The 144179-nt window shown below is 31.5% G+C and overlaps 3 protein-coding genes across 6 annotated transcripts; 1 reads left to right on the top strand and 2 right to left on the bottom strand.

Moving 5' to 3' along the window:
• Positions 1-17206: 17206 nt before the first annotated feature.
• On the bottom strand, positions 17207-42956 carry LOC134695740 (inhibitory POU protein-like). Of its 4 annotated transcripts, none has more exons than XM_063557141.1 (3): positions 42854-42956; positions 25851-25919; positions 17207-18972 (listed from the first exon to the last, which is right to left on the bottom strand). In XM_063557141.1, the coding sequence occupies exon 3, from the start codon at positions 18886-18888 to the stop codon at positions 18121-18123; it is 768 nt and encodes a 255-aa protein (XP_063413211.1). In that variant the 5' UTR covers positions 18889-18972; positions 25851-25919; positions 42854-42956; the 3' UTR covers positions 17207-18120. The 4 variants fall into 4 exon arrangements, with proteins under 4 accessions (XP_063413211.1, XP_063413209.1, XP_063413210.1 ...); XM_063557139.1 differs by lacking the exon at positions 42854-42956 and adding an exon at positions 30880-31051; XM_063557140.1 differs by lacking the exon at positions 42854-42956 and adding an exon at positions 26168-26254.
• Positions 42957-56439: 13483 nt separating this feature from the next.
• On the top strand, positions 56440-122146 carry LOC134696606 (DNA repair protein RAD50-like). The gene is made up of 41 exons (XM_063558470.1): positions 56440-56548; positions 59987-60139; positions 60788-60874; positions 61461-61562; positions 62395-62499; positions 63835-63908; positions 64630-64735; positions 67237-67305; positions 68468-68557; positions 69413-69473; positions 71307-71384; positions 71741-71817; positions 84622-84723; positions 85385-85454; positions 87213-87313; positions 87788-87892; positions 100861-100962; positions 103580-103692; positions 104086-104184; positions 104793-104879; positions 105139-105231; positions 106215-106249; positions 106802-106892; positions 107530-107665; positions 108444-108557; positions 109390-109485; positions 110000-110147; positions 110597-110654; positions 111232-111433; positions 112117-112146; positions 113336-113416; positions 114062-114120; positions 114666-114813; positions 115593-115766; positions 116550-116675; positions 117109-117161; positions 117555-117640; positions 119213-119352; positions 120081-120214; positions 120728-120856; positions 121995-122146. Exons 2-41 carry the CDS (start codon positions 60011-60013, stop codon positions 122044-122046), a joined length of 3942 nt encoding a protein of 1313 aa, XP_063414540.1. The 5' UTR covers positions 56440-56548; positions 59987-60010; the 3' UTR covers positions 122047-122146.
• A 7153-nt stretch (positions 122147-129299) lies between these two features.
• Positions 129300-137599, bottom strand: LOC134696932 (G2/mitotic-specific cyclin-A-like). Its single transcript, XM_063558899.1, has 9 exons — positions 137229-137599; positions 134887-135115; positions 134455-134585; positions 133388-133611; positions 132816-132891; positions 132296-132424; positions 131752-131865; positions 131141-131274; positions 129300-130281 (listed from the first exon to the last, which is right to left on the bottom strand). The coding sequence occupies exons 1-9, from the start codon at positions 137403-137405 to the stop codon at positions 130218-130220; spliced, it is 1278 nt and encodes a 425-aa protein (XP_063414969.1). The 5' UTR covers positions 137406-137599; the 3' UTR covers positions 129300-130217.
• Positions 137600-144179: the final 6580 nt, after the last annotated feature.

The following is a 144179-nucleotide window of genomic DNA, read 5'->3' as shown; positions in this document are numbered from 1 at the left end:
GGATGGGTAGTATATGAGGAAACATATTCGATGATAAGATAAGAGGGGACAATAGCCTTTAGTTTCTCATGGTCTAATTTCAGCTAAAAAATTAGAGTAGGTGAGACATAAATGGTATGTTTCCTTTTTTTAACTGACGTTTTTCAAAAAAATTCAAGAAAGAATATCGAAACATTTGTAAACTGATTCCATAATCAAAGTCACGAAATAAGATCATGCATTCTTGCTACATTTTGTTGTTCACCTTGATCAGAACAAAACTAATGTCATTATCTACATTAGAACAGCTCGAAAAACATTTTTTTTGTCGTTTTAGTGTCAATAAAAAAGGGGGAACTACCAAGAGCTCATTCAAAGCCGAAAAGAAACATAAAACGCCATTGCACAAAGACGATAAAAGAATAAAAATCTTATACTCCATGAGTTTAAGAGGATTGGCGCAGATATAAAAGAAACATTCAAACTCATAAGAGGTTGCCAATTCAACACTGTAGTTTGATCATTGAAAATTGTGTTTATTTGTATTAATATTAATTTTGTTATCAGTTAATTAAAAGCAAACTAAATCTTATTGTTTTGTTATATACATATACACATTCATGAATCTACAATCTGTCGATACCTGTATCTTGGCATTGCACATGGTCATGTTTTTCTCCAACTGTTTATGACGTCTTTACAATAAATCCATTGTATTTTGGATGTGTTTTGAATGATATTTTAGTCTTAGATCCATGATTTCTTTTAATTAGTCATTAATTGTGAGTGGCTTTGGGCTAGCTGTCTTTGTTGTATCATAAGTCGAAATGAAACTGACAACGCTATGGATAAAAAGAAAATATCAAGAGACAAACATTTGTACATACAACACAATATAGAAAATTAAAAGACTAAGCAACAAAAAACTTGAAGTGATCTCAGGTATTCCAGATTCATATGTAATGTCCAAAAACCAAATATTTAACTGCTGAATAATAATATTTTCTCCGGAAACATATATACGATGTTTAAAAAGCAGTTATTTAATTACAAAATAGCGATGTTTATTTTCATTGTTTTGTTGTTTGATCAAAATAACGAAGGATTTTAGGCGGAAATATTATAAGTGACATTGACCTTATTTTACACTAATGTGGTTGCAAAAAATAACAACTGAAGTGTCGATAACTTACAAAATCGCTAAATATACCGCAAAACCAATTTCAACCCACCATTTTTTCTTAAATTTTTCTGTATCCAGTATGGAAAATGGCAGTTGTTATCTCATAGTTGGTTTCCAAGTGTGTTGCAATGTCGTTTTAGTTTTTTGTTGTACTGTTTTTTGTGTTTCGTCGTTTTACTCTTAAAGTTAATGCGTTTACCTCAGTTTTAGTTTGTTACCGGGATATGTTTTCTCTCCACCGATTTATAACTTTCGAAACAGCGGTATTCTACTGTTGCCTTTATTTACGCATGAAAAAAAAAAGAAAAAGATATCTAAGAGATTAAAAAAACAGATAGATGGGAGTATATACGGATTAATCAAAAGTTATTTCATAACACAGTAATTTGGTTTTCGGATGAAAGAGGGTACATTAAACCACATGCCTATTGTATAACGCGTGTTCAATTATAAAAAAATAACAACAACTCTCTGAAGAATCTATATGTGGTCTGTGTGTGTTGAAATAAAAAGACGTCTGGCCATATCCAAAGTGTCTTAATTTTCCTGTGGCATTCTAGAGTTTCTTATCGTCCTTATTTTCTGAATTTATTAAATTTAGTCTTTTCCGTCTTGGTTATTCATTAATTAATCTTTAATTATGCATGCATAATTACAACGCATGCAATTGAACAATTGAAATACAGAATGTAAATAATATAAAGGATTCAAACCGAAACACCCTTTTCAAATGGCAAAACCAATGCTCAAACACATCAAATAAATGGAAAACAACTGTTATATTCCTGACTTGATACAAGCATTTTCTTGTGAAAACATGGTGGGTCAAAACTGGTTTTATAGCAAGTTATAACCCTCCATCGTTATTCGTACTACAGTCGTATAGAATTATATTATATTGACAAAAATGTGTGAGCAAACAAACAGACATTATGATAAAAAATTCAAAAAATTGAGGTAAAGCAGTCATTATTGTGTTATAATCTTAATCACTCTAAAAAAAATGGCAAGGATAAAACATATAGACAAAAAACATAGGCAAACATGAAAGACGACAATACAAAAAGTTGTCACAGCCCAGTAGTCAGCACTTTTTGTGCTGACATGAATTGTCATTGATATGGTTATATTTATAAACTCACTGTTTACAAATTTTTGATTTTTTTGAAATACTAAGGCTTTTCTACCTCAGTCATAGATTACCTTAGCTGTATTTGGCAACACTTTTAGTAATTTTGGTTCTCAATGCTCTTCAACTTCGTACTTTTTTTGGCCTTTTTAACGTTTTTGGATTCGAGCGTCACTGATGAGTCTTTTGTAGACGAAACGCGTCTGGCGTATATACTAAATTTAGTCCTGGTATCTATGATGAGTTTATTTACATGGTGGTGGGATGTATAAATTACTGGCCAGGCCAAAGGAAATTATCACAAACAGAAATGACAGTATATGTTAAAAATATACAAACACAAATAAAATGAAAACTATTTCTGAAGACCTCCGTTCACTGCAGACAGATTTTTTGTCAATCTTGTTGACAATTCCTTTTATTTGGATAACATTCATATGGGTCATCTTCGTTTACTGCAGACATACTTTTTGTCAATGGTGTTTACAATTCCTTTTATTTGGAGAACATTCATAAAAGTGTACCAAATTTTTACCAAAGTTTACTTTGATGTAAAGCTGCTTATTATCGTATTCTTACTTTTCTGGACTTGCAACTAGAACATGGCAATAAAATATTATGTGTGCAGATATGACGAGCTTAAAACCTTAATTTCATAGTGGTGGGTTTTTTTTATATGTTGCCGAAGATCGCTGTCATAGCAACTTAAAACTTTTCTAGCCGTTGAAACATCTTGGTTAAATGTTGTAAGACATATGGCCTACATGGACGTGTGAATGTTTTTCTACCATTCTGTCCGATTACTTATAAATAATAAATAAACTGACGATACAATACACAAATTAGCTGACACATGGGACATTGTTTTATGTAGTTATACAAGACAATCAAAACAGAGAAATCAAATTACTTCATAAACATGACACGACAAATATCTGCTTAATTAAATAATTACTAGTTTTCTTTATTACTTGTTTGCAATAAAATATGTTTTCTTTTTGTGTTCGTATCTTACTTAAAAGGCTAATGCTAGTAACCTACCATTTTTTAGCAAGACTATTGTAATGTATGTAGATTCTAAAAATAGTCATCAGTTCATGGAATGTTCTGTTTGTGTTTCATCTTGTAGATAAAAATCTAATTTAGAAAAGCTTGAAAATCCTTGCTAAATTGATATTCCGAAACTCAGGAGCAAATAATGAATAAAATACCGAATGTTGAATTATTCGAAACATTGAGGTTTATTTTTTTAACACCGAAGCATAGAATATTTGGAACAACTTTTCAGAATTTTAGTTTTTCAAATCTTGTAAAGTTTGTTTGTGATTTAGCCTTCCAAATGTTTTGAATCGAGCGCACCTCAAGTCTTGTGTAGAGAAAACAAGATTTCCGTACCAAATTTGAGACTGATTTCTTTGATGAGTTTTTACAACCGATGGATCAATATCTCTCATGTTGAACGACTCGTCTCCGAGTGTGTCATCACCTCAAAAGTCATCGCTACTGTGTGGACGTGAACTAGAAAATTGTAATGTTCTGTAATTAGTCTGTTTACAAAATGTCAAATCATTCGAAAAGCTTAAGAATGTTCTACTCCGAGGCTTAAAAACATTAGCCATATTTGGCAGAGCTTTTCTGGATACTTTTTAATAGTACATATGTTCATTTAAGATATGTACTATATGGCTTATATGGATGATCCAGTTCACTTAAACTTTGATAACAGATCGATAATTGTCTTATTGCAATCATACCACATGTCCTTAGTCCATATACAACATATGATCATTTTGTGCATAGAAGAGCGTATGGTGTCTAACCGCAGCGTATATCCATATTCATAAATTGCACTCATTTCCAATACTATTTAAAGAAAACGTTTTTTTATTTATTATTATTTTTAGCATTAAATAATAACTCAAAGACCAACAAACAAGAAAAAAATCAAGAATTTGATGAATAACCTTTATCTTAATATCCAACCTGAAAGCTATTTCACAAAATAAATCATGCAAGGAGTATCAAAATATCGGACCAACAACACGTATCATCAACACCAAATTATACTCCAAGAAACTTGTCAATTGCAGAAGTAACCTACATAAATTGAATATCATCCAGCAACAGTAATGACTGTCTTCGGTTGAAAATAAACTGTATCAACTTTTGATATACAATGCCAGGCTTCTGACTTTATTACCAAGGATCCAGTGACAAATTTGGCTGATTATTGTTATTCTACCCTTTACATTAATACGCTTAATAAGGAATGAAAACATATGGTCTGCCAATGCATCATTATAGAACACTCGGAGCCTCTCGGGAAATTCTTATCGTCTGTTAAAGGGATGCTTTACGATATAGTGTCGTAATAATACTAATATTATGGGAATCAAACAATATTGGATCGTGTGCTATTTGGTATTTTAGAAGATTACAGACTAGTTGCCAAACATTCAAAAGGTCATGGAATTCGTAAGAATCTCTCTGGGACGATCAATAGAAATGAAAAGTATTACCAATGAAATTTTATATAGCAGTAAAATCACATTATCCGATCGTTTTTACACAAAGAATGAAGCACCAAAATTATTGTTGCAATTTTATACTCGTAAAATCTTCTGTAGCAATTGGTATTATCTGTGCAATACATTATTTATATGTTAAACACGTTGCTGATTTAATACGCTTATACTCGATTTATAATTTATATACAGTGTTTTATCATATATTTTTTTCTGTATATTAAAGTACATTAAAAATTTTGATTTCATTACTTTCTTGTGCTTCATTATATCTCCTTCTTTTTTTCTTTTTCTTTTTAAGATCTATGTCGTTTCATTTAAATGTTAGACTCTTTCTTTTTCTTAAGGTAATAGCTATAACCATACTTGGAAGTTCACAAACTGATAATGGAAATTACAGCTAAGCAAACATTCTTTGGAAAGTATTGAATAACTTTAGTATAAAAACATGTGCCTATTTCGCCAAGTATAAGTCCTTATTTTAAAGTTCTAGACAAATTAAATAATAAAGTTTAACATTTGTGTGTATGAATAACCAGCCAATGTAATAAAATAAATTTGAGAATTAAAATGGGGAATCTGTCAAAGAAACAACAATCTGACCATACTAAAGCAAAAAAATGTAAGACCTGTTATCGGTTTTTTTTTGTTGGTTTATTTCAGTTACTCCGAATACAGCAACTGATATTATCGTGATTTGTTATTAGTAAAGAAAACAGTTACTTCAAACTGTTTTTTTTCTTAACGTTTGAAATAATGTTATAAAACTGCAAGAATAAAGATTCAACATTTCTCCATCAGCATATACAAACTAATGAACCAACTGTTCTTCATTGTAGTGATGGGACCAAGTGTATTGTGTTATATATTTTTTTTTTACAGATATCGACAAATAAATTTTATATGCAATGAAAATAATTCCCGACCTTATTTTTTCGGGTGCGAGTTTGTAAAAATTATAAATTATCACAACATTTCAATTGTCACGAAAACATTATACCTGAGTGAACTTGGACTGCTTCCGGAGATTCTGAGTTCACTTCCGGTTTCAGTTCGTGTTGAAAAATATTTAGAATTTTATCTAATAACTCCTTGTTTAATGTTTATTCTCTCTCTTGCTTTTTTTAAACTTTGAATTATAATTTTGTTTTGTCTTTTTCCCACTGATATATCATTTGTATCTTGTCACGTTTTATCATTTTGGTTTTCTTGTAGATGTCCTTCATTTCATTTGCAATACAGGTAATAGCACGTAAAATATACGCTCTCATAATCTTTTTTATCCAACTAACTTTGGGATAAAGTAAGAAGGATTGAGTTCACACAAAACTTTATTCATGCCTCAACATGTTAGTATGACTAAATCATCATTCGAAATTTTCATTCTGCTTTATGGATAATTTCATTCCAAAGCATTCGGCCTTTATTCAGTTTGTTAGTCAATCAGCCCAGTGGACTTTTCAGTTGCGGTAGCGGCCCAGTTTACAAATTAATAAACCTAGAAAAGCGTGTTAAATCCGTTAATATCAATACCTAATTACGAAAATTATGTGATCGCGACGATGCTTACAAATAAATTGGTCTCTGTCAAAAGCGTTATCGTAGAATTTTAACCCTCTGCAGTAGTTTGCCCTGTGAACTGCTTTGGTATATTTTATGAAGAAGAAGCACGCGTCTTGCTATATACATTGTATATCAAATAATAAGGCAGGCCTGGTAAAATGGTAAGATTTTCGCATTTTAACATTTTGAACTGTTAAATGTGATTTTATTTTCATTCTGATTTGAAATTTTAATCATTAATAAGACAATAATTTAAATTATGCACCTGAGAGTCCCAAAGTTCTCCAATGGCGAGGGGATGTCCCCGTCATATTAGATGAAGTTACACTAGAATTGATATTATATGAAAACTATATGGACGTTTAACTGTAACAGTTTACATACTGGCTGATGTTGTACATTCTGATGTGGCAATCTGTTGTCTTATCGAATTTCGGTTGTTCTCTCTCAGCACTTTGGTTTCATCCCAAAATAAAGATCTAACCGCTGCGAAGTATCAGTTTAGTGTTGAAAGTGTATTAAACATCAAACAATCAATCGATTTCAAAGTTTAGCATATCTTTACAGTCCATTTAACTATATTTTAAACCGACCATTTCGTTTAACCATTTGTATAATATGTTGCTAATAATAGTAGAACTAATCACCACTGGGAAGTGAATAATTGATAACTCGATAAACATCAGGTGCTAAAATTAAATCAAATGTTCTTTTAAAAGTTATTTCCAGTTATCTTTTTTTCTAATTTATGAAAATATGTTGATAATAAATTAACAACTACATGGGAAAAAAGAAATTAAATGAAATGTCAAATAATACAAACGTTACACTGAAATTTGACAGACTATATTAATACGGAAATTTTGCACACATATTATCTAACACTTCAAATAAAAAAATGTGTTTAATGTAATTGATATAATTACTGAAACGAATTAACTTTGGCGTAACAATTTATGTCGTTTAATATTTAAAAAGTTAAGAATTGTTTTATAAAAACTATTAAAATTATTTTACATGTTAATTTTTACATTTAAATATTGGCTTTTTTATCATAATTGCCCTTTTTACGATTTACACGATAACTGCACGTGCTCTTTGTTGTTACGAGAGGACTGTAATTAGCTGTCAATTGTATTTTAAAAATGCTATTGAGACATTTTGTCTTGTATTTATGTTTCTAATTTCCTCCGCTTCCGTCAATATTTCCTAAACCGCTCAATTATTGTCTCGTTTGAAAAAGAGACAAGAATCTGAATTTATTAATCATTAGAGATAATGTAGCATTTCCTTATTATATTTTTGCTTCTATAAACGTAGAGTTAATATGCTGTTTTTTCCACATATGTAATAATTATAATATTGTTTTTAACTGCTTAAGCGATAGAAAAATATATTTAAAGATTGGCAAGAAAACAGAATCATTGATTTATTGGATAATATATAATTTTAGCAAAATATGTGTACTTATCCGTTTATAAATTTTGAACTTATAAAGAAACTAAGGTTTTAAATCCTCCAGTACAAGATGACCTTAGATGAATGTGTCTATTTTAAGGTATTTTTTCAACTGTGTTTATTGGCGGATCCAGAGTGGAGGTTCCGGGGGTTGGAACCCCCTTTTTTTTGGCCGATCAATGCATTTGAATGGGGACATATAGCTGGAACCCCCTCCTTAATCCTGGGTTGGGAATCTCCCTTTTTAAAATGGCTGGATCCGCCCCTGTTGTTGGTTTTTGTACATCTTCGGCTTTCTTATATTTGACATTGAGCGTTACTATTGAAGATAAATCCAAAAAAGTACTTCGAACGCATGCTATTATTCAATGCATTGTTTTCATTTTTTTAAAAGAGGAGAAATCCTAACCGACAGAGGCAAAACGATAGTCTTTTCTTGTCGAACTAAGCGTGCGCAAAAATTGAAATCAAACCTTTATATACCACTCCAAAACTCTTATAAAATCTACTACTGACAAATCATGTGTTGTATAAAAAAATCTCAAGCGTATCGTAAAACATTGTATGGGGTGTTCTGCTGGTTAAGTGTGAAAGTTCAAAACAGGAAAATTGTAATCCTCGTTCTGGCAATATATCTAAAATTGTGTAGATGTTATGTGGAACCTATTGAGAAAGAGACAAATGTGATTTATGTAAACAACAACATGCAAAAAGAGTAGCACCGATCATGTACATATTTTTATAATCATGTTTACATATTGGTTCTAAATTATGTTTAATTATTACGATCAGTACTTATAAAAAGTAAAATCACAAAAATACTGAACTCCGAGGAAAATTCGAAACGGAAAGTCGCTAATCAAAGGGCAAAATCAAATGATAAAACACATCAAACGAATGGACAACAAATGTCATATTACTGACTTGGTACAGGCATTTTCAAATGTAGAAAATGGTAGATTAAACCTGGTTTTATAGCGCTAAACCTTTCACTTGTATGATAGATTGTATATGATGTTTGTGTGGATATTGTATTAACTTTGTGATTTGTGTTGATGTATATGCTCTTTATGAGCCCTTTCATTAGGAATATATATATGTGTATTGTATGTATTGTACTCGCATCATCGGAATTATGGCAAAATTTATCGTTTATTTATCTTAAATGGTTGTTGCGATGCTTTTCTGAAAACTCCTGAAAAGTCCCAAAAAGTTATTTTTTTATATGTCGTTTCCAAGCTTATCTTAGAATTCCTCTCAATTATTGATAAGTTTAACAAAATGTTATGATGGTGTGCTCTTTTTCTACCTATTACAGAAAAAATTAAACATATATAAATCGGTAACATACAAATGTCTTTCTGTTCAAAATTTGTCTTGTTCTGGTGTACTGACAATTTACTCATACAGGGGAATTGTTCGGTTTTGGGACTGATTGGATGTTATTTAATATTTTTTAACGATTTGTCAATTTCACAATTTTCCCTCATGTCACATTTACTCCTTTAAAAAAAAATACAGGTAGTTTTCATTGGAGATCATTATTTGAACATATTTTAATTATTAAAACTTAGTAACAGTATTATTTAATACGCTCAACGACAATTGAACAAATTGTGTTTCGTGGTTGTAATGATTTTGATAGTATTACTAAGAGAATTGTGCACTTGGCTGTGTACAAAAATTGTTTGCAAATAGGCTAATTTGTGCTTTGCTTAATTATTAATTGCCAGTATTGTTCCCTACCACTAGCATAATACTATATTTAACCACTCTGTTTGCACCAACAAATAATATAATTTAACGGTGATTATTAGATTTATTAATACTTATTATTTATTAATATTACTATTAAAACCATGTTTTCGAGACTCTAAACTTGGACGATTAGTACTTTAACAACAAAAGATAATATGCCGACAAATGAATTTTAATCCCGTTGTGATTTTTGATTAAATTGCAATTATAGGTATGAACAAATAGAAAAGATAGTTCTATTCAACAATGTATTGTAAATCTAAAGTCGATATTGATAAAGTCATTTGTTAATGTAATCGAAGAATGCAATGTGGCACGCGCTAACATGAGCTTCTTTCTAACCTATGACCAATAAACCATATGCTGCTGTGAGCCCACTGAACCGGGTAAAATTTTAACATCTAGAGCAAAAAGAAAGATTGAATCGATCGCTTCGATGGTTTAGAAAATTGAGAAGAAAAGAAAAATCACAGGTGTATTAGGGCAAAGGTATCACAATACAGGTATATAGAACACCTGTTTTAGTGGTACCGTTACTCGCTACAATTACTACGTCCTACACTTGTTCTCCTTATGTAAACCCCTCGTTAAGTTTTTCTATCGATACTTTGATCAGAATCTCGCAACATCAAACAAATACAATACCATCAAACGGAATAGGTACTCGATGTAATGATAATACTTTCATTGTTATTGGTGTATTTGCAGTCTGTGTTATTAAAAGAGCCGACTAGAATCCAGGACAAAGTGAAAGTACCTGCGATATACATCACTCGGAAATTACGATCTTGAAAAGGTCATTAATTTGTATAAGTGAAACATGTGAAATAAGTGAAACTTTTGAATGATTTAACAATAAAAATTACTAGAAAGTCCTCTTGAAATGATTAAAAGTGTACATTTTCTCGGAGAATTGTTCGTGGACTTTTAGGGCACGTCTCACTCTGAACAGGAGTTTCTAATTTTTAACATTTGTCCGGAATCTTTCTGTTAGAAATGCTTACTGCATGTACTGTTTTAATTAGAATACAGGGAATAGCCGAAACAGCCTTCCATACAAGTATAATGTAAATTTATCATTAAACTTATTGACATCATGATCATGTTGTACTACATGAATTCATTTAATCACTTGTTTATTTATTAAAGTAATGAGCAATGGCTTAACATTTTTAAACAACAAAATTTCTGCTTTTTTATGATATTGTGACATGAGGATGATATCAAATAAAGGAAGGTTCTAAAAACTGTTCATTTTGCATTATTTAGAAGAATTTATGGACAGATTTTGAACCTTTATACTACCTACTTCTATAAACCATCATACTAGTTTGAGTTTTAATAAATACGAACAAACTCCTAAAACTTTATATCTGCATTTTTTTGACTTTCAAATTATTTCAGATATACATTTTTTCGCCTTGTGATTTCAATTCTGCATACCAGCAGGTAAGGTGTTTCGACTTTGATTTCGGTCATTCGAAATTCTTTGATATGATATTGTTTAATAACTATTGTTTTGCTGTGGTGTGTGGTCTCTTTCTTTTTGTGGATTAAAGTGTTCAAACTAAGACATATCTATTATTATTTTCAAACTTGTTTCTGAATCCCATGTTTGAATTTCTTGTATTATGAGCCGACTAGATACAGGACAAAGTGAGAGTATCTGCGATATACATCACTCGGCAATTACAACTTAAAAAGGTCATTAATTTGTATAAGTGAATGAGTAGAAATTTCGAATGAATTGATATTAAAACAACTGAAAAATCCTCCTGGAATGTTTAATAGCGAACTTTTTTACTGAGACCTTTTCGGGAATTTTAGGACACGAATACCGAACAGGAGTTTCTAATTCTTTTAAAAATTGTCCCGGTTTTTTTTATTTGGATGCTACCTTTTTTTTAAAGCTAGAATACAAATTAGTATATATTATGAAAGGGGCACTTAGCTGTCAAATTATTGTTCACCGATTTGACTCAAATTTCATATCAGTGTTAAACATATATCCAAATTATAAAAAATCTAAAATAAACAATTTACAGGGCATGTGCTCGATAACGTGTAGATTCGTTGCGTGTGTATTTTAGTTTATGCTAACCTAATTTATTATCTTTATACCTCCAATGGTCATATAAGCGACATAAACATAAATATAGATAGAAATAGAAACTTGATCGTCAATTGGGTTCGAGTCAAATCGTTGAAGATGAATTTGACAGCTAGTGTCCCTTAAAGGATTGAAATAAAAAAATCATATTTTATATTTTCATATATCTCGTAGCTAGTGCCCGCCCCTTTAATGCAATTTTTAGTTCTGATTACCCAAACGACAAACCATAATCTGACCGTTTTTATGTATTAAAAGTATAGAAATATATAATTCGTAGAAGCGTTAGAAACTTTTTAACAAAAAAGGGACCTAAAAATAATAGCCACATCCATATAAGGTCATCTTTGCCTGAAGTAGTTGCCTTGGAACCTTGAAATTTATGGTGAATTTTAGAATACAGGTAGTTACTATAACTCCAGCAGTGGAGGCACTAAGAACTAATCGAATGATTCCCGATGGGACGAACAGTTTACCAGCAGTGGTATGTATATATCGACCCAATAACCTAAGTTATTCAAACTAATTTGATTCCATTGATTTAAAATTTAAAATGTTTCACATACAATTTTGTACATATCAATTATGATTCCCTATCATTCAAACGTATCACCAAATATTAAGACTGTAATAAAAACCTATAATTTTCGTTGTAATATCGAGAGATAACGGAATTTAACCCTTCAGGAAGATTCATTAATGCATCGACAACACCTGGGAATTGCCCAAACAGCCTTCCATACATTTATGATAGTATAGTATCATTAAACTTATTGACATCATGTTGTACTTCATTTGATCACTTGATTTACTTATCAAAGTAATGAGCAATGGCTTCGCATTTAACAATAAAATTTATGCTATTTTTAATCACAGACATTATGACATGCCGATGATTTCAAATAAAAGGAAGGTTCAAATGCCCAATTTAGAAGAATTTAAAGACAAATGTTGAACCTCCATACTACCTATTTCTATAAACTTCACAAAAATTTGAGTTTAAATAATACGATAAAATATTTGAGTTTTACTGTTTGGCGGTGTGACTTCTTTTCTGGATACTATCAGATTTGGTGTTTCTGGTTTTGTTTTCGATCACTGATAATCCTTTGATGTGGTATTGTTTATTAGATAATATATTTTTTTTTGGTTAGTGAAGTTAAAAGTGTTCAACCTGTTCTCATTTTGCTGTGTTCTCTAGTTCATTTTATGTGCAGTTTGTTATTCTATTGGTAGTTTTTCTGGTGGGTTTTTTCGGATCAGAGGGTTTTCTTGATTTTGTTAATGACAAATCGTTTAAAGTCTCATCAACTTTATAGTTTTATGAGTGGATGTTATAATGTGAAACTGCCTAATGTTGATTTCTAGATGATTGCTTTGTCGGGTTACTGTCTTAAACTCTCTTCTTGTTTCATTCAAATATTTTGTGACTGTTCCTTGATTATTGTGGACTGCATCATTGCGTCCATCTTACAATCTGAACTTATCAAGGTTGGTTTGATTTTGGATATTTTTTTGGTGTTTGTTGGGGTTTTTTTTTTGGGGGGGGGGGGGGGGGGTCGTTTCTTCCTTTTTCTTGTATATATTATTTTATCATCAATACATTTTACTTAGGAAATTTCATGTATAATTTTTAGTCAATCCAAGAGTTAGTAGCCAATACAGCAAATCTTTTAATGGATAATTTGTTCAAAATACGCAATTACATATTGGTAAAATATAAGTGAACCAATTTAAAATTATCAAGATGTGAAAGAATTTCCCTCGAGAAAATTATCACAAAATACATTTAAACCCAGGAATCACTAGTTGCAGATAAAATCTGAGTAGAGGAATATTTTCAAAATCAGATGATTGATTGATTGTTGGTTGCTTAACATCCAGTGGCAAACATTTCATACATGTTCAGGACGATCAATAAAGTATAAAATCAACAGTAGTATACCGCTGTTCGAAAGTCTTAAATTGATTGAAAGAAAACAGATCTGGGTTACAAACTAAAACTGAGGTAAACACATCAACTATAAAAATATATACAAGAAGAAAGCATCGAAACAACAGAAACTCTTAAGTGCAACAAAAAAAACAAAAACGACAATGCAACACACACAGAAACGAACTATAAGATAACAACTGTCATTTTCCTGAATTGATACAGGACATTTTAAGAAAATAAGAAAAAAATGTTAGGTTGTACCTGGTTTTAAATATAACCCTAAACTGACAACATTACATGACAGGACTACAGTACAAATAAATGCAAGACCTTTCAGAACAGACAAATACACAAATAAACATTACAATAATACATTTCGACATGCTAAAAGAGGGACGAAAGATACCAAAGGGACAGTCAAACTCATAAATCTAAAACAACCTGACAACGCCATGGCTAAAAATGAAAAAGACAAACAGAAAAACAATAGTACACATGACACAACATAGAAAACTAAAGAATAAACAACACGAACCCCAATTGTTGCCAAAGGTACCAGGCTTATATTTCTGTATCCCATACGTGCGTTTCGTCTACAAACGACTCACAAGCGACGTTCAGATCAAAATAGTAAAGAAAGCCAAACAAGTACAAAGTTGAAGAGCATTGATGACCGAAAATTCTAAAAAGTTGTGCAATACCGCTAAGGTTATCTATGTCTGGGATAAAAAAAAAAAAGTTCCTTAGTATTTAGAATAATTCTTACTTTGGCAAACAGTAAATTTATAAAAAAAACATGACCATATCATTGATGTGCATGTCAACACCGAAGTGGTGTCTAACCACAGAATAAAAACGAACACGTATAAAACAAAACAGGACAGCACATTTAACAGCACAAAAGAAACATGCATTGTCACCGACTTGATAAAAGAGGGACGAAAGATACCAAAGGGACAGTCAAACTCATAAATCTAAAATAAACTGAAAAACGCCATGGCTAAAAATGAAAAATACAAACAGACAAACAATAGTACACATGACACAACATAGAAAACTAAAGAATAAACAACACGAACCCCACCAAAAACTGATAACTTATCAGACAAAGGGAAATCCTCAGTTTACAAACGAGAACACGGTACTTGTTTTTTTCAAAGACCTGGAGTTTGTATTTTGAAATTTATGTTTCAATTATTTATACAAAATTTGTATAAAGATTCTGCCAAATTGTATCAGCATTATGGTAAATCACTTTAAAAATACTCTTCTGCAGCTTGCAAATTATTGGTCAATAGTAGACATCCGATATATTGTTTGTATAGGCTAAACATGATGAATCTTCTCAAAGTGTAATTCACTGTTTGAGTATGAGTTATTTCAGAAGTATAAGGCTGCATCCTATAATTTCCTTGCGGATGTTTCTACAATAATCTTCATCAGGCAGTATCGACCACAATAGTTAGGGCATGTTTTTCTCCTTTAAATACGACTTTGTTTATCATTACAGTAAGGATTCAGTTGCCGATTTGTTGTTCTTTCGAATCCCGCTCGTGGTATCATAATGGGGTTTTTTTTATTGAAAAAGATTAATCAAATGCAAACTCACTCACATTCTTTATCTGATATATACACTTTGCATGTATATAATTTTAAAAGGTGTGTCTGGGTTTTTTAATGTTTGAGGGAAGAAACAGGCCATATGTTTTCGATTTTAATTGTTACACATTTCGTTTTCCTAAGATTTTTATAAATTTCAACACCGCGTATGAGATTTTCAAATTGTTGAAGACGTCCGGTGACCTGTGTAATTGTTCTCATCCTTGTCTTTTGGTCTGTGTTTTGTAAATGGCAACCTTATAATATTCTCATGTCATTTTAGCGGTATATTTAACATAGCCATAAAGTGCGAGTCCACAAAAAAGGTTCAATCCACTATTTTTTCTAAAAAAAATCTGTACCAACTCGAATATGGCCGTTATTATCTACAAGTTCGTTTCTATATATGTTGCATAATCGTTTCTTTTTTGTTGCACTTCAGTGTTTGATGTTTTGTTGTTTTCCTCGGTTTAAGTTTGTAACCCGGATTTGTTTGCTGTCAATCGATTTATGACTTTTGAACAGCGGTATACTACAATTGCCTTTCTTTACACACTATGATTATGTGTTATTTATTTGGATGATACTTTTGGTTGTAGCGAGTTGTAATGTTATATATAAATAGAAGATAATAATAGGCATATGTTTATCTTATACTTGCACCTATAGTATGATGCTTTCTGCAGAACCACAGCCATTTACATGTAACTCAATGGTCAGCAGAAATGTTGGCTTCTTTAGGAGTGTCATCTTAGTTCAAAATGGTAATATTGCGGTGAGTATATATTCAACTCGGAAATGTGTTCTTTAGATGGTCACTCGATGGTTTTTAATTAACCAAGACCAAGACCAAAAAGGTCCAGTTTAGATAAATTCATCAAAGTAAACTGTGTGCTAGGGTGCTTAAACTTCAAAACAACTTCTTTATTTAACAACGGGGAATATAAATTGTGTCTATAAATACCACAATGTCTCAAATCTATTTCAAATTGCTCAACAAATGCAAGATACCTTTGTATTTTTTCAAATAATATGTTTGTTTAAGTGTCTAGGGTTCGTCGTTATACTTTTTGATTTGACTCCAATAAGTACTGGAAATCAATACGGATCATGCTTTGCACTTTTTAATGTCATTCCATTTTGAACTGTGTCTATCTTTGTTTATTTTCCATGAAGCAATCAGTGAAAGAACAATATTTGTCTTCTTCTCATCATTAAATGCATATTTGAAGAATTAAACAGCAAAAAGGTTAAGTAAAACTTCCCGTATACGCCTATGTATATATCAGTTTGTAAAGAAAGAAAACATTTTATACATTTAAATACTTTAATTTTCAGTAACAATGAAAACTCCATTGATTTTATAGTTTGTAAACGTAAAAAATTGAGACATAAAAATTAAACATTAGATGATCAATACAACCACAAAAGCTCAATGGCTCTTTGTAACAAATTGTTCTAATGCATTGCAGGTGAACATAATGACAGAAATCGCTTCCGGACACACTTCCGGAAAATCAATGGCGGTCAACAATTGAATTGTCGGAGTAAAAGTGATGAATTTACTGTGTTTACGATCTCAATTACATTATTATCGCATTGTCATTAGATAATTATATCTTGTTCCTACAAAGATTATCAATCAAACAATCAGATCTTGGAAACATTGTAACAAACGCTATTAACGGTCAAACTCATTCGTTTGATAAAGTAAACTTTTCAAGAACGACCTTTTCATAGGAATATTGGCTAACGAATACGCACTTTAAAAATTAGGTGATAATATAATGAAAGCCGTTTTTGTTTATTTTCATCCATCTTTAAATTCCTTAGAAACATTTGCAAAACTTCCGAATATAACCGTTTCCTTACAAGTTGATTTTCATACTTTCGGGGTTTTTTTTTCACTTTAAGTTGACCGTTAACATAAATGTATTTTTTTATACACGTTTTCTAGCATAAAATATTTTTTTTGCATTTAAACATCATTTTACTTGCATTGTAATCCATTCTAGTTTGAAACAATAATATGAGATCTGAATTGGTCTCAAAAGACCCCGAACACATAGCAGTGAATGAAATATCATGAAAATGTCAACTTGCTACAGGCGTCAGGTCCAATAACATAAATATCGCATGTTTTTAAATTAATTAGATAGCTAAGAATAAGAGACTAGCGTCTGTTAGTAATCTAATAATGACATAGAAACGGGATTGTATTGTATCACATTGGTGACAAATGTATCTGCTCAAAAAACAATCAGACAAAAAAATACCAAGAAATACAATATGTCTGCAATTATTGTTTTTAAACTTAAAAGTATTTTTGATATCTTAATGCATTTTCATTATATAGTGTTGATATAATTCGCCGCTGTCTTTTGATTTAAGCTCATTGTGAATCGAATACTCTGTGAATACTCTAAATGACTAGATTTTATATTGAAAAAATGACGTATGATTTTTTTTCTTAAATTGAGTTTTGGATTCATATTCATGTTATCAACAGTCTATATAATAGACCAAAAAGATATCAAAACTGTTCAGCATATAAGTTCAAAAAGATAACAAAACAAAATAATGGTAATAAATAAATAACTTAAAGTATGATTATGTACAATGAAATGGTAAAAATTATGTTCACACTATACATGTATATATATTTGCTATCAAAGCAAATCTGTAGAAATTTTCAACTTTGTATAAAAGTATAATATAGAAAATCAAAACGTTTGTTCGGTATAATTATAATTTGCATATGACGTCATAGTTTGTGCAGAGCACGTCACAATGCATAATTGCACAGTATTTATACCACGAACATGCGCAGTAGCTATATATATGAGACACTGTTTGTGCTTTAGCGTTGAGACGCTGTCTTTATCCGGTAACTGCAGAAAATTTCATTCTTTTTTGCTTCTGTCTTTGATTACAAAACCAAACACGAACAACGTTTTTCTTGAGGTCTAACTTTTCTGCTATTTGTGCAATTTTTTCACCTGATGGTCTTGGTTGTACGGCAAAATAAGCCTCTAAAGATCGCTTTTCCGGTGCAGCAATAGAAGTCCGTTTACGTTTCTTGTCATTGGCTAAACTTCCATTTTCAGCCTCTAGTCTATCTCTTGCTTGTTTTTCGGCTCCTTCTAACCATGCTTGTAGTATTGGTTTTAGTGCTATCATGTTATTGTGGCTAAGTGTCAGTGACTCAAATCTACATATCGTGCTCTGGCTCAATGAACCAACACCAGGTAATTTTAGGTTTGCTAACGCACCTCCTACATCGGCCTGTGTTACTCCTAGTTTGATTCGTCTTTGTTTAAATCTTTCTGCGAACGACTCTAGTTCCCGAGGATCACAATCTGAATCGTGCATAGGGTGATGTACTGGATGATGAGTAGGGAAGCCATTATGCCCATTCATAGAATTTGGGTGTGAATAAACAGGCGGATACATTTGATGGTGATTATGTGATAGTCCGTGTGATACATTATTATGGTGGTCCATCATCCCTAAAGACATACCGGAACTTGATGTTAGTTGTTCTAACATAGAGTCTGAATGTCCAAATCCAGAATGATATTGCGACCTTGAAGGGGTGACATTATGACCGCCAAGGTCGGCGGTGTGCCCATACATGTCGTGCTTCATCAGCTGTTGTGAAGACTGTTTAGAAATATCAACTGCTGCCAAAACTTCAGCTCGTGTAAGCAAACCATCGTCAAAGAAATTTCCCTGCAAATACATTTAAATATATATTGTATTAAAAATAAAATAAAGTCCGAACAATTTTAAATCAGTAAGTCACAAAACGCTAAATGTAAACTAAGTATTTTTCAGATCCTACAAACATCAGTTATCTCCTTTAAAAAAAAATTTGTGTTTTTAGCGGAAGTATTACCAGACGCGTTGGTGGTAAAGTGTTGATATGTAAGTTGCTTATATCAACGTATCCGACCTTTGGCATACTGGATTGTGGGGTGCAGAAAGAGTCCGTATGACAAAAAGATGGCAGTAAGAAAATAAGAAAAAAGTTTTTGTTTCAAACATATATTAGTCAAACTTCAAACTTTATTAATCAAACTCAGACGCAGTAACTGCTCTACAGGACTATGTTTAGTACCCGTAGTGTAGGATTTTACACAATTATTAAATCTAAAATATTTATCAATTTTCTTAACTTTTAGTTAACATTTTAATTTGTTTATATATTTTCCTTAGATCTGAAAATAAATACATTTGAAGTAAAAACGTCAAGTTGTGAGCTGTATTTATAATTTTCTTCATCCTTCCTTGCGCTGATATACACGAACAGAACAAAAAGTTTGAAGCGGAGCGAAATAACGACATTTTACAAAAGAAAATTGAATTGTTTTTTGTAAGTATTAAATGGTGAAAACTATGTCAAGTAAAACAAACAAACATTTCACGTAAGGTTGAAAATAAAATTTAAAACCAAAGACAAAAACTTTGAAAGATAATTTATTGGCAATTGTTTTATAGAAATTATATCACAGTATACCAAACAGAAACAAAATTTTAAAAAGGCTGACACACATTTGTATCAATTTCATACGTATTATATATTTAAAAGATTCATTGCTATAACTTTGTTTATTGAATTTTTGCAATCTCTTTTTTTCCTTGATCAAATATAAAATAGTAAATAAATAAGAAATATTTATTTAAACACTTTTCAAATCAATATTCCAATAAATATTTTACCTTAAGATATTAATCTTCAGCAAAAACTATGAATACATATTTCCATTTTATACCAAAAAAAATCCTGTTCAATTATTTGCGATTTTTTTTTAATAATTTAGCGATTCGGAAAAACAAAAAATAAATATCAGGTATGTTTTTAAACTATCAATCTTCCGCGACGTAACTTCATAAAATATGAAACATATTGAACAATGAAACCGAACGCTCTTGTTTAGGTCAGAATACCTAATCAGTTTTCATTAAACATATAGTATATACATACCGCCGATGTTGACATACACCGCACACGATCCGGGGGTCGGTAGGGTGGGGAATACCTCCCCGGGACATGTCCAGGATTCAATGAATTATGAATTCCAACAGATTTTTGGCTATTCAGCATCACTATTTTGGCACAAATTGTTAGAATGTTTACAGAGGCCTAGGGCCTATTGTTTATACTGATATAAGCCAGTTCTATTAAAATTATTAAATGCCAAACTCCATACAAATTGGTACTATAGAAATTGATATTGGTTTTGTACGGCACCTGTTTAGATCACGTGGCATTTTATTTTATTCCAAGTAGCGCATGCTCTCTTTAAGAACTGCTCTGTTTGATGAACGTTATAAAGGTGTTTATTTTTTAGTTGAAGTGCCTGTGGTATAGTGGCAATATTTTCTGTCAATATGTGATTTGATGATGATAATCGATCAAATAATCTCTATCTTTGAAAACATTATCCAGTTTGTTAAATGTTTCTTTCTAACCCATGGGGTTTCTTTGAAATACTATCTAACAATTTTGTTAGATTACCATAATTAGAGAGTGCTTTAAAATTGTCGTTATGTTCTTAGGGTGAAAACATGCGCTTAATTGTTTATTTTCAAATTGAACATATATTTTAAATTACTTATTTTTCTCCGGAAAATATTTATAAGATTTTATCTGGTATTGACTAACAGATTTTTTTTTTCTTACGTTTTTTTTTTCTGCGGGTATTGAGTAAATTAAAGAAATAAATGAGAATGTTGACAAATTTTCATACTGACTTGACAGTAATGTATTTTAATTAAGATGTCATCCGGTAGTTGTCTTCATCTTGAATCTCAGAGGGGTGCCTTTGCTTTATAAATACACTCCCGGGAAAGACAATGTAAAAGTCCTAATACCGTCAAGTTTGTCCTGCGGTTTTATTGACAAATATGTTCAAATTCGAGAACAAGATTACAACACGTCAATTCGTCAATTAACTTCATCAGTTTTCATTGGAGGGATATTAGTAATATGAGAGTTAAAATGTCTTCCGGATTTTCAACTAATTGTTTCAATTTCCGAGCACTTGCTGAGATTTGTAAATGATATAAATTATCCCCATCAGTTTAATAACAGTTTTTTGTTAGTTAGTATGTGATGTTTTGTAACAAGAAACTTCCCCCTTTCTTGAATAATGTAGTTATAAATACGATCAATTTGAAAGAATTGTTAAAAAGAGTGTTGTTATAATTGTTTCGTGTTTTCTCTTTTTCTTAGACCTATAGAGACTACACAAACAATTATTTACTTAATTAGACTGAGTCGTTACATCCGATTTCTAAAACAATAACACTATGACTTCAATTCTAAAAAAATAAGATTTTGAAATATAAAAAACCAGAATGAAATTCCCTTAAAAGTATGCCTGTAACTATCAATTTTATGTATTGTGTTGAATTTTGATACATATGTAAAATGATGTTATCTTTATGCTTGTTTTTGTCTTAAGACTCCATTTCTAGTTCCACTTCAAAAAAACAACACCGAAAAAATATACGTCAAGTAGATTTTTTAGAGATTATAATTACTTTTTTATTTTATGAAATCAGTCATTCAAACACGGGCAATAAAATCTTTCAATATGTTCATATTTAAAGTGATATTTTGAATTTTTTTAGGTCTAGAAAAATAGATTTTACTCTTCAAATACCAATTGTGCTATTTCAGAATAAAAATTCAATTGCAGAAAAAAGAAATCTTATTGTATTATTACAAATTGATTTAAATGTGAAGAACGAGAAAATAGCATCTGCAGAAAACAATAGTTGAAATATCTCTTAAAAAATCTTAATTGCTTTCAAATTAAACTTAGTATATAATGCAGAGGACTTCACATTATACAAAATGTAGTTGGAATTATTGGCTATTTCATGACAAATTCTGATAATTTTCACAAATGTGTCGGAAACTCGTGTGTGCTAAAAAATTACTTCATTAATTAAAATAACATTTTATTGTTTTGGCAGACCACTTTTTCTGCAAGAACAGAGAACTTAATCATTTATTTTCGTGCAAAGTGATAATGAAAAAACAGCTGTTTCTTTGAATTAAAGTTTAGACTTTTCTTACAAATTTAGGGTCGATATTCATGCTTTTTATTTATTGTGCTCATAACAAAAACAAATCACATTTTGATTAATTCAGAAATCGAAAATATTTTAGCGTTAAAGAAAATCCATGTGGAGCAAACGATATGTAGTATATGTCAAATAAATATATTATACCAGTTTTTAGGTCTTTTGGTGGTTGTTGATTTAAACGATGACTGTTTTGGTTTTAAAATGATGTCAAATTCTATTACAAATTTAGTTAATAATTGTTTTTCCTCTACCTGGTTAGAGGTATGTTGTAAAATCTAACTATATTAAGTATACTTTTTGAGCGTATATAAATGAATTCGTAATATACTGGGATAAAGTCTCCTTCATCATCCCTATATAACACAAATTATTGTGTGTATATAAAAAAATACCATGTTCGCATGAATATTATCTATATATTTAATTCAAATTTTGATATTAAAGTAGAAAAACTTTTGACTAAGTGTCTTAAATAAATTTCTTCAATTGAATATCCTACCAACTGCAGCATTTTCTTAGAACTTTCTCATTTTAATTATGTTTGCCACTGGACGTTAAGCAACCAACAATCATGCCACTGGACGTTAAGCAACCAACAATCAATCATCACTTTTTTTTATCTTCCTATAAAGCAGGAAAATCCTCTCTTAAAGATTCAATTTAGTTTACCGTTTTCCTGACTAACGTAAATTAACATAAATACAAAAAGGTCAAAGAAGTCATTTTCTATTTGTACTGCTGCTATATAAGGAAGCATAAGATATAATGGAAGCCTACATACTAGTAGCCTACAGACTGTTCAGTGTTCAGATTGTAATCGCTTAAGTTTAAGTTGCTACCTGGATCAGTGATTTATCAACAGTCTACAATTAAGTAAACATGGATGATATGTGTAATATTTGCCCTAGAAGCAGATCTCGATGTATCATGTAATTAATGCTATCCTGGGATGATAGCAACTAAAGCAATTTATCTAATGGACCCAGCCCCAGGTCACCAAAAGCTCCCCAATGACCCGCATCCAAATTAACAAACATTTTATAGAGTAATAGATCAAAAGACGATGGTTTCTATGTATTAATTTTCCGACTATGGTATTTGGCCTTTTGACCTATTGTGTCATATTTTAATTGTTTTGCGTCTACTTTTTTTTAATGTTGAAACCTTCTTAATCAATTTGTGTAATTTTCCTTAATGAAGACATTCTCTTAATTTGGCCACCTTCGTGACGAATAACGGTTCAAAATCTTAACAAATGACGTTAACGTTAATTTTTGGTGCTTGATGATGAATGCACACTTTTTTTAAGACGATAAAAAAAAAGATTGATTTTGACGATTCAATTAAAAAAAATTCATTGGTAACGGTAATCATTTGAGACCTCTAACGAATCACGATAAGTATATTTTGACTAATCACGGTATTGGACGCTAACGGTAGCCGAAAATTAGCGAATTGACTCTAAAGGGCATTCCTATACCTCTTATATCTCCATTATGGGGGATTAAAGAAATGAACAAATGAATGAATTTATCTATTCAATTTGGCTGTTCTATGATAAAATTATTGACTGCAATTTTATTTCCTTGCTTAATTTAACATTTTGTTTTTAGCATTTGCTTGGTCTAATTATAGGGATGCGGGAAAATAAAATGAACAAACAATAGGTATCGCCCGCACATGTCAACAGTTGTTTTCTATATTGTTCTTTTAATTTCTCAAGATTTATATTTGTTTCATCAAGAAAAACAGATCTAAAATGATAGTTAGAGCCTTGTATTGTCGATAATTAGTATTTTATTACTAGGTAACATGTCAGGCGATGTTCAATTTCCCTATTATTTTGTATCGTTTTCTTCTAATCAGGTATGAGTTTTCCTATTAAACCACTCAGGTCGCCAGTAATGATAGTTTTATCATGATCGGATCGACTGTTCATAACGGATAAAACCAATACAATACACTTGATCGCTGATAAATATAACACATGTTTCTCCAAAGGTTAAACTCTATAGGAAGGAATGACATGTCAACTCGTAAACTCATCTGGGACGATTAAAATATCGATCTCATTTTATTCTTCTAAAAGAAAGGAAAGGTAAAAAATCCAAAAGGGAATTATTTCTAAAAATAATATGTACAATTAATTGTAACTTGAAGATACTTTGAAATCAATTATATTATTTTTTTTAAATACACAAACGATCAGGCTATAAAATAGAAAACCAGATGGGTAGTGGAGAATTATTTCCGGATTAGTAATTTAAACTTTACATTATTGTATTCCGTTAACATTAATTTGATGATTTTAACTTTGATTTATCAAAAGCACTTAGCCATTTGTTCACATATATGCATAATATTAGGGCACACCTTCTTGTTCAAAGTGTAGCATCAAAGTGTTCACTGCTGAAAATGCAATTAAATCATAACGTAGTTTCTTTTTTGTTTTGTTATTTACGAGCAATTTATGGAATTGTGGAATTGATGGGTGCTTTGTATTTGCATTTACTATGGGACATATGATATTGACGTCCAAAATCTATTCTAAACAGTTACAAAATTTGGAATTGAGCTATTTGGAACCTCAACAAAATTGGGATCCTAGTTCTTCGAATGAAACTATCTTTACAAACTAAAAATGTAATTTACCTTGGCAATTAATTTAGACCACATATATATAAGCAGAAGTCCATTACAAGACTAGTAATACTTCTGGTATAAGTCATATGAGATTATTTATTTTCACGAATTGGTCATGAAGAATTTAATACCCTCCCTTAATCTGCTAACAAAACCCCAAAAGAAGGGGGTTTCAAATGACAAAGTCTTGTCTTACTCTCAACCTAATGTAAACGCATATTTTTGTGTATAAAAAAGTAATCCGAAGTATTTTTGAATAATTTGAAAGACTTTCTTTCCGCCTTGAATGATATTCAATTTATAGTTCAATGTACAATTGCTTTAAGATTATGACAGCAATAGAATGATAGTTGCTATTAATATAAATTTCGTGTAGATATATACATTATTTTATGCAGGAAAAATATGAAAATTAATAATAATGAAGAATAAAAATTACATTCCATTTCAATAGTCACTATTATAGTGTTCTTTAAATACAACGAACAAGGGGAAATAACTCTAATCTAAAACAAAGAACATTTCCATGTCTTTACAAAAATGCATGATTTTATCATACCAAAAACGGCGTCATGAATGCTTTATATCGTATAGATGATAACTTTACATACTTGTATCAAGGAGCTGTCACTTATATTTATAATTATTAAGAACTTGAGTATTTAATTCTATTTTAAAAACAAAAAGGTAATGACATGTTGGATTGTTTGAAGGACGTTCACGTCCAGTGTCAAATATTTCACACATGTTTCGGACGAATTTTAAATACAGAATTCATCCAAAATATTGCTTATAACTAACAAAAAAATATGGAACACGATGTATGTACATATGTTCTTTTTGAAGCAAAAGAAAAAGATCCTTACCTTATTCCATAAATATTGTTCATGTTCACCTCCAGAAAAATCTCGTGGTCCTCCTAACGTTGTCAACGTCTGAAACAATAAAAACATCTGTCAATTATCTTTTTTAAACATGTATATCTATATATAATCTGTAGATAAATTCAGTAAAACTTTCTGCTTTAACTTCGTAATATTATAAGTATATGTAAATCATATTTATTTCATTCATTGAGATTTATTTTAATACAGAATTGAATATTAAAATTTACATATCTAAATACATTTTATATAATATATTATTTAAATTTTTAAATTTATATTAAAAAATATTAAATTACCGTTAGATTCTCTTCAGGTAGTAAGAGCATCTTGATTTGTTTACTGTTGAATTATTAAATAAGTTGACAATAAAATTTGATCTGTTTTTATACATTTTGTGGGAGGGGCTATGATCTGGCTTTGAAAAGTGGACAGGTGCGTGCTCAATGAGACGTGACATTATGATTGGATTAGACAGATCATTAATGAATTAAATGCTTGTTTTTATAAGTTTTGAATGGAAATCTTGTTTTGATATATTTATCCAAACAATGCCAAACGGTAGATTCACACCTATAGGCCTTTGTCGGCTCGTGTTAGGCACACGCCACCACGGATCATTTAACACGATACAAAGATAGCCTTTTCTTTGTACCGTTGACAAATTCCGTTCTTTTATCCATAAATTTGTGTTTTATGGTTTTAATGATTGAACTTATTATAGAAATAAAGAAATGAACATCTAAAATTACATCAGACGTGTAGATGTTGGATATCAACTGTTCCGTGCCGTTACATCGTAAAATTTAACAAAAGGCTGACATACGGCTGTGTCTAAATAATTGGAAATTCTCGCGGGAACATTTTGGATGTTGCGACTTTTTAAATAAATTTGATTTTACATGTCTCCTTAAGTAGTTTTCTTCTTACATATAAAATGCAATTATGTGTCTCTGGCTTTATTATACCTCTTAACATATAACTAATATCATAATACCTGAATGAATATATTTACTATTTGTTATATTGACATTAGCATTATACATATTCTTTCGGCTTTGATTTATAAAAGTAATGCTATTTGCTATAAAAACAAGGCTTATCACATCTAACTCATTTATATTTAAATATGAACTATGCAAACATCTTGCAAAAAACCCCTTTTCCTATAGATTTACATTCGAACTTCAATAAAAAGTCACAAGAAAATATACCAAAACATGGTGTAATCATTTATACATTTTATTTTTATTTTCAACCATCATTATTTTTTAAATATTTGATTTAAACAAAATGCAAAAATATGCAAGGCATCAAGTAAGTCTCTCTGACTGTAAAGTTTGCATTTTCAAAACTTGAATATATGATTTTCCAAAAAGACCTATAAATTTTAAACGGTAAATTTAAACAGATTTTTTTTTTAATTTAAATGAAATCAAATTTAATTTTTAACTGCCCGTGATCGCATTTATGCTACTTTTTATCAATAGTTTATCCTTTAATCAATAAACGTATCTTCCGAAGGTACTTTGACATAGTCATTAGAGCTGTTAAAAAAGGATTATTTTTTATAATTTTTATATAATAATATTAATATAGAAAAAAACAGAGTAGGTGAATTATAATAATCTTGATCACGAAACAATAGAACTACTTTACCATCGTGCAATAAAATCGACGAAGTACAAACCTTTCCATTTCCGAATGTAAAAAAGACAAAATGACAAAAAATATTCACAAATACTTCAAAAAAACTGTAGACAGAACAACTCGAACATCACAAAAACAAGGGAGAACAAGTGCTTCGATTTAATACTTTTGTTGATGGGTTACATATTTGTTTTTCGTTCATTTTGTTTCATAAAGTAGGCCGTTAGTTTTTCTCGTTTAAATTATTTTATATTTGTCATTTCGGGGTCTTTTATAGGTGACTCTGCGGTATGGGCTTTCCTCATTGCTGAAGGTCGTACGGTGACATATAGTTAATCATTTCTGTGCCATTTGGTCTCTTGTGGAGAGTTGTTTCATTGGCAATCATACCACATCTTCTTTTTATTATTCACTAGCGACAACAACAAAAAAAAGCTGCGTCATTTCGCCTGGTTAGTAAAACCCGTCTACAGTTGCATTTTGTGAAAGTCAATAAAGGGGAAAAGTAATGGTGACGAATGGACCCTACACGTGGTCATATACGAGACCGATCTTCCAAAGTTATCAATATGGTAATGATGAAATCATTTAAGTATGACAAGAAATCTTACTATTATGTATCCTTGGTTAAGTGAATTCCTTATAAATTATTCTTTTTTATCAACTTTTGATTTTTATTCATAGCCAAGCACGAAAATCAAGCTACGCCAAATTCGTCCAACAATTTACAGAAACTTTATAGAGTAAAGAAATACTTATTAAAGAAATGTCACTGTTTAAGAATTTACAACTTTTAGAGCTCTTTACATATTACATATCAGGAATTCCAAAGAATGGCAAAAATGTTGCAGGCAAGGTATATTTTTGTTAAAAAGAGAACTCAAAAGAAAACAGCATAACATTTTGATTTTTATAATGAGAGCACAAAGATATACTCAACATTTACATCATTGTTTTTGTTATCTTGTGCTGATTGGTTGTTGTCTTTTCCCTTTTTTTCCCCAATTTTCCTTTATACAAACGGATACCATAAGATAGATTATTTAAAACAATATATAGATATAGGAAGATGTGTTGTGAGTGCCAATGAGACAACTCTCCATCCAAGTAACAATTTAAAAAGTAAACCATTATAGGTTAAAGTACGGCCTTCAACACGGAGCCTTGGCTCACACCGCACAACAAGCTATAAAGGGCCCCAAAATTACTAGTGTAAAACCATTCAAACGGGAAAACCAACGGTCTAATCTATATAAACAAAACGAGAAACACGTATATATTACATAAACAAACGACAACTACTGTACATCAGATTCCTGACTTAGGACAGGTGCAAACAATTGCAGCGGGATTAAACGTTTAATATGTCAATAGCCAAAACAAATCTCTGAAGACAGAAACTAGGACCATATTTCATTATTTATTTTATGACAACATTAAATGATCTTACATCTTATTTTGAATTTATTTAAACCTATAGAACAACTATAAAAAGGAAAATGGAGTGGAAGCTTCTTACTTTGTCGTATGACGAATTTTTCTATAGTCATCGAAATAGCATGTAAAAGTCATTATGCCATTAAACAGCTTCCAATCAATCAGTTCACATGAATAGATTTTCCTAGCCGTTTATTTGACAAATTTTGAGTCTTCAATGCTATTCAAATTCGTACTTTTTTGACCTTTTGTAGAAGAAACGCGTGCCTTTTTTTATTTATTTAAAGCCGCTCGATTTAATATATATATTTCTATATTTCAAATGTGTGACGGTGTTAGTAATTTTGCTGAAAGAATATATTTAAATTTAAATATCATGATATAAACATATAAAATATGTTTAGTTTCTTTGATTGTTTTGGTACACAATAAATTGCAATTTCAAAAATATTGGGGACTACTGTCTCTATTTAAACAACAATTTCTCGCAAGCACATACAAACTATAGATAACTATCTGTTAGTAACAATAACTTATTATTATTTCTGCATCAGCCTATACGACACACCCTTTCGCCATTAAATAAAATTAAGGTATACAGTTTTTAAAACAAAAGGTTGAAAGGTGTGCTCGTGTGACGGATTGCTTGATAACTCGGAGTCTCCAGAAGGCTTTGGCGCAATTGCACCAACATTAGGTGCGGATCTCGTTAATGTTAGATAGCCACTTGATGCATTGAAAAAAAAACGTTTCATTTTTGCACTTTTCACAAATACAGATAATATATACGGCTGCCTTAAACGGGTTCAACATTTCAATCTTTCATATAAAATACACTGTAAAAATAATGAATCGGTTGGCCTACAGGCTGTAAACAAGACATAATACTTTATTCTTAATCACTGACAAACCAAAATGCAAAATTAATTATAAAATTTGATTAAATCTATATGTTGTTAAACATACAAATTTCTCCAGACACGTGGTGGCTGGGTTATCTGTAATAATTGTTTATTAATTGCTGGTGGTTATTTGCAGTTTGCAAGTGCAGCGACTTTGGCTATTTGAGGTTAGCTAACGCAATGCTCCGTAGAGACCCATTCCGGAAAGAATCATTCCGGGGAAACAAAATGTTTGTCATAAGGGATTTTTCATGTTTGAAATTAAGCGTACAATTATCACCGATTTGTTGTAATAATTTTGCAGATACAAAACTTGATAAATCACCTGTTACTCTGATTATTTGTTTAATAAATCAAGATTATTTAAACCGTGATTTTATTGACAGAAGCAAGAATTACACATTTGTGTGATTGTTCAGAATGCTTGAATTTATTTGAACCTACTTTTATAAAATTAAAATCACTGCTTCGCTCAAAAAATTATATTCATACATATAATAAACAATTTAGAAATGAATATATTTTATAAAGATGATTGTTGATTAAAAAAAAGAGAAACATTCGATTTCAAACTCACGTCAAGGGCTTGATATATTCGTGCTCCATAAATCCGTGGACAAAAGCAATGTTAAATAAGAGACTAGCATGCATATGTACTTTTGCCTACTTATGTATTAAGCTGATATGAAATCTTTTAAAAATCAAAGAAAGATATATAAAATTTGTTATATTTACCAATGTTTAATATTACATTAACCCACTTCAAAGTGAATACCGAAAGAAATAAAAAGAAATTGATCAGACATTACTAGAACATGCAAATGTCCAATCTACAAATAGATAAAATCATTGTAAGAACATTGCCACTCAGTTATTAATGAAAATGTAAATGATTAATCTGCAAAGAGGAAACGATTTCAATGTCACTTAATATAAAATCTGTTTAATATTTTAAACAGTTGATGAAGACGAATAAAACCTTATTAAAGATTCAAGAATTAGGAAAGAAATCATTTGCCTACCTGATGAGGGTGGTACAGCCCGTAAGACGACATGGCCACTGGGTCAGTCTCCTGGATGAGGGAGTCAGGATAAAAAAGTAGGGTTTTAAAACGTGTCTTGTCCCCTCAAATGGTAAATTTCTCGTAAATAATAACTGAGTTTTGCTGACCAACTTTTTAAGGTAGCATTAATGTTGTTACCTAGTTTTGTTAATCAATTTCCTTTGGAAGTTTCTGATTGGTTGATTACTTTCTGTGATGCTGAGGAAGGCGTGTTACCTGGTTATTACCTGCCGGACCATGTGTTTAACGGAAACTATTCTGATGATGGGAATTCTGAATTATGCTTAATCGATAATTACTATTCAAAAGTCACAAAGATTAAAAATAATAGAAATATCGTAAAAGAAATAATTTAGTCCGGCAACCATTCCTTGATCAATATATAAGTTACAGGTAATTAAGCATTTATCCGTTATTCAAAAAAAAATAAAAAAATACGTAAATTAATTATTTAAAACAGAAAAATATCATAACTTGATTGGAGGGACACGGAACATAAAATACTCTGAAGCTATCTTGTATGACGTGTTCATTTAAAAATGCAACAACAAAATGAATGAAGTCAAATACCCTTATTAAACATTTATTAAAACAACACCATGTTAAAATGATTCCCAAAATTTAAATATTTGTTGAATACATTATGTAATCAATATTCCAAATTTCAAATCTTGTCAAATGTCAGATATCACCAGGATTTTTTAAAAGAACTAATTGTTTTTGGCCGCTCGGCGAAATGCCTCACTTTCAATGGACATGCGCTACGGCCTTGGTCTCTGTTTCATCGGCCCTATAATAAAATCTTTTACTTGAGATCTAAATCAAAAGAAAAAAAACATTTCGGGGATAGTTCATTTGGTTTCAATGCGCAAAATACATTTCTTGTATAATTTTTCTAAATTCAAGATTTAAAAGTAAACATGTTCTTTTTAAGTGAAAGTTCTGTTCATATACCTTTTTGCCAAGTCTTCCGAATAGAGGAAACACAACTATAAGTTTGTTCCAAGGAATAAAGTATGCTTACAATCATTTTCTATATATAATATGTACTACTACTAAAATAGGGAACGGCTTAGGTATGAAAAACTCTGAAACCACTGCATACCATAATTTTATTAGTACAACTATAAGTTTGTTCCAAGGAATAAAGTATGCTTACAATCGTTTTCTATATATAATATGTACTACTACTGAAAAAAGGGAACGGCTCAGGAATGTAAAACTCAAACCACTCTACCGTATAATTCTATTAGTACAACCCTACATTTTGCAGACAAGAAATAGCCTTACTTGAAGGTGAAAGCTATTTGTTGTCTTTAAGCATATCAATAACATTATCAGGGTTATATGAATAAATAATTTATTAAAGTGCAACCTGAATTGCCATTATATAATACATATGATATGAACATTGTTATTTTCAGCCAGCCTTATAGGCTTACGAAGCACTGTTATATCAAAAGGAAGACATCTAAACGATGCACAGATTTAATCAAGACAACTAAAGGACACTATTCATTTGGTCTTGAAACAACATGTTAAAAAAGTTCTTAATCGAACCACATCTAGACCAGTTATAAATCAGTTGATATACATTCTGAATTAAGATGAGTCTTTTTGGTTTAGCTGTGATTTTATAATGCCAACTAAGCATCTTTTTGAAATAAAAATGTTAACGTGTTAAACTTTAATAATTTAAAGAAATGTTTAGTATGTGTCTCTTGGCATCCATAGAAATTTAAAAGAACAGTAGCCCACGCACAAAATAAGAACGGTCATTACATTTTTAACGAAAGCAATCAAACATCCGTCAGCTTTTCTCTTTAGGGTAAACTAATAAGTCAGAAGTTGCAAATGACACTAAATATTTCATAAGTTTTTGAAACCATGTTTGTGACTTGCAGTTTCAAACATTCATCTGTCATTGAAAACATATAATTGTCTTGTACAGTGAATTTTAAAGATGCTCTTTATCACTTGAATGCTTAATTTGCTTTGACACTGAATTTTTAATGGAAGTAAGCTTTATTTTTAATTATTTTATCATTTTTATTGTTTGAAAGCGGAAAACGCAAAGGCAATGAAGTGAAGTGCCTGGGTACTCGTTTGATCACAATATGTGAACTTGAGAAAACGTCATTAATTACGTCATTCAAAGGATTAACCCCAAAATGATATAGATGCATCACATCTTCCGATTGGTTGAATGTTTTTGTATATTAGCTTATGAATAAATAGTTTGTAATGTGACCGTGACACCATCAACAGTTTTATTCGTGATTTATTACTTAAAAATTTCGGATTTAAAATTAAATCAAGGAATTATTGCAATATTTTTTCTGTCTACTTGTTCAAAAATCTGGTGCACACTTTTAACAGATAACCCGCTTCGTCGATGCACCACATTTATATGTTATTTCCACATTAACAGAAAAAAACAATCATTCCGTAATCAAAGTGACTTATTTGAAATTTTTATAATAAAAAAAGAAAACCCAATGTAAATTGGGTTATATATTTTATTTGGAAATAACACGGTTGCATGCATCACTCAGAAACCTATTGCCTCATTTTACGTGATCTTGGTCCGGTCGCAACCTTAAGGGTACACATTTTGTTTCCATTTTGACACTGAACACTACCAAAAGACCATTATAAATCTGCCTATTGACATTATCTGAGTATGATTCTCGTAGATAACAGATAAGTCTTATGACAGTTGAAATATAGAAGAGTAGGAATTTTATTTTAATAATTTCTTGTTTCATTTTTATTAAACAAAAACATATCACACATATCTTACATAAAAAAATAATTAAAGCGAAAATATTTGTATAAATATGTGAGAAATAGTGATGCTTTCTATAAGTGTGAATTGTGATTGCAAGAACATGCACACCGGGACCTCGGGTTTACTTTAGCCCTATAAAACAAATGGTAATCATAACGATGGCTTACAACAAAATATGTTCAAAATAAAGACAACAGTAGTATATCGCTGTTCAAAAGTCATAAATCAATTGAGAGAAAAGAAATCTAGGTTATAAACTAAAATCCGAGGAAAACAAATAAAGTATATAACAGGAAACCAACGGAACAATGGAAACACTATTTAAAGTGCTAGAAAATCAAACGCCAGCATAAATAGAAACGGACTATTGATAACAACTGTCATATTCCTTACAACGGTGCGTTTAAAGAAAAACATGGTAAGTTGAAACTTGCTTTTATAGCTAGCCAAATCTCCCGCTTATATTGTCATGTTAAAAGAAATCGGAAAATGACAACACTACGTGACAGAGGCACAGCACAAACAAACGCAAGAACCCCGGCACAGGGGAACGCAAACAGAACAATACAACAGCAGAATGATAACGGACATTATCCATTTACAAAAGCACAGCAAAGGTACAACATGAAAATAGTTCCAGAATAGCATAAGAGCGTTTCCGCTATTTTATAATAGCGAGATGCAAGATTCTATACTAATGGTAGATTTATACTTGAACATACTATATCATAATTACATTAGATGTATGTTTCATCATAATACTTTATTTTGATTGGCTAACTGCACATCACGTGTTATTCCATAAGCAATTGCAACACTCAATAAAACTTTTCATTCATGATAGCACGTGGTCCCACAATAAAGTGCACAGGTGAATAACATACAAAATTTATAAAATTCGTGTTTTCATGATCATAGCTATAAAATGTAATTATAAGTATTGAATGCTTCTTTTTGTAACTGTATAGGGTTGTAAAAGCGTTGACCGTGCGCACATTTTTAGTATGAACTTCGGTCAACGCTTTTACACCCCAATAAATTTACAAAAAGAAGCATTCAATTCTTAAATAATAGTTCCAGAGTTAACATTTGTGGTTGATACTAAACGAGACCACTCTATATATATATCCAATAAAAGACAAAATGTTCACTTCCTGTTATCTTGTCCAATAATAATTGTACATCGCTTTTATTTATTAAAGTTGGTACAGAATTCTGAAATATATTATCAAAAGCAAACTTTTGAATCTTTGATTTTAATGTTCTTTACAACATAAGTTTATGTTTATTTTATTGCTTACTATTATATTTTTCACATTTCAAGTTTACATATTTATTGCAGAGTATTCGAAAATTACGTTTTGACTACTAAGTGCATTAGTTGTACTCTATATAGAAGACATATAGATTTGTAAAAACAACTTTAATTGAGAATTACTAAATCCTTGATATTATTTCATGTGTACATTATTGTTACGAAATTAAAATTGTTATTGTATTGTTATAATGTGAATAAAAACGTATGAACTAAGATCAAATGCCAAAGCTGCATGTTTAAACAACTTTGTCATCTTACACTTGTAACTCTCTAATACAGCCTTCAACAAAGACCAAAACCCCAAACTCCAATATCCTAATATATATTGCAAATTTGTTGCCATGACCGACACCAATGTGAAAGTTTCATATAAGGATATTTAAGCTATTCGGAGACATAAAAATTCAATTGTATCATATATAGTGACCTGGATATATGTATCCAGAAAAAAATCTGTTATGTGAATTTTTTTATTACATTTTCCCTTTTTCTACCCGTTACACTCGAGAGATCTATGAGGAATACGTGAACATATGTACACTATGTTACCGTTAATTCTCATATGACTATTAACACATAATTGAATTTACCTCTAAATCATATTGGCAAGATTAAATTGTCTCTAATCAGACGATCTGTCAAGAAATACACCTTGATCTAAACAACAGACACACGAAAGAGAAAAAAAAGCATTGATCCGAGACCACTTTTTTTTTTTTTTTTCTTTTTCTTCAATGACAGGAAATAAAAGAAAACAACTTGAGCATGGAATAATGTTTTATGTTATTCTAATCTTTTCTAATTCAATTTCTTATTCAATAATATCGAAAAACTCTTTGAAGATAACGACTTTTAAAACATTGTTGAATTTAACTTTTGAAGATTCGTTAATATAATAGTTTCATACATTTTCTATTATTATAATGACTGTTAGATATAAACTCTGTAAAATCATACTGAAAGAGAACCAATAGCATCATGAATTTCATCATTTCAGCAAATGATCATAAATTCTGAAACTTTATATATTTTTATTACAGTAACTTTTAAAAGAGGGGAGTAAAGGGAGTAGGTGGACGGAAGAACGCGAAATAAAATTGACATATCACCATGAACGAACAATTAAGTTTCTAGCACGTTGATCTTTTTACCGATTACACGAAACACGGTGAATAACGAACCTTTTTCACGACTGCACGTGAAATATCAATGGCAAAACACGTTGCAGGAAAATAACCCTTTACCACTCTCTTAAAACTGTTTTTGATAATAACAATAATTGGTCTATACAATATCAAGTGGTTTTTTTTTTATTTATATTTTACCATTTTTATATTTTAACCATTCTTTTATTTTATACTAAAAATTGTAATTTATATATAATATTACTTGCTTTGTACACAAATAAAAATTGTTCCACCTTTTTGTTACAGATTTTCAGTGACTGCCAGCTTGGGTCTGGTTATTTTCAATCAAAGCTGCTAAAGTTTCTTTGTTTAACCGAGTCTGTCATTTTAGCAAAGCGTTAACTTATAGAAACTAATAAATTCTGTTCGCTCTTTATTATTTATTACTAATATTTTCATTATTCCTGTTTACAAATAAGATTTATATAAAAGGGAGCACTGAGACTATGCGTTAACGAACTCTTGCTTACTTGTCTTCAAGAACCGACATTGTTGCATAAACACTGCAATAAGTGAAAAGAATATGAGTTAAACCGACATCCACAAAAAACGTTACTTTGATAACATTATTTAAATTTTAGGCTTCCAAAAGCAAAATTATATTGTTTCACTAAAAACTTATAAAGAAACCGTTTATTTTGTTTTTCCAGGATCAATATTTAATACAAAATGTTTCAGGCACTAGGACAGTTATCGAATAGGAAAACCAAGTACGAAAAAATAGATGATATGTGATATATAATCCTACTAAATAATTCAGTAGCATTCATATAACTGAATGGTATATCAGGTACAAAAATCGCCGGTGAACGTGTATTTTCTGCCTAAGACACAGAGACACCAAATTAGACCAAAAAACGCGTTGACATAAGGTTCTTTATCATTTCTATATATTAGGAACTGTATACTAGTATATCATTATTTATTTGAATAAGTCACTATTTTCGATAATGTGAAGAAAAACAGAAGGGATGACTATAAAAAAAAGAAGATGTGGTATGATTGCCAATGCGACAACTCTCCACAAAAGACCAAAATGACACATACATTAACAATTAAAGATCACCATATGGCCTTCAAAAATGAGCAAAGCCCATATCGCATAGTCAGCTATAAAAGTCTGAGCTGAATATGGTACCAAAAGTTATTTTTGATAATCGTATTTGTACCTAAAGATTTGAAAATAAGGTGTTGCCTTAATCTTGCAAATCAAAAGACTTCCAAATACTAAAGGAAAGGGATGTCAACAGCTACAAGTCATTGTGAAGTCTTCACTGAGAATGAGCAAAGGCATAACCCTACATTAAGATATAAAAGGGATGAAAAATACTTTAAAAGAGAGATTCGCAGGATTGGTCAATATTAAAACAAAATAGTAGTACGATGGAAAGCAATCAACAACAGCAACTGCATATCAGACTCCAACAGATTTCAATGTGATTTCGTTTATTCTAGTTAGTGACTTGCTGTCTCACTGGCGGTTCCTCACATGTATGTTCTTATTTTTTTTTCAATCGTTCAACAAAATCAGAGATATATAAACTCCAAAATCGTGTGTATAAGATAAAACCTATTCTTTAACGGGAATGATGACTCCTATAGGCAGATTCTAAACGATGATATGGGTACACTTAACACCTTACAGTATGACCTGACAAGTTAATGTCAGGCCTCCTCGTGCTTCAAATAATTACTTTCTTTAATTAACCCTTTCTCTGATGTAAGTTTAGATAATTCAAACAGCCATTGCTCTAATTAATTTCCGAAATCTTTCTTGTAATAAGATTTCATTCAGTTTTCTGACGCTAAGGTAGGTTGGTTAATCAACAAAGTCCGTGTTTCAAGTTAATTTCCCTTGTTTGGTCGTGATTAAAGCCTCCATTTATCAGTAAAGGTCACGCAAACGTCTTACTGGATTGCAGTAGGTATGATTAAATACCAATGCAAGAGACATATGTAGCATATACCTACGGACTTTAAATATTCCCTATGTAAGTACAGCAACAATGGTTTGACCAACAAAAAACGGTTTTTGTTTATTTTAATAAGTTTCCTTTGTTTGATTCAAAAGAGAAAAAGACATATAACTCAGTATTGTTGATAATTTTAAGACAGTTTTAAGTACCTTAGATTCGAAAGACATCGTGATATATCTAATGCAAGAGATGACATGCTACCTTCAAAATCAAAACGCAAGCTATTTGTGTATGAAATTTTGTTTACATGCAAGTGAAGAAATGAAGTCTTTTAACATTAAGCTACCCTGCCAGATGTGAAACATAAAATCAAGATTTTTTCCTGTCGACAATATGGTGTACGGTTGTGGTCACGATTTTCCGATAATAGACGCCTTGGATCATTGATCCGACGAGTTCGGAAATATTGAAATGTCAATAAAATCATAAACGTTTATTTTTCTTATCATAATGATATTTTTTATAAAGACGTATAAATTGAAGCATGAAAGTTTCCTTTGTAATAATTCCTGATTAATTATTTGGTTCGAATTTCTTCATATGCGCCACCTGTAACATGAGCTCAACAACCGTGCATTATTATTGAAATTAAGTCTGATTTGAATGCCTGTGGAACGTCGTTCTGTTGAGTGGCGGAATTTTTCTTTTGCGCCAATTACATAATATTTAATCTGTTTCATTCTGAAATATTGAATTTGAACTTTAAAATAGCTTAATGCCAAGAAATAACTGCATTAGTTAGATTTCTTATCGTGATAACAAACATTTAGGTATATCTTGAACACACAGAAGGAATATATGTTTTGAATATGGTAAATTCAACTTAGAAAAACTACCTGGTATTCTATTTGTTTTCTGATTGAGAATCATACCGAATAGGGTATTGGTGGCCAAGTGGGCTAGTAGTTCTACTACTGTAATGTCTAGCCAGGCAATAATGAGGTTGTTTACATTTATTTTGCTTATTTACAGTCTTTGATAGCTTTTTATATCGTGCTGCAATTGTTAGCATACTTGCCCTTGTTAAAATATTTGGCAAAAACGTATCTTATGCTAAAATATTTACGTTGCACACGATGTTTCTACAACACGACATTACATAAAAAAATTGCGACCTCCCAAAGTGTTTTCTGAAATTTTGACTTCGGTTAATAGTTTCATTCGTTTTTTAACATGTTATTGGTTGCTTCTTTCTCTGTCTTCTGGCTTGATATGGGAGTCAAGGGCTGATACAAGGGGCAATATGGAAAATGCCTATTTATAATCTATATTAGTCTACAAGAGACCAACATGAATCGTCTTTTAATGAGAGCAATGTTCTTGAAATGTTCTTTGGAAAGATATAATTTCATATAGTTATTTTGATACTATATTATTTTATCATGGTTTGGCAAACTTTTTGTAATTTAATCTGTTTACGAATATTTGTTCATCGAGTCGCTTGAATTTAAATGAAGGCGGCTGGTAAACGTATTTGTTGAACAGCAATTTAATAAGCGTTTGGAAAGAGCAACAAATGTCAACCTCCAAACTGTTGGTTCTTTAAATGTTTAAATTCAAATTTTACATAAGAAAAGATACAACAGAATATTTAATTTTTGACGCAGATGATACGTCTTTGGCAGACTAGCGGCTCAAATATAGTTTTAAAAAAAAAAGACGTGAATGAAATCTAACGCAAAACGCTGCCTTTTTTTATTTGGCGCAATCGGATTTCTTTCAAAATTTTGATATTCAGTTATTTGTTCTAGTCAAATTTCTAAATGCAGCTTTTCTATTTTACTATCTCATTGTCGCAATATTAAAAACTTGTTTTATGCTAAGACACACGTAAATTTCTCAGTTTGCTTCACGGAGCTGAATGAGACTATATACATTAGACTTTCATTTATATGAATTTGATGAAAATCTATAGCACTCTTTGGAAAATACTTTTTATGACTTTCTGATACTAAATTGGTTCATAGATAAATGAAATGAGAACATTATAAACTAATGAATACTATTTCATAACAAACAATTGTAGATTTGGCATACAATTCCATAAATGTATTAATTGCTAACACGTGCAGACTGACACGATAGAATCTTAATATCATATTTAATATGGGGATTTCTATCAAAATATCAGATGTGCCATTTTGCTTATACGTGCATAGCATTTGCTTAATCATTCTGATTCCTGCATGGTAATAATTTTCAAAACAATTTAATTTATTATTTTTTATGATTCATTGTTCTTCTAATGAAACAACTAAGATTTTATTTATAGTTGGGAACTCAAATATTTTAAGTTACGCAAGTTGGAAACAACAACGCGGCATGTTTTGTTTGGAACGTTACATTGGATAATTAATCAAAATAGTAGAACCAAATTCCCCTTCAGCTTATATTATTTTCATATTTACTTTAAAATCGTTTAATCTCCTCAAATCTTCCGCTTGTGTTTTATGTATGATCTCTTAAAGTAGATATAGGAAGATGTGGTGTGAGTGTCAATGAGACAACTCTCCATCCAAATAACAATTCATAAAGTAAACCATTATAGGTCCATGTACGGCCTTCAACACGGAGTATTGGCTCTCACCGAATAAAAAATTATAAAGGGCCCGAACATTACTAGTGTAAAACCTTAAACGGGAAAACAAACGGTCTCATTTATATAAAAAAACGAGAAATCATAAAGGCCTTTATTCTCCATAACAAAAAAACAACATAAGGTTTACAGACATTTGAAGACATTTTTATTCATGAACAAATTATTATAAGTTTATGCGTTTATTATACATTAATCTTGCTAACACCATCTAGATCTTTTAAGACCAATAAAATGTAAGCAAGTCGGTCTTTAAAAAAACATTAAGATTTCAAGCATAATTTAGGACATATTCAATATCATATTAAGATACTATGTTAAATTAAATGATTTGCCATTTCAATTAAAACAGAAAACATATAAGTAATGATCTTTCTTTCTAATCGTTGAAATACATGACAAAAAAATTTATTTTCATTTGGTTGTATAAATTAAGAAGGCGAATGAAAATCATACAACCATATGTTTAAAGCGCTTTTCTGTCAAACTGATAAAGGCAGACCAAAATGTTAAGATAATTTGATAAAATCTTACTTAACGAGAATTACTAATAGCATAGGTATTGAACACATATTTGTCAATTTGACAAACCACACGAACATTGAAAAAACTAAAAAAAATTTAACGCATAATTTTTATTTTATTTTTTAAAATATCTGTTTTTCGATATTTGATATGCATCGCATTTGTCAATTTTTAACACCCATACGTGAAATTCCAAATGACTCACGAATAATAAATTTTGAAATCTGATCATTTTAAAATTTTAAAATAAAAGATCGTTCTACGAAATCAAATCCAAAATCTCGTTACTCTTTTTAATGTTGTTGTGTCTGATGGCATAATTTTAAATTTCCGCATCGTATTTATAGAAGTTTTCGAAATATTTTCGACGTGAACTTAATTTCATAACTCAGTAAGAAATTTCTGCCATGCAGGGTTATATAAAAATCGGCTGTACAATATAGCTACATGCTTCTGTAATATAGATGTTGTTGTATATATGCCATACTATAGTAGCCAGTATGGATGTTTGTTCTTTGGATTCGGTGCCGACGTGACACGTTGATTCCGTAATGTGACATACATTGGGCTTTTTTCGCCTTCCCCTTTAAAACTGACAACAAAAAGGCACTAGAAAAATATGCATACGCAGTACTTAGAGAAAAGATGATCATTTTTGGCATGAAGTAAAGATAAAAACCGGGAACGTGGTCGGTATAGTACTTGTTGTTTTTGGAGGAATTTTCGAATGATCTGTAACATAAAATTAGTACCGGAAATAGGGAATGTGTCAAAATGACAACTTCAACTCTACCATAGAGCAGACAACATACATATATATGTTTTTTTCTCCTTTTTTCTCCGAACATATTTTCACAACGAAAAAATAAATTTCTCCAGCTTTAAATGTATTTTGTATTACAAATGTATTGAAATTCGTACTTTACTCTTATAAGTGCTCTTGAGATGTGTCAGGATTTGTCAAAGAAGACCAAAATCTAGTAAAAAAGTGTATATATTTTAGATTTGAAAAAATCATGCCAAACTCGACATGTAAGCAAATACAAAATACACACGCGCAACAAATTCACTGTAACATTTAACAAAATCAGCATCCGTCAATCTTAAACAGATAAGAACAAAAACACATTGAATCAGCAAAAAAATAGATATCATCCAAACAAAAACAAAAACTTTAAAAAATAAAAAATAAAAATAAAAAAAAAGGAAAGAAAAAGGGGTTACAAGCGCATATGCGTGAAACAAGTGAAAATGAAACAATATAATACTTATTTCTTCTCTGCGTGAATTCAGTTGTTTATATTGAACTGTCGTCTCATTGTCATTCACCATGAACAAAAAAGATGTTAAAATAAAAAGTTTTGTTTTTTTCTAAAAAAAATTATTAGGGATGACGTAATAATTCATAATTTAGGAAGAAACTGTACTTTTTTGCTCGTTACAAGGACTTAAACTGACCATCCGCTTTAATTCGTGATTTTAAAATTTATGATATTTCAACCATATTTTTAAAACATACATTTGACTCTAATATCTTACCTACCCGTCTTTTAAAATCAGTAAAATTGCTAAGAACATCCAAAATATAACAAGAAATTCATTATATCCAAACATACGTACATGGACGAATCTTTTAAATTATTTTGTAAGCCAAATGAGATTTTATTATATATAGAATGGGGTGTAAATATTTTACAAGTTTTGCTCCATCTTTTATTCAGAAGCTAGTAGCATGGATGATATTGGTGTATCAATACCATATTTATAATTTACAATATTCAGTGTAATATTTCTCTATAGGTATATTGCACTGACGACTCAATCAATCTCATTATTTTCTGGTAAAAAGTGTATTTCTTAGAATTTTAATAACCTTGTTATTAGGTTTCATTGTTTTTTAAATCAGATACTCTATTTTTCCATCAGGTTTCAATTTCACAGTCTGGTTGATGCATGTCGAAAATTCCATAAATTTATAAATATTTTAAAAAGTTAAGAAGTATAATTTTCTCGTATTTTTTTTTAATCGACTTTTGGTGACTCAGATACAAGGAGCTCGCTGTTATCATCTGTTTTATCAGTACCATAAGGATAGCTTGTGCATAAGAATGAAAGATCTTCATTTGACCTTGTTCAGTCGCCATCTTATAAACAAGGATAAGTCATGTAACTAATCGAAATTCTCAGAATGGAATTAAATCGATTAGTCAAATAAGTTGAAAGCTAAAAAAATTAAACGAAAGTGTATTAAAAACTTGAAACCAAAAGTAATATATACGTTTTCTTTTCAAATGCACTTATTAGTCAATATAGTTTTTGGACTAAGAGTGCATTTCTTTCTAACACAAACGATGCAAACGGCTAAGCGCGCATTTGTTTTGATCATTTGTTTCTAATATACCTTTGCAAAGTTTCCGTAAACTTTGACAAACTATATATACTCGCTAAAAATGCGTCTACAGTTTGTCTTTCATCGTTTGTACGTGCAAACGCTACATTTGTTTCTAACCTCAACCTGATTAAACTATGTATTTGTTTTTTACTTTTGTAGCGTTAAGCAAACAACAACAAACGCTACACAACGTTTACCAAATGGTTAGAACGAAATGCACTCTAAATATTCAAGGGAACGGCTGTGTTTTTTAAGATAAAAAGTCTGCTAAAACTGTACATCAGAGTTATCGTATGTAGTGATGAAGATATACCTGGCCTCTTTTTAAAATTAATAATTATTAAAGTAAAAAATGTCTCCATTACAAATGAAACAAGAATGTGTCCATAGTACATGGATGCCCCTATCGCACTATCATTTTTTATGTTCAGTGGACCGTGAAATTGGGATCAAAACTCTAATTTATCATGAGAATTAGAAAAATCATATCATAAGTAACATGTGTACTAGTTTCAAGTAGATAGGACTTCAACTTCATAAAAATCTACCTTGACCAAAAACTCTAACCTGAAGAGGGACAAACGAACGGACGCACGAACGCACAGACCAGAAAACTTACTGCCGTCTGGTCGCTGTAAAACGATGAGCCGTTTACGGAGGCATCATTTAAGGGGGTAGACCTTGGTTCAGGGAGATAACTCTTTAAATCAGTTAAGCGTTTGTAAAAGTCAAGTTCATCAATGTATTTTAAGCATTTACCTGAAACAGATTGAAAATAATCTATGTAACCTAGAAGCTTAGAATATAATTTTGAAAATGGTTGACACAAACGTACTGATGATTTTAAGAGTTATTTCCCTAACCTAGGTCGACCTCCTTAACATGTGGATATGCGCCCGAACAACCTTACACGTTTGTATATCTACATCATAAGTGTAACAAGAAAAAAGAAAAAAAACCCATCAAAATCGAGCACGAAAAGACTTATCTTAGTCTTTATTCCATTGCTGTATGACATCATTTTTTGATTTGATTTATACCGTCTGTTGTACGATTTTCTCATTCTTTGATAACAACACCGTGCAGAGCGGTAAAAGTTTCCAGTGTTTTAAATGTTTCATATTTTAAAATTAAGAATGGAAATGGGGGATGTATCAAAGAGACAACAACCCGAATGCTGCAAATAAAAAGAGTTAATTAATGTAATGTATGGTGAAGCTCTGTCGGTGAAAATATGGAGTTGATGGTCGCAAATTTCCGTTTAACAGGATCCGATACGCAGTGCAATTTATTATTTATCGAGTATACCATTGTGTAATTATTTCATGATTTACCATAGCAAAGAAGAAGAAAAACTTTTTTGGAGTCGTGACATCTCATGGATTCATATTCCATGAAAAAAGTACTTATTTTGGCAAACATATTTTAATGAAGTATTTAGATTAAACATTTATTCTATGACGAACGAAGATGCATATGAGTAGTCGTTTGCATGACAAAACTATACAAAAGTTTTGGTTTTTTTCCTATCATGCTTTATACTTTTTCGGCTTATTCCAAGTAATATTTGAAAAATAAATTATGCTTTTCACTGATTCATAATCAGCTTTTAGAAAATGATTCTAGAAATTGAACAATAGTCTAACATACATAATTGTATTCGGTAAAAAAAAAAAAGGAACCAGTCTGATGTCATTCCACGGCGGGATGGTACTTCCTGGTATATATTTCACTTCAAAACGAGGTCCCACGGGATAAATCGAAAATCAAGCACACTCGTCAGTTAGAATTCATTAATTTTGTACAAATTTTAATTGACTACTTAAGTAATTTTACCGAGAATTTATGTTGCCGTGATGGGTAGATAACGACAATTTCAATAGTAGGGTAATTTGAAAGGATACGCTCAGCCAATCAAATCCCTTAATAATTCATAGCCATCGACATATTGAAAGCGCAAGTTTATTATTAGTATTTCGTGGTAAGAGAGTTTACCTCACGCGAATCGACCCATCCCCTTCAACACCGGTCCCCAGAGGGGTAGGGATAAATATTTAATGTTTCAAAATGGCAATATAATTGTGACGGTATTTTATAGATTCTGAGAGTATTTAACCGTAGAATTAGGTGTTTAGAATGTTCTCTATGCGAAACCAAACCTATTTTATACAAATCAATTGAAAATGATATGTTACGTTCAAATAAATTTATTCCATCTATTAAATTCTATTTGTTGTTCAATCAATAAGGTATCGTTTAGTATGAACAACTCTGTCCGCTTTTATAAGGAAGCATAAAACGTGATATACCATCCGTTTCTACAAAAGTTTTGCAATGAAATATTTTGAATCGTATTTCATTCCCTGTGTTCTCAGTTTTTCTGGCTATTGTTAAATCTTGTTTTTAGTATTAATCAGATAATTAGTTGTCTCTTTTTGTTTGTTATACATTTTGTAATGCGGGTTCTTTTATAGCTTACGAAATAGAAACCATGAGCTATCCTCTGTAAGTTTACATTTTGTTGCATGAGGTTTTTTTTGTTTTTCGTTTATGGTCGCATTGTATTTGCTCTCAGTTCATAACCGCTAAGCTATTACTTTAGTCAAAGTTCGTTTGCTAAGCATCTACAGTAAGATCCATAGATGTCAATAAAAACAAATTCATTGGAAAACAATAAACGTGGATAATAAGAATGAGAAGGAGAATGAAAGGTGAAACGAGCATTAAGAATTCTTTTAAGTATAACTTTGATCCTGAAAAAATATTATAGTGTACATGCAAAAATCTTTTCTTATCACTTGCAAAAATTTAGTAAGCAAAAATAGAGTAAGCCAGTTGTAATTTTATGATATGCTAAACAGTTAATACAGGATTATTCATAAAAAAATTCACATGGCTTTTTTAATCCTACCCTTTTCTACCCATTCCTGGCTTCATACATTCAACTTACTAACGCTAGTTTTTGAAAGAGATAAGACTTACAGAGATTTATAAATACATATAGTGCGACAAGTATAACTAACAAGAACATGCACAAAAGAACTAAATCATCTTTACTTGAGATAAAAAAAACTTTTGTTCGTAAAATTTATAAAAGGGATTGGAAGAATTGGAAAATAAGAAACATCACTCTCAAGACCAAAATACGCTTGTGCAATTCCAACGTAAAAACCATACTGTTATATGTTATATGGAGCTGGGACATGGAAAACATCAACAAAAAACTCCCTCAAAAACTGCAAGTCTTCATCAACAACTGTCTCAGTCGCATCCTCACCATCAGATGGGCTGAGAAGATACCAAAACCATTATCTGTGGGAAAAGGCCCACCAATTCCCAGTTGGTGAGTTGTAAAAGAGAAAGTTACAATCGTTTGATAGAGCGTACTCGGAGAAACCCAAAGAACAATATTACAAGACAAGCCATACAGTGGAACAGGGACAGACCTAGATACACCTGGAGAAGGAACGTTGCAGCCAAAATGGAAAAATAAGGGTACAAGTGGCATGTAATGGAGAGGCTAATTAACAACAGAACAAGGTGGAGAAATTTCGTTTGTGGCCTATTTTCCACCAAGGGGAAACATGTTTAAGCAAGACTTCACAGAAAGGCACTATAATCACCTGTAGTATTTACATAGCTTGAAATTTTACGCATTTTTGTTTAGGGGACAACTGAAACCTGTCTCCGAAGGCTCAATGAAGACCCATTTATGAACTTGCTCTTCAATCGGGTTGTCCCTATGACACATTCCCCTTAGCCATTCTCAATTCTATTGAAATGACTGTATACATTTTGTAAATTTCAAATGGATGTGTAAAAATGTTATTTAACGCTATCGTAAAAAATATCATATTACATTGTCAATACAAAATTTTCCTAAATATATTCTAGATCAAACTTGATATTTAAGGTCCACCATCTCCCCTTTTTTCATTTCTGTTTAACTTTCCCCCATAATGGACTTTTTGGACAAAAAAGTTTGTTTCCAGTTTTTGGAGAAAAAAATAATTTGTTTTTGATTCTGAGAAAAAGATATTGTTTGTTTCACCCTCAGGTGCCACTTTACGTAATGCTAAAATTAAAAGAAATTGTTTTCGTCTTGTCGCGAAAACAATAGATTGTGTTTCGCCGCAGTTTGTCCAGAAAAAAAATCCCCCCTCCCCCCCAAAAAAAAATCAAAAGGTTGCTGCCTTATATATGTAGATGTAGAAGGTAAGGGAAGACTTCTGAAAACAAATAACTTTTCATTATTACATTTAATATTATTATTAATTTTATAATCATTATTTTTATTATGATCAGACTCGTATTATACAAATATTATATATTATATGAGTCTTATTTGTCTCTGATTAAACCTATTAACGAGGATTTAGCTAATAATTATGTCAATGAACAAAATGGCCACAGGTTATGGTGAGACATTAGATTGTGAGGCTGATCTGCCACTTCACGCTAACAAATGGTCATCAAACGGCTATAACTTTAATTGGTCAAATGCAGTTTGCCCTCAGACACATTTATGATATCAGGATTTTATCAGGATTTTTCATCTTTAATATAATATTTGTAGTCAATTTGATGATGGAAGCTTTAGTTATGATATATGATATAACATGGAACGTGGTTTCATTTATTACAAATGTTAATTTAAATGTAATCGTAAAAATACGAGAACTCCAATTTATTTGGAGGAAAAATGGCGAAGTCGTAAAAATATTGATATCATATCACGTATAAACATCAGAAACTATTTTAACGGTATTAAATGTGAATTAATAATGTATTATATCAAATCATTAGCATAAAAGTAAAAAATAAAATACTACAAAATTAAATTTCTGCTGTTAATGTTATTGCTTTGTCAAATAATAATAAAATATTAAACAAATTAAATAAAACGTTATATAAAATGTTAAGAATGCTACCCTTTGTCACATGCAGTGCACGTAAATGGTGCACTTAGTGTTTGCATTTGTTTGCACCAAATTCCAGTGACAAGTCAAACAAAGTTAAATTAAAACAGAACTAATTTCTAAAGAAAAAGACCCGCTTAATGCATGCCCTCATGAAAAAAAAACCAGATCAAAATTTAAAAAAAATAACTGTATTTTCTTATTCCGTAGATACATATTTAACTATCCTGTGTGTTTCTTCAATAAATATTTATGATTTCTGAGTTGGTCTATTACTTCTATAAAATTTAATGTTGGATGTTACGCGTCTTCTGATTGGCTGACATTATTTTGTTTTGGGCCCATAGACATAATTTAGTCATGTGACCGTGACGTCATCAACGTTTTTTCATGGTTTTCTACGGTTCAGTAAAATGGAATTAGAATTAATGACTGTAATTATTTTTTCTGTCTAGTCGAAATAACATAAAAAATGTGGTGCACACTGTTAAATAACGCGCGTAGCGTGTAAAACGTGATAAAGTGTGCACCAATTTTTTTATGTTATTTCTTTAAAGACAGAAAAAATATTAAAGTCATTCCTTAAATGTATCTCTTCAACTTATGAGTTATGAATATCCCTTTATAATATTCCTGGTTTTTGTAAGAAAGGTAACAAAAATAACACGATATCCTCCATAAACTCGGACTTCAAATATTCTATACAGTAATTTCCTTAATTCAAATGCTTTTTGGGTCTATAATGTTATTCTTTTTTTACATTAGAAAATTAAATGTAATTTTGAAATATATAAATTAAGAAAATATTCCATAAACATAAGTAGTATGGATGGTAAAGAATTCACATACACATGTCTAATAGATATAGGAAGATGTGGTGTGAGTGCCAATGAGACAACTCTCCATCCAAATAACAATTTTATAAAAGTAAACCATTTAAGGTCAATGTACGGCCTTCAACATTTGTTCATAAATCATTCAATCATAAAATACTTGTTTATATTGTGTTTAAAAAAAACATATATTATTTAAACATTTTGTGATATTTATACTCTTCAAATCCATTCGGCAAATGTGTTTTATAAAATTATGTCACTTGTATATATAATGTATAACTTATATGATAAAAAAAAAATACGGATCCTGTGTCCAAACTTAAAAAACCCCAGATCAGACCATTTGAGTGAAATAAAAAAAAAATTGAAAAAAAAAAAATGTTCAGATTTTAATTTTCTTGGACACTTCGTAAAGTGAAAAACACCACTTTTTATGGACCAAAGATCTTTTACTTGGTTTTTTTTTGCAAACCTGTCCTTAATAGATTTAGGAGTGCCATTAACACAAATTCCTATATTCATATACAGGCACGTTATAATTGAAAAACAACAACAGACGTCAACCATTCAAACTTGTAGGATCAAATATTAAGTATGAGCATTTTTGTACAACTAATGTGTCATGTCACGTCCTCTTTTCTCTATCAGCAAATTAAATGCTTCAAATACTTGCATTGTACGCATTGTCAGAGGTCCAATATTTATATCGATCGCTTTTTACTTTTGTTTACATTTTTAGCAGAGAAATTAGATTTATCGTCAATTTGTTTTCCTCCTGAATGAAATATTTGCCACTCGACGTTATTTAAACACAGATTTAAGTAAAGACCTGTACACCTTTCGATCTGGTCAAAATCGGACAAGGAGTCAATTCTAGGTTTGCAGAAATAACAGACCATGATATTTTGTATGTTTTTTTTGTTATTCTATTATATAAAAAAGAAGATGTGGTATGATTTCCAATGAGACAACTATCCACAAAAGACCAACATGACACAAACATTAACAACTATAGGTCACCGTACGGCCTTCAACAATGAGCAAAGCCCATACCGCATATAGTCAGCTATATAAGTCCTCGATAAGACAATGTAAAACAATCATCAATCTAACGGCCTCATTTGTTTAAGAAAATGAACGAAAAACAAATATGTAACACATAAACAAACCACAACCACTGAATTATAGGCTCCTGACTTGGGACCGGCACATATAAATAATGTGGCAGGGTTAAACATGTAGGCGGGATCCCAACCCTCCCCCTAACCTGGGATATGTTTTATAAAATGACTCTGATTTGTAGGTTAGAATATAGGTACATATTTTTTTTTGCACTAGATCTTTTTTACAAAATGGAGAATGGTAATCATCTGTAGCACTAATGGAAACGACATACATAAATTGCACTAAATTGGCTTGGCTTAAAGTACAATTTAATTAAATTGTGCAGTTTAAACGAGGTTGTAAGTGCACACCTGATATGTGCACTTTCCACATAATACCATAGCAAGATCAAAGGGATTTTGTATATGTCATTGGTTAACGAGCATGGAGCATGCATGATAGAATCATTTTTTTATTACACAGTTGAAGAGCACTTGTCTAACAAGTTGTGCAAAATCTTGCGTTGTCCACCTGCCTGGAGATAGAAATACTAAATAGTCTTTTCAAATTGCATTTTATGTCCAATATGATGATATTTAATGTAAGCAAATGCAAGAAATACTTAAATTGTTGATACTCAATTTTATTAAGTTTAATGTAGTTTCGTTAAGGGTTATTTTTCGTAATAAAACCAATAAGGCTATCGTCTATTTCAAATTTCGAAAGTCAGATAATTTCGAACAAATACAAATTTTGAAATAAAACAAGCATACGTATACTTGCCTATTATTCATATTTGATAGATCGTTCAAATAAATCAAACTATGATTGACAATTCCAATGCCAAAATATCAATCTTAGAAAATCTGAAAGATGTTAGAAAATTTCAACGCAATTCTTAAATATCTCTATTTTGATTCTCGATTTTCTTGAAAGTAAACACGATAAACATTATTTCAGAGTGAATAGCATGAGAAGTGTTATATCAAATAATGATTGCATTTGAATAAGTAAATAGTTTAAGTTAGCTTGTAAAGTTGCGTCAAGCCACAAATATAGTTCATTATTCCCCCAAGTTTTTGTGCATTACTACCACCAGCACAATCCAGGCGTACTACAAACGGGCCGAATAATTTCATGTTCACTATAATGAACAGTATTATTATGCACACCGATGTATTTTTGTGTTCTTGAAACTATTATTGTGCATGATAAAACAGACTTATCTGCTGAACTTCTCAAATCCACCTCCTTGTTAGTGAACACTGGACTAGGACTTACTGAAGGGATACACAATTCTTTATGTACAAATACATAAGTATTATTGCATATAAAAATGAATGGGACAGGCACATTATGACATAGAGAATGAGGCAGGCTTAAACATGTTAGCGGGATCCCAATCCACCCCTAACCTGGGACAGTGGTGTAACAGTTAAACATAAGAATGTATATTCCTGAGTTTACCTATCAAATAAATGCGCGCAATTGTAACATGCAGCAACTCAACAGAGAATTGTTAGATTCATCTGAAAATGTAATGGCTGATAGAACTTGGTTAAATAAACACTTTTTACCTCACATCAGATTTGCTGTAAATACAAATTTAGTGTTTGAGACATAAGTTTGGTTGGAATTGGTTCCGTAGTTTCAGAGGAGAATTTTTTTTAAATTATAAAACAGGATAAACGAATTGTCTTAAATTGTCTTATAAGGGCAATAACTCCTTAATGAGTAAATTGACAAATTTTGTCAATTTAACTTATTTTTAAGTCTTACTTAAAAGTTATAAAACAGGATAAACAAATTGTGTTAAATTGTCTTATAAGGGCAATAACTCCTGAAGGTGGTATGGGTGTCTTCCTCCATCTTGGATTGTAAAAAACAGAGAACCAAAGGTCAAGATTTTCTATCAAGTTTGCAAAACTTGATGCAGGAATGCAGCTATTTAATGTGAATTTTCATTAAAAGAATCAATTTATAAGAATATAACTTAAAAATATTAATATTTTTGCAAATAATGGTTATTTTTGGTTGTTTTAAAAAATAATTGAGTTGGCATTTTAAGGGGAGGTAACTCTAAAACAGTGCATTTTATGAAGGATTCTACATGGAATTTTCCTATTTTGTATTTTAGCTGGAAAAAACGTACAGTGACCCTTTCTTTTTTTTTTTATTTTCTAAAACCATTGTCTGAAAGCTATCTTTTCCCTAAGTATTTAACAATTCGATCATTTTGTTTAGTTTCTAATCTCAAAATGGTGCTTTTTCCTGTATAATCCATACAAAAAGTGTCATTTTGTCACGTCCTGTAGCTTGAGAAAATGCGCGGTGACCTATCATTTTTATTATATTTTTCAACATATATCAAAAGATACTACGTTTTGGCAAAGTATGAACAAATTCTATCATTTTTATTTTAGACTCCCATACCACCTTAATGAGTAAATTGTAAAAATTTGTCAAATTAACTTATTTTTAAGTCTTACTTTGCTATTGATAGTTTATCTTAATCATCAGCAATAACCAAGATAATAACCAAAAACTGCAAAATCTCCTTAAAATTACCAATCGAGTAGCAGCAACTCAACAAAGAGTTGTTAGATTCATCTGAAAATGTCAGGGTTGATAGATCTTCAGCTAATGAACAATTTACATCATGTCAGATGTGAGCTTAAGAAAGACTTAAAGTTTCTTCACTGCGAAATACAACTTTCCTATGTATAAGTAAACATGACTAAAAAGTCTATATTTATAATATTTAAAATCAAAAGTATTTAGAAAAATGACATCGAGATCATTTCATTCTTAAAGAGAAAATCCGCGATTTTTTACTTATCATCTAAGTATGTTCGTCTTAACATAAAAAATACAATCACAAAGTTTTAAATTCATATTCCTTCTAATAAAGGAGAAAATCAAGTATGTGTAACTTTTCATTTATCATTATTATTTCATCACTGCAATTTTCAATCTATGAATCTAGACATAAACAGTGAAAACCCTATATACAGGGGCACTAAAGAGGAAAAGCGAGTATGATCTCTCACCTGGATGAATGTCAACTCTCCGACACTTTAGAATTTATACATTATTCATGACTTACATCTCTTTGTTTAATATCCTGTGCTTCTGATATCTTTACTTTTTTTCCATTTCTCAACAAATGGAATTTTTTTTCTCTCAATCTACGTTAGTTATTGTTCAAATTGCAAAACAAATCGGTACAATCTGCATTTAAGGGCAATGACTGCTAATAGAATTGGACTGATAATTTTGGCAACGTTGGCAATTTATAGATCTTGCCTTGTTGATTATTTGAATTTTTACAGTTTCTGTCTATCTTCTTTATTTTTTTCCTTTTTATCAAAACGCAAAAACTGAAAAAATTGTAATGAAAGAACGATAACTCTTACATTATAAAACAGTTAGGTGCACTCATTCTTATAGGAGTCAACTAATGATTTACGCCACGACTTAGTCTTGTGGATAATATTTGCTATTTAAAGATTTTCTGTTATTGTATATTATTATATATATCATGGTATTCAAGATGATAGGCAAATCGTAAAAAAATATAACAGTATAGATGGACTGATTTGTTGATTTGTTGGACTTCGTTTGTAAACCTATAAAAAAGAAGATGTGGTATAATTGCCAATGAGACAACTACCCACAAAAGACCAACATGACACAAACATTAACAATTATAGGTCATCGCACGGCCTTCAACAATGAGCAAAGACCATACCGCATATAGTCAGCTATAAAAGGCCCCGATAAGACAATGTAAAACAATTCAAACGAGAAAACTAACGGCCTTATTTATGTAAAAAAAATGAACGAAGAACAAATATGTAACCGTTAAACAAACGACAACCACTGAATTACAGGCTCCTGACTTGGGACAGGCACATGCGTAAATAATGTGGCGGGGTTAAACATGTTAGCGGGACCCCAACCCTCCCCCTAACCTGGGACAGTGGTATAACAGTACAACATAAGAAAGAACTATAAAATGATTTTGTCTTTAGCTTATCCATGGACTTTCTATACTAAGTTTTTTACATATTTTTTTTTAACAAAATATTAACTGTCCTGTAAGAGCAATGACTCCTATAGAAACAATTTACCAACATAAGTAGCTGACTGTCAATTTTAGCTATATATACAACTTATTTGTAGATCTTAGAATTGAGAATGGAAATGGGGAATGTTTAATAGAGACAATAATATGGTCAAAGAACAGAAAACAGTCCAAGGACACCGATGGGTCTTCAACGCAGCGATAAAATATCGCACTTGGAGTCAGGATTGCCTTGTTGATATTTTTTCTGTCAACAGTTTTACTTGAGTTTTAAACCCTCCCGTTTTGCTTTTGCATGCATGTGAACATATGGTCGGAACCCAGCCTTTATCCTGGGTTGGGGTTCCCTCTTTTTAAAATGGCTCCCGAGTCCTTCATTAGTTGCGAGTTGATACCTTTTATGACATTTTATACTGCAGCTTAAACTTGTTACAAACATATATATATAGATTCATTTAACATCAGAATCTGACTGACGAAGGATATCTGTTATCCGAAATATTTATAAATAATTACATTTATAGTTCCTTTTTGTGTTATTGGTGTTGTTATGTACACTTTTTAGGCGTTTATAATATATATATATATATATGTTCCGGACCATATGAGTAATTGGACCATACGCGTATGGTCATGAGCATATGGGTATGTTCCGGACCATATGAGTATATGGACCATACGCGTATGGTCATGACCGTATGCGTATACTAATATGGTCCGACCATACACGTATGGTCCGACCGTACGCGTATGGTCGGACTATATGAGTATAATACTCGTTTGGTTATTACTACGGGCCGGACCCTATGAGTATTTGGACCATATAGGTATTTTTTTCAAATTACATTATAAACGTTTTAATAATACAAAATGAATGAGGCAACTCTTCATCCAAGCTGGTATAATAGTCCCAGATCCAAGCCACAATTGTGACATTTTCTATGTGATCGGCAAACATGAGACTATAACTCACGAAAGAGATTAATTTTAATGCAAGTTTCACTCTCATGCCCACGGTTCAACCCTGGAAGATTTCCTACCGTATAAGAATGTCTGGAACCTCTTCAGTTTGGGTATACATGTAATTTTTATTGTAGCATCAGTATTTTTTTTAATTCCGGCGAAATCAGAACAAATCTTGAGTTAATAGACGCATAATCGTATTCATCATATTTCAGCGAAGAAGAAAAAAAAAGCAATGTACTTTAATACAAGTTCATTATTAACTAGGCCAAGAAACTTGAATTCCGACCTTCAATCACACGCTCAAGAGTATAGACTAACAACCAAATACTGACTGTAAAGCTGGCAAAAAATAAATAACTAAGGTTTGAAGATTTTACAATTTATTGAAATTATCTCAGCCTGAGTGATTACAACTTTGTTAAAGTAATCTCAGTCTCAGCTCACAAAAAAAACAATGGAAGTTTTTTTTGTTTATAACCCGTTAAGTAATATTATTTTACTTTTAACTGTGGACATATTTTGTTGTAATTTTAGCAGATTCAATGGAAACGCTTATATGAGGGTCTGGATGGGGGGGTCTGTTATTCTGTAAACATTTAATATTTACCCCTTTTTTCTCTAATCTTTAAAAAAATATCCCCTTTTTTCTCTAATTTTCCAAAAATTAACCCTTTTATTCTCTAATCTTCTATTTTTTGGCCCGCTATTCTCTAATCTTCAATTTTTAAGGGCATTATTCTTTAATCATTTAACCCCATCCAAACTCTCTTATATCAGCATGCAAAATAGCGGGAAAATTAGTTACCTCCCCTTAAATCAATCTTTGTTGATCGAGGAAAATAAAATAAAAACTAAGTGCTGAAGTTTCAAAATGATTAAAAAGTAAACAAAAAGCACACAAACACACTGCTGCTCATAATTATAAGCTAGGTAAGTGTATATTTATTAAGAATATTTCCGTAGGAAATCTCAATCTTCGATTTTTTTCTTTTGAAAATTTGATGAAGTCTGCTAAACAGATGAGACTGAGAAAAAAAATCGCGGGAAGATGTGCGAATATATTTATTTAAAGTGTCGCGGTATTTAACTAGACATCTTAAATGAACTGCATCTTTTTCCTCATTTTAAAAATTTATATCAGACAGTTCGTTTTCATGCCACACGTGTGTCCCGAAGTGGTAGATCTCATTGGTAAATTATTTATTAAAGGGAGATAAGTCAATTTTAATGAATGTTTTTAATTTTTGGTATTAAAACCAGGGTTTCCACACTAACGCTAGCCCGAGACTAGTAACTTTTGTGTCGGGCTAGTAAATGTCCGTAGCGCGGTAGCCAGAGGGGCTAGTAAATTTATTTGTCATTGAACATCAAACTGTTGTACTTTCGGCAAAGTACAGTCCAAACGCCGGTCATATCTGACAACTTCGTCGAATATTGTCTACACTGGTTCCACGACCTCTTTATTTACATACAGATACAGGTACTGGAGGGTAAAAATTCTACCGTAAACCAGTCGCTATATACTGTCAACTCAGCCTAAGATTACTCGTCCTATAAAGTAAGAATGCACCACGTTTCAAGATTTTGAAATACATATTAATTAGACTGCATATACATTTTGGTTTTATTGTATTTTATTATTAATCACATTGATATATCATAGATCCTGTTAAATCGCGTGCATATTTTACCCTTATCTGTTACATAGTCGTTGCATAAATAGTTAAAATTGGAAATGTCCTTTCGTTCTTAAAATAGAGCGTACACGTGGTGATGAAAACTTTTCGATCTTCTCTGTCTTTATCGAATTAGCGTTTGTCATGTCGTCATAATTCTTTTCGTATTGATCGGAACTTATCGATACAGTTGCAACGGACTGAAACGAAAGTAAATTTCTGGTAACAATATTAAATGTGCATGTGATTACATGTAGCTTCTTTTTGAGAACTGGGGGGTGATGATGATAGCAAGACTAGGCCATTGGTATCAGAAAGCGTTCTTTACACGTACTGAAATGTATGCATGTCCGAATGCATTAATGAGAACAGGATGACCCAAATGATTCAGTTGGAACATGAAAACTCGGCTTCAGTCCAGAAACCAAAAGTAAAATAAGGCAAGGGAACAAGTCAACTTATTTATGTAAATAAAAATAAACAAAAAAATTGTGTTTTTTTTTTATAATTTGATTATTTTAGTTGATGAGTTAACACACATATTTGTTTTGGTGTAAATGTAGATTGTCACTTTCTTTGTGGTTGGTCTATTGTTATGTTTGCGGTGGAGACTGTGAGATACATGTAGTTGTCAAGCTCAGTACAACATTGTCATTAATTAATTTGATGCTGCAGGAATATTTGTATATTACCACCCTATAAACCTGGTCAATGTTTCGAAGTCTTTATTTTTAATCTGGGAACTATTTATATTTTAAAGTAGGTCTGGAATATACAAAATGTTAATGTTTGACTAAAAATTTTAACACAATAAAAGATATATCATAAATTCATCTACAATAAAAATGTAAGTTTTGACAAACAAATTCCTGCTGTTGGATTTCTTTGGTGTAATTATTATTTTTTTATTATTATTTTTTTATTTTTATTTGAAGATATATTTTGAACTAGTATGAAATCGCGCCTCACAGATTTGTTTTCATTGACAAAAATGGCGTATCGTCAAATTCAATGTTTTCTTTTATAAATCGGCAAGGCAGATGACGATGGTGATGAGGAAAATTCTAAGCCATATAAGTCAACTAAAACGGATAGTTGAATTGAAATTGTTGAAATTGAAAAGAAAAGTATCAAATCAACAGAAAAGGCACACCGGCGATCGCAAAGATAAACAGGTTGGGAACAATACCAAAATGAGGGATATCCCTTAGGCAAGGGATCATATTACTGTTGAAGAAAAGAAAAAGAAAAACTCAATTTTTTTAGCTTAAAAGGGGGAAATCGTTTTATTTGGTACAACTTTTCTAAAAGAGTTCATAATGATAAAAAGGAGGCCAGAGTGAGAAGAAAATATGTGAGCACTCATTTGTTTCTCTTTATAAATGTACTTCTCATAAAAGGAATAGTCATAACATTGAGAGGTTACCCCTCATGTGTTTCTCTTTAAATGTACCCCTGATAAAAGGGATAGTCTGACATTACATTGAGAGGTTACATGGTGATAAATATGAACAGGACTTTAAATGGATAATCGTCACAGAAGGATATTACTGTTCTGTGTGCCAAAAAAACAGCACTAAAGCAAGGGACAGGACGAAACTTGGTTAGATAGGCCATTAGCAGACTTTGTAGGAGGAGGGAGTCCTGCAAAAGCCTTTATTATCTGATATCCGAGATGCACACAACTAATTTGTCATATCATTTAATGAAAGGCTAGCAGTGATAGCAGAAGAATGGTTCAATTCCATTAAATGTGAAAAAAATACTTATCCGTCTATTTCATGTATTTGTGACCCCAACCCACAGTAAAACTGAGAAAAAAAATAAACCCGGTTGAAAATATTAAAAAAAAATCACCCGGTTGCAAGCGTTTTTTTCAGAACACCCATCTTACCTTAGTGAAAAAAGGAGAACACTGATCTAAATTTCAAAAAATTTCTGGGGGGGCATGCCCACAGACCCCCCTAGCTTGTTTGTGGGCCTATGTCCCGCTCACTTCGTGGGCCGTTGGCCCACAACCTGGGCTACCTGACACAGAACAGGGCTAGTTGAATATAATTTTTACTAGCCCTGCAGGCTAGTGCCTAAATAAGTTAGTGTCAACCCCTGAAAACCTTTTAATACATGTGCTTAATATCATGTTACTACAATTTTTACTTCCTGTCAAATATCTGTGTTAATTATATATACTGTTATTGCACCTTTGTTAACCATGTTGTTCTAATGTAAATATGTTCACACTTTTATTGTTTGTTAAAAAATGTTGTACTAATAATATGTATAACATAACCCATATGTGTCTCATTGGCACTCACACCACATCTTCCTATATCTCTTTAGTTAAATAAAATGTCTTATGTCTAAATGTCTTATGTCTTAGGTACACTGGCCATGTACATACAAACTTTTCAAAATCGAAAATGACATGTCATACATATCCTGAATTGGTTATAAATTTGATACCAAAGTTTATATCAAAGTGTTACCATTTTTATCTTTCTTTTTTTATGTGATAGCTTACTTACCAATGCTTACTTTCTGATATTCAAAATAAATCTCTCTTTTATATATCTAGTGGATGCCAGGCCTTAAATATTTCCAAACTGCACAGGTTACGTAAGTCTGTACCCAGAAAAAGTAATCAAGGTAATGTAGATCTAACATTTTGCTGTATTTAAAATGTTTTTTTTAGGTGTTGCAGCATTAGATCATCAACATGTCATCCATAGATAAAATGAGTGTCCAGGGTATAAGGAGTTTTGGACCTGATGACAAAGAAAAACAGATTATACAGTTCTTTACTCCTTTGACTCTTATCTTGGGTCCTAATGGTACTGGGAAAACAGTGAGTGTTGTTATATTTTGTAAGCTTTGTGAGCAATCAGGAGATCAGTCTGACTGCAATACAGAACCTACGTTAATACTGACAAATGCTGTTTTCTACTTCCTGTTCAAAAGACCATTTGGAATCCTCTGATTTTGCCTTTAGGATCTGTAAAATAAAAAAATATCAAGGCTTTATTTCATTTGCTGATGCATTAACTAACAGAACCTAATGTAGAACACGTCAGATCCTTGTAGGCACAGCAGGGACACAAGATATGTATTTTAAGCAGATTGAGAAGCAATTACTGTGTCTTATTGCCAATTATAAATGCATTATACATGTTTGTAGGTACATGTGTGTATGTGTGCTAGATAAGGGTGATACATGTACGTTGATAGGTAATAAGTAATTTAGCTTCTCTACACTCTTCTACTATTTAAATTCTCAAAGTAAATGTATGATGGTCATTCTATATGTTTCACTGGAAAGAGGTCTCATGAGAAAACTTACAATTTCCAATTTAAAAGTAAGATATCAGAAAATAAATACCCGACTTTTTATAAGTTATGAAGGTTTGTTTGAATGCCAGTCATTTTAGTAACCTTTCCATTGCTATATACAATATTTTACAGTGATTTTGAAATAATTTCTTTATTTGTATTTCAGACTGTTATAGAAGCACTGAAGTACATAACCACAGGAGTGATGCCCCCAGGGGCTACCAGAGGGGGAGCTTTTGTTCATGATCCTAAGGTGAGATAATTTACAGGTCAAATACATTATGATTGATTGATGCTTGCTTAATGTCCAATGGCAAATATTACATTTCTATTTCATGACCTTTCCTTAAATGATGTATTCTATAAACAGAGAAACAGCAAATACAAAACTGAAGTCTGGTTTTACCAAAATCTGAGATAAACCCCAATCATAGGAACACACCATCACAAGACAACAAATATTGAAAAGAAGATGTATGTGGTATGATTGTCAAGGAATCATAGTACAGCCTTCATCAATGAGCAAAACCCATACTGCATAGTCAGCTATAAATGGCTGAAAATCACAAATGTAAAACAATTCAAACGAGAAAACTTATGTTCTAATCAAAGAGGTGGGTTCAAACCGAAAAGCATGACAGTAGTCAATGTTGTTATGCATGGATATACTGTTCTATTTTATAAAATTGAGAATTGATATTGGGGATGTGCCAAAGAGACAACAACAAGATCAAAGAGCAGAAAACAGCGGAAGTATTAACACAGTTATTACTAAGAATTAACTTTTCAGGAGGATGGCTCTGTAAATCATTGTTTTAATGTTTGATTTGTATTTACAGTTCGCCAATGAAAGAGAAGTGAAGGCTCAAATCAGATTACAGTTCCACGATGTATCAGGGCAAATGACTATAGTACAACGTAGTATGACTGCTACTCAAAAGGTGTGAATATACAATAAGTCATTTGCATGATTTGAGAGTGATTGAATCTTTGATAAGTTTTTTGTTCTATAGTTAGGTGTAACATAAAAATAAGAACAATAGGTATGAGACAACTCTCTACATGATATGTACGTTTATCACTATTTTGTACATTTTTCCTTTGATCTTTTTTTGTGATAATTTTTCATATCATGCTACTGGCTTGAGATGGAAAATTATCGCTAGAAACTAAGGAGGCATGCAGTGTTGCTAATGAAATTGACAACTTCGTCATAGGTAAAATAGCGATAAACAGATAATTATTGGTCATCCCAACTTGATTGCTCTCTCGCTTTCGCCATACCGGCTCTAGGGAGAAAATCAATCTCGTTGAGATAATAAACAAAAAATTCAATAAATTACAAAACTTTCATAGTGCTCTGATATGAGTATAACTCTATAATAACAACAGATTAATGTATTAACCTTTATAGTTTTGGTTTAAATACTGGTTGCTCAGATACAGTGGTTGTTCATAATTAAACTGAAATCAGCTTGACCAAAAAAAGATCTTAGTTGCAATCAGGATATTTGTTTAGAGTAATGTCAAGAATAAAGGATCATGATCTAAATCCCCTTAAGGGAGCCCCTTACCATAAAAAGATTAAGCACTTCCTTGATAAAACGTTGTTTTCATGTCCTTATCATAGGCTTGCCTTATGCATAAACAAATCATGCAAATACTTACTGTAAATTCAGAAAGTATTGCAAGATTTTTATTAATGCAAAAATTTAAATCACATTTTTTGTCTTAATTTACAATACTTTACAATTATATTGCTGCATTATACAGTTGAAACAAGTAACCTTGAAGACGTTAGATGGTTGTATAACCAGGAGAAATGCTGCTGGAGAGAAGAAAAGTATCAGCTCCAAATGTGCAGAAATTGATAAGGAGGTAATAAATTGCATAACAGGAATTTATTTGCTCAACATGTGCTGAAATTGATAAAAAAGTAATAAAGTTCATACTTGGAATTTATCTGTTTTAAATGTGCTTCATACCAGAAATTAATCTTATTAAAAAGCAATAATTCTGTTACACCAGGCTTATAGGCAGTATGTCTATAAAATTTTACTTAGTCCTGGGTCTCTTCTATTGTTAAGGTGATGTGTGTCATGACCTTAACCATGACTACCTTAGAGCTTTACTCCTAGAGGGTGTTTGACTACCATGGATCTGTGAATAAACAGTTGAATTTTGTCTTCAGTAGTATTTTTTGCTTTATGTTGTTCAGACATTTATTTAAAAGACCCCTAGCTTTGGGTGTACTAGAGCACAAAAACAAAAACCCTGATCTAATATTAGAATAAGTGACAGAATGGAAGTTGTCATACTGAATTATAGACCCCCTTAATTTAATTTTGTTTTCCATATTTTTAAAAGTAACAGCTGATAGCCTTTCTATATTTTTTATATAATTTGTCCCAAAAGTAGTACACTACTGTAAAAATCTTCTTGAGATAAAACAGAAAGCATTTTTATGCCCACCTACGATAGTAGAGGGGCATTATGTTTTCTGGTCTGTGCGTCCGTTCGTCTGTTCATCCGTCCATTCGTCCGTCTTCAAACTTAGTACACATGTTCCCTATGATATAATCTTTCTAATTTTTATGCCAAATTAGAGTTTTTACCCCAATTTCACGGTCCACTGAACATGGAAAATGATAGTGCGAGTAGGGCATTGGTGTACTGAGGACACATTCTTGTTGGTGATGTGTTTTTATTGTCTCTAAGAAATGTACTACAAAAAACATGTAACTATTCACAAGCCATCCTAATGTAGTTTCTATACAATGTTTTCTCAATATATTCTATGACTAGAATAAACAGTATCCTCCAATTAAATATGATTTAAACCATGTTCTCCAGATGTTTGTTCCTATATTGCAATCATGCCAATAATGATTTTTATGCCCCACCTACGATAGTAGAGGGGCATTATGTTTTCTGGTCTGTGTGTCCGTTTGTTCGTCCGTCCGTCTGTCCCGCTTCAGGTTAAAGTTTTTGGTCAAGGTAGTTTTTGATGAAGTTGAAGTCCAATTGACTTCAAACTTGGTATACATGCTCCCTATGATATGATCTTTTTAATTTTAATGCCAAATTAGAGATTTACCCCAATTTCACGTTCCACTGAACATACAAAATGATAGTGCGAGTTGGGCATTCGTGTACCGAGGACACATTCTTGTTTTGTATAATGTATTTATTCCACTTCTGTTTATAATTCAGATGATTTCAGCATTAGGTGTATCTAAGCCTGTATTAGAGAATGTTATTTTCTGTCATCAGGAGGAAGCTAACTGGTAAGGGTTATCGATCAATTTGCAGTACACTTATACAGGTGTTAAATAATCAAATTAAATGGTACCAATTTTACTGCACCAGATGTGCATTTAACTAAGTAGTATTCATACAACTGACCAATTCTATTTTAATATTATGAAAAGCTTTTTAAAAAATGGGGAAGTTGGGGTATGAATAAATTTGTAAGTGTTCAGCGGAACTCAGTGTCTTGCCTACTTTATGAGTCTAAAGAATGTTTTAAAAACTTTAACTGCAGACTGTATGTCATGTTAGCTAAAAGAAAAACAAAGTCCATTTAAAAGTGATATACTGAAAAACAGGAAATAATCTTTACAAAATTTCCTTCTAGATACTAGCTTTTTGATCAAGCTTCTGTTTAATTTTGGTACAAATCCAGTATAGTTTAAGGAAATTATTATATGAATGTAGGATTGCTATGTCTCGAAACAACATGTATTTACAACAAGGACAAAAATTATTTAAAAGTAATATATAGATCACTGCACAGCCTTTATCAATACCGTTACCATAGATAACACATGAAAGGTTGAAAAAAATTAAATGTGGCACAATGGATAAGATCCAACAGATGACCTAAAAATAACAAGTCAATGATATGAATGAAAGTTCAATCCAGAGCATTGCTTGTATTGGAAGATTTTTATTGTAAAATTGCTATTATTAGAATTAAATACTACAATGCTATTTGTATCATTTCAGGCCTTTGAGTGAAGGTAAACAGTTAAAAGACAAGTTTGATGACATATTTGCCTCAACGAGATATGTTAAAGCTCTGGAAACAATCAGGAAACTCAAAATGACTCAGGTGTGTTTTATTAAGTGGTAAAAAAAATGGCCTTGGTGGCCAAGTAGTCTAAGTAATTACTACTGTAATTACTAGCCAGTCAACACTGATGTTGTGAGTTAGAACCCTGCTCGTGCAGGGGCTTTCGATTCTAATCTTAAATGACTAGGATTGTCAGTTTTCCTATCGAAAGTCTTTGGTTTTCCCTGGGCACTCCGGTTTCCTCCTGCAATAAAAACTGGCCATCAAGAAATAGCCTAAATACAGTGCTTAAAAGTGGCGTTAAAACGCCAAAAATAAAAAAAAGATAAACAAATGTAATGTATACGTGTTTCTCGTTTCTCGTTTTGTTTATATAGATTAGACCGTTGGTTTCCTGTTTGAAAGGTTTTACACTAGTAATTTTGGGGCCCTTTATACTTGTTGTTCGGTGTGAGCCAAGGCTCCGTGTTGAAGGCCGTACTTTAACCTATAATGGTTTACTTTTTAAATTGTTACTTGGATGGAAAGTTGTCTCATTGGCACTCACACCACATCTTCCTATATCTATAAAGGTAATTACTGGTGATAAGTCATGCCATGGATCAAATTGACATTGTTTATGTTACTTGGAAATTGATAGAAAATATGTGTGTAACTTTCACACAAAAAGCATTCTTTTAGGCTGGTAAATGTATTGTTTTTCCTGTCTGTCTGTGTGTCCATCACAAAAGTCTGTCAAAACACAATCATCTAATAGAAAAGAAAGGATAAGGGATATCCATCCATGAAACAAAATCAGTACATGCATGACAAAAAAAAAGCAAAAATAGTCTTTAACATTAGTTAACATTGGATTATAAGGAGATAATACACAAAACTTATTTATATCACATGTCCTTCCTATTTTATTTCTTATTTGAAACTCATCAACTTCTGCTATGTTAATAGAATTGAAAAAAACTTAAAAAAATAGTCATATTTCAGTAGCATAGAATGCAAGATTTTCAAATTATTTACAATCTGTGGTCTGTGATTTCGATCTGGTTCAGTATAGGATGGTTATGGGTTTAATCCCTAACCAGGTCAAAACAAATAACTCATATTTATGTTTATCCACAAAGCACACAGCATTTATAAGTAACAACAAATTATAGTGATGTGTCTAATTCGGCGTCTTTCATTTGCGTCGATCTGCATTTCATTTGCGCTGATTTTTTCTTTCATTTGCGCTGAATTTTTTTCATTTGCACTGATTTTTTACAGGTAAATTACAGGTGAAATGAATAAGAAGATGTGGTATGAGTGCCAATGAGACAACTCTCCATCCCAGTAATGTTATTTCATTTATCATTAAAGACCTCTTCTGTTAGCCAGTTGTACATATGTTATGAATTGTCAATCATAACATGTATAATTATAACTCTTGTCTCCTACTTAAAATTAAAAAGTAAAAACCGAAGTTAAAAGCACTTTGTTTATACTAAAATGATGAATTAAAAATATATGTACAGCATTCAAATCCATAAACACGGAATACATTCAAATCATAAATCTGTTCTTGCCGAGTATGTATAGGCAACACATCTAATATATTCCTTTCTTATGATTTCGTCTCTTCTACATGCATATTTGGAGTAATTGTCGATAACAAAGGCCATCTTTTCTTTGTCTGGCATACGTAATGGTAGGGGCATTTCTAGAGTTCGCATTTTCTCACAAGGAAGCTATTAAACCTAGAGTTCCAAATGGTGAAGTTGAATTCATCCCTTCGTTAATTTTATGGACACCATCACAAATTGGTTGGTGTTATGGAATGTGTACTTGTACGTTGTCTAAGAATGTACATGCCATTTGTCTTCAGAAGGAGAGGAGCGTCAGATAACGTCAAACGTATAGCAGTCATCAATTTCATTAAGGGAAAGGAATGGTAACCCGAAACATTGGGATAGCCATTTACCAATTGCAATGTCACTTGATTTGTTTTTTTACTCTGTGCTCAGTCTGTAAAAGTATGACATTACCTGTAACTTACATGTAAATCGATTAAGGATAAATGTAAAATCGGCGCAAATAAAAAAATGAAATTGGCGCAAATGAAAGAATGAAAAATTTCAAAATCGGCGCTAATGTCATACGCCCGTCTAATTAGGGCTTCATGTCTTCATGACTACCTGAAGACTGTCAAGCAACCAAAAGACATCTAGGGAGCTATAAACGTCCGCAATTAAAGACTGGTGCCTATACCACATTCCTAGCTCTGGCTCATCCAGAGGCAAATAGTTGGGAATCAATTTTATTACATTGGTTGGACTGAATGACTGTGATTTCCTAATTAATTAAGGACCAATAACTTCACTTATCTGATGTCATACAATAATTGGGTGTTATCAAGACATTGTTGATGACAATCATCAAAACAAATTGAGAATGCATTGAAAAAGATACAGGTCCTTAAACTTTCTAATTTCTTTTCATTAAATAGTCCCTGGTGAATTTAAAAAGAATAACTAATCCAAAGATTTGTAATTTTCCTTTACTAGGATGCCACTGTGAAGGAATACAGGATAGAAACTTCCTATCTAAAGCAACACAAAGATAAGGCTACACAGGTACATGTATATAAGTTAATTAAGTAAACTAGTGTGGATTCAATGATTAATGTTGGTATTAATATCCTTGGATAGATAAAAACAATGTCTTTCCTAGGATTTCTGATTTTGTGGTTTTTGCCAAAGTTTGCTACATGAATTTGTATTTCATTGAATATTTTATTTTGTGGTTCACAATTAATCCAGTGTGAAAAAGGAAGATATATTTTTCCCCCATATTTTACTATTACATGGGATTTAAGTTAGTATAGCTTCAATAAATTTGTCAAATCTTCATACAATTATATGAATTTTTTTTCATTACTTTTGAAAGGAATCATTGGTTTTTAGTAGTTCATTTAATGCACTGTAGAATCAATAAAATTGAGAATGGAAAAGTGTCAAAGAGACAACAACCCGACTGAAGAGCAAAAAAACCCCGCTAAAAGCCACAATTGGATCTTCAACACAGCAATGAAATCCCACATCTAGAGGCAGGTCCCTGTCTGCCCAAGCAAAAATGTTTACCAGTTCAGTGAGAACAGATATCACACTAAACTCCAATACATATAAATGACCTGTAATTAAAAAAAAAACATACAAGACTAACCAAGACCAGAGGCTCCTGACTTGGGACAGGTGCAAAAATGCAGTGGGGTTAAACATGTTTTATGAGATCTCAACCCTCCCCTATACCTATAGCCAATGTAGAAAAAACAAACTGCAATAAGCACAGTAAAACTCAGTTTAAAAGAAGTGAGAGTCAGACACAGAATAGGTAACAAAATAAACTAGGCAACATGACAATGGTACATGAATTGACAAAGGACTACTATATGTCCCCCCATGTACGTAATAAGGCGACTCCACTTCTTTGCATACCGCTTTTTAAATAGCATAATTTGGTTAATTGCATACTTTTCTCCTGCACAAAACCATTTCCCATTCAATTAATGTTAAATTGATTTCCAAAGCATCAGTAAATTTAGGTGTGCCACACAAGCTCTTGAGAGCCTTAGAAGAGCCTCTAATTTGTACACTGAACTTTCATGCTAACAAGGATAACTTAGTTATGTCATTGAATGTTAGTTAGTAAGTAAAGAGATTTATTAAACATTTATTATTTATTTTGATATCAAGAGAATACATTTAATAGCCTGCAATGCTTTCTGTCTGTTTTCAGCTTGAAGGTGATTTAAATGAAATCCAATCCAAGTTGATATCATCCAAAGGATCTGTAGACACTATAGTATCTAAGTTGGATCCTATAGAAGTAAGTATATGGTTATGCCATGGTCATCCAATAATAAGATATAAGAAGATGTGGTATGAGTGCCTATGAGACAACTCTCCATCCAAGTTCAATTTGTTACAATTAAACCATTATAAGTCAAAAGAACAGCCTTTAACACAGAGCCTTGGTTCACACCTAAAAGCAAGCTATAAAGAGCCCCAAAATGACTAGTGTAAAACCATTCAAACAAGAAACATCAATGAACCTCATTAACCAACAACAACCACTGAACAACTGTTATATGTACCATTAGCTTTTAAAAGGAGCACTTCTCGTTGAAGGATAAATGGAAGATCAAGGGTATTGAAAAGGGTGCAATCAATTCATCACTTTCCAGAAATACAGTCTCAAAATGAATATTTCCAGAGGTCACCTTTGGCTTAGGATTATAGAAAAAGTACTGACAAAAACTTGAGTCTAACAAGAATATGCTGCCCCCCAGAAGTGAAAATTCCTAACTCAACATTGTCAATCTGCAGACCAAATATATATCATTCCTAGATTTCATAGAACCCACAAAAATTAAATGACAGTTTACTACCTATAAAAGACATATAAACCGACAGTGTCCAACAGTCACTTGACCTGATTTTTCCTTCTGCAATGGTGACACAGGTATAAGTAAAGATGACCGTTCATTGTACCAACTTTTTATACGAGCACTCAATCCATTTTGAATTTTCATTGGTAGAATATGTTAACAGTAGAACAAACCCAATCAAGCTACAAGACAGCAGCATTGAAACTACTTGATTAGTTTAGATTGATACTTGCAGTTATTGATATATATTTTTTTGTTGGACAAAGCAGTAATGTAGCTTATATAATTTTCAGAACAAATTGAGTCAAATTGGTGCCAAGTCAGATGATATCTACAGACTACAAAATAATATAAGTAAGTGTTTGTTTTCAAAAATAAATTGGTTGATATGCATTTAAATCTAATATAAAATTAATTTTGATTTTGTTTTTATTCTTCCATTGTTTAAAAAAAGTAGGAGGGGCCTTGGTGGCTGTAATTACTACTTTGATCACTAGCCAGTCTATAGTGAGGTTGTGAGTTTCGAACGCTGCTTGTGCGGGTGCACTTGACTCCAATCTTATGACTAGGATTATCCGTTTTCCTATCGAAGATCACTCTGGCTTCATCCACAAATAAAAACTGGCCTCCAAAAAATACCACAAAAGCAGTGCTTGAAAATGGTGTAAAAAACACACACAAATCAAAAATCAAATTAAAACAATGTGGGTATACCGTTTTACCTGTGTCTGTCTATTCGTCTATCTGTAAGTCTGTCTGTCCCATTAATATTTTTCGTTGCATCTATCTCAAGTACTACGTAACAAGGATTTTTGAAATTCTGTTTCTGGGTTTAAATGAGTTTTAATAAATTTCCTGTTTTACAAAACTTTAAATTTTATCGAAAAAAAACTAAGGATTTTCTTATCCCAGGCATTGATTACCTTAGCTGTATTTGGCACAACTTTTTGGAATTTTGGATCCTCAATGCTCTTCAACTTTGTACTTGTTTGGCTTTTTAAATATTTTGATATGAGCGTCACTGATGAGTCTTGTGTACACAAAAAGCGTGTCTGGCGTACTAAATGAGAATTCTGGTACCTTTGATAACTATTTGCTATACGGTATGGTGCAATTTCAGATTCATAACTCAACAACTTCCTGTTCTCCTTATACTTTTAGCGGGCAGGGTTATCATTAGTGAGCAGTATCTCACAGATTTACTTGTTATTCAAAATCTGTTAGGATAGTGTTAATGACTTAAAAGTCTTTTTTTCAACTGAACTAATTTGTATGAAGCTTTTGGTTGTTACTGATTCTTTTGGAAATTTCAGGGTCTAAATGTAATGTCAACTCAACAAAAAAATATTATTAAAACTTTTTTAAAACTAATAGATCTTAGGTGGATACCATTTTTGACTTAATATAAAAAAAATTTCACATAAAATTGCTATTAAATTAAGAAGCAAATGTGAAGGATGCTGTGATTTTGACCTTACGAATTAGAACTATCACCGTGTTTATACTAAGATACTGTGGATTCATTATTATTCGTTGGATACCAATTTTCATGATTTTCCTGGGTAAAGTTGAACCACGAATTCAAACGTCCAACGAATAGCATATTTTCAATAGACTTTATAAAAAGACATTGGCAAAACCACGAAATCAAATATCCTCAAATATGAAAATTTTCAGCAATCCACGAAAATTGATACCCATGAAAATAAATTAATCCACAGTATGCAACATGAAGGGACATGTTGATCAGGTTCTGCTTACCCTTTCATAGTGCTTGTGACTACTTTCTTTTTTTTCATGGTATTGTCAGTTTGTGGTCAAGTTGTAAGTAAATATCCTTTGGTATGTTTGTCTCTTTTTGACTTTTTTTTTTTTTATAATATTTTATCTTTTTATACAGCATTGCAAAGCTCAAACAAAGAAATGCTTTGTTATATACATCCATCAATCCTAATATTCTTAGAACTGTTTCATTTAAATGGATGTGGGCGGATAGGAAGTGATTTCCAAAATGCTTTTACAACATATGTACTTTTTTCTGTAGTTTTACATGCATACAATGGACATGGAACTACAAATGTCCAAAGGCCCACTTACAAGAATAACTCCTTCTCTTCCTACCCACCTCAGAATGTTTATAATGGAATGCTTGCTCTTATTCATTTTATATATAAATATATTTTTCAGCTAAGCATACAAGTGAGAAAAAAGAAATGGAAAGGACTGTAGAGGAATTACAGAAGAATATAGAAAATGAATTTCAAGGTAAAAGGAGGATTATAGGTGCCTTTATCTAATGTAAATAAATTACTTCTTTTTATTTTCTTAAAACATTTTGTGATCTTAGCAGATTTGACCTATTTGACGTCACTCTATATTTTCTGGTACTTTTTTTGTTAAAATTTTCCAGGTTAATAATTCATTTTGGTTTCCATCTATTAATGTTTGAATTTTGAAATAGCCCTTTAAGTGGGAATGTGTTGAGCACTTGCATATTATGTTAAATAGAATTATACCTGAAGTTTGTTATTCTTTGATGGAAAATTGTCTCATTCAAAATCATCAAAAAAATTCCAGTCTTTGATACATAAACATAACAAGATCATAAAATTTCCCAACAGGTTCAGTAGAAGAATTGAAGAGAGTTCTAGCTGAGTTTCAGAACAAAGTTCAAGAGAGAGAAGACACTTTATCTCAAGTATGTACTCCAACATTATGTGTTTTTATAGTGATATGCATTACCGTAAAGAGGGTTATTTTCGCGGTTGTGTAAAATTATCGAAATTTTTATGAATAAGGTATACCAAATATTTTGGGGGATTCAAAACTTTTACACTTTGCATGTACAATTTTAAATTGGCAGAATTTATTTTGTTGACTTTGTTCTATCTGTGAAAAATTTACAGCCCCGCGAAAATAACCCACTATACGGTATGTAATTACATGTACAAAATATTGCTCCTTTAGTTGAGTTTTTCCTGACTTCTGTACAGCGTTATTTTATTTTCATGTACATGATAAACTCGTCATAAATACCAGGATTGATTTTGCTTCAAACACATATTCCCTCTAGATAAGAATCATCAGTGATGCTCAAATAAAAAAAAAGACTTCAGGATTTATTGACATACAGTACCTGGCTAAAAGTATTCGTCACTTTCAGTTTTTTGCTATAAATTTCATATAAAAAAACACATGTTTCAAAAATTATTTTGAAGGCACCAAGTTACTTAAAATCAGACCAAAAATAACCCCAAAATTCTTTTATTGTCGAGCCTGCAACCTTTGTTGCAGAAAGCTCTTCATAGGGATAGTGATCAATCGGTGGTGGCTATGACGGCGGTGGTGGCTACGGCCGCAGCAGTGGCGGCGGCATTAGCTAACTTCTTAAAAGCTTTATATTTTAGAAGGTAGAAGACTTGGATGCTTCATACTTTATATATAGATGCCTCATGTTAAGAACTTTCTGTCAGTCACATGTCCAATGTCCTTGACCTCATTTTCATGGTTTAGTGAGTACTTGGGGAAAAAAAGTTAGATTTTTTGTAATGTTAAATTCTCTCTTATTATAAGTAATTGGATAACTATATTTGGTATGTGCGTACCTTGCAATGTCCTCATGCCCGTCAGGCAGTTTTTACTTGACCTCAACTTCATTTCATGGATCAGTGAACAAGGTTAAGTTTTGGTGGTCAAGTCCATATCTCAAATACTATAATCAATAGGTCTTGTATATTCAATGTATGGAATGATTGTAAGGTGTTCATGTCTAGCTGACAGGTGTCATCTGACCTTGACCTCATTTTCATGGTTTAGTGGTCAAAGTTAAGTTTTTGAGTTTTGGTCTATTTTTCTAATACTTTATACATTAGGTCAACTATATTTGGTGTATGGAAATATTTTTTGATCTATGCTTGTTACACATGTTTTGTTAACCGGATTTTTGTGACAAAAATGTTGGTTTTTAATTCGGGGATGTACGGCAGGCGGGCGGTCGGTTGGGCAGGCCGGTGGGAGGCAATCAAATGTTGTCTGTGCATTAACTCATAAACCGTTCAACCAAAGCTTTTAAAATTTTAATATGTTGTTACTGACAACTAAATGAAGGTCAAGTTCAATTATGGCGATTTTGACTTTTACCATTCAGGAGTTATGGTTTTTGAAAGATTGAAAAAGGGAGTTTCCAGTTGTGTCCATGCATTTACCCATGAACTGATCTACCAAAGCTTCCCAAATTTTAATATGTTGTTACTGATGACAAAATGGAGGTCAAGTTCTATAATGACGATTTTGACTTTTACCGTTCAGGAGTTATGGTTCTTGAAAGATTGAAAAATGGAGTTTCCAGTCGTGTCCGTGCATTTACGCGTAAACTGTTCTACCAAAGCTTTCCAAATTTTAATATGATGTTACTGATAAAAAAATGGAGGTCAAGTTCAATAATGACCATTTTGACTTTTACCATTCAGGAGTTATGGTTCTTGAAAGATTGAAAAATAGTGTTTCCAGTCGTGTCCGTGTATTTTCTCATGAACCATTCAACCAAAGCTTTTTAAATTTTTATACGACCGCAAATTTTGAAAAATTTTTCGTCGTATATTGCTATCATGTTGGCGTCGTCGTCGTCGTCGTCGTCGTCGTCGTCCGAATACTTTTAGTTTTCGCACTCTAACTTTAGTAAAAGTGAATAGAAATCTATGAAATTTTAACACAAGGTTTATGACCATAAAAGGAAGGCTGGTATTGATTTTGGGAGTTTTGGTCCCAACATTTTAGGAATTAGGGGCCAAAAAGTGCCCAAATAAGCATTTTCTTTGTTTTCGCACTATAACTTTAGTTTAAGTTAATAGAAATCTATGAAATTTTGACACAAGGTTTATGACCACAAAAGAAAGGTTGGGATTGATTTTGGGAGTTTTGGTTTCAACAGTTTAGGAATTAGGGGCCAAAAAAGGGCCCAAATAAGCATTATTCTTGGTTTTCGCACAATAACTTTAGTTAAAGTAAATAAAAATCAATGAAATTTAAACACAATGTTTATGACCACAAAAGGAAGGTTGGTATTGATTTTGGGAGTTTCGGTCCCAACAGTTTAGGAATTAGGGGCCAAAAAGTGACCCAAATAAGCATTTTTCTTGGTTTTCGCACCATAGCGTTAGTATAAGTAAATAGAAATCTATGAAATTTAAACACAAGGTTTATGACTATTAAAGGAAGGTTGGTATTGATTTTGGGAGTTTTGGTCCCAACAGTTAAGGAAAAAGGGGCCCAAAGGGTCCAAAATTAAATTTTGTTTGATTTCATCAAAATTGAATAATTGGGGTTCTTTAATATGCCGAATCTAACTGTGTATGTAGATTCTTAATTTTTGGTCCCGTTTTCAAATTGGTCTACATTAAGGTCCAAAGGGTCCAAAATTAAACTTAGTTTGATTTTAACAAAAATTGAAACCTTTGGGTTCTTTGATATGCTGAATCTAAAAATGTACTTAAATTTTTGATTATTGGCCCAGTTTTCAAGTTGGCCCAAATCGAGGTCCAAAATTAAACATTGTTTGATTTCATCAAAAATTGAATAATTGGGGTTCTTTGATATGCCAAATCTAACTGTGTATGTAGATTCTTAATTTTTGGTCCAGTTTTAAAATTGGTCTAAATTAAAGTGCAAAGGGTCCCAAATTAAACTAAGTTTGATTTTAACAAAAATTAAATTCTTGGGCCTCTTTGATATGCTGAATCTAAACATGTACTTAGATTTTTGATTATGGGCCCAGTTTTCAAGTTGGTCCAAATCAGGATCTAAAATTATTGTATTAAGTATTGTGCAATAGCAAGTCTTTTCAATTGCACAGTATTGTGCAATGGCAAGAAATAACTTATTTCACAATATTGTGAAATAGCAATTTTTTTTTTAATTAAGAGTTATCTTTCTTTGTCCAGTATAGTAAGCAAGAAATATCTGCAAGAATTTTTATACGACCGCAAAATTTGAAAAATTTTTCGTCGTATATTGCTATCATACTGGCGTCGTCGTCGTCGTCGTCGTCCGAATACTTTTAGTTTTCGCACTCTAACTTTAGTAAAAGTGAATAGAAATCTATGAAATTTTAACACAAGGTTTATGACCACAAAAGGAAGGTTGGTATTGATTTTGGGAGTTTTGGTCCCAACATTTTAGGAATTAGGGGCCAAAAAGGGCCCAAATAAGCATTTTCTTGGTTTTCGCACTATAACTTTAGTTTAAGCTAATAGAAATCTATGAAATTTTGACACAAGGTTTATGACCAAAAAAGAAAGGTTGGGATTGATTTTGGGAGTTTTGGTTTCAACAGTTTAGGAATTAGGGGCCAAAAATGGGCCCAAATAAGCATTTTTCTTGGTTTTTGCACCATAACGTTAGTATAAGTAAATAGAAATCTATGAAATTTAAATACAAGGTTTATGACCATAAAAGGAAGGTTGATTTTGGGAGATTTGGTCCCAACAGTTTAGAAATAAGGGGCCCAAAAGGTCCAAAATTAAACTTTGTTTGATTTCATCAAAATTGAATAATTGGGGTTCTTTGATATGCTGAATCTAACTGTGTATGTAAATTCTTAACTTTTGGTCCCGTTTTCAAATTGTTTTACATTTAGGTCCAAAGGGTCCAAAATTAAACTTAGTTTGATTTTGACAAAAAATGAATCGGTTGGGTTCTTTGATATGCTGAATCTAAAAATGTACTTAGATTCTTTATTATTGGCCCCGTTTTCAAGTTGGTCCAAATCGGGGTCCAAAATTAAACTTTCAAAAATTGAATATATGGGGTTCTTTGATATGCCAAATCTAACTGTGTATGTAGATTCTTCATTTTTGGTCCTGTTTTCAAATTGGTCTACATTAAAGTCCAAAGGGTTCAAAATTAAACTTAGTTTGATTTTAACAAAAATTGAAATCTTGGGGTTCTTTGATATGCTGAATCCAAACATGTTCTTAGATTTTTGATTATGGGCCCAGTTTTCAAGTTGGTCCAAATCAGGATCTAAAATTATTATATTAAGTATTGTGCAATAGCAAGTCTTTTCAATTGCACAGTATTGTGCAATGGCAAGAAATATCTAATTGCACAATATTGTGAAATAACATTTTTTTTTTTTAATTAGAGTTATCTTTCTTTGTCCAGAATAGTTTGCAAGAAATATCTAATTTCACAATATTGTACAATAGCAAGATTTTTTTTTAATTGGAGTTATCTTTCTTTGTCCAGAATCAACAAGAAATATCTAATTTCACAATATTGTGCAATAGCAAGATTTTTTTTTAATTGGAGTTATCTTTCTTTGTCCAGAATCAACAAGAAATATCTAATTTCACAATATTGTGCAATACCAAGAATTTTTTTTAATTGGAGTTATCTTTCTTTGTCCAGAATCAACTTAAATCTTTGTTATATACAATATACAATGTATATTCACTTTTTACTACCAACTGATAAATTAAAATAATCTTTACCATTCAGTGATAACAAGCAGTTTTTTTTACATCTTAATATATTATGATGTATCTAAATGAGTAGTTATTGTTGCAAACTCCATTAGAAATTTTAATTGAGATTAGTTTTGGAATAAGGGAAAGGGGGATGTGATTAAAAAAATTGGGTTCAATTTTTCTCATTTGAAATCTCATAAATAAAAAGAAAATTTCTTCAAACATTTTTTTGAGAGGATTAAGATTCAACAGCATAGTGAATTGCTCTAAGAGAAAACAAAAATTTTAAGTTCATTAGAACACATTCATTCTGTGTCAGAAACCTATGCTGTGTCAACTATTTAATCACAATCCAAATTTAGAGCTGAATCCAGCTTGAATGTTGTGTCCATACTTGCCCCAACCGTTCAGGGTTCAACCTCTGCGGTCGTATAAAGCTACGCCCTGCGGAGCATCTGGTTATATGTTGTTACTGATGACAAAATAGAGGTCAAGTTCAATAATGACAGTTTTGACTTTTACCGTTCAGGAGTTATGGTTCTTGAAAGATTGTAAAATGGCGTTTCCATTCACGTTGTTGCATTTACTCATGAACCATTCAATCTAAGCTTTTCAAATTTTGATATGTTGATACTGATGACAAAATAAAGGTTAAATTTGATATTGACGATTTTCACTTTCACCATTCATCAGTAATGGTTCTTGTGATAATGCCAGGACACAAATGAATGTTAATAAATCCGGTTTGCTGTCGTTATGACAGCCTCTTGTTTGACATTGACCTCATTTTCATGGTTCATTGCTAAGTGTTAAGTATTTGTGTTTTGGTCTCTTTTTCCTAAATTATAAGCAATAAGTCAACTATTTTTGTTGTATTGAAGAATGGTTAGCTGTACATGTCTGTCTGGCATGGTTCATCTGACCTTGACCTCATTTTCATGGTTCATTGATCAATGTTTAGTTTTCTTGGTAAATGTTGAGTTTATGTGAATGTTGTAATAAAGCTTTATATTTAGGTCTATCAACATAATATCAAGGATTAGTAAAGAAGGCGAACTTTCAGACGAAAATAATGACAGCTGACAGATGTAAATAATGCCCCTGATGTCCCCCAACAATGACTGATGGCACCAAGAATTTTATATATTGAAATTTGAAAGAGGTCTTCCCCATTTATCCCAGAAGTAACTGGTCCACAACACATATGATACCCAAAGATTGAAGGATATTTTTTCCAGATGTTTCTATCTGACAACCAAATAATTGATAGTTATAATTAGATAATATAAGACATTTGATTCCAGAGATAAGATATTGTTATTCTAATTAAAGGGCCCATGAAGAGCAAAGTAATATTGCAATGATTTGACAATTAACATAAAACCGGTAATGTTTTTATAAATCATATATAAATGTGTATATAATCATCTCAATTTTAAGATGTTAAACCGCAGCCAGATCAGAGCCACACACATATATTAGAGTAAAAAAGCCAAAACAGTTATGTTTTTATTTTAACAGGCAATTATTCTCATATTCAATATATATGTACATTGACGGAAAATAAAATATAATTGTATGAGCTTTAGAATTTAGGAAAAAAATGTTGTATTTTCTGACAATGTACATATATTGTTTTATCCTGAAATTTATTAATCCCAACACTTGCAGGCTTTATCATGTTTATAGTTATTGAAAATATAAGTCATGGTCTCTAATTTTTCAAAGAAATGGACGAAATTATGCAGATAATAAGGTATCTTCACTTCACTGATATGCACCAGCGAGGTGAGCAAAGATGGGAGGCTAATAATGATGTATCTTATAAACTCAGAAATTAAAGACCCTCTTAACAGACCAAAATGAGAGACCAATATGTCCCCAAACGATAGGTGACGATTCATGATACCTTACAAAGGGAGGGATGCATTCAAGCAATTCATGCCTTCTAAAACAAAGAAATGGGCCATCAAACTTTGGGTTTTGGTAGCGTCAGACACAGTGTATGTCATATTGTGAAATCTACCACGTCAAGACAGATCAAACACATGTAGGTAAACTCTGTTTGCCAGTAGACTTTGGGAAACAAGATAAGGTTCACATATGCTGGGCTAGGGTAGCTATTAAAGATACACAGGAAAAAAGGTTTGAAAATATGGTTGTGTTGAATGTAGAAAACCCCTTTGCCTACCCCATTGCTTCACTGTCTCCCACTCAGTCAAAAATAAACTTCTTAAATTAACAGTTACTTTGTTACAATTTTTAAGTTGAAAGGATATTATACATTTATATACATAATTTGTTGAAAAGGTTTTCACAGATAAGTTGTTGAAAGGATATTCATAATTTATATTTGTTGTTACAGTTGATATTTTCATTTAATAATTTTTTTTAATAAGGAACATTAAATTATCTTCATCATTGAACAATACAAAACCAAAGACAGTGGAAATTCTAGCATCCCATGGAGTCAGGACACTTATAATAAATAATTTAAAAAATAAATCATAGACTTTTTCAAAGTAATTTTATTTTTAAAAGTTCATGATTGTCTTTCAACATTCTCACTTAATTTATCAACACATTTTTATACGACCGCAAATTTTGAAAAAATTTTCGTCGTATATTGCTATCACGTTGGCGTCGTCGTCTGCGTCGTCGTTGTCGTCGTCGTCGTCGTCGTCCGAATACTTTTAGTTTTCGCACTCTAACTTTAGTAAAAGTGAATAGAAATCTATGAAATTTTAACACAAGGTTTATGACCATAAAAGGAAGGTTGGTATCGATTTTGGGAGTTTTGGTCCCAACATTTTAGGAATTAGGGGCCAAAAAGGGCCCAAATAAGCATTTTCTTGGTTTTCGCACTATAACTTTAGTTTAAGTTACTAGAAATCTATGAAATTTTGACACAAGGTTGATGACTACAAAAGAAAGGTTGGGATTGATTTTGGGAGTTTTGGTTTTAACAGTTTAGGAATTAGGGGCCAGAAAAGGGCCCAAATAAGCATTATTCTGGGTTTTCGCACAATAACTTTAGTTTAAGTAAATAGAAATCAATGAAATTTAAATATAATGTTTATCACCACAAAAGGAAGATTGGTATCGATTTTGGGAGTTTAGATCCAAACAGTTTAGGAATTAGGGGCCAAAAAGGGACCCAAATAAGCATTTTTCTTGGTTTTCGCACTATAACGTTAGTATAAGTAAATAGAAATCTATGAAATTTAAACACAAGGTTAATGACCATAAAAGGAAAGTTGGTATTGATTTTGGGAGTTTTGGTCCCAACAGTTTAGGAAAAAGGGGGCCAAAGGGTCCAAAATTAAACTTTGTTTGATTTCATCAAAATTGAATTATTGGGGTTCCTTTGATATGCCGAATCTAACTGTGTATGTAGATTCTTAACTTTTGGTCCCGTTTTCAAATTGGTCTACATTAAGGTCCAAAGGGTCCAAAATTAAACTTAGTTTGATTTTAACAAAAATTGAATCCTTGGGGTTCTTTGATATGCTGAATCTAAAAATGAACTTAGATGTTTTATTATTGGCCCAGTTTTCAAGTTGGCCCAAATCGGGGTCCAAAATTAAACTTTTTTGATTTCATCAAAAATTGAATAAATGGGGTTCTTTGATATGCCAAATCTAACTGTGTATGTAGATTCTTCATTTTTGGTCCCGTTTTCAAATTGGCCTACATTAAGGTCCAAAGAGTCCAAAATTAAACTAAGTTTGATTTTAACAAAAATTAAATTCTTGGGCCTCTTTGATATGCTGAATCTAAACATGTACTTAGATTTTTGATTATGGGCCCAGTTTTCAAGTTGGTCCAAATCAGGATCTAAAATTATTATATTAAGTATTGTGGAATAGCAAGTCTTTTCAATTGCACAGTATTGTGCAATGGCAAGAAATATCTAATTTCACAATATTGTGAAATAGCAAATTTTTTTTTAATTAGAGTTATCTTTCTTTGTCCAAAATAGTAAGCAAGAAATATCTTATTGCAAGATTTTTTTTTAATTGGAGTTATCTTTCTTTGTCCAGAATCAACTTAAATCTTTGTTATATACAATATACAATGTATATTCACTTTTTACTACCAACTGATAAATTTAAATAATCTTTACCATTCAGTGATAACAAGCAGTTTTTTTACATTTTATTTACAGTTTATTTTATGATGTATTTAAATGAGTAGTTATTGTTGCAAACTCCATTAGAATATTTTAATTGAGATTAGTTTTGGAATAAGGGAAAGGGGGATGTGATTAAAAAATTGGGTTCAATTTTTCTCATTTGAAATTTCATAAATAAAAAGAAAATTTCTTCAAAAATTATTTTGAGAGGATTAATATTGAACAGCATAGTGAATTGCTTTAAGAGAAAACAATTTTTTTAAGTTCATAAGAACACATTCATTCTGTGTCAGAAACCTATGTTGTGTCAACTATTTAATCACAATCCAAATTTAGAGCTGAATCCAGCTTGAATGTTGTGTCCATACTTGCCCCAACCGTTCAGGGTTCAACCTCTGCGGTCGTATAAAGCTACGCCCTGCGAAGCATCTGGTTAAAGTGTTAAATGTACATGGATTTGTGTGTCAGGTCATCTTACATTTAATTAATATTTCCATGCACATGATGCAGTCAGTGGTTTGATACACAAAAAAAAACAGAAAAAAATATTTGCACATTAAAAAAAAAGCACTTATTAATCTCAAAAGTTTTGATTTTACCAGAAAAAATATTATTAGATATCTCCATTAAAATATTAAAAATTCCACAAAAGATCACAATAGTCAATTTTGATCTATATTCATGCAAAATTTCAAAGAAAACATCGGACTAAGAAAGACAACTCCAACTTATCCAGGGACACAACTTCCTGGCCCGAGACCACAATTAATTCTTCTATCATTTCTTTATAACGTTTTGTCGCATTAAAAAAAAATAACTGTTCTTTTTGTCTAATATTTTGTGTGAGTAATGTACAGTTCAAGTCCCAACACATATGCAATTTTCAGAAAAATTGCACGTTTACATCAAACAAATTTGGCCAATACACATCCATACCCCTATAGGCAAGTCAAGAGATGTTCCGAAAAGTATAAATATAACCTTTTTGCCCCTGGCCTAATCACTCTTTCCTTATTAAAATCAGTTAAAATAAAACATCCAAAAGTTTATTTCAGCTCTCTTCTTTCATTTCCACCCCAGAAAAGCTAAGAAATGAATGAGAAAGGGAAAGAACAAAAATAAAGAAAAAATACACTATAATTAAAGGGAACTATATTCGTGAACAACAAAAAGCGGGGTAATTAATTGTGGTCTTGGGCCTATTAGTGGCCAAAAACTTGACCAATTCCAATAAAACTTGGCATGATTTAAGCTTAGTGTTTTATGAGTCAGTTTACAAAGTTTCATAGCCATATGATATATATTTTAGAAAATGTGGCATTTTTTATATCTCAACTTTGGTTGCTGAATTGTGACGTATAGATAGAAAAATTTCAATTTTCAAATTTTGGCTTCAAAAATCCCCCCAAAACACCAAATTGCACTTTTTTATGTCTCAATGTATAAGATATTATCTATTCAAAGTAAAGGATAGCATACTTAATGTATGAGACTTATAAAAATTTGACAAAAGTTAATTTTATATGTGCCTATGCCAAAAAATAGAGGTTTTCAAATGAAGCGAGGCCTTATATGAAATGTAATATTTTCCACTTACAACAATTTTCTGAAGTTGTTAAGTTAAAACAAAACATTTAACATATCATAAATATTCTTTTCATGTAAATATAAGTTTCAAATAGTATAACACATGAGTTTTACTTGGTCTTAAGCAATGTCAAGCTTAAAATAACAAGTTGTCAATTTAGGCCATTCCCTGTATTTCCATATTTAATTGCATATAAATGATATTGGAGATGGAAATATGCTTCTTTTTGCCCAAATCCTTGCTAAGATATGATCAAATATGAAGCCTGGATGTAACAAGACTGTTGCTTTTAACTATATATGTAGACAGTATGGTCTGATGCAAAGTTTTTTCAATTTACTGTTTAAAACCTGCATGAAATTTCAGTCTTAAAATGCCAATATTTTAACCACCAGCCATCCAAAAGAAGAAAATAAAGGTATTCTGTGAAACAGACAAGTTTAAACAACCAGTAATAAGTGCTTTTGATATAGATTCAGTGCAATCTGTTTAAAGAAATACAATTTTTAAGTGCATAGAACTTCATATTTCACTTGCTTCATACGGACCGCTAGATCTAGACTATTAAAACAGCACATTTTGCACTCTTTTTATGCTTTTATCCACCTTTCTTTGTGTTCAGAGTTCACAAATGAGTAAAACACATGAAATAAATACAACAAACAAAAATAGATATCAGAAAAAAAATGTCAGAGAAAAATTAAGAATGCTGCTTTTGCAAAAATATTGAAAAAAGTGAAAAAGCTACTTTTTGGGCATATTAGCTGAAAAGTGACTTTTTTTACAAATTTCTATCAAATAAAAGTGGAAACCATTTCTTCTCATATAGTTTGACAAATAAATACCAATAGATCATTCAGAGAAGTTGTCATTTGTATAAATTCAAAATTTGCTGAAATGCACCTCTTAGGCCTGAGACCACAATTAATTCTTCTATCATTTCTTTATAATGTTTTGTCGCATTAAAAAAAATTTAACTGTTCTTTTTGTCTTATATTTTGTGTGAGTAATGTACAGTTCAAGTCCCAACACATATGCAATTTTCAGAAAAATTGCACGTTTACATCAAACAAATTTGGCCAATACACATCCATACCCCTATAGGCAAGTCAAGAGATGTTCCGAAAAGTGTAAATATAACCTTTTTGCCCCTGGCCTAATCACTCTTTCCTTATTAAAATCAGTTAAAATAAAACATCCAAAAGTTTATTTCAGCTCTCTTCTTTCATTTCCACCCCAGAAAAGCTAAGAAATGAATGAGAAAGGGAAAGAACAAAAATAAAGAAAAAATACACCATAATTAAAGGGAACTATATTCGTGAACAACGAAAAGCGGGGTAATTAATTGTGGTCTTGGGCCTCCTATCTGGTGATTGCATTGTACAGGTAAAAAAATGGCCGCCGCGGAATTTGTCAAACCATTTTTATTCGTATTTATTCTGACTAATAAGCTAGAATTTTGACTCTGGAGTTATTTTTTTCTATAAAACTTCGATAAAGGAACACTCGAAATTGTTAATTACCGTTTGTATTGTTAATTTAGAAGATGGGAGGCAAAAATATAAACCGGTCACAAAAAAAAAATAGATTTCTCAAATCAAACGTCATTTTCTTTCCACAAAAGGTTAAAAAAAATCAAAAGTATGTATTGTCATGTAAATTTATTTATATTACAACACTCCTTTCATACTTAAGTGTAACAATATCGAGTTTGAAACCGATTTGATGAGAAACAACAAAGATACACACGTTTTTATTAAAACGTCATTTTTTTCCCCATTCACACGTCAAATTAATTCAGGCCAGGCAAACTGCGCGCGGAAATTTGATCAGGTCACACAACGTCGCGGAAAAAAACAATTCAGTAAGGAAAGTGTTAATAAAATATTTTGTGGTCATGAACCCTGAACAACTTAATCAAAATATTTTATAATTTTTATGCTCAGCTTCTCTTCAATTTGCAGTAAGGTTTGAGAAGTAGCTCTGTACTAAAGTCCTCATTGAGATATAGTAAAGGTGCTGTTACTTTGGTTTTGTTCTTAAGGTGGAAGACCTTGATTCAGGGAGATAACTCTTTAAACCAGTTATGTGTTTGTAAAAGTCACGTTTCATCAATGTATTTTAAGCTTAAAATATATTTATGAAAATGGTTAACACAAACATACTGATGATTTTAAGAGTCTTAAATTGATACATTATAAGTTAAAAATTGAATGGAACCCCCCCAAAAAATTAATTTAAACGGATTTAAACTTCTATTGAGCAATTTGGTAGTTTCTCTTCCTTTCATTGAACATGTCATCTTGGTTTCAGTTTAAACAGCAAAGCAGGGAACTAGAAAGAGAATGTGAACAGTTGAATAGGAAGAAAAGTGAACTGTTACTGCAAGTAGGGAAGCTAGAACAGGAGGCTCAGGTATGTTAGCTACTCCATTATGGAAAAGTAGTGGGGAATTTTATCATTACTAAATGCTAAGTAAGTACTGAATTGGTGGGAAATTCCCTGACAGGTACTTTGTAAAAAACAAAGTGGAAAATAAGAAAAACTGTATACTTTAAGTTCACTATTCACAATGGTAATGAACTTTTCAGGGACCATTTCAATCAATTAAATTATTTGCTTTGCAATTTGTAATTTGTATTTATCAAATTAAAGAAAAAAAAAGAAGAAAAAAACATCAGCCATTTTATTATCAAATCACACACATGAATCATAACACAATTATTGTACAAATAAGATAAAGTTAACAAAAATATGATTTTGTTATTGTAGTTTGATCAAGTTTTAACTGAATTTTCAGGGGTTGAAGTCATAAAACTTTGCTCAGTGCTCCAAGCACAAAAATTAGGCACGAAACATGAAATCCAACATTTTGATTGGTTGATTTTGGAGTATGAGTACAAAAAACTGACTCAAAGTTCAAGGCAAGGTATCTCCAGATTTTTATAATTTATCTTTTAAAAAATACAACAGCAACCAAAATAATCAGACTAATTGAATAAATACAAAATGTAAATGATAATATCCATAACCAAATTTAAATGACATTTTTTTTTTACAATTTTTTATGACACAGGTACATGATGACAATATTACAAAGAGAAATATACTGATAGAACAATTTGCTGACAAGTACCAATTTGAAGGTCAGTTAGCATATATGTCAATAAATCTTTTTAGAAGCTTCTCAGAAAAAATATTGTGACATTTAAAACTCGTAATTCATTCAGCCTATTGTTAAAATATCAGATCTCATGCATTGACATGTCAATAAAGGAGAAGGTCCGATAAGGACCGATTTTGGCCTCAAATTTCAGGTTCATCTGACGAAAGATTTTGACCACTTTTTTTCAACACTTAAGTAGATTTCATTTGAATCAATTAGTTTATGTGAAAGATTTTAACTGATTCATTCATTTAAAACGATCCGATTCAAGCTCAAATATGAAAAATCTACCAAATATGCAGAAAAATGTCACTTTTCAGATGGTTTTTGTCAAAAATGAAAGTGGCTGCACCCGTGTTCATCCTCAACCTTTATATATATTATGTTTTATCATAAAGTACAACTTACATTTCAATATAAAGGATGAACACAAATGCGGCCACGAAAACCGTATAAAATTTGACTAAAATGCTAGAATTTTAAAGATTTCAGTAATTTAGCATGACTTAATGGTGCTAGTACCCAATATATGTGCATTGTTATGTCAAAAACAGCCCATATTTATGAAGCAGAAGCATTCTACTGCCCAATAAATAACTAAAAGTTTACATTTTAACAACTTTGTAAAACTGCTACATTTTGAGGCCAAAAAGAGGTCTTACTGGACCTACTCCTTTACATTGGAAGAAAAGATAAAAAGAAAATAATTCGGATTAATTTTTGGCAAAAAAGAAGGTATGACAAGAGACATTTTTTAGCTCTAAATTGAAAATTTTTGTTTTTCTTTCATATTGATGTTAATTTTATTGATATATAGATAGGATGGACAGTTAGGTCACTTTTAAACAGAAATAGTATATCACAATCTTTATGGTTATAAAATAAAAGAACATATTAATATAATATAAACATAAATAGAACGTAAGAAAGTAAATATAGTGGATATTTGTGTAAACAATATATACATATCTCTATAAAAAATTACAAATAAAAATTATGATGATATACAGAAAAATATACATAAAATATACAGTGGTGGATCCAGAACTTTTCATAAGGGAGGCCTGCTTACTAACCTTAGGGGAGGGCCACACAAGTCATGTTTCAGTGAGTGATTCCCTATAGATATAATCAACCAAATCCTGTTTATTTATCAAAAGTGGTACCCTTACACTTTGTGGCAAATAACATATTTAACCAAATCTATATCATGTGTGACGAGTGAACCAACACCTTCTAATGGAAAAGCTGGTAGAGTAACCAAGATGGATACCGAAGTATGCTGCGGTTGTCTTAAAACCTCATGGAAATATAATATGTAGAGACAACAACATCTGGGTTACCGCAAGGTGATAGTTTAATTGAGTCGACATGTTCTATATCAGATTAATTTGACACAATCACACAAATTTTAAACAAAAAAAACATATTTTTTTTTATAAGATTGATCCCAACTGACAAATATAGGTAAAGTTAATGAAAAGCAATATTGGAATTTATTTGGAATATGGGATATCAATAAGTTAATGTACAAACAACTGAAACATTTTGAATGAATTCAATGGAACAAAATACAAGAGTAAAAAGTCATAGAGACAACACTAACAACATTCAATGAAACACTATACATAGCAGATTGACCTGCCCCCTTTTCCCACCCATACACACACACCCACACACACACACCCACAAACACAAAATGATCAGCAGTTCAATAAAAGTTGTACTTTCTTGTTAGGTTTTAGTGGATGTGAAATAACAGATGAAAAGTACAGAAGTTTTATTGAAAATGTTAGAAACAAACTGGAAACCATGGTTACAGAAGGAAAGAACCTAAAGGTTTGTATTAAAATTATCCATGCATATTTTTTACATAAATTGTTATAAGGGCATTTGATGTAGAATTCAAATTCTTTACATGATCCTTGTTTTCCCTTGTGATATTGAAAAAATCTACTTCAGTGTATGTCAAATCTGTATTAATAGGTAGTAATAGCTTCATGTGACTTGAAATTAGAAATATCAGATTTTAACCAGACCATTTAATTTTTTTTTATAGCACTTATTGATAAATTGAAAAAAAGACAATTTGAAGAAAATTTGTTATTGCATGGGCTCATAGGTCAGAATAATAGGAAGAATATAAATTTCAATTTGAATCTGATTTGAAGAATAAATGAGACTTTACTTTTCATCATTTTTGTACCAATTATTTAATTCTCTTTTGTAATCTACAGTACCATTCAAATTTCATGTTATGCCTGAGAACATTGTTGCAGTTCTTACAGTATTTGATTTTAATTTTGATTTTAGGTTGATTTTGAAGAAAAAGAGAAGAAAGTCCAACTGAAGATAGATGAACTGAAAGAAAATAAAACTAAGTTGGAGCAGAGTGAACTTATAAAAAGAAATATGATGGTAAGATCAGTAGGACAAAATACATAGTATCAGGCCATAACAAATGATAGGTTTGTCTGCCGTAACTCTACCTACCAAGAAAACGGCTACCTACTCAAAATCTTTATTGTCCTGATGTGAACAATTTTTTTTTCAATCAGATAGGCACGAAAACTAAAAATGTCTGACACTTTAATTTCTCTTTGCTGAACAAAAATAAAAATGCCTACCTACCCACTGTCTCTACCTTTGGGTAGGGTTTGGGCAAACTGAAATATTAAAGAGTGGCACCATCTAAAGTTACTTGATTGGACATGTCAATGTTGTTTTTTTACATCAAGATGGAAATGAATTTTAAGGCCTAAACTTCCATGATAGCTTTTAAAGTTGTGAATGTTTTAATAATTCAAATATATTGCTGAAACAAAATCAGTTAGTAATACATTGTATTTGTTTAGACTACTTGTTCAGCTGATCATGAAGGTGCATAACTGATAAAATTTGGCATATAAATAGTCAATGTATAAAATTAGAATATATTAATTAACTTAAAAGCTATAAAAAAAAATTATTTACTAAAATTTGAATTGACAAAAATGGTTTAAAGTATTCTTTAATCATAATTTACTGTTGAAAAGTTTAGTTAGATAAAAAGGGGGACAGAGTTGACTTGCCAAACAGATAAATTACATTTTACAATGAAATAAAAGAACAGTTGAAGAAGATTTTTATGCCACATTGATGGGCATTATGTTTTCAGGTCTTTGCGTTCATTCTGCCCACCTCAGGTCAAAGTTTTTGGTTGAGAAATTGAAGTCCAATCAACATGAAACTTAGTACATACATGTATGTTCCCTATAATATGATCTTTCTTATTTTAATGGCAAATTAAAGTTTTTACCCCATTTCTGCGGTCCATTAAACATAGAATATGATAGAGTGGATGGGGTATGGACATTTTCTTGTTCGTAATTATTTTTCTCTGTTAATTTATATCGTTATCAATATCACACTGAATATATTGAATTTATTTTTATAACAGTATTTCTTTTTTGATTATTTTAGCCCTTGTTTCTTTAAAAAAAAACTTATGATGAAAATAACATAATTTTGTGCATTGAAAACATTGTATTGTAAAACAATGTTCAAGGTTAATTACAGCTAGTTATTAAGGTTGATAACTTATCTTTAGCTTAAATGGTAAGGTGAAATACACTTATTAAAATAAAATCAATATGTTTCTGTTTCCATTGTAAGATTTCACTACAAATTATACACTTCATTTCTCTTGAAGTATTTGGACAATTCCACTACGGTTGTTGCCTGTGATCATTTTCCTCTGTTTTGAATTGTATTGAATCCAATTACAATCATTGAAGAATTGGGCTTGATTTGTATTTAAAGTTTTGAACTGTTTTCCATTTGATGACACATGTTGTACAGAACCATCCCTACAGAGAACATACAGACTACCATCTTGTAGTGTAGTTATTGACCATGGTGATGATGGTAATGTTAAAGTTTGTATGTTGTCATCTGTAAAGCTGTACCATTTTAGGTTGTTGTCATCATGTGAATTGAATGTATTGATAAAGAATAATCTGACACAAGAAGCATGTATCCATCTTGGTATGTAGCCTGTTTCTATTGTCTGTATTGTCTCTCCTGTCTGAGGATCAACAATCAATAGTCTACCTACACCACCTACTACGAACTTGTTGTTTATCATTGTTATACCCCAACCACAGCTCATTCCAAGTACTGATATAGATTTAAGTTTATGTTTATTGTTTATATCATACATCTCTATACAATGACATTTGATGGATTTAGCAACTGTTACAGCCACTGTAGAGTAGTTCACAGCTGTAACATAACATGGACAATCCTTGACTGGTATACTATCTACCTGTGATCCATCTGTGTTACAGATCAGTAGTCTGCACTGAAGGAACAAACATAACACCAGTCTGCCATCATCCATCATTACTACACTTGATATATATGTTAAGTAGCTTTTATCCAGTCCAGACTTTAGATCAATCTGATGATGTAGATAGAAGATATCTTGTCCAAGTGTGTATGGAATTATCTTTCTTTCATCAAGGCCTATGAAGTAAAAGAATAAACATTTGCATAAAATTATCACATCAGGAGATTTCAACAAATTAATGACATGTAAGATGGAATCAGAAGGTTATTTCACTTATTTATATATTCAGTGATACAGTGATGTACTGTAAATCCAAATTTTTGTGTAGGGAAATTTTTATGGTTTTTACATAGAACATTTGTCTTTTGATTTTGATGTATAAACTTTTGGCACTGTGTTCAATACATTCATTTTTTTTAATTGTGTTTTAGGTGGCTGAATTCATTGCTTAATAAGAATGTGTTGATAGATGATCATAGGAGAAAGTGTCTCAGTTTTAGCAGTACAAAGGTGTTTCTGAAGGAAATTCATATTTTGCACAAGTGCAACCTAAATCTTCTTTAAAATCATTAAAGATCATTAAAATTGAAAATTATTGGATGTGCTGACCCTTCTAATGATGTGATTATGGCTCCTTCCAGAATTAAACACATGGGGTTGGGAGGCACCCAAGTCTTGGTATTTTGTTAAATTCACTATTTGTTGTGTTTCAGTTCAGCACTTTCATCTAAATCGCAGTATCAACTTAAGTAGGAGTTAAGTCAAAAATAGCCTGTTTTATGGTATCTATCTAATCAATGAGGATTTGGAAAAAATCAAATGCTTAAGTATGTTTGTTCTGAAAATTTATAGTAGAGTAAACAATGCTGACCTTGTTCATTCATTTTTTTCTTGCAGTACTGGCATATTGCTTCATTTCTGTGGTACTTCAATAGCTCCTGGAAAATAAAACAGAAGTTTATATAACTTATGATATAAGTTAATTGCAGTTGTTTGATATACTTACGGAAATTGTGTTTTGCTTCAGAAAGAGACAAATAATTGCCTGATTGGTAATAAGCTTGAAGTTTTAGGGCTTACATATATAAAATCTAGTTACATTTGATATTTTGAATTATGCATTAACATATACTTGTGGATAGTTGATATTGATTCTAAATAAATTTTGATTTTTTTACCTTTTTCCCATATATCATTTTTAAAGTATGTTTTTATCACATAAAGAAGTTTGAGTTGAACAACAATTTTGCAATGTTTTACATCTAAAATAAACTACATATATTTTGTGGTGATGAGTTATACCTGCCAATAACAAGATCTAGGGAGGGAGATTCCCTTTTATGAAATTTCCCTCATTAGTTCTGTCACCTATGATATAGGTTATAATCTCCCTCTAATGAAATAATGTTGCTTTCATCATTTGAGTTGTTTGAAAATATTTTCTTGGATCTATTGCAGGGCTTCCAAAATTTTTCTGAGCCAGCCGGACATTTTATATCTGATCCGAATTTTAATCCCCAAGACTAAGTCACAAAAGGCAATTATGGTAATCAGATGGCCATCCCAATGATTGACATTAGATTAAAAACGATATTAAACTTTACTTTGATATGAATTTGATGTTCTGACATAAACTGTTAAAATTGGCATTGCATCATTCAAAGTGTGCACATCAGCGTGCTCATATCTGCATTAGACTCTTTAATTGTGCATAATGACGTTGTCAAGAACTTTATTTTCGTTTTTAAAGTCACATTTTTCAAAACCGGATGTTGACTTGACAATGGTAAAACATGGACCATAAACGGATACGTAAAATCCATGTACGTTTACATAGCACGACTGAGCAAAGAAGCTCTTTCCACGTTATTTCTTCAACAAAATACTTGAAATGAACATTAGGTACAGGTATCAATGATAGTTTTAGAATTTTGAAGAAATGTAGGATGCATAATTGAATTTCCCACCTCTGCACATGCGCACACGTGTTCTTGTTCATACAACGTAGTTCTGACGATTTTTTCATGGAAAACCTTTTTAAATGTTTCAAGAAATCAAGTTTATAAATGAATTTATTATAAATTTGATCTTTTGGACTAAATCAATTAGATACAAACCGCTGAAATGTACGAAAGTAATTGTGAATGGACAGATTAATTTATACGATGTCCGGTACTCAAATTAGTTTACCTGTCACCTGAACAGGTAGTTTTCAGCTGTCCAACAACTAATTAGCCGTGATTAAAATTAGAAAGTATTGAAGTAAGGGTTGTTTTGATAGTAATTAATCAACATGTCACTTTTATGACCGGAAATGTATGGCTGTTAAAGGCAAAATGTTGGGTCAAAAAGATCGTGAATTATATTAAAATGACCGAAAAAGCCTTGAAAACTAAAAAGTATATGACCGTTTCATGCTTTTCCCAGCCGGTCTTTTACTGGACATTATACAAATGACCGGAATATATGACCGTTTTGGAAGCCCTGATCTATTGTTAGTGTATTGCGGAAACAGAGCATTTTTAAATCAAAACCCAATTCAAAGTCATTTTTAGCATGGTGTTTTAACTAATTTTATATATGGATGCCTAAGTCAAGGTCGATTTTTACAGTAGGGTGGTTAATTTGGATCCTAATCAAGGAAACTGTACTGCTTAGTGACAAATATTTTAGATACTTTGGCTTCCTATAATTATGATAATTTTTTGATATTCAAAATGCATGATTCATAGAGCTTTGATTTAGAATTCTTTCAACTATTTTGAATTATTTGGTTTACAACCCCCCCTTTAATACACTGCAATAGACGGATGTTATGAAATATTACTAACAATGGACGTACCTGCACATTAGAACCTATTTCTTGCATCCGAGTGTCCATCTGTAAAATTGATATCAAAAATCTTTGAAAATGTGCTAAATGATTGTGAAGTCCACACTTCAAAAACTCAAAACAAATTCAAAAGTCAAAATAAATTCAGTCAATGAATATATGAATTATTAATTCTATGTTTCTTTAAGAATGTTAAAACAGTTTTCTTTATTGGTGTTATTCCATAGCTGGCAAAGTAAGTTTTCTATTGAAATAAAAGTCCTAATTATTTGAAGAAAAAAATGTCACTCTTCAAAATAAAATTGATCCTGTTAAATGCAAGCTATCTGAATAATGTGTATTAAACCAGAGAATTATTGATAAAATATTACTGGATGATACCCATGATACATGCGTTTGAAAAATGAAATGTACTTTATAGTAACATTTATACAAGTGAAAAAGAAATATCAGAACTTCCATTCAGACTTCCTCTCATATCTGTCATGCCCTATCAAATATTTCAGTTTTTGGGATATGATTGCTTTCAAGCAATCTGTAAACTTTTACAATTGACTCAGGGCCAGACCCTCATGTCAATCATTTTATTCTAAATTTAAGGAACATCTCAGATAATTAAGATTTTCTTTGCTTTAAAAGGTAAAAAAATTCAAAAGGATTGAATTTAAAGAACTGTCCTATCATGTTATTCTCATAATCTTCATGTTTTGATATTTCCCTTGACTATATGAGCAGTTTTTTTTTCAACACTGAAAATCAGAATTAAGCAGTATTTATATTTAGTGTTTTTGTCGAGCCTGCAACTTTTGGTTGCAGAAAGCTCGACATAGGGATAGTGATCTGGCGGCGGCGGTGTTAGCTCACTTCTTAAAAGCTTTATATTTTAGAAGGTAGAAGACCTGGATGCTTCATACTTTGTATATAGATGCCTCATGTTAAGAACTTTCCGTCAGTCACATGTCCAATGTCCTTGACCTTATTTTCATGGTTCAGTGACTACTTGAAAAAAAAGTTAAGTTTTTTTGTAATGTTAAATTCTCTCTTATTATAAGTAATTGGATAACCATATGTGGTATGTGCGCACCTGGCAAGGTCCTCATACCAATCAGACAGTTTTCACTTGACCTCGACCTCATTTCATGGATCAGTGAACAAGGTTAAGTTTTGGTGGTCAAGTCCATATCTCAGATACTATAAGCAATATGTCTAGTATATTCCTTGAATGGAAGGACTGTAAGGTGTACATGTCCAACTGGCAGGTGTCATCTGACCTTGACCTCATTTTCATGGTTCAGTGGTTATAGTTAAGTTTTTGTGTTTTGGTCTGTTTTTCTTATACAATATGCAATAGGTCTACTATAGTTGGTGTATGGAATGATTGTAAGGTGTACATGTCTAGCTGACAGGTGTCATCTGACCTTGACCTCATTTTCATGGTTCAGTGGTCAAAGTTAAGTTTTTTAGTTTTGGTCTATTTTTCTAATACTTTATGCATTAGGTAAACTATATTTGGTGTATGGAAATATTTTATGATCTATATGTCGGTTACGCAGGTTTTATTTGACCTTGACCTCATTTTCACGGTCCATTGCTAAGTTTTAAGTGTGTGTGTTTTGGTCTGTTTTTCTTTATTTATAAGCAATAAGTCAACTATATTTGTTTTATTGAAGAATTGTTAGCTGTACATGTCTGCCTGGCATGGTTCATCTGACCTCGACCTCATTTCATGGATCAGTGAACCAGGTTAAGTTTTGGTGGTCAAGTCCATATCTCAGATACTATAAGCAATATGTCTAGTATATTCCTTGAATGGAAGGACTGTAAGGTGTACATGTCCAACTGGCAGGTGTCATCTGACCTTGACCTCATTTTCATGGTTCAGTGGTTATAGTTAAGTTTTTGTGTTTTGGTCTGTTTTTCTTATACAATATGCAATAGGTCTACTATAGTTGGTGTATGGAATGATTGTAAGGTGTACATGTCTAGCTGACAGGTGTCATCTGACCTTGACCTCATTTTCATGGTTCAGTGGTCAAAGTTAAGTTTTTTAGTTTTGGTCTATTTTTCTAATACTTTATGCATTAGGTAAACTATATTTGGTGTATGGAAATATTTTATGATCTATATGTCGGTTACGCAGGTTTTATTTGACCTTGACCTCATTTTCACGGTCCATTGCTAAGTTTTAAGTGTGTGTGTTTTGGTCTGTTTTTCTTTATTTATAAGCAATAAGTCAACTATATTTGTTTTATTGAAGAATTGTTAGCTGTACATGTCTGCCTGGCATGGTTCATCTGACCTTGACCTCATTTTCATGGTTCATTGATCAATGTTTCATTATCTTGGTTAATGTTGAGTTTATGTGACAGTTGTAATAAAACTTTACATTTAGGTCTATCAAGATAGTATCAAGGATTAGTAAAGAAGGCGAGACATTTCAGTGTGTGCACTCTTGTTATATATATGTAGAAACACATCAGAGGGAATTCCCCATTTTTGTTAAAATGCAAGAGTTCTCTGAATTCCGATAAATCTATTTCTGTCCGATTAGAACTGAAGTGGAGGTTTTCTTACATTACATCGTTATGAAACTGATATTTGATATTTAAATTCCATAAAGTAATGGAGAGTGGTCTAGATTGTTTGAGTGCCATTTAATATAAATTGCATCCTTGCTACAAATCATGTATAGGGTTTGTTTATGTAGTTATGCGCATGCATATAGTTTTCATGACTTCCAGGGATATCAGATTAAATGCATGGTTGCTCTGGATTCCCCACTCCATTGATTAATTTGAAACTCGTGAAATCCTTTCTTTGTATGTCTGATATTGAGGGTTATTGTTGTTGCATAATTTCAAATCATATATGCAACATTTCAATTAAAATAAATGTAGCCAATAACGTAAAGGTGCAACTTGAACACCCTTCAGTCGAAGTGGAGTCTTCCATATCCCTTCGAGTTGTCGCCCTTTTACTTCCGTCAATGTCAGAATCAAAATATGACGATAAGGCAAGAAAATATAACTCGTCCTGTCGATAGATGTTGTATAATATAAAAAGAGATTGCATTTTAAACAGAGGAATGTGTACTGACAGGAGATATGCCCACTGACCTAAAGGAAACTGAATAATTAAAGAGTTGGGAATGGGGTTTCATGTAGGAAAATAGGAAAATAGGTACGAAATGAGATACATTCTCTCATTCTCTGACAGTGACTGCTGTGGAAAGTAAACTTGGAATTGATAGTACAAAAATTAAAACAATAATTACATTGTTCATACACTTGTATCGAAGATTGGCTATTTTCAAAGTTAAAAACTATTCAGATTACCCCGGTATGTAAATTAAATAGAGAACACAGGTTCATTTTACATGCAGTTGAATTATTTTTGAGAATAATACTAATATCAATGAAAACAATGGCAATCATATCCCTCAGAGCAATCATGCTCTTTGATTAGCTTTTATTTAGGGAGAGAAGGTAAAAGCTTACCTCATTCAGTTTCTTATGAATATTCAAAAGATCTATATTGTATCTACTACATAATCCTTCATCAAGTGGTCTGTTCTCTATCCTGAAAAGGTGGTCTTGTTTATTCGGATCTAGCTGTAGAACAAAACTAGTTAGGTCTGTCCACAGGCTTTTATATTCTGTCTCAGTTATTTCACCCTCTGTGTTGTGGCTCAGATAATCATTCTTGAAGCGACGCAAGGTGCGTACAGCATTTTCTTCAGTTGATCCAAGATTACAGCAGTTCAGTAATATCAAACCTGCCAAAGTTATGTCAAGTTCTTTAAGCTGGACAGGATTTGCTGTGAACTTGCAATGGCAGTTGTGGCTGGGTTGTCCTGGATTTTCAGTGTAAAGCAGATTCCATTGACAATAAATCAATGGGAGTTTTGAGTTGTTGAGACAGTTGGGTTTGTCCTTACAGCAACAAGCATTTCGATGTCGTAAGTGAAACAGTATGTGTATTACTGGTTGAGAGTTTAGAAAGTCTTGAAAAGACACATGACCTCCACTTGTGTAGTCATTTTCTAGTCTGGTTCTAAACAATGGTTGAACAATCTCTAAAATTACTGATCCTACAATAAAGTATCGTCGACGATCCTCAATATCCATCCTGCAAGTATAAAATAATAATTATTTTTGAATGGTCTCTTTTAGTATATCTTTTTGGGGGAGGACAAATATACATGTATTTCTGACCAGCTTTCAACTTGGTACTTTATTTGGCTTTTTTAACTTTTTTGGATTAGATCGTCACTGATGAGTCTTTTCAAGACAAAACAGGCATCTGGCGTAAATGCAGAATTTAATCCTGGTATCTATGATGACTTTATTTTCATTTGATATATACTTCTACAATATGTAATGCACTTCCGGATGAATAAAAGGTACAACTCTAATATGTCTAACAGTGTGTATTTTTGCCAGCTTAAATTAAAATCGGGTATGGGGTTCCTATAAATTTGTATACCAATGTCCCATATTCCTGTTGTAAGTGTTTAGGTTAAATTCACTGTAGAAATGTTTAGATTAGGCAGCATTTTTCATTGTTTTATAATTGGAAAAAATGGATATGTCATAGATGCCCACATAACATAAACTTCATAGTCCTAAAGATGGGACATGTGTAAGATGTCTGTCAGTTGAAAACACTTAATTAAAAGCTTGTAAAATGTGATTAAAGCCAGTAAGTTGATGAAATAAACACTGATGGAGAGGTGCTAAAGAAGATGCTTAACATTTTAAATGTCTAAGTTTGCTTCTATCTAATGAGGAATTTCCCCATCTTAAGCAACATAAAAATCAAAAGAGAAAGTAAAACATTTTTAGAGGAATTACTTGGTTCAATATTAATTTCAGCTGTTGTTTGTGTATCAATTTCATTATTCAAAAATTATTAAATGATATATTGTCACTAATGTGTTACCTTTTAAATTGAATTATATCAAGTAAGTTGAAAATTTAAAGTTTGTGCTACTAAAATCTCTTGTTGTTTAGAAGCCATTGATTGGAAATACCCTATGCTATTTATAGTAACAATCACATGATATTCTGGTAGATGTTAATACCACAAAGGTATCAACCTAGTATCAAGGACATATATTATAGCCTCATTGCTATTTTTATGCCCCACCTACGATAGTAGAGGGGCATTATGTTTTCTGGTCTGTGCGTCCTTCCGTCTGTAGTCCGTACGTTTGTCCGTCCGTCCGTTCGTCCCACTTTAGGTTAAAGTTTTTGGTCAAGGTAGTTTTTGATGAAGCTGAAGTCCAATCAACTTGACACATGTTCCTTATGATATGATCTTTCTTATTTTAAAACAAAATTAGACTTTTCACACCATTTTCATGGTCCACTGAACATAGAAATTAATAGTGTGAGTTTCAGGTTAAGGTTTTTGGTCAAGGTTGTTTTTGATGAAGCTGAAGTCCAATCAACTTGAAACTTAGTACACATGTTCCTTATGATATGATCTTTCTTATTTTAAAACAAAATTAGACTTTTCACACCATTTTCATGGTCCACTGAACATAGAAATTAAAAGTGTGTGTTTCAGGTTAAAGTTTTTGGTCAAAGTAGTTTTTGATGAAGCTGAAGTCCAATCAACTTGAAACTTAGTACACATATTTATTATGATATGATCTTTCTTATTTTAAAACAAAATTAGACTTTCGACACCATTTTCATGGTCCACTGAACATAGAAATTAAAAGTGTGAGTGTCAGGTTAAGGTTTTGGTCAAGGTAGTTTTTGATGAAGCTGAAGTCCAATCAACTTGAAACTTAGTACACATGTTCCTTATGATATGATCTTTCTTATTTTAAAACAAAATTTGACTTTCGACACCATTTTCATGGTCCACTGAACATAGAAATTAAAAGTATGAGTTTCAGGTTAAATTTTTTGGTCAAGGTAGTTTTTGATGAAGCTGAAATCCAAACAACTTGAAACTTAGTACACATGTTTCTTTTGATATGATCTTTCATATTTTTAAACCAAATTTAGACTTTTGACCCCATTTTCATGGTCCACTGAACATAGAAATTAAAAGTGTGAGTTTCAGGTTAAGGTTTTTGGTCAAGGTAGTTTTTGATGAAGCTGAAGTCCAATCAACTTGAAACTTAGTACACATGTTCCCTATGATATGATCTTTCTTATTTTAAAACAAAATTTGACTTTTGACACCATTTTCATGGTCCACTGAACATAGAAATTAAAAGTATGAGTTTCAAGTTAAATTTTTTGGTCAAGGTAGTTTTTGATGAAGCTGAAATCCAAACAACTTGAAACTTAGTACACATGTTTCTTTTGATATGATCTTTCATATTTTTAAACCAAATTTATACTTTTGACCCCATTTTCATGGTCCACTGAACATAGAAATTAAAAGTGTGAGTTGCAGGTTAAAGTTTTAGGTCAAGGTAGTTTTTGATGAAAAAGTCCAATCAACTTGAAACTGAGTACATATGTTCCTTATTAGTTGATCTTTTTACTTTTAATGCCAAATTAGATTTTTACCCAATTTCACGGTCCATTGAACATGGAAAATGATAATGCGAGTGGGGCATCTGTGTACTTTGGACACATTCTTGTTTCTTATTGGACTGAACTTTATAAGAAGGATATATTGGATTTATATAATTTATAACAACTTTTTGAAGTGACTGTCAACCAAAAAAAATATATTGTGTTCTAGAAATGGTTTACATGGAATAATGATTACTATACAAATCTACAGATATATATATATAGGTAAGGGGGGGAGGGGAGAATTAAAAAAAGTGGGGTGTTGAAAAATAAATGTGCAAAAAATATATTTGAAGAATATAGAAAAATTGTACAAAAATTGAAAGAAAAAACAAACAAAGGATCTTCCATCCAGGTGCAATACCACCAAATCATAGTACTTTACATCCGGTTACATACAAATAAATGTCGGAAAAAAAATCCCTGAATTTTGACAGTTAATTTTAATTAATAATTCTACATTTCATTGCATTAAAAAAATTGGGTCAAAAACATATATCTTAATGTTTCAAAGCACCATTGTTTTTTTTATTTGATGTTTCTATAGAATATTTTGGACTTGAGGTTTCATGGTTACTAAAGCTTGTAAACAGGTACAGAGGGTTAACTTCCAATGATGGTTATTTTCTCATATGCATTGCAATTTTATGTGAAATATTGTCTGTAGTACTTAACAAGATAAAAATTTACTCATGCCTAAATATTTTTTGTCCAGCTTTGGTCTTTTGTGAAAAAAGTGAGACATAGCGATCCTACATTCCATCATTGGTATCGTCTTCATTGGCATCAATGTCCTCAGCGGCATCACAATATTCATTCTGTGGTTGAAAAATTTGGAAATTTTAATATCTTTCTTGAACTAACCTGGATTTGTACCAAACTTGGACAGAAGCTTGTTTATAATCAAAAGCTAGTATCTAGAAGGAAATTTTGTTGATATTTTGTACCTGTGTACCTGTATTTTACTGATAAATGGACTTAGTTTTTCTTCCAGTCAACATTACATACAGTCTGCAGTTAAAGTTTTTAAAATTTAATTCAATAAAAAAAGAGACTGGTGATTTTAGGATTGAAAAATACAATTTTATGCTCCCACCTTAGTGGAAGGGGCATTAAGTCTAACCTGTATCTGTCTGTATGTCCGAAATTGATTTCTATTCTCTAACTTAAGTTTGCCTCATCTAAATGCTATAAAACTTGTACACAATGCGTATTACCACATATTACACACATCAAGTATGAACTAGGGTAGTGTCACTTTTACCTTTCTAGAGTCATACCTCTTTATAAATGGAAAAATAGCTGATTTGTTTTTGTTTCCATTCTCTAACTTATGTTTGCCTCAATCTTTCAAATGTTATAAACTTTTACACAATGCGTATAACCACAAAAATCTGGTCAAGATTGAATTTAGGTAGCGTCACTTTTACTGTTCTTGAGTTATGTCACTTTATAATGTTATGTACATGCAGGGGCATCCCCTGTGTCCATGCATTTGTGTCCCCCATCTGTTTACACTGTATTGACCAACAGATTATAATGACCAAGAAGGAATTTTATTTGCAGTTGGTACATAAAATGTACTCTAAAAATATAGAAACTCTTCAACACAAAATGCATTGGATTTTCACCATCATGTTAATTTGATATAACGAAAATGAATATATCTTTTGATTTTCAGAAAGACAATAATACCAAAGTGAAACAGATTAACCAAAAATTGAGCCAAGTAGATGCTTCAGCTGGAAAACTAGAACAACTCACAAGGGAACTCAAGAGAGTAGTAAGTAAAATTATTTGTCCAAACTCATTACTGTAAACCGACTAATTTTAGCGAATACTTTATTTCGCGATTTATCATTTCTAGTCTACTTCGCGGCTATTTAATTTCGCTATTTTAAAAATTACTTGATGGATTTTAATAAGGAAAGATAAAAATGAAAAATATTCGCGACGATTTATTTTCGCATTATATTTCTAAACGCGAAAATCGCGAAAATAAGTTGGTTTACAGTATATATATGATTTATGTTTGTACAAAGGTGTGGCCTCAAATGTTTCATATCAATATAAAAGAATCTTGAGTGTTAGTTCTTTATATTATACTTTTGTTTTGTCCTTACACCAGAAACAAGACAGTTGCAACTTATAGTGCAGGATCTGCTAGCTCTACAGGGACACTTTACTATCCCACCCATCCTCTCAATTTTTGTTGGGGGGGGGGGGAGGGTTTTGACTTATGAATTTTATATCAACTATCATAATGAAAGCTGAAAAATTTATTGTTCATATATTTGAACCCACACAAAGTGGGAGTAAAAGTTTTCTCTCTGTTTGTTGTATTTATTTACGAAAAGTTTTAGAACTTTTTAATGCCCCATTAAGGGGTATACTATAATGCTTTTCTGTCTGAGCATCTTACATTCGTTCATCTGTCTGTTTGTCCGTTTGTCCAGCATGAGGTTAAAGTTTTGGTCAAAGTAGATTTTATTGAAGTTGAAGTCCAATCAACTTGAAACTTAGTACACATGTTCCCTATGATATTGTGTTTCTGATTTTAATGTCAAATTAGAGTTTTTACCCAAATAACTCGGTCCACTGAACATAGAAAATGATAGTGTGTAAGGGGCAGTCATGTACTATGGACAAAATCTTGTTCAGTTATACTTCAATCTATTTATTCGATATTCAGTATTTTAATATATAATATGGAAATTGAATGAAATCATGTGGATAGCAAACTTTTTTCTGAAATGTTTGAATCATTTGTCAAAATTATAGAATTGCAAATGAACTTTAAAGTGTAATTATAATATTATTTTTTTCATAAGAAGATTACGTATTGATTGTAGGAACATGACTTGAAGTCCACAGAAGGAACAGTAGACATTCCAAAACTTTCATTATAAGATTATGTATTGATTGTAGGAACATGACTTGAAGTCCACAGAAGGAACAGTAGACATTCCCAAACTTTCATTATAAGATTATGTATTGATTGTAGGAACATGACTTGAAGTCCACAGACAGAACAGTAGACATTCCAAAACTTTCATTATCAGATTATGTATTGATTGTAGGAACATGACTTGAAGTCCACAGAAGGAACAGTAGACATTCTCAAACTTTCATTATACGATTACGTATTGATTGTAGGAACATGACTTGAAGTCCACAGAAGGAACAGTAGACATTCCCAAGCTTTCATTATAAGATTATGTATTGATTTTTGGAACATGAATCAAAGTCCACAGAAGGAACAGTAGACATTCCCAAACTTTCATTATAAGATTATGTATTGATTGTAGGAACATGACTTGAAGTCCACAGAAGGAACAGTAGACATTCCCAAACTTTCATTATAAGATTATGTATTGATTGTAGGAACATGACTTGAAGTCCACAGACGGAACAGAAGACATTCCAAAACTTTCATTATCAGATTATGTATTGATTGTAGGAACATGACTTGAAGTCCACAGAAGGAACAGTAGACATTCTCAAACTTTCATTATACGATTACGTATTGATTGTAGGAACATGACTTGAAGTCCACAGAAGGAACAGTAGACATTCCCAAGCTTTCATTATAAGATTATGTATTGATTTTTGGAACATGACTCAAAGTCCACAGAAGGAACAGTAGACATTCCCAAACTTTCATTATAAGATTATGTATTGATTGTAAGAACATGACTTGAAGTTCACAGAAGGAACAGTAGACATTCCCAAACTTTCATTATAAGATTGTGTATTGATTGTAGGAACATGACTTGAAGTCCACAGAAGGACTTGAAGTCCACAGAAGGTAGAGTAGACATTCCCAAACTTTCATTATAAGATTATGTATTGATTGTAAGAACATGACTTGAAGTCCACAGAAGGAACAGTAGACATTCCCAAACTTTCATTATAAGATTATGTATTGATTGTAGGAACATGACTTGAAGTCCACAGAAGGACTTGAAGTCCACAGAAGGTAGAGTAGACATTCCCAAACTTTCATTATAAGGTTATGTATTGTAGATTGTAGGAACATGACTTGAAGTCCATTATAAGATTACATGTTGATTGTAGGAACATGACTTGAAGTCCACAGAAGGACTTGAAGTCCACAGAAGGTACAGTAGACGTTCCCAAACTTTCATTATAAGATTATGTATTGATTGTAGGAACATGACTTGAAGTCCACAGAAGGAACAGTAGACGTTCCCAAACTTTCATTATAAGATTATGTATTGATTGTAGGAACATTACTTGAAGTCCACAGAAGGAACAGTAGACATTCCCAAACTTTCATTATAAGATTATGTATTGATTGTAGGAACATGACTTGAAGTCCACAGAAGGAACAGTAGACATTCCCAAACTTTCATTATAAGATTATGTATTGATTGTAGGAACATGACTTGAAGTCCACAGAAGGAACAGTAGACATTCCCAAACTTAAACAAGAGATTGATCAGCTAGCGAAAGATAAACTAGAACTAGATGCCAAAATTAGTCAACTTAGGTAAGTTATTGTGAATTTACATAAGAAAAGGTGAATGAATTATAGGAGCAAGTAAAAGAAAAGAGTACATAAATAGATGAATGGTTAACAACATTTTAGCTATAAAAAAAATCTACATTGGGACAAAAATGACAAATTTGATGAAAAATTAAGTGTTATACAAATGTAGGAATGATATCTTATATTGTAGTTTATTTTATTTTTAAAAAGACTGTCAATCAGGGTTTTTATATAATAATCATCGGAATTATACAGTACATACTAGTTATTAAAGTTAACATCAAAATTTCATATACAGTAAATATAGAACTTTCATGTATCGCATGCATTTATTATTGCAAATTTTTAAGAATAAATAAAAATGTAATACATTTTACTTAATTTTTATTTCAGCTCTGAGATGAATAGATTGCATTTACAGTCCAGTGCCCAGGCTCAAATTGATGTTCTGAAGAAAGACAAGGGGTCAAAAGAAGAAAATATTAGGAGATTGTAATTTTAGATTTATTATTTCTATATTTGGTCCTACATTTAAAATAGTGAATAATATACATTGTAACATTCACTGTAGAGATTTGGTATTTATGTATATCTTTTATGTGGTTACTCTCTCTAGGTCCTCTTAATCCAGAATTTGAAAACTAAGGATGAAGAAATACTAGTGGAAATATATGATCAAAAAGGACTTAAATTAATACAAACTAAACTTTCAGACACTGTAATCTACTGTTTATGTCTAAAGGCTGATTTGTCTAAAAGATGTCCCTAGGTTTAAAGAAAATTAGCATTTATTTTAATGCTAGATAACTTTAAAGAAGTTGGTAATGAAAAAACAAGGTCATAAATATAAGAAAAAGTTATTTTCAATACTATCACTAAACTAGAGCAATAGGTGGAAGCTGTGAATGTCTTGTTTCTATTAATTGTAAGAGGTATCCCAATCAATTACGTATGATAGTAAAGTTCTTTGAAAGAAATGCACTGAATTGAAATTCATTTAAAAGTTAGTAAATGTGGATTTTTATTATATAAAGTTTGAAATATAAAGGGACATTTATAAGTCTTTGCAGATCTTGCTTAACTTAAATGTTTATTTGTAGAAAAGCCAAACAAGAAGATACTATTAGTTATTTACTTGGACATATGCCTACCTCTAATATCAGGACACAGTTAGATGATTATATTGGGTAAGTATTAGTCAAAATTAGTTATTTACTGGACATATGCCATTTATTTTAAATGTTTGTCACATTAATAATTTTATAGATCCAGTTTTATTTCTATAGAGAACTGCCAAAAAATGTTGAGTGATTTTACATCATTTATTTCTTAATCCATCATAAAAAATAATTTCAGATTCAGTATAGCTTTTATTCCTGATAAAAAAAAAATAAGAATTTGTATATAACATGATGAATTTTTATTTCATGACCAATTTTTGTACAGGAAACAAACAGAGAGTGTGAAGACTTTAAGACAGGAAGTACATCAAAGTAAAAATCAACTGTCAACTAAAGAGGCAGAGAAAAAGATGATCAGGTAATATTTGACTTACAAAACTTACATAAAGATTGGTTATTTTATATGTTAAATCTGACAAAATTCATATGTAACTGTTTCCCTTTTTATGCCCCTGCAGTGCCAGAGGGGGCATTAAGTTTTACCTTTGTCAGTCAAAATTTGTTTCTAACTTTAGTTTGCCTCAACCAAATATTATAAAACTCAATCTCATTGCTTCTTAACAACAACCACAGATCAAGTTTGAATTTTGGGTGCCGTCACTTTTACTGTTGAAGAGTTATGCCCCTTTACAAGTAAAAAAATTGCTGAATTTTCGTTTCCGTTCTCTAATGTTAGATTACCTCAAGCAAATGTTATGGAATTTGTACACAATGCTAATTACAACAAAACTCTAATCAAGTAATTTTGGTTGTGTCATTTTAACGATTCGAAAGTTATGTCCCTTTATTTCTTTATATGCAATTGGGGACCACATCTGTGTCCTATGGACACATTCCCCATTTAATTTATCATTTTGTAATCCTGTGTGACAAATACCACAAACGATAACATATATAATGCAGAGCAATGTTTATATAAAGTTTATGTACAAAAAAAACTCATTTTACCAGACGGTATTTCATCAGATATTTTTTATAGTTATAAGGATAATGTCAGATTCATGAGACAGCACTTTTCAAGAATAAGATGGCCTAGGAGGCAATTAAAAACAGAAGAGGACAATAAATGGCTGACCTGTGTTAAGAGAGAGCTATATCTCTTGCACGTAAAAGACACCCTTGTAGATTTCGTAATAGAGTAGGCTAATGCTGCTACAAGGCAGAACTTGCACCTGCAAAGTGGAAAGGGATTACTATATGTTGCAATATCTTTGTTTCCCAATCCACTATAAATAAATATCTTTAAACTAGATAAAAAAAGTTTAATTTAATTTAGCAGTTATAAAAATATTTACTGTCTGATTCTTTTAAGTTTTAATTGCAATGAAATTTTCCTTTCAGTGAAACACTGAGAAAAAAGGAAGAGGACTTGAAAAGTAAGTTATTCTAATTGGTGTTCCAAAGGAGGTTTATTAGAATAAGGTGTGGTATGATTGACAATGAAACAACTCTCTACCAAAGACCAAATACATGTAACATAAACCAGTTGATCCAATCTTCTAACATCCCTTATTGCATCCCATGAAATATTAATACTTATTTTCTCAGTAACTACAAATCAGAAATTTGGTAGTAGGATTCATGTGAACATGGTATGCCATGTGATGCATCTTCAATGTATCACTCATTAATTTCCTCTTTACTTAAAAGCTATGTAATAAAATATCATCATATGTATATCAGGAACTATCAGATCTTCCTGAAATTTGGAGCTAAGATTTTTGGATGAAGTTTTATAGTGAGTGATGTATTTGATATCCATTGCTCATTAAATTCCTACTTGTAGAATACTTATAGCAGGTGTATTATAAGTGAGCAATATCTCACAACTCATCATGTCTGCAATAAATAAAGATTGATTTTTTTCTCGGCGTTTGCTTTAAAGTGAGAGTACATTTAGATTTACCAATTCTTCTATTTATTTAAAGACTTGGAGGAGAAAATCTTCAGTGTTTGTGGAAGCCAGAATTTTGATGATGGACTACTAACATTTAAAGACAAAATGTCACAGACTCAAGAGTAAGTTCATACAGTCAAAATATATTACCTATAATGATTAATTTAACAAATTGTGGCTTGGATGAAGAGTTGTCTCATTGGCATTCATACGACATCTTCATACATCTATATCTGATATCAACAGATTAATTGTTTGCTTAATGTTCAGTGGTAAAATAGATTATTATGTAAATAATGCCATGGTATAGTCTTTAAGGTTTTTTTTTTCTTTTTTTTAATCTTATTGATATAAAATATGTGCACACAAGGAAAAATATTTTATTTTGATGAGCCCTCTTAATAACTTAGTGTGCAGATTTTTTTATCTACTGTGGATTCATTTATTTTCGTGGAAAAATTCGTGGATATTTGATTTCGTGGTTTTGCCAAAGTCTGCACACATTCCTTTAGGAAATTTGTAATTCGTTGAATATTTGAATTCTTAGTTCTCATGTACCCACGAAATCCACGAAAATTAATATCCAACGAATATTAATGAATTCACAGTAGCTATAAAGACATCAAGCTGAAGTTTGAGATATTTAGATTTAGAATGAACAGAACCAGATTGAGTTCAAGAAGTAGATTGCCTAACCTAACTTTTATTGAAATAAGATCCATTAGAATAGATATTAGTTTTGAACTTTTTGTTTTACAGTACAAGAGGATCCTTACTGGGAGCTGAACATTTCTTTAAGAAGTATGCCACAGATTTAGAGAAGGATGACCCCTGTTGTCCTTTATGTCACAGAGAGTTTGACACAGATCAGGAAGTCAAAGAACTTGTTATTGAAGTTTGTATTATTGTGCTTATTCTTCTCGCTATTCTTTAGTTTATCTGGTTTCGTTCATCTTGATTAACTTTAGCATACACAGTAAAGTGTGACTGCTTTAACGGACTTTTCAGCCCACATTTTCAATAAACAAAATCATATGTAATTGTGAACATATTGTTTATGATATAGAATATATTGAAATACAGAATATAGAAACTACATATTGAGGTTTACAAAGAAAGCATATCTAATATATAGCATACCTGCCAACTTTTCAAAAATGTCCATGGGGGTTTTGTGTGCAAGATGGCTCTAACAGTCCTAAGAAATCTTAAAGGGGGACTTCAAATGTATTTCCATGTTGTTTTTTTGGCTTCTCCATATTTTTAAAAGCTTATAGCCATTGTAAAATAAACTGTTTTGTTTAAAATTGTAAACATATTGCTCTTTAAATATTTCCATTTGGTTGCTTTCATGGGGGGAATCCTCCACACCAGTTGGCTGGTATGATATAGAATCAAAATTATTGATAAATTAAAATGTCCTATTGATACTCTTCTACAGATAATGTTGTATTTAGCAAAACTTTTTGGAATTTTTGGTCCTCAATGCTCTTCAACTTCGTACTTTATTTGGCCTTTTTAACATTTTTTTTTATTTGAGTGTCACTGGTGATTCTTTTGTAGAGGAAACACGCGTCTGGCGTAAATATGAAATTTCAATCCTGTTATCTATGATGAGTTTATTTGAATTTTCCATAGGATAAAGATAACAGTAAATTATATTTTCATTCCAGTTGAAAAACAAATTAAGGATGGTTCCTGCCAAACTACAGAAAGCAGAGAAAGATCTAGATGAGTTCAGAAAGAAATATGACTCAATGATGCAACTTAAACCTTTAAAGGAAAATGTAAGTCCAATACTTAGTAATGACTTGGTATGTTGTTAAAGACCTTGACTACCTATGAGGGTCTTTCACAGTCTGAAGGTAAGTCCAATGGAAACTGTTTTAACCATTTCCTCCATGGATTTTTTTTTAAAATACTTGATTCGCATAGGATTTTTTTCAATAAAAAAAATCATCAAGTTTAAATTATCAATGCATTGCAAAAACGAATATTTCATCAATAAAATTCTAGTCAGAAATTCTCATGAATAGCCTTTTTATATAAGATACAAATTGTATTAAGTCTGATACAGATTATTCGTAGGCAAGAAATTTGAACTGAGGCACTACACAGGCGTCATTATGGAGTTAATTGTTAAGGACCATTTTTTCTTTCGCTAAATGTGATTTTTGAGGACAGCTTCAGAAAACGGGTTTCATTTATGTCAATTATTGAAAATTGTGGCTGAAAATTGGCTTCCAAAAGCAATGTGGTAGAATTTTTCTGAAAGAGCAAGATAAGGTAAAGAATTCAAAATAAATATTTGGTATGATTTCAAATAATACAGGTTCCTCCTCCAACTATCCAGTTTAAATCTTAAGAAAGTTTTGATGTTTTCCTGAAGTGTGTCTTCCACTTATTTTTTACCCTACATATATCAAAATAAAATTTATAATTACTTCCAAAATCTTCATAATCTCTTGAGGAAATTCTTTCTCGCTTTTATTTCTAAATTGTTTAAGACAGAGGAATTAAATGTCACCTTATTGTGTATAGTTTTGTGAAACAGTTATCAAAATACAATGTATTGGCATAATGTAAAATTAAACATTACTGTTATATTTTATTCTTTAGATTTCAATGTTGACCAGTAAAGAGATTCCAGAACTGAGAAACAAATTGAAGAAACTTAATGAAGATATAGGTACATTGAGGACCACCATTGAAGAGGTAATTATTCTGTGTGTCAAATTGTAAAATATTGTTGGAAGAGCATGTCCAGAATAAATAAACCATTTTTGTACTAGATTCTAGACTTGTGCATGCATATCTGGCTTTTCCAGTTTATTTTGAATGGGGATTTAATCTAAAGATAACAGCTTTTGGGAATTTTATTTATTTTAAATAGTTCATGTAAGTTATTATTTCTAAAAGAGAAGTGAAAGACATCAAAAGGAAATTCAAACTCATGACAACACCATGGCAAAAAAAGAAAAAAACAAGACAAAATAATTACACAAAACACAAAATAGAAATGTAAAGCCTGAGGACTGAGTAACACCAACCACACCAAAAACCAGTGGTGATCTCTCTGCACTGATTAAAAAGGCACAAATCATTCTAAATAATTGAAATTGATTAAACACATCTTTGATTTAAATTGTAAATGACCTTGCCTTGATCCTATTCAAAGTTGACAATACACACAGAATTTGTCACCATTTGGATGTTGATTTATTTTTAGAAAGAAGATGACCTTCAGACAAAGGAAGGTGATGAGGATATGGCTAAACAGGTTCAACCAGATGTAGTGCAGATAGATCGTTACCAAGGGGAGGTAATAGAACTAGACAAGAAAATAACATCACAGCAGTCAACATTGTCGGGTGGTAGTAAGTTTTTACAGATTATTCATTTAATATTATCTTCTTTATAAGAGATATTAACAGGAAATACAGTTATACCAGTATGTAAATATAATGTCGGTCCGTCCCATTAAATTTTCATTTGCCTTTTCAGAATTTAAAGGACTATTGGTAATCTCATTGTTCGTACACCAGAATGAAAATAACTTTATGTCATTGCTTGAATTGCCATTGATTAGAAGGTTTAAAACCAATCACAACATTTTGGTCTACACTTTTGGAAATACTACCCAGAATGCATTAAATTCTGAAACGGCAAATTATAAAAGCCATCAAAAATTTGAAAATTTTCTTATTTCCTGATAATTTGGAATCAAAATTTACCAAAATTATTGAGTTTACAAAACAATTTTTTTTAATAAAAATGCAGAAATAGTTTTATAAACTGTTAAAACAATGATATTTTTTATTGCTAGGTTCAGACAGAACATTACAGGATGTTATTAATGAGAAAGAAGATCATCAGATGAAAGTGTTAGTATTAAGATCAAGATTTAAGACAACATGATATGTTAAGTTTCCTGATTTGGTCAGATTTCAGAATAAGTACTCATGGTAGACATTTGATAATGGATAAGCATGTAGTTATAAGCATGAATATACTGGGAAGTGTAATATTTTTGCAATGAATAATTGTTTGAGGATTTTGAACTTCATTCATGCCCCTGTTGAATGTGATTTTTATGTTTGGATGTTTAATTTTTTCATAAGGTGTGTGTCTGAATTTATGATAGATCGTTAATATTTGTAATTTGTTGTATTAAGGGCAAGTACTTTTAAGAAACAGGCATTTTAGAAGAACTTAAAAACTTGACAAAATAATCTCTGCTGACCTTACTGTTCTGTCTTGAGTTGAAAACGTTAGGTCTTTCATTTATGCTACTCTGCTAATTCAAGAAAGCTCTTGGTTGGTTTGTATGATACCAAATTATGGAGTTAGTTCCAATAACTGTACAATAAATATTAACTAGATAGAAACCCAACATCACAGACTAACCAAAAGACTTTAAAAATCAAATAGAAATAAAATTTAAAAAAAAATCCTTTTTAGAGATACCATTACAAAGAACCTGGATAGAAAAAGACAAAAGATAAATGATCATTCTGAGGAGTTGGCGCGTTTGAAAAGTCAAATAAATACATTGAAGGAAGAAAAGCTTCAGATTGACAGTGATTTACAACAGAGATACAAATTAGAAGAAGATAAAGTCACACTTCTGAGTGAAAGTGACCAGATACAGAGAGAAATTCAGGTATGTGGAAATGACAGAGATGAAGAGCAACAATAAAAGCACTGTTCGTTTAATTTTTGTTTGTTTTATGCTATGCATATATTGATCTTATGTCATACTGGATACCCCATATCCTATGTTTTTCTATTTTGAGTGTCCAAGTGACCAGAACAAACCCATTGGAATGTACTATAAATTAAGAAGTTATTGAGTGCATTTATTATGGCCTTTTTGAAGAATGGACAAAAATATTATTGTGGTTGAAGGAAAATCTGCATACAAGTATTTGTATCAAATATCAGATTTTAAGTTCTTATTATTGTGATACTCGACCAGTTGCATTATTCAATTTCTTTAAAACCTCTTTATTCTTTCTAAATAAAATCCTTTCCAGAGCCAGAAATACTTCACTGTAATAGCTGTGTACTGAAAATGTTCCTGAACAACAAACAAACATTATCAGAATTAAAATGTAGAATGAATGTGAGTGTAGTTGAGTTTGTGATTGAACTACACCACATTGCAAAAAAATCCTTAAAAGATGCTAAGATAGAAATTATCAAAATTCATAGTTGATGTCTGCATCAGTGATGTTCGAAGTGAACTAACAAAAAAGAAAACAGGTATATGTTACAATTTTGTTGTAGATACAAATGCAAGTTGCTATGTAATATAATGATTATTGATTAATTGTTATATTTCAGGAAGCCAGTGAACAGATTAGACCTCTACAGGTTAGTTGTTTCATCGTTGACTATGAGACTAGTTTTGTCTGTGTTCAGTATTGTAACAATTTGTTAAAGTAATTGCTAAAAGCTCACCTGAAGTTAAGTCATCCTTTGGCCTCTCCTAATTGTTTTACAAAAATCTCCTCTGAAACTGATAAACTTGGCAGCAATTATCATTGGGTATCCAATGTCAATGCCAAAATCAAAATAAAATGATAATTATCCTGCCTGTTAAACAACATGGCTGAAATGAATTAAAATAGAATTTATGGATATAAATTTTGTAATAAGTTTTACCTATTATCTTGATTTAAACAATATCAGATGGATGGAAACTTCATAATCTAAATTTAAGGCATATGCATGTAATGATTGTAAGGTATACATTTCTGTCTGGCAGGATTCATATGACCTTGAACTCATATTAAGGTTCATTGATTTATGTTATTTATTATGCCCCATTTATGGGCATTATGTTTTCTGGTCTGTGCGTTCGTTCGTTCATCAGTCCGTTTTTCTGTCTGTCCCTCTTCTGGTTAAAGTTTTTGGTCGTGGTAGTTTTTGATGAAGTTGAAGTACAATCAACTTAAACTTAGTACACATGTTCCCTATGTGATATGATCTCTCTAATCTTAATGCCAAAGTAGAGATTTTCTCCCATTTTCACGGTCCACCTAACATAGAAAATGATAGTGCAGATGGGGCATCTGTGTACCGGGGACACATTCTTGTTCCTGAATAATATATAAAAGAAAATATGGTATGATTGTCAATGTCAACTCTCCACAATATATAAGGTCTGAAATAACAAATATAAAACAACTGAAATAAATATAAAACAATTTAAATAAGAAAACTAACGGCCTATTTAAAGTACAAAAAAATCAAAAGATAAACAATTATGTAACACCTCAACAAACAACAACCTTTGAATAGCAGTGTCCTGACTTGAGACAGGCACATACATACAGAATGTGGCAGGGTTAAACATGCTAGCAGGATCCCAACCCTCCCCAAACCTGGGACAGTGGTGTAACAATACAATATAAGAACAAAGTATAAAGTTTGTTTTGTATGTACAAACTTTTTACTTTTGCAAAATCTTCCAAAATAAAGAGACAATTTATTGCTTTTTTTATGATATTTTTTTTTAAGATAATTGCAAACTATCCAAAAGTTTATTTTACTTTTACAGAATCAGATAGAAAAAAAGATATTAGAGAAAGAAGCCATTACTGCAGAGAAGGAAGATAAGATAGAGCAAGCCAAATCTCAGGTAAATATTACTGCAGAGAAGGGAGATAAAAAGAACAAGCTAAATCTCAAGTAGATGTTACTGTAGAGAAGAAAGATACAATAGAACAAGCTAGATCTCAGCTAAATATTACTGCTTACATAAAGGGGTTGTAGGTCATTTGTGCCATGCAAAATGTTTTTTAATGTTAATTTGAAAAAAAAAGTTAAAATGTTTTATATCATAATTATTGAATTGGTATCTATTACACATTAAAAAAACAACAACTTATAAATAGCAGTATCCAGCCAACAGTTCCACCTACAAAAGTTTATGTAATGAAGTAGCTAGAACATTAGACCCTGCTTTCAAGATAATATACCATTTATTATCACTGTTCAAGTTAGTGATCATCCTGTTGGTAGCTGGACAGAGCAAGTTTATAATTGTCTAGAGAGTCAAAGGGAGAGATAAGTGTTCTAATAAAAATTGGTTTAACCCCATCACATTTTATGCCTTTACCTAATTGGACTTTCTGGTCTTATTTGTTGTTGACATTTGTTTGTGTTTTTTCAGAGGAGTTGGGTGTTGGTGGTTGATGTGATGTGTTATACTATCAGTTATTTTGGCAATTCCTGTTTTCCATTTAATGTTCTATTTATAAACACTGATCTCTGTTCATTGCAGGTTGATATGTTGAAGAATGATGCTTCAAAAGTAAAAAATGTTAATCAAGAAATCAAAAGGTATGGACAATAATTATTGTATGCACCCCGGTAATTGATTGTTTGTATAACCAGTGAGACAAACCAGTACACAAGTTATATCATATCTAAAAGATTTTGTTCTGTACTCAGTATAAATGTTAATAATATTTAGAACTGTTGGTCATTTTGTTCACTACTTTTTGGTTAGAATAAGAAAATTCAATGAAAATGAATTACTAATTCTTTTTTTTGAATGAAGTAACAAAATATAAAACGATAAAAAAAAATTACCTAACTTTACCATATTAAAATGTGTGGTATAAACCAATAAGATAGAAACATCAAAATTTTAGAATGTTTGAAATTATATATTTATACGCACAACTTTAAATAATAAGGAAGAGAAAAAAAAACATCTGCTGACCTTATGAAACTTATTTTATATGTTTTTTCCGTCTAAAAAATGTACAAAATAGTAACCAAAGAAACCTCATCTGAAGAAAACCAAGATGTTTGATTTAAATTGACTATTTGTACACCATTGTCCTTATATATGTAAAGAAAGATACTGGTATGTTTTATAGCTATATCAACCAAGGCAAGGCTGAAACATTGGGAGAAATAAGGAAAAAGAAAGAACAAGTTGAACTAAAGACAGAAAAGAAAGAAACTGAGAAAAAAGAAGCCAATCAGAATATAACAAAGATACAGAATGATCTAGCTACACAACAAGTAAGTAGGATGTTATTAGATGTATGCTTTGTCAAAAACAGAAAATGTCAGTTCTATTCCACTATTTAAAGGTAGTCTGACATGAATAGCATGATTTGCAATGATTTTTTTACAGGTTTACTAACCATGAATATATTTAGATTTTGTTGAAAAGATGATGGTGTTGGTCTTATTATGTCTTTTTTTTGTATTATGTTTTATGGTCTGTAGGTCTGTTCCTCCATCCTTCTTTGTGACCATCTGTCCTGCTTCAGGTTTAATTTTTTGGTCAAGGTGGGTTCGAGTAGGACATCCATGTACTATGGACACGTTCTTGTTTTACATGTTTACTAATTTTGAACTTACTTGGGATTCATTTATATTCGTTGGATACCAATTTTCGATTATTTTGTGGTTGAGGGTTTACAAAAAAATGTTTAACTAATCGCTTATTTTCCATTGGCTTGTATGCAGACTTTTGAATAACCATGAAATTAGATATCCACAACAGTGTCAGTGTTCTTCAATCCATGAATATCTTTATCCATGAAAACAAATGAATCCACAATATTTAAATTCTCTTTAGCAGATGATGGTGTTGGTCGTTTTTTATTTTTTATTTTCCTAGAACAAAACTATAATGCTTTAGATAAACATATAGATATATGTGCTTTTCAATGAACTTTTCAATGAAATTAAATACTAGAAGTATGATATTAAGTTTATTTTCTTTCTCATTATACAGTAAAAAATATGAAACTATTTGAACAAGATTTATAGAGAGTTTTATCTTTCCATAGACAAGAGAAAGAGAACTGTTAGATAACCTACAGCTAAGAAAGAAATCAAAAGAGATAGAGGATGTCAAACAAAAAATAGCTGATTTAAAAGAACAGTTAGGAGATATTGATGTGACACATCTAGATAGAGAACGGAAACGTCTACAGACACAACAAGAGGAATTGATGAAAGAGGTACACTAATCAAATATGCTAAAAAATAGAATGTACTAGAAAAATGTGGGGGATGGCAGAAGTGCCACAGATATGGAACAAATAGTTAGATATAAAAGTCATCTTGAGGCTACCCATTAACAAAAGATAAGCATCCAATTATTATAGCAAAAAATCTTCCAAAATTACTGTTAGCTTAAAAATAGTCAAATTGTAATTAGAATAATCAGAAGTGATCAAATATCTGGCACCAGTGAAAAGTTTTGAATAGACATGAAACATGATATAAAGCAATTCTCATCAAATTTTCCTCTCAGAAATAAAATCTTTATTGTTATAAAAGAGAAGCAACATGACTTAAGGGATCAGTAGTTAAAATAATTTATCGAAAACAAACTGACAATGCATTGCATTAATGGCCAAAAGGTGAACAGCGGTTTACATAAAACAACATAGAAGTCTATAAAGACTAACCAGTACCTTACTTGGGACTGGCACATTAACATTTAAGTATTTGTTCAGCATAATTATTCAAAATTAACCATCACAAATATGACAGCTATGTAAAGTGATACAGGATTTCGATTTCACATATTGCTTTAGATCTGAGGCATCATGAGAGCAGATTTTCTGAGTTTGAAAAACTTTTGAAAGTTTCAGACTTAATTTTGCTAGGGTATGTATAATATTGCTAACTGTATTGTGACCTTTACCTATCTTGTAGCTTATTCTTTTTCTTTTGGTAAGTGTATTTTTTAACTTTTATCTGGTAGAGAAATTTTCAGATTTTATTTTTTCTTACAGAAACACCATGCAGAAGGAAGACAGAGAGGTTTTGAAGATCAGATCAGAAACATAAAATCAGAACTGAAGTCTGATATGTATAAAGGGGCACCTCAAAAGTTTAGAGACAAAATGATTGTATTGAGGGTAAATATGGAAATCAATATGGACTACATTACGAATAAAAAGGAAACGAACAAAAACAGAGAATTATTTTCCAGTAATGGAACAATTCAAAAGCAAAAATTTATTTTGTTAAGCGATTCAACTGTAAATGTTTGGATTCTAAATAAAGATATTTCATTATAGTGAAATCAGTGTTATTTGTGGGATACAACTTATTTTTGCATTTTGTAGGAAATAGACAAACCAAGAATATTCATGTTCAAGTTTTAAGGAAAAATAAATTTTCTATAGAATTGTCTGCAGTCTTGGACAAAACCATGATATCAAATATCCAGGAAAACACATCTTTTTATTGCACTCAGGAAAAGACAAATTTAATCAAATCTAGGCAAACAAAACTTTTAATAAAAAAATTGTATACACCAAAAATTAAATATATATTCTATTATTTCAGACAACAGAATTGGCTATCACTGACTTAGAGAAGTACTACAAAGCTTTAGATACGTAAGTGTGACTGATACAAATAATTCTGAGTTTCTTCTGATAATACCCTGTTTATAGGTTATTAGGAATATAAGGACATTTCATGTGAATAAGTCAACTATTCACTAGGTTCAAAGAAAGTGATTGTACACAATCAATAGCAACTGTACAGCTTTAAACAATTAGAAAACCCCATGGTTGGCTATAAATGGTCCTGACATGAAAAATGTTGAACACTTCTAAAGAGAACATAATTTAAGGTTTGCAAAATGGACACACAATTTGTTGGTCAAGTAAAAATTAAATGTTACTGAGAAGTGAAGATGAAGAGATATCAGTATATTTTAATTGATTCCTTGAAAATGAAAACAGTCATTATTATATTGAAAACAATTCATTTTATGTCAATTTCAGAGCTATCATGAGATACCACAGTTTAAAAATGGAGGAAATAAACAAAATTATCAGAGAATTGTGGAGAAATACATACAGAGGCAATGGTAATTCTATAAATAGATAATTAGTGTAATTTTAAGTTGCTGGCATCAAATGAGACTGGTAATGGTGGTCCTTTCATGGGGAATAATGCTAACAATATTTGCCAAATGAAGTAGACATAAATTTTTGCTGTATGACGATAAAATGTGTAATTTCTTTTTTAGAGGATAAAAACTCAATAACATTTTTCTAAAAATTACATTAACAATAATTATTTGAGACATCTTTAGTATCACGGTATCATTTTAATCAATTAGGTGCCTATGGTAGCCAAACATAACCACTTGACACCTGACAGCAATAAAATTAACAGTACCAATTTTCTTGCACCAGATGCGCATTTCGACAATACATGTCTCTTCAGTGATGCTCGTGGCCAAAATATTTGAAATCCAAAGCTAATATAAAAGATGAAGAGCTATAATCCAAAAGGTCCATAAAAGTATAGTCAAATCCGTGAAAGGAATCAGAGCTTTGCATGAGGGAGATACATTCCTTAATTTATAATAATTTCTAATATTTTGTAACAGCAAATTTCAATAACACAAACAATCTGTATTTTCATGCCAGTACCGAAGTACTGGCTACTGGGGTGGTAATACCATCAGGGACTAATAGTCCACCAGCAGAGGAATCGACCGAGTTAGGGTGTAACTACTCTCTCAAATGACATGTGATTGTCATTGTATATGGTACTTACAAAAACAACATAAAAAGAGACAGAATTAAGACTTTGGCACATTTTTAAAAATAGAAATAATAAGATATACCTGGTCAACTACAAATGATTTAAGATAATGTTAAGGTAGTTTTTTTCTAAAAACAACATACAAGAGAGACAGACGAATTTGGCACCTTTTTCAATATTCATCCTTGATGATTTAATGGTAACCAGCTCCCCATGAGAGCTGGAGGTAGTTGGATTGATCCCCTGCATTGTCAAATCATAGACTTTAGAATTATTTTGATATTTGCTGTTTATAAACTAAGCATACAGAACTTAACAGTAAGTGCAAAGACTGATTCACTTGAAATCAGAGCAATGTGACAGGTAGTGCCATATGTCCTCTAACTGCAAAGGCTGATTGAGTTAAATCAGAATACTAAGCATGGTGTGGTATTTCTTCTAAACTAGTACAGTAGAAATCTCGCTCAGGGTTTTGGTCTAGTATGATTAAATTCATATCACATAAACATGTTATCTCCTAAATGTGCATCTAAATGCCCTTAAACAGCCATCTAAGTAGAGTATAACACCTGATTCTTTTTGATGTTTTCAGATAATACATGATTTTTCCATTCTTCAATGATTTATCAGTAGTTGTTCTTCACAAAAATACACTTCAGATGTCTAATAATGGATATTGAAAGTTCATAATGCATAGATGCTTAACCAACAGTATACCAAATAAGAATGTAAACTACCAGTATTGTGTAATAGTAAAGAATAAGTCTTCTGTCTGTAGTAGGTACTTTTTCATACTGAACATCTTATATAGTATATAAAGATTGCCAAATTGCTGGAGCAAAAGAGAAACAAATTGTATTTTAACCCAGTTATTATTTTTTGTCAGACATTGAAACAATTGAAATTCGAACTGATGAAGATGAGAGTGGCATAATGAAAACAAGACGTAATTATAATTATCGTGTGGTGATGATAAAAGGGGATACTGCCCTGGATATGAGGGGGAGATGTAGTGCTGGACAAAAGGTATATATATATATGTTCACTAAATAATAAGAATTTCCGTATTTTGTTAGCCTGAAACAAATAATACCTGAAGTGTTGAATAATTTTATCAAAATATCTATGAAATGATCAGAAAAATACTAAATTTTTGTTAGTTTTTCAATTATTCAAAATAGCCCTATGACCATCCTCATTTTATAAATAAAATTGGTCTACTCTATCATTCACAGAAATACCTTCTTTGGGCATGCATTGGAAGGCATTTAATTGTGTCAAATCATTATTACAATGTGTCAACAATTATCCAATGATTATAGCATTGTAATGTCATATAATGGAATCAAAATATTTGATTTAGGGAAGTGTTAGATTTTTTTTTGTATATTCTCTTAAAACAAGAACAGCAATATTAAAATGTGTTTATGAAATCTAAAAGAAAGTATTTGAAAGGAGTAAGTTGGAAGTTTTAAATCTCTGAACTATGTGTGTCAAACATGGATGGAAAGCCCACTTCTCCAAAAACCTGTTTTATCCGTTTACAATTTTTGAAAGTAGTATTTGAGCTCAAAATGAACATCAAAACTGAAAAACTTTATAGTAAATAGTGAAAGATTGAGGGGACATGCATATTCTTTGAAATATGTGTCATGAAGATGGAGAGCCATTGGGGCCAAATAACAGTAAAGGGCCTTTGATTCTTTATTTCTTTCTTCAAGTTATAAAAATCTACTGTACATTATACATTGTAGGTGTTAGCCTCACTAATTATTAGATTGGCATTAGCAGAGACATTTTGTTTAAATTGTGGAATTCTGGCTTTAGATGAACCAACAACTAACCTAGACAGAGAAAACATTGAAAGTTTGGCTTTTGCACTTGTAGAGTAAGTTGTTATTTAAAATCAGATAGAATTGTGAGTAGCAATTATTGGTTTTAGTCTTTTTTTCTTGTTTTACTGCTAAATAGAGTTCACCTGCATTTAACCTTCACCTTGACATTATTTGGGAATACAAGCCTGAGTGTCACCACTGAATAAGCAGTAACTGGCCGACAAAATAACTTAATTTATGCAGGAGGGAAAATGTGCATTATTACTGAAAATGGTCCAGCAGTCAATTTAATGTACTATAAACTCTTTTAATTTCTACACTTTTAAACATCTGTTTTATGAATTGTATTGATTTTTGGTAAGATAGTGTGTGTAAGGATATATAGATGAAAATCTATTTTTAAATGTTTTGCAAGAATTTTCACCTTTAACATTGAATTACATGTATTAAATTAAGCAGATACATTTAAATGCATGATATATTAATAACAGTAATGTGGTGGTGGGTCACAGTTGCCAAATTTTCATTTGTTCTATCTTAGAACTAATAATGCTTTAATTTTTTAGAATTATCAAGGGAAGAGTCCACCAAAAGAATTTCCAGTTAGTAATTATTACTCACGATGAAGATTTTGTGGAGTTGTTAGGAAGATCAGAATATGTGGATGAGTTCTTCAAGGTCAGAAAAGACCAGAGGTAAGCAAGATCATATCATAGAAATATTATGTTTAATGTCAGAAAAGTGTTGTATAGTTGTTCCAAAAGAATTTAGATGAATAAAACTTTTCCAGGTAAAAAATGTTTTTCATTAATCAGTGTGTCTTTCTGCTATCTGTGTCATAAAAGTTACTTAACAAAGCATGGTCTTTTCTAAGGGGTTTGTCAGTTATTTTGGAACCTCTCTGTTCCAATTTGTAATGAGGTGATTTGTTAATAGTTTATCTTTTTGCTTTGGAACAAGAGGAAGTTTCTCATAAAAAATCTCATCAAAAAATGTTAGCCTGAGTCCTTTATTGGAAAACCATTGATAGATAATCTGTTTATTGCTACATTACAAGGCAGTTGTCTGCTCTATGGTCGGGTTGTTGTTGCTTTAACACATTCCCAATTTCCTTTCTCAATTTTAAAGCCAATGACGTCATATAGATTTCACCACTGCAACAAGTGTGTCACGATATTTCTCCACAAGATACAGTTAAATTGAAATATTTATAAGTGCGAGGCTTGCAGAGCTTTTTAAATAATTAATATTTAATTGTTGAAAGTGGAGAAATATTGTTAATTATCGGCAATTTGTATATTTTCCCTTTGATCTTTCTGCCTAATATTTTCGAGTATCAAGGTACTGGCTGTATCACTGAAAATATTAGGCATAAATTTTGTGACGTCATAATCACCCTAACAGGCTCATCTAGATATTCCACATGATATAGTCAGTATCAAAAACAAAACTACCTATTATTCTATATACATGAGTTATAGTGGTGGAAACTCTTCCCCCTTATGAGTTTTATCTTTCCTTTAAAAGGATTTGAAGAAAGGCGTGTTCTTTATATGTGACATCATTACCCATGGTAGCACTTTTTTATGACGTCACAATAGGAAATTCAGAAGAAACCAAGAAAATTTAACATCATTAAGAATCATTTGCTGAAAACAGATTTTCACTAGTGAGGAAAAATACTTTTCTCACACTGTTCGAGAAATATGAAATAGCTAAAAAATTAGAGCATGTATTATTTTTTTTTCAAAATTTTTCATGGGAATAAAGCACATCAAACAATTTTTATTTTTTTACAAAAACATGTACTGTTCTACTTTAATATAATTTCAGTGGCTATTCACAGTTAGTTAGAGCTAGGGTTGGAGAGCTTCACTCAAGATGATTGATGAAGTAAAAGACAGTTGTATAGGAAGACACCAGCGTCACAAGGGTCTCAAGTTCTGATGGAAATCATGACAATTTTCATACAATTTTCATACACATATGATAGATCATAGTATGAAGCACTTTTACACTAAAGTTGGCAAAATTAGTTACGTAAGGGAGATCTATGATAGGCAGATGAACAACATGAACAAGACAGCCTGTAGAACTTATTTGAAAACATTTGACTTACAATTTGACATGTTTTTTGTATGTATAACCGTTTTGTTACAAACCAAACTTGTTAAAGATTAAGCATTTGTTATTCTTAATAAAACATGTAAATATTCAAGACATTTTTTCTGTGACTTCATTTCACTGGTCTGTTGTTGTTTTTTTTGTGTCCACTGTGTGATGTATACATTGCGGGTACATGTCTAGGACAGTTAGATGATTAATGCCTGCTAACTATTTTAAAGAGTAATGCCCCTTGGAAATGTTAATCAATAGGCTCTCTGTTGAAGACCGTAATTTAACCTATAATGGTTTACTTTTATTAATTGTGACTTCCATGGAGAGTTGTCTCATATCACATCTTCTCATATCTATATAACGGTAGTATAGGAACAATTTACTCTTACAATATGTGTCATTCAGTATTGGATCAAATATTTTCATCACAAGTAGAATATTTTGTTTTTGTAAAAGAACAATAGCCTCTGGTTTTATTATTTTGGTGAGATACAAATTTTTGATTGATTTCATGGATACTTTTGAACTATGAACTTACATGATTAATAAAGTGCAATATTTACAATAACTTTTAGTCAGGCTTTTGTAAAATAATGTGTGAAATCAAAAGTTGGTACCTACTAAAATAAATAAATCCACAGTATTGTATTCATCTCATAGAAGGTCTACTTTCCAAAAAGTGAAACAGTAACCTCAAAATCATTCTGTGGTAAAATTTGATTAACACAAGTCAGGAGCATTTAATTTAGTGTTTGTCATTTGTTGCTTGTGTCCTATATTTTTTGTTCAGTAACTTTTATTATTGGAGAAACTGATAACTTCACAAAATCTCAACATTGACCATTGAAACAAGAATACAAGGCTTAAGGTTATATGATCCTGGCAGACATACCTCCATATACCAAATTATTTAAATGACCTATTGCTTTTAGTACAACTTGCATCAACCCAAAATTTATTATTGACTAATGAACCATGAAACTCAAAGTGAGGTCAAGGACATGAGATTTGAGACTGAAACTTCAAAACACAGAGGATGAAGCATATGGGTATTCTATATCCTGAAATTTAAAAGATTGTAAACAGACATATCTCTTCTTTATTTTGATATGAATGCATATGTTGAAATTAAAAAAGCAATACTAGAAGATGCAAGTTAACTAAAATATTCAGTCAATGAAGATCAACTTAGGGGTCATGTCCATATAAATAATATAATAATCAGAGAGATAATGTAGCTTTTATGTTACTTTGATAAAGCAAATGTTGAAATTAAAATAGCAATACTTTAGCATGTGACAAAGTATGCAATTATTCAGTCAATGAACCATGACTGAGGAGAGGAAGATACTGGGGAAAAATTGGTTGATTATATCGGGAATCAATGAATCATGATCCGACGGGGGCCCCCAGTCGGAGATCAAAATAAGCGGTGGTCCGAGACCAGTAGAATTTGCGTCAGACCAGTAGATTTTGTCAGCTGGTACTGTGGACCAGTAGAAATTTGTAGGTAGTTATTAACTCACTGATTGCATGGCAATATCATTTTGTTTGAAAACAAATTTATCAATTGCATAGTACTGGGTGTACTAAGGATGAAAAAATGAAAAATCTTGCTTCAATAGTGCAGAAAATGAATAATCTGTCCTCTCAGTTTACAAAAATAAATCGATCGAAAAAAATCCTCCTGCCCCCCCCCCCCCCCCCCCCCCCCCTCCCAAGAATATCAAATGGTCGTCCCCTAAGTATTACAATTGATCAAGTTAATTAATATCTAGGGTGAGCATCAATTCACAACACAAAATGTGGAAATATTTGGAAGGACCTCTGGACAAAAAGAATAAAGATTATGAAATTGACAAAAGGAAACGCAGATATAAAAAATAGTGGGAAAAAGATCATGAATTGTTAAGTTATATTGTCGATCGCAATGTAGTGAATTAAATAACATGTGAAAACTTTGTCCAAGCTATTATTATGTAGACTATTTTTGGGCAGGGCTTCAAATGACCCAGTCGTCGTTGTGAGGATTTTGATGATGTGGAAGACAATGCAATGTTGATTTTTAGCTCACCTGGTCCGAAGGGCCAAGTGAGCTTTTCTCATCACTTGGCATCCGTCGTCGTCCGTCGTCGTTAACTTTTACAAAAATCTTCTCCTCTGAAACTACTGGGCCAAATCAAACCAAACTTGGCCACAATCATCATTGGGGTATCTAGTTTAAAAAATGTGTGGCGTGACCCGGTCAACCAACCAAGATGGCCGCCAGGGCTAAAAATAGAACATAGGGGTAAAATGCAGTTTTTGGCTTATAACTCAAAAACCAAAGCATTTAGAGCAAATCTGACATGGGGTAAAAATGTTTATCAGGTCAAGATCTATCTGCCCTGAAATTTTCAGATGATCAGTCAATCGGTTGTTGGGTTGCTGCCCCTGAATTGGTAATTTTGAAGAAATTTTGCTGTTTTTGGTTACTATCTTGAATATTATTATAGTTAGAGATAAACTGTAAACAGCAATAATGTTCAGCAAAATAAGATCTACAAATAAGTCAACATGACCAAAATGGTCAGTTTTTTAACCATTTTTCGTCAATTAAAGTAATCTTTTACAAAAATCTTCTCCTCTGAAACTACTTGGCCAAATTAATCCAAACTTGGCCACAATCATCTTTGGGGTATCTAGTTTAAAAAATGTGTGGTCAACCAACCAAGATGGCCGCCACGGCTAAAAATAGAACAAAGGGGTAAAATGCAGTTTTTGGCTTATAACTCAAAAACCAAAGCATTTTGAGGAAATCTGACATGGGATAAAAATGTTTATCAGGTCAAGATCTATCTGCCCTAAAATTTTCAGATGAATCGGTCAATCGGTTGTTGGGTTGCTGCCCCTGAATTGGTAATTTTGAGGAAATTTTGCTGTTTTTGGTTATTATCTTGAATATTATTATAGATAGAGATAAACTGTAAACAGCAATAATGTTCAGCAAAGTAAGATCTACAAATAAGTCAACATGACCTAAATGGTCAGTTGACCCGTTTAGGAGTAATTGCCCTTTATAGTCAATTTTTAACCATTTTTCGTAAATTAAAGTAATCTTTTACAAAAATCTTCTTCTCTGAAACTACTTGGCCAAATTAATCCAAACTTGGCCACAATCATCTTTGGGGTATCTAGTTTAAAAAATGTGTGGCGTGACCTGGTCAACCAACCAAGATGGCCGCCACCGCTAAAAATAGAACATAGGGGTAAAATGCAGTTTTTGGCTTATAACTCAAAAACCAAAGCATTTTGAGGAAATCTGACATGGGATAAAAATGTTTATCAGGTCAAGAACTATCTGCCCTGAAATTTTCAGATGAATCGGTCAATCGGTTGTTGGGTTGCTGCCCCTGAATTGGTAATTTTGAGGAAATTTTGCTGTTTTTGGTTATTATCTTGAATATTATTATAGATAGAGATAAATTGTAAACAGCAATAATGTTCAGCAAAGTAAGATCTACAAATAAGTCAACATTACCAAAATGGTCAGTTGACCCCTTTAAGAGTTATTGCCCTTTATAGTCAATCTTTAACCATTTTTCATAAATCTAAGTAATCTTTTACAAAATCTCCACTGAAACTACTAGGCCACAATCATCTTTGGGGTATCTAGTTTGAAAAATGTGTCCGATGACCTGGCCATTCAACCAAGATGGCCGCCACGGCTAAAAATAGAACATAGGGGTAAAATGCAGTTTTTTGCTTATAACTATGAAACCAAAGCATCTAGAGCAAATCTGACAAGAAGTTAAATTGTTTATCAAGTCAATATCTATCTGCCCTGAATTTTTCAGATGAATTGGACAACTGGTTGTTGGGTTGCTGCCCTCCAATTGGTAATTTTTAAAGAAATTTTGCCTTTTTTGGTTATCTTGAATACTATTATAGATAGCGATAAACTGTAAACAGCAATAATGTTCAGCAAAGTAAGATCTACAAATAAGTCAATATGACCTAAATGGTCAATTGACCCCTTAAGGAATTATTGCCCTTTATAGTCAATTTTTAACAATTTTCATTAATTTGGTAAATTTATGTAAATTTTTACCAAATATAGTTCTCTGTTACTAATGGGCAAAGTTCATGATAGATATAATTGTAAGAAGCAAAATCGTTCAGTAAAGTAAGAACTTCAAACACATCACCATCACCAAAATACAATTTTGTCATGAATCCATTTGTGTCCTTTGTTTAATATGCACATAGACCAAGGTGAGCGACACAGGCTCTTTAGAGCCTCTAGTTTTTCTGTCCTTTATCCTGATTTTGATAAATAAAATCATTTGAGATTATCAAAGCATTTATCGCAAGAGTGCACACGCTGAAATGTCTCGCCTTCTTTACTAATCATAGATATTATGTTGATAGACCAAATATAAAGCTTTATTACAACTGTCACATAAACTCAACGTTAACAAAGAAAACAAAACATTGATCAATGAATGAAAATAAGGTCAAGGTCAGATGAACAATGCCAGGCTGACATGTACAGCTAACAATTCTTCAATACAACAAATATAGTCCTATTTTGCTTAAATTCAGAAAAACAGACCAAAACACAAGAACTTTACACTGAGCAATAAGCCGTGAAAATGAGGTCAAGGTCAAATAAAACCTGCGTAACAGACATAGATCATAAAATATTTCCATACACCAAATATAGTTGACCTAATGCATAATGCATAAAGTATTAGAAAAATAGACCAAAATTCAAAAACTTAACTTTGATCACTGAACCATGAAAATGAGGTCAAGGTCAAATGACACCTGTATGCTAGACATGCACACCTTACAATCATTCCATACACCAAATATAGTAGACTATTGCATATAGTATGAGAAAAACAGACAAAAACACAAAAACTATAACCACTGAACCATGAAAATGAGGTCAAGGTCAGAGGACACCTGCCAGTTGGAAATGTACACCTTATAGTCCTTCCATACACCAAATATACTAGACCTATTGCTTTATATAGCATCCGAGATATGGACTTGACCACCAAAACTTAACCTTGTTCACTGATCCATGAATTGAGGTCGAGGTCAAGTGAAAACTGTCCCGACAAATGAGGACCTTGCAAGGTACACACATACCAAATAAAGTTATCCAATTACTTATAATAACAGAGAACTTAACATTACAAATACCTTTACTTTTTTTTCAAGTAGTCACTGAACCATGAAAATGAGGTCAAGGACATTGGGCATATGACTGACTGAAAGTTCGTAACACGAGGCATCTATATACAAAGTATGAAGCATACAGGTCTTCTACCTTTTAAAATATAAAGCTTTAGAAGTTAGCTAACGCTGCTGCTGAATCACTATCCGTATGTCGAGCTTTCTGCAACAAAAGTTGCAGGCTCAACAAAATTAGGATAGGGACTCTTGTTCTTGTTTAATATATGATATAGAAAGCATTGAAAAAAGTAAATCTTTAATTTATATTAAATGTTTGTAAAATGAATGTCATTTTGCAGCCGGAACCAGTAAATTTTTTAGTCCACTGATCCAACTGGCTAGTATATAAACAAGAATGTGTCCCCAGTACAGGGATGCCCCATCATACTATAATTTTATGTGTTCAGTAGAACGTAAAAATGGGGAAATATGAATTGGACATTAAAATTAGAAAAAGCATATCAGAGGTTACATGTGTACTAACTTTCAAGTTGATTGCACTTACTTCATCAAATACCAAACTCAACCAAAAACTTTAACCTGAAGGGGGACAGATGAACAGTACAAACTGAAAAGACAGACGCAAAGACCAGAAAACATAATGCCCATTAAAGCTTAAATGCAATCATACATCCACTTATGAAAAATTTATGGATCTGCCACTTATGAAGTACAAGGCTAAACAATCTTGATGTAAATTAGGTGCCCTTGCTAATACAACTGCATTTATAACAGATATCAAACCTAAACAACATTTACTTGTCAAACTATGTAAAAGTTTCAAAGTCAATGAACTATGAAGAATGCTTATACAACTGCATATGATCAACCTACCACTAGTTCTTTGTCATAAACTAGAGATAACACAAACTAATCCATTGTTAAAGTCAATGCGGAAAACAGCATACCTATGAATCGAAATAAGAATACAACTCCATACCAAATATAATTCCCTATAACTAGCTTAATCACACAACCCAACATTAAAACGAGGGAAAATTTCAAAATCTATAGACCATGACCAAGGGGACAGGGACAAATTATTTCCAATGCTTTTTCAACTGCATACCAATTATTTTTTGACAGTCAAGAAGATTCAGCAAGTGTACAGGACAAAAAAGATATCAGAGGCCTCGAATGTTTAAGAAAATGTAAAGGTTCTAGGAGAAATTCTCTCAGGCTCGATAGCAATTTGAGAAACCTGGGTTGGTATGCATTAGGACTGAAATCAGTTGTTACATGGCCCAGGTTTTCAGTACCTACAGCAGTTATTTGCCAAATTGTACATCAGTTCTTTCTAGCTTTAGAATATAATACATCTAAATTCAAACTCCATTCATAGCTTTTACCCTGTCCACTTCTCCTAAGGTGCCAAATGTTGGACCTAGGAGCACCAATATTTATTACATACAACTGTTTGACATTCATTTCACATTGCAGATAGAGGCATCCCATCAATAATTCCAAGTGCTTAAAATATATCGGAATATAAAATATATATTTTTCGTCCACAATGCATGGACAATTGTCAAAAAACTTTATTATTTCCCTTGTGCAAGATTTTTGTAGATGACAAAAGTAATCAATAATTTAGTGAAATGATTTTCACATACACATGCGGAACACCACCATATAAGGATAAATTGCTGTATGGTGTAAGTTTTGCTCATTGTTCAATGTTGAAGGCTATACAGTTACTTTATCATTTTTTTCCTGGTGAAGTAATCATTGGCAGTCATACCACATCTTATTTTTAGAGAAAAGTTGAATATCTTGACATAATTCACTACAAGATTATTTAAAATGATTTTATTTTTCAAAACACAATAAAATGGTCAATGAATCGATTTATGCCAAACCAAGTGCTCCAATGATTTTAACTTCAAAGACCAACTTATTCATAAAAACCCACAACCATATGATCTATTTACAAATAAAACAAAAGACAGATTTTAATTTAAAATATATTTGTTCTTGTACATGAATATTTACAGTTTACATGATAATATACAACTAGTAATAAAAATAAGCTTCAACTTAATAAAATTTATGCAATGATTATGGCAAACAATGTCCTTAAAAACCTCCATCAAAATTATTTCGAGTAAAAAGATGTCGAAAAACAAATCGGAGCACTAAGAATGTATAACTTGCGTATTTCATAAAGTTACAAATAGGATTTTAACTTCGTGGATAAAAACAACACAAAATTGACATGTAAAAACAATGTAATAAACAGATAGTAAAAATCTTTTGAAGGAGATTCTGAGAGACAATAGTAATGCAATCGAATAAACTTATAAAAATTAGGGTCAACTAAAAACAAATTCATGCCATTTTAAAAAAATTTTTAAAAGAGGTAAAAATATAAAAAAAAAAATTGCATTTAAATGGCTTTGGTAATTTTTAAAATTCATTCATACATGACTTATGAGAGAACATGCATTTTTAAAATCATGATTAGCAATGAGGAGTCATACCTTTATATTATCTTTTACACAAATTCACAACCACATCAACATACACACACATTCATCAGAAACATACACATCACACACATGAAATAGGAGCTGCCTTCCTTATTGCACCTGAAAGGTATGGGAAAGGAACAAGAATTGTCAATAAATAATTTCCCACACAAAGTCACGGCCACAAAGCTGATCATAACCTGGTGTTGATGAAAGAACTGTGGTAAATATAGGACAGTAGTCTCTACACAACCAGAGGCAGACTGGCTGGAGGGGGGAACTTCTGGAAATTTGAGATTTCTTCATACCTGAAAGAAAAACATACAATTTTAAATCTGTGACAAGGAATATGTAACTGGCTTAACAGGTTCATTGAAAAACAAGCTCCTAGTTGTCCACAATGCAAAAAATTGCATTGTGGACAAGGTTTCTGGACACCATTAAGACTACTTTAATGAGTATTACAATAGAACCAAATAATTTGTACATGTTTGTTTATCTATTCATTGACTATTGTCATTCATTGAGTGTATATTTCAAGGTTGTGGCTAATAAATGTTGATCATCATAAGGAAACCCTTGTTTCTTGCCTAATAAATTTTTAGTATAAAATTAGTCATGAATGCACCTGTCCTAAGTCAGGAACCTGTTATTTAGTTGCCGTGGTTCATGTGTTACTCTTTTTTTTTTATACAGATTAAACAGTTGTTTTTTCTGTTTGAAAGTTTTACACTCAATTTGGGGCCTCTTGTAGCCTACTGTTTGGTGTGAGACAAGGCTTTGTGTTAAAGGCTGCACTTCCACCTTAAATGGTTTACTTTTAACACTTTGCGACTTGAATTGAGTTCTCATTGGCACTCATACCACATCTTTTATATGTTGACCAGTTTGTCATACTTGTCCTCACATTTGGTTTCAGGTTTTCAAATCATAGCAAGATTGCTACCACACATTTCTAAAGAAATGCTACAAATTTTTGGCTTTATTTTGAATTAATTTTTTAACTTTTTAATTTCAAGTTTTAAATGATCTTTGATACGTAAAACTGAATTTGCTATTGATTTCTGTCAGAAATACAAAGAATTCATGATGCCAAAGAAACATGTAGCATGTAGTATATAAGAAACAAACAGGGTTTTTGCCAATAATAATTGATCCATTACTTACTTTGTACTTCTGTATTTTTCTACTACTGACTGTTGAGGACTCTTGTCAGCATTAAGGTACAGTTTATGGAGGTCTTTCAAACAGTCAACAAAATGTCCTACTTCATAACCACTGGACTTTATCAGGGTTTGGGGCTGAAAAGTAAAGAAGCATACTTTAATAATGACATGTCAAACAGTTTCAGGCAGTTTGCTTAATTTTTAGAATATTTATGACACGGAACAATCAATTGTTTGAGCAGTCATTCATTTTATGGGTTCAATTATGTACATCTTATAATGAGAATAATGTTTTTTTCATGGAATTGATTGTTTTGCTGTTGTTGGTACAGTATATTTCTTTTTTTCTAAGTACTTGAATATGCTGGGTACACTTATCTAAATTAATGTAAACTAATAAATTTACAACTGCAATGAGTGTTGCAACACAAAACTATTTTATATTGAAAAGTACTTTTCTTTTAATCTTCAAATAAGTTTCATCATATTTATCCAAAAAGGTGAAACTTTTTCTGAAATTGACTGTTTTTCAATCAAAAACTCTTTCTTCAAAATATGAAAAGGTTGTTATACTGAATGGTAAGTCACCATCATTATTTATAGTAATCTTACCCAGGGTTCTTGTCCTAAAGAAAATCTAGCTAAACATATACAGGCAGCTGCTATTTGACTAGGAAGGTATTTCAAGAAAGTGTCTGCTTCTATTAATGTATTTTCTGCTAAGAACTGAAAAATAAAACTTCTTATTAATACAATGACATATGAACCTGCAATCAGAGTTTAGAATCTAAAATTTATTACTATAAAATATACTTATTTAGCATTAAAAGCACTGAAAAGATTCTAAGATAGTCAACCAAATAAGCCTATATACATTCAAGCTATTAACAAACATTAGCACCATGCTTTGGAAAAGTAAATTAAACAGCAAATGAAATTTGTTTTTGTTAAATTATGTACATATATATAGTTATCCTTTGATTTTTTTTTGGGTGATAATTTCTAATTGCATGCAATTGATGAAATTGTAGCAGAGAAAGACTTTCAATAAAACCATATTTAATCGTTTAATAACAGGAAATTATTTTCAAAATTTCATCAGCTGACAATATTTTAGTGCTAAATCCAGAAACAATAATCTAAATGTTTTTTTTACCATAGACAAGGCTTTGACTTTATCGTCAGCATCAGAGTCTGTCAGGAAGTGATCACAAAACCAATTTGTTGTTGGTACAGCTACGTCAAATGTCAAAACCTTCAGAACAAGGTGTTCCATTCTCAATACCTAGACAAAGCAAAAATTATTGGTTATTTCAGGTTATCTGGAAAATAGTAATGTGTTTTGAATAATTTGAATAACATACATTGTATATGATGAAAAATATTATTAAAATGTTGATGTTCATGAGTGGAAAGATAATGAATTAAAAGGTTAAATTTTCAATTTCTATGCACACCTCGGTTTATTTCCACATTTTGCAAAAAAAAAAGAATTCTGTATTTAATGAAAATAACAATATTTAGTCACAAGTAACAAGTTACTTTAATTGGCAAAATGTATGGAACATTTATCCAGAGATCTACAGATTTAAAACAATCTATTACACATCGTCAATTACGGGAAGAAATTCATGACTATTTCACAAAAAACTACCCTTAAACTTGTGTTTCCATACCTGTTGCTTTGTGTAGGTGTCATCTGTGATATAGGCAAATTCTCCAACATCTGGTGGGTAGATTTCCTCATATTTCCTAAAGAAAAAAAATCATATAAAGCTTATGAAATGATCAATGACAGACTTATCTTCCATTTTTCTACAAAAATCTGTCCAACTTTCTTAGCAGCCATAATTATAAATAAATGAAATGCTCTATGAGCTATTGCTAAGCTTTCTAAATATAACCCCTCAAAAGCCTCATGTATAGTAGTTATTGTATTCAAATAATTTTGTGAAGGCAATAAAAAAATGCATGCATGCTGACTTTCTGTTGCAAAAAAAAACATACCATACCATGTACATGTATGTATAATGAACCCATTTTTTTTATAGTTTTAATGGGTATTTTTTTCAAATTATACTGGAAGGAATTCGAATAAATTTTATCTGCGATATCTGCATACAAATGGTGAAATGCACAACCGTGCAGCCTATAAGCTGTCAAAATATGAGAAATGTGATCTCATGGTTGCAAAATATGACATTAATGAATATTTTTAAAGAAAACCATGAGAGTAAAAATATCTTACGATGCAAGAAACATGCTGGCAGCTCCAACAAGTTGAAGTTTTCCTCTCTGTACAGACATGTAGGATAGAAATCTATCAATGTAGTTTACAGCTAAGAATAAAGTTTCTCTGTGCAGCTTGTATTCTTCGGATACTTCAACTAACCAATCTACCAGAATGCTCCTCATCGATGCTGTTATATCGGATTGTTTTTTCATGTAATTATGTTTTGGTCTATTTTTTGCCTGAAAATGAAATTTTTTCTAAAATATAGATAAAAAATTCATGCTACATATATATCATGTTCAGGTGAATGTGTTCATATCAATTCTTTCATTGGTGTTTTACACGTAACATGTTTTTTTTTGTTTGTACATATAATATGCAAATTTTTCAGTAAAGTTGCAACACATTGGCTGAAGGTTATCAATATGGTGGTGTCTCCGGTCATTTATTTCAAACCAATTACTTTTAAAATTGATATATAATTTGTATTCTCTCCAATAACATGTAAATGTAGGCTTTTACCATTTATCAATGCATGTTTGTTAATTTGTTTAATTTTGGATGTAATTTGTCTTGATTGGCTGACATTGTTATGTTTATCATCTCATAGACATAATTTTGTCATGTTACCGCGACAGCACCAACGTTTTTTTATGGTTTGAAATGGAATTTAGAATTATTTATAAAAAATTTCATATTTTTCTGTATATTCTAATCAACATTAAATATGTGGTGCACACTTCATAATAACCCTCTATGCAGGTTACTCAGTGTGCCTCACATTTTTTATGATATTTCTTAGTAGACGTATAAAATATTAGTCATTCTTTAATTAAAAAATTTCCCTTGTATAATGAAGTTGGATTTTGTAACACAAACTGACAGTCATTCATGAAGTGTTGTAGTACTTTGATTTTTCATTTGTGATGTATACACTGACTGTTGATTGCCTTGTTTAAAGATGTTGATAATTTGAATGTATGGTTATTCTATATGAACACAGAGCATTCTGAATATTCATTGTACACGATATGCAAACGATATGACAACTAAATTGTATGATCTAACCATCTTAACCCTACCTCAGCTTCTCTCAAATGTGCATAAATTTCTTCTACATATTCAGGTACCATGGTAATGATGGATTCTCTGTCTAAAGGCTTTTTGTCTTCCATTTCCTCATGTGTGGTATCCAACACCATTGGAGATTCTTCTGTTCAAAAGAAGGTTCAGAACAATCAATAAATTGTTCATAAAATAAAATTGTAACATGTAAATGTTGGTTTACGAAAAAATTTACTCTGGTCCTACATCCGCAAGAAAGTTAGTGTCAGCTGGTGAGTGTGTTTGGATGCATTAAGTAAATATACTACATTTCTATCACAAGAGAAATAAATTATATAGGGTAGCTATTGAGACAAGAAGTTTAATAATAATGTTAATATACTCCGATGAGATATTGAAAGAAAATGCAATTCTGACAGTCATAATAATATCATTAATAAAACAGGTACCTATAGAATCATCAACACAGATGATATCATTGGCAGCAGAAATTGGATGATGTCTGGCTGGCAATGCAGTAATGGACTGAGATAGCTTCAACTTGCCACCATTGTTGGATGGTTTGGACAAGGGTTTACTTGCTGCAACATTATCATCAACAAAGATGGTAAATGGTTGGTTCTCCTGTCCAAATACCTTGGCTTGTTTTGGATATGCATTTTCATCATTCCCACCAGCCTGAAAATATAAAGATAGAAATTAAATATAATTATTATTATATTATCCTATAAATAAAAGTTGAAGTTGTTTGGTTGCAGTCCATTAGTGATTTGGTATTCAACTGCAAAACTGGAGACATTGATCAGAGGCAGTTGCATATCAAGATTCTCTTAGTGTGTGCATAGTAATAAATATTATAGGAGCAATAATTGTAAATTCTTTATAAAAAGGTTTTAATTAACCTTATATACAGGTCTTTATTTTTTATCCCTCAATATGAAACAATAGTATATTTTGATTCTACTAAGACCTCTTTCGGCTTTCTATACAAAGCTATGTTCTAATTACAATAAAACATGGGCTGCATGTGATTGAATCACATTTGAAATTGCAACGCCTGAAATCAAAATGGATTTTTTTTTATGTTCTTGCACGCACAAATCAGCATGCAAGTAAATTAAATAAAATTATTCTAAAAGTTTAAATGTATGCATTTATTTTGTATTGTTAAACTTTTGATTTTCTACACTTTTGGATCCAGTATATCAAAATAGATGCCTTTCAAGCCTGAAATATGGGTCTGCTTCGAAGTCGGCAGGGATTGAACTCAAGTCTTTGGCAATGGATAGCCCACAGCTTTAATTTTGTAGCTCATATATGTATAGACTTGTACAACATAAGCAGAAATTTAAGTAGCCCACACGGAATTTTAGGGGCCATTGGCGAGTGGGCCCATGCCATCTTCAAACCCTGGATGTACAAAAGTACAAAGGATGAAAAATTTTCTTTTAGAATCAAGACAGGCTGTATGCTCATTTTAACATGGGTAGGCATTATATTTGTCAACATTTTAAACCTCTCGAACCTCTGTATTAAGACATATTGACAAATATAGTTCTTACCCATGTGAAAATGAGCACAGAGCATGACATGAAAGAATTATTTCTTTAATTAAATCTTTTCTGTAACATTTAAGGTTATGCTTTATGGGTTACAGGAATTCATTATACAAGGTTTGGGGTGAAGGATACAGGCTTTTACAGGTCTTAACCGTTCGTTTTTTTGCTAGTTAATGGCAGTTTATATTCTTGAATGAAGCCTAGTGTTGCATTTTGATGGACATCTTTACTTTCAAAAGTAAAATAACAAAAATATCCAAGTAAAATTAAGAAAAAACATATCCGACAGTCATTGGTAAAGTTGTGTATTTTCAGTAAGTAAGACTGTTCCTCAAAGTGTACTCTGCTAAGGCATTATTTCCCATATTATTTGGAATATATAATGGTGTATCGTCCGTATGCGATTTAGACGAACTAACATGAAGTATACCTACCTTCCCCTTTTTTTTTTAAATTATACAACACAAGTTGATGTGTACGTAATTAATACTTCTAACAATTATTGCTATACAGTCTGCCATATTAGGTTATCGTTAAACAATTCTAGTCGCCGTCAGCTGAAATTCGTAGCGGTTATCAATTAAAATAATCTAAACTATCAACCACGTTCACTCGAGGTATAGTTTTTCACATTCCATTCATAAATCGCAAAAAGAAAAACCACTACTGACCTACCTTTTAAGTGATTGCACTGTGATAATCCTGACCTTCACATTTTCCAAGACTATTTTCAATGGTGGAATCCGCCATTGTTTTTTCCGGAAGTGTTCCCCTGGAGTTCAATTTCATAACATTTGCATAAAGCGCGGGAAACCGTATCACATCAATGAAAAGAACATTTCAGGAAACTGCGTAAATGACGAATGTCACATGTAAACAAATGATCCTCATAGAAACGAAGATGGCGGAATTACAATGGAAAACATTCTGGAAAATGTGAAGGTCGGGATTATTACAGTGCGATCACTTAAAAGGTAGGTCAGTAGTGGTTTTTCTTTTTGCGATTTATGAATGGAATGAGAAAAACTATATCTCGAGAGAACGTGGTTGATAGTTTAGATTATTTTTTACCGATAACCGCTACGAATTTTAGCTGACGGCGACTATAGTACAATTAAGTGAATTAAACAAAAAATGCTGAGAAAAAATATCAGCGTCGTTCAAAATTTTAAATGACGCAAAGCCACAAAACCCCAAAACCTCGTCGAGAAATTATGAACATTATAAAATACCTTGGATGGTTTAGCTGCCCTTCGTGGTTGCACTCGTACTTGATTTGTGATGACTCCGAGCGCTGCTCTCTTAGGTGCATTGATCCTAGTTGTTACTCCTTGTTCAACTCTTTTTCCACGTCGCCCTGGGTTCTCAACATTTTCGTCCTGGATCGTAGAGCCAAAAACAAAAGACATTGTGAAACGAAAGAGTTTTATGGAAAAATAATATTATTTTCACTTGTAGTGACCTACTGTGTGACGTTCTTGGTTGGAGTGTATTCAGTTTATTCAGTACTTCTGTGTTCCTCAGATATTTTTTTTTGAAGTAAACTCAGCTGAGATGCTTATCAAACTGAGGCCAGACATTGAATTCCCCGCGATGATACCCGTAATCCAATCAAATTCAAGCTTTTGCGACCACATGATAAACAAGCCAATATCGAGGCGTCGCATTCTTCCTTTTGACTGTTGGTATGTGGCTAAGTTAAAACCCGAGAACATCGAAGTATACTATTAGCGCCAAATTTAAACTTGTTTTGTTTATTTTTCGTCGCCAAGTCATTTTTTTTTATGACGGACAATTATTCTAGTGTCATTGAATAACTCATAAACAACAAACAAATATTTTATGTATCAATGCATATGGTAGTTCTAATTCTAATTCATTTCCAATTAGTTAATTTTTTTTCCGACACGGATCTCCGCGGCCTAATGAGTCGTGAGACTATACATATATGATAAAAAATCCACATAGAACTAGAGATAAGATAAGATAAGATATTTTATTTTCCAATTATGGGCCCCAAAGGGCATAAACATTACAACATCAATAATTTTTTTCATAATACAATACAAACAATGAGATAAAAAAAAAAAAAGTTAAACGAGAACTATTTAAGTTCTTAAAGAATACGTAGATAAAGAATCTATAGTATGTTTTTTTTAATACTAATGCATTTTATTGCAAGTGTGGTTGATATAGATAACAAACAAGTAGCCCAAAAAGAAAAAAAGAAAAATAGATATCCACATATGTATAGTATACAATAAGTTGGATCAATTAAATATATAATAATTAGCCAAAAAGAAAGTAGAAATTAAACATGTCCATGACTCATCCTGTGTTAGCAGCAAATAGGAAAGCATTATGGTTTCCTAAAGGCAGCTGACACCAGGGGGCGATACCTTATGGGCCATAGGCATGTAAAATGTGTGTAAATGTCTCTTTCCTACCTGTATCAAAAGCAAACAAGGAAGCATCATAGGTAACTTGAATGCAGTTGATACCAGGGGACGATGCCTCAAGGATATAAGAGAACATTTGAATAAATAATATATCTTAACAATTTTTTTATTTTTTTTTTAATCGGCTAGTATGTTTGTGATATTCAGATGAATATAATTTTCTATATCCAATCAAATGTATATACACACATAGATCTCCTTTAACTAATCTTCACTAAGGAAGATGTTTGTATATAAAATTACATATTATTTTAAGTAACTCAACATTTTCTACACTAAATAACCAGATAATTTTGCTTTGACTGTTCATATGATTAAAATAAGAATTATATTGTGCAATACTAGCTAACATACAATTTCTATCATCCTCAAATTTGTTACAATCAAATAGAAAATGAGCCTATATACAATATATATTTCTATTGACATAATAGGCGTTTCCGGGGAGGCTGGATTATTCGCCTCCCGTTTGTTGGGGAAATTTTAGTTGATTCTTAGGTCAGTCAGCAGCCTACCCCTGTATTGAAAGTTCTGCTTTCGCCACGGTGGAGCAACCATTTAATTTTAAATGAGGGCTTTTCTTAGTCAGACATTTTTTCTGCGTTAAACAAACTTATTTGATTTTTTCAACGCAATCAATCAGATTATTTTTTTCAACTCAAAGAATGAACACCATAAGATCCTATAAGGTGGATTTGTTTTTAAAATATTTGATTTTGTCCTCTGCTTGACCAGAATTTTTTTTCTTCATCAAATTGATGATAAAATATGTTTTAAGAGAAAAAAAATAATATAATCCCCACCGTGACCTCACAGGCACTTGTCTCAGATTTCCCCCCTATATACATTAATACAACATTAACAATATTAAGGTATATAGGACATTTTTATATGAGACAAGTGCCTGTGCCAAACCCATCCAGAAGTTATATGGTCGATCGTTCCCTTTGGTTTGTACTTGTTCGATGGAAATTTTTATTTTTATCATCTCTGCTGCTCTGCTCCCGGCTGTAATGGTTGCAGCAAGGATGATTAGACACTTTCTCAACATTTTTGACTTCATTTATAGTCCCTGTTGATACTGTTTATGATACTTTTTTGTTATTTTTATTTATATGGATCTTGTCTGTATACCAGCTTTGATTATTTGTAATATCTTCAATTTTCACTTATTCTTACAACAATTGTTTAAACTTCAAGATTATAAAAAAAACGTTTTTTTTTCTAAAGTGAACTTTGATTAGTTAAATATTTCTCATTGATGTTCTGTGTTTGAATTTGTTTGTTAGCTTTTTGGTCATGAATGTTTGTCTCCAATATTTAATTAACTGTGCATTTGTATTCAGATATCGCAGATCAAATTTATTCTTTCATTGTGTAATCATACGTTTTTTGATTGAGTAAAGTCTGCCAATTGATATTTTATAGTATGTTTTTCTTTGTTGTGATGTTATGCTATTGTTTCAGAAAAAGGGAGAAGGTTTGGATCCATTAAAACGTTTAATCCCGCTGCACATGTTTGCACCTGTCCTAAGTCAGGAATCTGATGTACAGTAGTTGTCTTTTGTTTATGTAATATATACGTGTTTCTCGTTTCTCGTTTTGTTTATATAGATTAGACCGTTGGTTTTCCCGTTTGAATGGTTTTACACTAGTAATTTTGGGGCCCTTTATAGCTTGTTGTTCGGTGTGAGCCAAGGCTCCGTGTTGAAGACCGTACTTTAACCTATAATGGTTTACTTTTTGAATTGTTATTTGAATGGAGAGTTGTCTCATTGGCACTCACACCACATCTTCCTATATCTATCTACTGTCTAGTTTAAATCGTAGGGCTTCAGAGGATATGATTTTCAAAATTTAAAAAAAAAGTAATCTTCAACAGATTCAACAGGAAATGCAAGCACGGGAATATCGTATCAATTGATATACACCCCGTAAGCAGGTGCTGCTGGAATGCTGCTACATAGAAACGGAAAGTTCACAATCGGAAAGCTGAAATCATCTCTTTTGTCGTAAAGTTTTGTTTTCAACCGACCCTCATTGTCAATTTCTAGATGAAGATAAGAGACCGAATTAACTGTATCTGTTGTATCCTTTATCTCTAGTTCGGTGGGATAGATGCGTTTAACATATTCACCAAATTTTGAATTATTTAGTGAAAGAACACCATCCATGCATATAGTGGAAAGTAGATATTTCTAACTTCTTATTTTTCTTCCGAAGAAGTTCCTGTATGAAGTCAGCCTCAAATACTAAAGAAACAAGTCGGCAAGAAGAGGAGCACAATTGGTTCCCATTGGAATGCCGACAGTCTGTCCAAAAACACGTCCTCCGAACGTAACAAATATGTTGTCGATCAAGAAATCACGCATTTTTGATAAGGTCAGTTTCAGAGAATTTTTTGGTTGAATCGGAGTGATCCTTTACAAAGTAGGATGTATCCCTCCATATAGACAAGATACTTGTATCTACGTTGGACATTCTTTTTTATGAATCAAAGCAATACCAACTCTTTCAATTTGTTTTTTAGTTTGGAATGTGGAATACTTGTGTAAAGTGTAGAGAAGTCAAATGTTTTAATACTGTTGCAAGATGAAAGAGAATTAGATTGTATGTACTCTAAAGATCTTTGGAATTTTTAAGTATCTTCATCTGATTCCATACAGAATAGGCAGTTTCACAATGACTTCGAAGCCCGTCTTTGATTGCTGATAAAATAGATGTTTTAAATTACTTAGAAAGAGGTTTCGTGGAGCACTTGGAAGACCCAGCAATATACTGTTGTTTATAAGGACACTTATGTAGTTTAGGTATCCAATACAGTGATCTTTGGTTGAAATGCCAAAGGAAAATAGGACCGTGCAGACCTATATATGATTATTCAGGATTTCGTCTTTGGTATATGTTGAGTTTCCAAGTGAATTTTCAATACCTAATTAAAAATATGACCTTTTATGTGGAATTTGGACTATAACGACATACTAACAGTTGTTTGGCCACTGTGGCGGATCTAACACTTTTTATAAGTGGGCCCGCTGACTGACCTTATAAAAAAGGGGGGCTTCAGTCATGCGTCAGTGATCTTTTATATTTCATCCGGATAGAATTTTGCTTTACATATAATACCCCCTCTTTGTTGATTAAAAAATAATAACTATGTGAACTGTATTTCATCGGTGGCGTCAGTTTGTCAATTATTTTTTGGTAATAAATTTAGCCGGGTTTCCTTTTTTCATGTCGGAGCCGTAAACTTGATAGCGGGAACCTTTAAATGCTTGCATTTATTTGCTACATTTGGACTCTGTTGGATAGTTCAGTATACCTCATTGGCATCGGTTCACCTTTACTTGTACACAAGTGTCACAAGTAACGACGACGCCATGATTGTGCAAATGAATCACGGTTGTCTTATCATACCACATCTTCTTATTTCTATAAAATTGCTTTTATAAATGCCTATGGGTTGCGTCTGCTTATAGAAACTTATACAAATGATATTCTATGGCATGGTCAACAGTACGGTTAATGTGGTATGATATTCTGCAATAACTATATAACTATCAATATGAAAAATATGAAATAAAAAATAAAATAAATTAAAAATTGAAATATATGGTGTATTGTGTACAACGTAAAATGATAGATCTCGAGGCACGTGGACCGCGTTTTTACATCATTGATTCAAATTGCATACATTGTATGTTTAGTCACATGCAAAGTGGCAGCATATCTTCTTCTTCCCGGACAACAGGAGTTCAATATATCTCTAGATAACAATGTAACAAGGTAATTGAATGTGTGTCTGAGCGAGAACTTCTCTCTCTAATATATCTTCATTGCTAGGAATATTTATACAAAATATGTCGGGTTGTTGTCTCCTTTACATATTCCCTGTTTCCATTTCTGATTTTATTAAAATTTCTCAGAACTTGTGTGCTATATTTGTATGGGCTAAAACCTTTAATTATATTTGCTACATACAATAAAATGATAAAGTCTATTGAATAAAATATATTTATACATTATTCCGCTTTTGGAAGATTTCAGACTTTGATTTGTTGGTGTGGGTCCTACAAAGAGTGGATATTCTGCTTTTGGAAGATTTCAGGTTTTCAGACAAATTTATTGCTTCATACGGTGAAGTTTGTAACCTTGAGTGCGCAATGTTTTGAGTGAGAAAAAACATAAAATTTTATTTGACAGGGCAGATACATATATAGGGGTGGAAACCCCTTTTTTTGGACGATCAATGCATTTGAATGGGGACGTGCGGTTGGACCCCCCCTTTTGTCCAGGGTTGGGAACCTCACCCCTTTTTCCTGGGTTGGGAACCTCACCCCTTTTAAAATGGCTGGATCTGCCCCTGTTACTTTTCGACCGTGCAAGGGCTGTATAGCCAGTCAAGGTCGTTAAAAACTTCCATTTGTTACTTTTCAGGGTTTCTATGTCTACTCTTCTATGCTAAGATATGTTAACTCGTATTATTTTCAAATCTATTAATATTCGATCGATAGAGGCATTTAGTTGGCTCTTAAAGATCTTTAAAAAAATAAATAAAAAGTTTTTTCAAGATTACAAAATTCAAAATAATCACGTGGCATTTGATTATAATTACTACTCTTATCAAGGTGTGATCTACACTTTATATCTTTTCGCCATTTTAGCAATTATCTAATAAAAGTTGTCTATTAACAGATATTGTGATTATAATATTCATTTTATATAATAATTAAGTAGCTTGCGGGTGATTATATACATTATTACAACAGATATTTGCCTTCAAGAAACCGAAGAGTGCAAGGTGCCAAATAACAATAATCCGTAAAAATGTAATGGTATCTCAACAGAGGTGGAGGCCTTTCTTAAAATGTCGGATTATTGGACAGAGCCCTGGGAACCACTTATGAAGACTAAAGTGTCGTTTATGCTTTTAAAAAAGAATTAAAACAGTTAATGCATGGATATATCTCGGTTAGAAAACCACCTAAACATCAACTAGTAATCTGCATGACATAGATGGAACATAAGGATTTTTCAGAATAAACTTAAGGTCCTTAAGTTTATTCTGAAAAATCCTTATGTTCCACCAATGTCTTGCAGATTATTAGTTGATGTAACTAATGTTTGCATTATTTATTTTCAACTATTTATGCCTATAAGATTGTTTGAGCTAACTGACAATTTGAAAAAAATAAAAATTTAAGTAAGAATGGAAATGGGATATATGTCAAAGGACAACAACCCGACCAAAGAGCAGATAACAGCCGAAGTCCACCAATGGACATTCGGCGTAGCGAGAAATCCCGCACCTCGAAATGGGCCTCAGCTGGCCGGCCTAAAAAATGTGTACTGGTTCAGCGAAGATGGACGTCATACGTCAAATAACTTTTGTCTGAGGACGGACAGACTAACAAGGATTTCGCCTAGGCACAGGCAATGCAAGTCCATTTGATTTTCTCATTTACTGTAATATTATAATCTGTGATTAATGTAACTACGAACCTTTCATATATACATTAAAATTGCTTCCGAGTTTTTGATAACCGATATGATTAAAAGCCTTTATGTGTAGATCTTCTAATGATATTACAGGACAAAACAAATATCCCCATTTGCGTAAATTATTAGAGACGGAAGTCATGTCAATCCAAAGTTCGTAAGAAAAGTAACAGTACATTGTACGAGCACGCGAGTTTAAATAGGTAGTATTCTTAAATATAGTTC

The sequence above is a fragment of the Mytilus trossulus genome, chromosome 14, assembly GCF_036588685.1.
Source record: "Mytilus trossulus isolate FHL-02 chromosome 14, PNRI_Mtr1.1.1.hap1, whole genome shotgun sequence".
In the NCBI taxonomy this organism is placed as follows: domain Eukaryota; kingdom Metazoa; phylum Mollusca; class Bivalvia; order Mytilida; family Mytilidae; genus Mytilus; species Mytilus trossulus.
This window is presented reverse-complemented; position numbering and strand designations above follow the sequence as displayed.

Excerpts from the sequence above, each read along its gene's own strand:
- LOC134695740 (XM_063557138.1), bottom strand. The coding sequence starts at position 20,347 with ATGCTGAATAGCCAAAAATCTGTTGGAATTCATAATTCATTGAATCCT. Across the intron at positions 18,973-20,227 it reads GGTGTATGTCAACATCGGCG|GGAAATTTCTTTGACGATGG; the intron begins GTATGTATATAC and ends ATGTATTTGCAG.
- LOC134696606 (XM_063558470.1), top strand. The coding sequence starts at position 60,011 with ATGTCATCCATAGATAAAATGAGTGTCCAGGGTATAAGGAGTTTTGGA. Across the intron at positions 109,486-109,999 it reads TGAGGACCACCATTGAAGAG|AAAGAAGATGACCTTCAGAC; the intron begins GTAATTATTCTG and ends ATTTATTTTTAG. Across the intron at positions 112,147-113,335 it reads AACAGATTAGACCTCTACAG|AATCAGATAGAAAAAAAGAT; the intron begins GTTAGTTGTTTC and ends TTACTTTTACAG.
- LOC134696932 (XM_063558899.1), bottom strand. The coding sequence starts at position 137,405 with ATGTCTTTTGTTTTTGGCTCTACGATCCAGGACGAAAATGTTGAGAAC. Across the intron at positions 133,612-134,454 it reads CACATTTGAGAGAAGCTGAG|GCAAAAAATAGACCAAAACA; the intron begins GTAGGGTTAAGA and ends TTTCATTTTCAG. Across the intron at positions 131,275-131,751 it reads CTTTAGGACAAGAACCCTGG|CCCCAAACCCTGATAAAGTC; the intron begins GTAAGATTACTA and ends TTTACTTTTCAG.